The sequence below is a fragment of the Solanum verrucosum genome, unplaced genomic scaffold, assembly GCF_900185275.1.
Source record: "Solanum verrucosum unplaced genomic scaffold, falcon-dt-bn FXZP01000306.1, whole genome shotgun sequence".
Lineage (NCBI taxonomy): Eukaryota > Viridiplantae > Streptophyta > Magnoliopsida > Solanales > Solanaceae > Solanum > Solanum verrucosum.
Genome location: NW_026020398.1, coordinates 2,170,661 through 2,314,839, shown reverse-complemented (window position 1 = coordinate 2,314,839; position 144,179 = coordinate 2,170,661). Strand labels below are relative to the sequence as shown.

General features: G+C 32.3%; 9 protein-coding genes and 1 pseudogene across 10 annotated transcripts; 3 read left to right on the top strand and 7 right to left on the bottom strand.

Moving 5' to 3' along the window:
- Positions 1 to 87,068: 87,068 nt before the first annotated feature.
- On the bottom strand, positions 87,069 to 88,385 carry LOC125839580 (late embryogenesis abundant protein 31-like). The gene is made up of 3 exons (XM_049518569.1): positions 88,056 to 88,385; positions 87,398 to 87,727; positions 87,069 to 87,239 (listed from the first exon to the last, which is right to left on the bottom strand). The coding sequence occupies exons 1-3, from the start codon at positions 88,383 to 88,385 to the stop codon at positions 87,069 to 87,071; spliced, it is 831 nt and encodes a 276-aa protein (XP_049374526.1).
- A 1,413-nt stretch (positions 88,386 to 89,798) lies between these two features.
- LOC125839564 (late embryogenesis abundant protein D-34-like) lies at positions 89,799 to 90,821 on the bottom strand. Its single transcript, XM_049518553.1, has 3 exons — positions 90,491 to 90,821; positions 90,105 to 90,398; positions 89,799 to 89,990 (listed from the first exon to the last, which is right to left on the bottom strand). The coding sequence occupies exons 1-3, from the start codon at positions 90,809 to 90,811 to the stop codon at positions 89,829 to 89,831; spliced, it is 777 nt and encodes a 258-aa protein (XP_049374510.1). The 5' UTR covers positions 90,812 to 90,821; the 3' UTR covers positions 89,799 to 89,828.
- A 654-nt stretch (positions 90,822 to 91,475) lies between these two features.
- Positions 91,476 to 94,012, bottom strand: LOC125839556 (lactoylglutathione lyase). Its single transcript, XM_049518544.1, has 4 exons — positions 93,847 to 94,012; positions 93,506 to 93,733; positions 92,033 to 92,108; positions 91,476 to 91,786 (listed from the first exon to the last, which is right to left on the bottom strand). The coding sequence occupies exons 1-4, from the start codon at positions 93,925 to 93,927 to the stop codon at positions 91,746 to 91,748; spliced, it is 426 nt and encodes a 141-aa protein (XP_049374501.1). The 5' UTR covers positions 93,928 to 94,012; the 3' UTR covers positions 91,476 to 91,745.
- A 2,081-nt stretch (positions 94,013 to 96,093) lies between these two features.
- Positions 96,094 to 103,567, top strand: LOC125839585 (uncharacterized). The gene is made up of 3 exons (XM_049518575.1): positions 96,094 to 96,373; positions 99,165 to 99,548; positions 102,182 to 103,567. Coding segments are annotated over exons 1-3 (1,488 nt in total). The 5' UTR covers positions 96,094 to 96,372; the 3' UTR covers positions 103,285 to 103,567.
- Positions 103,568 to 108,388: 4,821 nt separating this feature from the next.
- On the top strand, positions 108,389 to 115,048 carry LOC125839576 (protein OBERON 2). Its single transcript, XM_049518564.1, has 5 exons — positions 108,389 to 108,606; positions 110,608 to 110,997; positions 111,558 to 112,105; positions 112,218 to 112,278; positions 114,361 to 115,048. Exons 2-5 carry the CDS (start codon positions 110,625 to 110,627, stop codon positions 114,777 to 114,779), a joined length of 1,401 nt encoding a protein of 466 aa, XP_049374521.1. The 5' UTR covers positions 108,389 to 108,606; positions 110,608 to 110,624; the 3' UTR covers positions 114,780 to 115,048.
- A 527-nt stretch (positions 115,049 to 115,575) lies between these two features.
- Positions 115,576 to 116,340, bottom strand: LOC125839557 (uncharacterized). Its single transcript, XM_049518545.1, has one exon. The coding sequence runs from the start codon at positions 116,142 to 116,144 to the stop codon at positions 115,578 to 115,580; it is 567 nt and encodes a 188-aa protein (XP_049374502.1). The 5' UTR covers positions 116,145 to 116,340; the 3' UTR covers positions 115,576 to 115,577.
- A 906-nt stretch (positions 116,341 to 117,246) lies between these two features.
- Positions 117,247 to 124,893, bottom strand: LOC125839677 (uncharacterized; annotated as a pseudogene). Its single transcript, XR_007443697.1, has 6 exons — positions 124,790 to 124,893; positions 124,279 to 124,384; positions 121,953 to 121,997; positions 120,416 to 120,524; positions 118,039 to 118,280; positions 117,247 to 117,737 (listed from the first exon to the last, which is right to left on the bottom strand). The product of XR_007443697.1 is annotated as an uncharacterized LOC125839677 (transcript).
- Positions 124,894 to 125,838: 945 nt separating this feature from the next.
- Positions 125,839 to 128,162, top strand: LOC125839673 (pentatricopeptide repeat-containing protein At4g14820). The gene is made up of 2 exons (XM_049518667.1): positions 125,839 to 126,419; positions 126,563 to 128,162. Exons 1-2 carry the CDS (start codon positions 125,839 to 125,841, stop codon positions 128,145 to 128,147), a joined length of 2,166 nt encoding a protein of 721 aa, XP_049374624.1. The 3' UTR covers positions 128,148 to 128,162.
- Positions 128,163 to 128,298: 136 nt separating this feature from the next.
- Positions 128,299 to 129,728, bottom strand: LOC125839675 (uncharacterized). Its single transcript, XM_049518670.1, has 3 exons — positions 129,032 to 129,728; positions 128,798 to 128,947; positions 128,299 to 128,694 (listed from the first exon to the last, which is right to left on the bottom strand). The coding sequence occupies exons 1-3, from the start codon at positions 129,674 to 129,676 to the stop codon at positions 128,410 to 128,412; spliced, it is 1,080 nt and encodes a 359-aa protein (XP_049374627.1). The 5' UTR covers positions 129,677 to 129,728; the 3' UTR covers positions 128,299 to 128,409.
- A 5,543-nt stretch (positions 129,729 to 135,271) lies between these two features.
- On the bottom strand, positions 135,272 to 135,642 carry LOC125839683 (uncharacterized). The gene has a single exon (XM_049518675.1). The coding sequence runs from the start codon at positions 135,624 to 135,626 to the stop codon at positions 135,279 to 135,281; it is 348 nt and encodes a 115-aa protein (XP_049374632.1). The 5' UTR covers positions 135,627 to 135,642; the 3' UTR covers positions 135,272 to 135,278.
- Between the last annotated feature and the right edge of the window lie 8,537 nt (positions 135,643 to 144,179).

Genomic DNA, 144,179 nt, shown 5'->3' with positions numbered 1-144,179 from the left:
CCTTTGAATTGAAGGGCGGCAGTGAGCCTGGCATACCATTGACGAAAGGCCTGTTTTAACCCACAAAGAGACTTGTTGGGTTTACAAACTAGATTAGAACCAAAAACATGTAAACCAGCAGGGATCCTCATATAGACTTCCTCTTGTAAATTACCATGGAGGAAAGTATTATTGACGTCCAATTGGAATAAATCCCAACCCTTTTTAATAGCAACAACTAGTAGACATCTCACAGTAGTCATCTTGACCACAGGAGAAAAAGTCTCTGTATAATCAATGCTAGCCCTCTAAACATCACCCCGAATCACTAAACGAGCCTTATACCTTTCAATTGAACCATCTGCTTTATATTTTACTTTATAAACCCATTTAGAAAGTAATGCTCATTTTTCGAGTGGTAAAGGAACCAAATCCCAAGTGTGATTGAGTTGCAATGCCTCAAATTCCTTTGCCATAGCATCCTGCCAACAAGGTTGTAAAGAAGCTGTCGAAAAAGAAGTAGGTTCGGGAATATGAGTAACAGAGTTTAAAAAGGATTGATTGGAGGGAGATAAGGCAGAAAAATGAAGAATAGAAGGAGTGAGAGAAGCTGCAAAGCAGGCAGAAGTAACATTAGTGAAAGAGACAGAATTACATATAAAATCTGCGAGACGAATAGAAGGATGAAAAATCCTAGAGGAATGTCGAATGGGAGGAGGAGAAAGAAGGGATGAAGTGATGGTAGGAGGAGAAGGAGAAAATGAGGAAAGAGGAACAACGGAAGGAGGAGACGTGGGAGGAGGAGCAGGAGGTGTAGCTGACTGAATGGGATGAATATCTGGATGTAGAGGAGGATGAGAAGGAAAGAAAGTAGAAGGAATAGGAGAGAATGAAGAGATAGAAGAAAATAAAGGACAGAAAGGAAAAAATGATTCATGAAACATGACATCCCTGGAGATAAAATTCTTTTAGTAGTAAGATCTAAAAGCTTGTACCCTTTTTTATTGAAAGGATAGCCAATGAAGACACATTTGGAAGCTTTAGGGTCAAGTTTGGATCTGGAATGAGGTAAGGTACTAGTATAACAAAGACAACCAAATGATTTAAGAAGATGATAGGAATGTGGTGACTGAAAAAGTATCTTATAGGGTGACTTGAAAGTGAGGATCCTTGAAGGAAATCGGTTTATTAAATAAGTGGTTGTTAAAATACATTCCCCCCAATAAGATAAAAGAAGATGAGACTGAAAAAGTAATGCCCGACAAGTTTCCAAAAGGTGTCAATGCTTTCGTTCAACAATTCCATTTTGTTGTGGTGTATAGACACATATTGTTTGGTGAATTATTCCATGAGAAGAAAGGAAATCAGAATTGGATAAACTAGAGCCTAGTTCTTTGGCATTATCAGATATGATAATTTTAACTTTCTTCTAAAATTGTCTTTCAACAAGAGTTAGAAATTGTTTGAGAACATGGAAAGCGTTACTCTTGGTTTTAAGTAAATAGGACCAAGTTCCCCTACTATAATCATCCACAATGGTGAGAAAGTATCGAAAGCCATCATGGGTAGGAACTTTGTAGGGACCCCAAGTATCCACATGAATCAAGTCAAAAATTGCATGAGTGGAAATAGTGCTAGAAGTAAAAGGCAATTTAGATTGTCTAGCTTGGGCACAAACATCACACGAAAAAGATAAAGTAGTCAATGAAAAAGTAATAGGGGAATTGGAAATATTCTTCATATTAGAAAGAGGCAAATGCCCTAATCTTTGATGCCATAGGCTTACATTGTCATTGTTAAAAGTAGAGGAAACAGAAACGCCTAAACCACGAGAAGGAAAATTACAAACAGACTTAGACAAAGAACTACTAGCTGAAACTGGACAAGATGAGTCTGGAACCAAGCTGGACTGGATATGTGCTGATTTGATAATGTAAAGACCATCGTGAACTTCACCAAGAACCAGTGGGCTCTTCATAGAAGGGCCCTGAAAAACAGCACCAGAAGAAGAGAACGTTAGCAGGCAGTGAAATTGAGAATTTAATTTGTGAACAGAAAGAAGATTGAACTTAAAATCAGGAACAAAAAGAACATTATCAATCACAAGAGTAGGCAGAATATGCACACTCCCTTTATGTGTCACTTTGAGTTTGTGAGAATTTGGCAGATTAACATACAGAACAATAGACAGATGAGTTACATTAGACAAAAGTGAATAATCAAAAGTCATGTGGTCGGATGCCCCTGAATCTAGTATCCAAGAATTAGAAGTGAGGTGAGAATAAAAAGAGTAGAAACTAGGATTGAAATGAGGCGTAAAAATACCAGCACAATTGACAGATGCATTGACATCAGGAGATTGATCATCTTGCACACTACTAATGCTATGAGCAGCAAACTTTTCTTTCTTGGACTTGGTAAACTTAAAATTAGGAGGGAAACCGATCAACCTATAACATTTGGAAACATCATGATTGGTTAACTTGCAGTGAGTGCAGAAGAGTCCAGTTTTGGGTTTGTTGAACTGAGTCCTGAACCTCCCATCCTAATTTTCTGTAAAATTTTGAGTATTGTTGAACCTTTGATTATGTCCAAACTGCTGATGTGACACCGAGAAAGCACCATGTGAAGGGCTAGATTCCATATACACTTCTCTCTGCTTTTCATCTTAAATGAGCAAAGAGTATGCCTGACTGACTGAAGGCAGATGATCCATCATAAGGATACTACTTCTAACGCTTGAGTAAGAGCTATTGAGTCCCACGAGGAACTGAATCAACCTCCCATTCTGTTGGGACTTGATGGTTTTTATTTTGCCTCCACAAATACACGAATAAGAATAGTGATCGAGAGTAATGAAAAACATCAAGCTCATCCCAGAGTTTCTTAATTTTAGTCAAATAGCCCGCTATATCAGTGTTACCCTGTACTACATCAGAGAGTTCCTTTTGAAGCTGATATAGTTGTGCACCATTGCATTGTCCAAATTTGGCAGATAGATTTTTCCATATTTCTTTTGCAGTTCTAGAGTAGAGGACAGATTCAACAATGTCCTTGGAAAGAGAGTTGAGGATCCATGAAATGACCATGTCATTACATCTAGCCCAAAGCTTGTGAGTAGGATCGGAAGGCAGAGGCTCAGCTAGACTACCATCGATCAGTCCAAGTTTGTTTTTGGCTAACAAGGCAATGACGAGAGCACAACTCCAGCCAACATAACCCTTACCATCGAAAGGAGAATTGACCAACAGTATTCCAGGGGAATCAGAAGGATGAATATAGAAGGGACTGGCAGAGTCAATGAGAGTGTTAGACTGAGTGCATGGCTGGACTTCTGATGAAGAAGAAGTATCAACCATTGCAAGGAGAAGAAAAAATCAAGATTAGATGAAAAAATGAGAGGGAAGAAACGGAGAAGAGAGCACCTATTGCTCTGATATCATGTAGAAGAACAAAATATTTGGGAAATTTTTCTCTTGCATTCCTCACTATATCAAACCATCTATATGCAAGCTAAAAGAAAACAAAAAGAAAGTTCTACCCTAACTAATTCACAGCTGTCCCTTTTCCTATTGGTTGTGATAATAACAAACTTTTATTCTCTAGAGATATTTACAAAATCTGGATAAGAGAAAATATAAGATGGGCTAAGGAGGAAAATTCTGAATGTCTGAATGTCTGAATGTGGCCCATAACATTAATTCAAAAACAAACAAATGTCCATAAACTTGGGCCCAAAACATTATGAATTAGATGATGCATCTTTGAATTTCTTCTTCTCAGGTGAGGATGGAGAATCATGTTCAACAATATCACACCATCTCAAAGATTACATTACCAAAGCATATAATGGTGTGTATCATGCATCATTGGCATGTCTCTAAAATCAAAAATGACATTTATCTTTTTTATTTTCAAAATTTTGAGATTTTTCTTCTTCATTTTTTTAAAAAAAATTCCAATTATCTTACTGGGACATGATTTTCTTTAGAATAAAAAGACATATCTACATCAAAAGAAAAAGACCACCTGGACCTAAACAGGGCCCCAAGACAAAATAATAAAAAACAAAAATAGAAAGGACAACTAAAAAACTAATCTAGAAAAGGAAAGCGGAAAGTGAATCTTCCTTCAAGCTAAGAACGAAGATTTTATTAAAAGATTTTATTTTTTTTTAGAATCGCTGCCTTGGCAGCGTTTTCATTCCCCTCCAATTTTTATTTTTTTAAACTTGTAACTCAATATGCACATTTCATATAAAACACAAATTGAGTTACAATTTTAAAAAAAATGGAGGGGAAAGAAAACGCTGCAATTTTTTTTAATAAAATAGCTACCAAGGCAGCGATTTTCAATAATTTTTTTAAAAAAATAAAATCACTGTCTTTCAAGATTTTTTATTATTATTAAAATGCTGCTATAGCAGCGATTTTAATGAAAAAAAGAAAAAAAAGTTTTGGACAAAATCGTTGCTAGTTAGGGCAAGGATTTTTATTTTTAACGGACTAACGGCGTTAAAATTGTGTCAGAGCTAAATCGCTTTGTCGGGAACGATTTTGTCCTTTTGGTTTAAAAAAAAATTGATGTGCCCTTTTGGAGTTTTTGACAAAAAAAATTTTCCCTTTTGACTCCGGACTCACCTCCCTTTATCCATGATAATTTAATGATTACTTGTTCTGCTATTTTCCTATTGAATCTAAAAGCTTTTAAAAGAATCTGATGTAAAGCAGATGTAGTTGAATCTTCATTTTTTTCCCTCTAATTATGGACAATAATTTAGAATGCCGAGGACTTTGTATCCTCTATTTTCTCCAAATTATTACTAGTTTGACGAAGACATGTATTATGTTATGATGATTGAAATTTAATTAAAATTAAACTAAGGTCTAATGATGCATAGTTCCGGTGAGCCCCTTGGATACGCCTAACACTATTCATAACAATGTATAATCATATTAACATGAAAATGAATTCAAGAGTAAAAAGAGTTACATCGGGTATTATATATTATTATTATTTTATATTATTGAATAAGTAAGGAAATTGAATCTTTCAATGTGGCGATGGCTTGCTGCACGCGTGGAAGTTACTAATTGAGGGGGCAAAGTAGTGTTGGTAATACTTATAGGATTTTGGGTTGGAAAATTAATTAAATAAACAAAAAGGAGATTCAATTTGGTATGTTTAGCTGATGCAATGTTACAAATTCACAAGATAAATTAATGGTCAGTGCGAGTTAAGCAATAGACATTGAATAATATAGGCAATGGACATCCATATTATAGTAGAGATTTTGTTATAAGCTTTAAAAATAAAATCTTTTTAAATTATTTTTTATCACTCCACCCCGACCAGCCCCTTTCCCCCTTCCCCTATCCCCAAAAAAGTTTGTTTTTTATAAATAAAATGATTTTTTTTTAAAAAAAATTATCACTCAACCCCCCTACCAGCACCCCCAACGCCCCCCCCCCTCCATTTCAAAATATTAAATATTTTTATAAAAGAAATTTTATTCCCCACCCCAATCCCAAAAAAAATGTCCCAACTACCAGGCTCCACCCCCTCCCAAAAAAATGTAAAAACACTCTAAAGTTTGGTTTGTATTGATTTGTTTCATGCATCATGGCATGCCTCTAAAACCAATTGTATTAATTCTTCTCATTAGGATGTCTCCATTTATAAGCTTTGTATAGATACGTTAATTTATAAGCTTTTATATAGATAAAAATGTCATTAACATTTTTCTTAAGGCCTAAAAATATCCCTTTCTAACATCACAATGGCATGACAATTGATGACTAATTTAATGAATGAAACAAGTGATTTCATCTTATTGATCCACTTAATTTTTCAAGTCAATCTAATAACCTTCTTTTAAAATTAACTTAACCCTGTGAAAACCAAACTTCTTTGTTTCTTTCTTAGTGAAAAAAACTTAGCTGAACAAAAAATGGAGAATCAACAACAGCAACAAGTATTAATGCAAGTTGCTAAGATTGAAGGGAGTTTTAGTTGTGGTAGGAATTTAAAAAAATAAAAAAATGTCACTTCAACTTTAAAAGCTAAAAAGAAATTATGTCAAAATTTGCACTTTCATGATAATTTAATGATTACTTGTTATGCTTTGAATCAAAAGACTTTTAAAAGAATCTTCATTAGGTTTAATTAAAGAGGATGTACATAATTGTCAGCTTCCTATGACTTAAATTTGTAGCCAATTCCCCACTCCCAAGTACTTTTTTCTGCTTTCTTTTTCTTTTGAGTTTTATATAGTCAAACTAGGTTTTTTTTTTAGTATTTATTTTTATACGGAGGGAGTAAGACAAATGAAAATGAATTCAAGAGTAAAAAGAGTTACATTGGTCTCCTTGAAGAATTCAGCTTCACACAGGCAGGGATCTTCCCGCAATGAATAACTTGGCCGTGAAACAGTGACTTGCTCCACCGGTAACTTGTTGTAATCCGGCGGTACGCTTGACTTTCTCGAATCCGGCTGTATTCGAGTACAAAAATAGATCAATATTAATCATGATTTTAAACTCACATCAAAGTAGTTGCGATAATGGGAGCCACAGGCAAGAGTATGAGATCCAAAAAGGAGTATGTGAATATAATAAAATGGAGCTATTTTCTTAATTAACAATTAAAATATATTGCAGAAAAAAAAGGATGATACTATATCAGCTTTCAATTAAAACATATCATTCTTATAGTAACTATTCCTCATATTCCATATTAACTAAATTTTTGGGGTTTTTTCTATTGTTCAAAATAATTAAATTGTTCAAAGTTCAAGAGGGATGTTTGAAATTTTTTCCATATTTCCTCCTTTCTTTAATGAAGTTTGATATTTTCTTGGAAATAAATTGCACTATTTACAAAGTTGTATTTATGATTTCACAAAAAGCAATAGTGGAAAGTACTATCTAAATTATATCCTTGAATGTTTTTCTAAATAAGTGTGCATTGTCTCACAAATTCAATTATTATAGATTATAGGGAGTAATTTTTACGAATGGAATATAGAAATATCAATTAAATAGAATTGAACACAAATAAATTGATTCTTTTTTATCCCTAAAACTAAGAAGCCTAAGATGCTATGGTTCGACCTCTAATAAAAAAATTATAGGATATTATTTTTTAAAATACAGAATTTAGTTTTTTTTTATAATTAATTTTAAAATTTAAAATTATCGGAATTCATATTTTTTACAATTTGAACCACATTTTCGTGCTATTATATTGACCAAAAATACTTTAAAATTTTAACGACACACAATAAAAAACCCCATCAATACATGCTTCTTGAGGGAACTTCTCTACCAAAAGATCAAGGAATATAAGTTAATGTCAAAGCCTTATACTTTTTTTAGTAAAATTACTTTTAAGCCAATATACCAATGTGTGTGTGTATATATATACGTTGCTAAATTGCTATAAAAAGAGTAAAACATATTTACTTTTTTTAGTGGTGTCCGTTATTTGTGTGTTTGTAACTTTTTTTTATTTTATAAATTTTGGCTTATAAAGTAAAATAGTTTGAATTTTTAAGAATACATTACTATTCTTTCCGTAACTCGGAATTAAAAAGCCATCTACAATCATATAACTTTTAAACTAATCACAATTATTTAAAAATATTTAAATACAATTGCATGTGTTTTTTATGTTGGGCCCAATATATGTTACTGTTTCTGTTTCAATTTATGTGGTACATATGAAATTTGAAGTTAATCAATTTTTTAGTATGTTTTTATATATTTTAAGTTGCTAATTATTTTTATTAATTTAGAGTATGTTTTACGTAAATATGTTATAAATCACAATAATTAACAAGTTAATATAAAATGAAACTTATAAAAAATACATTGACTTTTGAAATTTCATTTGTATCACATAAATCAGGACAAAGCGAGTAATATATATGAAAATTACATAAAACGTACTATAACTCACAATAATTAGCAACTTAAAATATCTATATATCTATATTTCTCCCAATTTATGTGGTATAGATGAAATTTTGAAAGTTAACAAAAACTTTTTATATGTTTTCAAATATTTTAAGCTATTAATTATTATGATTTATAATACTTTTTACATAAAATTTTTATTTATATAAAGTATAAAAGAAAAAATTTTAAAAATGAAAACATAAATGTCAGCACGGGTCCAATCTATGTTAATTTCTATGTTTTAATTATTGTAATACCGATTGAATTTGGAGAGCCAACTAAATTTTTTTAAAGGATTGTTTTTTATAAATTTTAAGTTGTTAATTATTATAATTTATAATATTTTTATTTATTTTAAACCAATATATGTTTCTCTCTGTCTCAATTACATGACATATATGGAATTTGGAGAGTCAACTAAAATTTTAAAATATGTTAAGTTGTTAATTATTATACCTTATAGTACTATTACGTCATTTTCAAATAAAATATGTAATTTTTTTATTTCAATTTATGTGTCATTGATATAATTACATATATTAAGTAATAAAGAATTAATGTCTAAATTATGTGGCACCTATGAATTTTGGAGTGTAAATCAAATTAGTTATATGATTTTAAAAAAATAAAGCGGTTAATTATTACAAATATATATATATATATATATATATATATGGCACCTCTCTATGGCCAGCATTTCTATTCATCTTTTTTCTCCTTTTTTTGACATTTTATCTTTGTTTTGTATTTTTTATTTGTATTGTAAAAAAAAACTGAAAGTATTTATGTCATACCCAATTAATTATGCCCTTTATAACATCCATTACACTAATATAGATTTAAGTAAATGGAAATGGAAGATGAAAAGATAAAAACTATTCATTTTTCATAACTGTTTATAATTATTTAGCCTATAAAAAAAATAGTTAAGCATTTGTAACAAATAAGAACAAATTTCTTCACTTTGGCTCTTCTTCTTTTGACGATGATGATGAATATATGATATCAACTTATGTCGCTAAGATGTCCATCAAACTTCTAGGTCATGTGACTTTTTTAACAAAAGAGAAATAGAGAATATGTCATGATTCTTGTGAAGACATTGATGTAAAGAAAGAAATCATGTAACAAAAGTTTCTCTTCAAAATAAAAGACTTTTTGAAAAAATGTTTATTCCTCCTACAAGGAGAGAAAATTTATTGTGGTTGAGAAATTTATAAGAAGGCAGATTAGTGTTCAAAGGGTAAGAAAAATTATTTGGAGAAAAAATCATTCTATTTATGAAATTCGTATCAAATTAGGAGGAGAACAAGCAAAAAATTATTTTGTGATTTGAAAAGAGAGAAAATTAGATATTATTTCTTTCAACCTCATTATTCTTCTAATTTCCTTCTTCTTTTATTTTGCCTTGATTTTTTGTATCTTTAATTAAAGTTTTTTTTTCTTATTTATCTTTAATTAAAGTTTATATATATTTTCTTAAAAAAGAATTTAAAAAGATGATCATATTTAGTTCCTTTCCTCATCAATGCTATTAATCTCATAATTAGTGTTATTTATATTATTTTCTTAATTAATTTTTTTTCTTTCTTTTAATTATTTATTTGAAGAAATTAATTATTATAACTTTATAAGAATTACACATGTATTTTTAGATAATCGATTTGTCATTTTTAATTTTTTTGGATCATTCTTCATCTTAAAGTTTCTATCTATATGTAACAATAAAGCTAAAATAGAAAATGTGGGGTGACACCTTCTTAGCAATAGATATTTATTTATTCTTATCAATGTTTTTGACATTTTTTGTTATTTTTTCCTTAAAATAATTGTTGCCTCGATTTTTAGTTTTAGTTTTATTTTTTTTTAGCATTTTCTAATTTTAAAAGACTGAAAAATTTATATTGAAAATTTATAAAATATAAAAAATGATTTATTTAACTCCTATCATCATCAATATTATTATTAATTTCTTTTACTTCTTTCCTTAATCTTCATTTCATCATTAATGTAATTTATATCATTTTCTTATATATATATATTTGTGACATTTCTTAGAAGTTAGGATTACTATTTATTTAATTTTTAAAAATTTTGAATTCTTTTGTCATACTAAATACAACATGTTTTATTATAATTACATTCAATATATTAATCAATATGTTGTACGGATGAATGCACAGAGCCGTTTCTTTGAAGCTTGTTCGTAACTGAGTTGTTACAATGAGGGGGAAGGGATTTAGAGCTAAATTCCTAGGTTGCAAGAGTTTGTAATTTGAAGCTTTGCTCTGTTTTGAGTGAAATGAAATTTGGGTTGAAATCATGTGAGTACAGGTCGTGGTTTTCACCTCCCTTGAGCAAGGGGGTTTCCACATAAAACTCTTGTGCCTAATTTACTTTGAGCTATTTATTTTTCGCACTTCTATTCTGTCTGGGGACTTGATTATGTGATCACTGGTGGACGCATACATTCCAACAACTTTGAAAATTGTTAGATTATATTGTTAACCCTGCATTTTGATGTAATATTATAATATCATTTAAGATAGTTAAAAGTTCAAGTAGAATATAGTTGGAATATACACTATTAACCCAGGAATATATATTATTGACCATTTATTTATTAGTGGACAATTGTTTATACAATTTTAATAAAAGTTTTAATAGTTCATATATTCGTTTATGTGTCCATTTATTTACATATTAGTAGATGATTTGGTTTATATAGTTTTAATGTATACACAAAGGATTAAATCACCAGTTCATATAAATACAAATTCTTTTCTTCACAAAATAGAATAAAAATGGACGAGTCATCGGTATGATGGTAAATATTAAAAATATAATTTATCTGTATTACAGGGACGATGTTATTTAACTTCTTGTGCTAGTACATTTTGTTTGTATTGAACGGGATCGTATAGAGATAAATGTTTCAAATTGACTTATAAAAACTTATTCTTTAAATTGTTAAATGTATTGATGTTAATTATCGTTTTAATTTATTGATAGGTGAGATTCTGAGATGGATCAATTGAAACGACCCCAAAAATGCCCGAAAATGTGCTTCGGAAACACCTATAATTGTAATTTCCATATATCTCAAAATCCGTGCATGATTTCGGAAATTCGACTTCATATTCTTATTCAGGGGGTCAAATTGAGTGGGAAATGGGTCTAACCCGAATTTTAGAACAACCGTATCAAAATTCGAAAATCGCAAAAAATGCAATTTTCAAGGTCAACTTTAAAGGGGCATATCTCTTAGCACACAAGGAACTGGAAGGGCCGCTACCTATTAAATTAAAGCCCTTCGAGTTAGCTTTCCAATGCAATGGGTTTCACCTCATTCCGAGTTAGGATGAAGGAGTTATGATCATTTTCGTAAAATCTGTCGGAGCAGAATTTCAATTTCCAGTAGCTAAAGTTACTGTAGCGGCTGGACGTTTTTCTTTTATAAAAAAGAGGATTGTCCCATACTTAGTTATATTTATTTCTAGCTTTAAAACACTCACTAATCCCTCTCCGAAATTCCACCAAGATCTTCAACCAAATTCAAACATCTCAAGTTTTAATTCCGAATTTAAGACTCAATCTCAAGCATCAATTCTCCATTCCAATCCTCATCAAGGATTCTCCAAAGTTGAGGTATGTGGGTTGATTGTGGAAACCTTCCTTTTCCAAAAGTCCAACCATTTATCCTTTATTTTACTTCAAGTTTATGGGTCCTTATGATCATTTATAAACTCTTGAATTATGGAATTACTACTACACATACTATTATGGTCTATTTTTGCATATTATCATGAAATGGAATTATTATGTGATGTTATGGTTTTCATGCTTCCATGATCAAATTATGAAGGTTGATATATATATGTATGTTGTTGGTGGGCTGATTTATATGTATTTCGGAATTGGTTGGACTTAGTACTCTTGAAAGACATGATTTTATCTACATGAACAATAGCCCACCATGTGTTTGATAAAATGTCATTTATAGAATTCATAGGAAATGGAAGGTCCAAGGTACATCCTATGAGTCGGATGATTATATAATTATTGAAATGATGATGAAAGGGATACATGTATGTGATTTTCTCTATAAAAGTGTTGTGAGTCGACCAAGCCTAGTACGGGGGGTAGTAGGCCCGTATAACCGTATCAAGGGGTTGGTACCTTGGTTGCCTAGTACGGGGGGTAGTAGGCCCGTATAACCATATCGAGGGGTTTGTACCTTGGTCCCTAGCCCGGGGGGTGGTAGGCCCGGGTAACCACATTGAGGGGTTTGTACCTCTTTCGCCTCTCCAAGGGGGTGGTAGGCCTTGGAAATACTATATTGATGGTCACTCACCACACATGTACTATGTCCCACTAAATATGATTTTTATGTAAGCGTCATTATATATATCATTTCATTTATGTGCTATCTATCGGGTATGATTATGCATTTTTCCTATGATGTCCATCTATTGTGGCATTGCATTGCATCTCATATACTTAGTACATTCAAACGTACTAACGCATACTCTATGCCTACATGATGTCACCATGTAAGGACCGGAGCACCGCTTGACCATCCTCCTCCGCGTGGCTAATACGATTTCCTATCAAGGTTATTGGAGAGTCCTCCATTCCGGGGACGTTGCTCATGATCTTTTGCTATGTATAAGACTTTTCTTTTTAGTTATGTTTTGACTATGAGGGTGAGCCCGGTAGTTTGTCTTGGCCCCCGCTAAGTACTCATGTTTAGAGGTGGTGTTGGACAAGTTGTGTATTATGCTTGAGCTTGACTCATCTATGATATTTATGTATCATTTCTTCTTCTTTTTTCTTGCTCCCTTAGTCCCGATTTCCCCCTTTGATTATGCTTATTGCTTATGGTCATTTTAATTGCTTCCGCGACCAAGGATGTGTAATGATACGCTATGAGGCTTGTTTGGGGTTCCTTCGGGTTCCCCATTCGCCGGTCACGTCTAGGCCCTAGGCTTGGGTCGTGACATCAATATACCTAGTAGATTGGATGATAATAATTTATTGGTGAAATAACAAGTTAGTTGATGAAATTCATGTCTCGATATAGAGATTAATGATATGCCTTTTGAAAAGCTTATAAGTTTCATTGTGTCAAACCTTCGCAAGTGAATTTATGAATTTGACACATGAAATAAGTTAAGCAACATTCTAAAGAAAAAGTTAATCATTGAATTAAATTTGTTAATAATTTAGTTTATTGATTAGTATATGTAGTCTTAACACAGAGAATTACATAAGTGTTTAATGGAAAAAAATTGAAATATAAATGGAGGAGTGCAACTACGAATTTCTGGTGGAATGATTCTTTTGTAGTCTCTAATATACCCATATTTAACTAAAATTCATAGTCCTATTTCCAAGGAAAAAAGAAGAAGACACTTGTTTGGTTCTAAAATTTAACGTGAAAAAGGTTTATATAAGTAGAAGTTCTCTTAACCTAGAAAATTAATAAGTGTTCTATATTTATCCAAGTATTAACCGAGTTCAGCAGTAAATTTGGGATCACTATAGAAGACTGTCGTACTAGAGTCGGACTTGCTTCAAGATATCTGCTCACACTTCAAGTGGTATAATTTTTAATTTAATTTTAGAAAGTTTATGTGTTCTAGTATAATCGTATGTATTCTAATATGAAATTTGAAAGAAGTAGAGGGGATACATACGATGAGACCAAAGCTGAGGCCAACAATGACGGTCAGCAAGTTCAACTTCACCAAGGTGACCAGCAAGTTCAACTTCACCAAGGATAACAGCAAATTCAACTTCACCAAGGTGACCAGCAAGTTCAACTTCACCAAGGATAGCAGCAAGTTCAACTTCACCAAGGTGACCAGCAAGTTCAACTTCACCAAGGATAGCAGCAAGTTTAACTTCACCAAGGTGACCAGCAAGTTCAACTTCACCAAGGTGACCAGCAAGTTCAACTTCACCAATGATAGCAGCAAATTCAACTTCACCAAGGATAGCATCAAGTTTAACTTCACCAAGGTGACCAGCAAGTTCAACTTCACCAAGGTGACCAGCAAGTTCAACTTCACCAAGGATAGCAGCAAATTCAACTTCACCAAGGTGACCAGCAAGTTCAACTTCACCAAGGATAGCAGCAAGTTTAACTTCACCAAGGTGACCAGCAAGTTCAACTTCACCAAGGTGACCAGCAAGATCAACTTCACCAATGTGACCAGCAAGTTCAACTTCACCAAGGATAACAACAAATCCAACTTCACCAAAGTGACCAGCAAGTTCAACTTCACCAAGGTGACCAGCAAGGTCAACTTCACCAAGGTGACCAGCAAGTTCAACTTCACCAATGATAGCAGCAAATCCAACTTCACCAAGGTGACCAGCAAGTTCAACTTCACCAAGGTGACCAGCAAGATCAACTTCACCAAGGTGACCAGCAAGTTCAACTTCACCAAGGATAGCAGCAAATCCAACTTCACCAAGGTGACCAGCAAGTTCAACTTCACCAAGGATAACAGCAAATCCAACTTCACCAAGGTGACCAGCAAGTTCAACTTCACCAAAGTGACCAGCAAGATCAACTTCACCAAGGTGACAAGCAAGTTCAACTTCACCAAGGCGACCAGCAAGTTCAACTTCACCAAGGATCTTGGTGCAGCAAGATCAACTTCACCAAGGTGACCAGCAAGTTCAACTTCACCAAGGATAGCAGCAAATCCAACTTCACCAAGGTGATCAGCAAGTTCAACTTCACCAAGGTGACCAGCAAGATCAACTTCACCAAGGTGACCAGCAAGTTCAACTTCACCAAGGATAGCAGCAAATCCAACTTCACCAAGGTGATCAGCAAGTTCAACTTCACCAAGGATAGCAACAAATCCAACTTCACCAAGGTGACCAGCAAGTTCAACTTCACCAAGATGACCAGCAAAACCTTGACTAATAATGTTCATGGTGTAAGTCCCTATACGGCTGAAGATGGCTGGGCCAACGATGTGCCATAATTTTTTGGTTTCGATCCATACTCTTGTTTTCAGATCCTTATCATCCTCATAATCCTCCCTTCTTTTAATTTTATTCTCTGGCAACCAGTTCGTGGAGGTCACCTCCGCCAACAACAATGGTTGTCGGTTTTCGTCGATAACGCTTCCCATTTGTAATACTAAAACTAAAATTAGGCACGAAAAGAAAGTGGAGTGGGTTCGTACCAAATTGAGAGTTGCATGGGAGGATTTTTATAGAAGAATGAAAAGGGAAATTTTAATGTGAAAATAATGTCCCATCAAATTTAATGTAACACTATTTATCAATACTAAATTACATTTTTATTATTTTATTATTATTTATATTATATAGAGTAATAAATGAAATAATAATAATAATGTAATAATAAAGAGAGAAAAATATAAAGAGAATATTATTTTTTTTGTGTAAAATAAAAGTTATTTGTATTATCAAAATTTACCTAAAGAATATTTACACGCAATTCTCATTTAAAATATGAAATTTATAATCATTTAAATATATTGTCATTTTATCAGAGCACAAAAGTTAGTAATTTTCTTCTGGGATTTTATAAGGGGGTTGGTGGGGGTAACCCACTACCATTTTATTAACTGTCGTCTATTTCTAGTACTAGAAGGATGACACCCGTGCATCGCACGGGTCCAACGTGTCCAACATGTTATTAAAATGAGTAAATTATAATTAAGGATTTTCTGTACAATATTGCTATAATATTTTTACAATACGTGCAAAAATAATGCTAACTAAAATTCAGTTGAAATTGAGATTACTGTCAATCCTCCTATTTTTGCAAAATTGAAATTTAGGCAAGTGTTTTCTAAACATATGTATAAAAATACCAAAGGTTGCACCTCTCAGTATCGACCAGTTCAACCCTTTGTACATATTTGATTTACAATTGACAAGCTTCACCATTTGTTTTTTTGATGAACATCAACCCCAACTTTTTGTAGTTCTATTCCACCTTAAAGTTATAAGCACTCAACCGATATTTTTTTAATGGCTGCTTCACATTCAAATATGAAAGTTGGGTAGTTCTAAAACAAAAAGTTCATTTCTTACTTTGGGCCGCCCAGAGTTCACAATCAAATCAGACCTTTAGTTTGAATAACATAATATTACCTTGATGTTGTATAAACCACTAAGAAAATCCTTTTATTACATTTAACATCTAATACAACAACTTAGTCTTCAAGAGCTCATGCTCTACCTATCCTTATGCTTCTTAATCTGGGGACGTAGAAAGAGCACATACTAAAAATGTCGGCTTCTCTTCGTCTCACCTACATCTCATATACAAAATTGTCTCTCGTGAAATACAAAATAAATGTTTGTTTTACTTCTATTGAGGGACACAGAAAGAGTAAAAATATTCAAAAAACTGAATGTGAGAATAAATTAGCTAAAAATGTTTGCGAAAGATAATCACAGATATTTTAGAGCTCATAGTTGGACCAAGCAAAACCTCCATTTTTTCATCTATTTCATTGCCAAACCTTCAAATGCAATAAGCAAAACACAAGGAACCCATTAATGACCATGCCACAAAATTCTAATGAAAGAATATTATGCTACAAATAAAAGAGAAAACATGAAGTCGATATTACTCTATAAGAAGCATATGACAACACTCTTAACACAATATTATTATATTGCATACTCAAATTACTACTCCTATTTCACATATGATATAAAAAAGTTTAGGAGTTAGCAGCTACTCTTGAGCAACAAACTCAAGATTAAAGAAAAGAGTTCGTTTCTGCGTTAAATTAATAGTCTTATAGGATTCTTCCATTACTCGGACATTTTATTACTCTCTCATTTCTCAAAATTTTTCTAGCGTCAACATTATTACTTATTTGCTAGATTTCTTATGTTCATTTTTTTCTGGATTGATCAGATGAAAAATATTTTTAACACAATTGTATCTAACTAATATGAACACATGAAACAAAAACTTTGAGAAAGCATGAGATCATATGACAGACTTCTAGAACTCAATCTAGTAACATAATTTTCAATATTAAAGTTTCAGCTTTTATCCAAGAACAACTGCTAAAAATAAATGCAACACCAACATCACGGTCCATTGCCAAAAAGTTTAAAGGTTCTTAAGAAAATGTGGAATGGTACCTTAAAGGACTTGGAAATTGGAGAGCCTGAAATCAACTTTTTCGCCTGATTCAACCTACTTGTTATTCTGATTTTGTAACTTGAATAATTTTTCTTTGTATACCACCTCAACTTACTATATTAGTAGCTGAAATTTTTCAAAAATGTAGATCAAACAACAAAAAGATCAATACTGAATGCTTACCCTGAATTTTCAGCATTACGTTATCACTTCTAAATTCATGGCAGCGTCAAAGAATTCGGCAACTCAAATTCTTTCTCAATATCTTTTGGGGAAAATACCATATGAAAATTATTTAAAATATCTTATTTATCTCTCCTCATCATTATTCACTACAATTTATTACTTTTCATCTCTCATAACTATTATTATAATTTATTGCTTTTCCTTAAATTCTTCATTTTACCTTTTAATGTCTATAATAATTTTCTTTAAAAAAAATGTTTTTCCTACTATCATAGACGTTTTTTTTTCATAAACTTTTATCTCAATCAATCTCATTTAATGTATTGTCATAAAAATATTCAGAAAATTAATCTTCTTTTTTATCTTTTTATAATTTCATCACTTATACTATTAATTAATTTTTCCTAAAACCTTTCTTCTTCCATCTCACATATTTCTTTCATTCATTAAAAATTAAAACACTTCCTAAATTTTGATAAATTTCAATCACCTTTATTTTTTATTAATTGAGTTATACTTATTAGTCATTACAATTGAAAATCGGTTACAAACCTTTTAACCTTCCATTAATTTCCATAAAATTCTCATAATTTTGGAGTTCCTCACTTAATTTCTTTTGAGTTGTAGGAGCTTGAGGTTTCTTGTGATAAAAATAGAGGAAAGTGATGTGCTACATTTTCAAGGAAGCCAATGTTTAAAGGGTATTCTTCACCTTTTTTTTTGTTATTATATTAATTATTCTTTTTTATTTTATGTTTTTGTTTTATTGTTATTTTTTTAACCCTTTGAAGACCTGATATATTTCATTAGAATATTTTAATATGAATCAAGATTTTGGAATATGTAGTTCCTTATTTTTGAAGACCTGATGTATTTCAATTTTTTCTGACAATTTTGGTTATATTTTTTTAAAAAATAATTATTGCCTCGATTTTTATTTTTATTTTTAATTTTAAAGGACTGGAAATTTTATGTTAAAAATTTAAATAATAGAAAAAATGATTTATTTAACTTTTATCATCATCAATACTATTACTTTATTTGACGTTTTTTCTTAATCTTCATCTCATCATTAATATTATTTATATAATTTTGTTAAATCACTTATTTTTTCTTTTTTAACTCTTTTATATATATATATATATATAAAGTTGGATATGTAAATGATGATGTGACATTTCTTAGAAGCTAAGATTACTATTTATCTAATTTCTCAAATTTTTGAGTTCTTTTATCATACTAAATACAATATGTTTTATTATAATTACATTCAATATAGTAAACAATATGTTCTAGGAATTAAAACAAAATTATCATTTCAGAAAAATAAATGTTAAATTATAATTTTATTATGATTCAGGAAAGATAAAGATATTATTTCAATATCTCATAACCGCATTCAATACATTAGAAAATAATTGGATATAACTGTAAATGGAAAATGAATCACCATTTAAGGAAAATAAATGTTTGCAATACCATAATAATTAAGGAGAGAGTAAGATATTATTTTAATATCCTAATTCGGAACTTTTAATCTACTACTCAATTAAAAAGAAAATGCATTTAATAACATTAAAAAGTTATTAGTTTAATATTTTTTCCTCATTCTACTAATTCAATTCAATCAAACTTAATTTTAAAGATAAAATAACAGCTCCATTTTAATTGTTATCAATATATTTCAAAAAATTATCGTGAAAAGGCTTTTCTTGCACCTTATTTTAATTTTCATATACTATTATTATTTTTTCTGTCATTTTTCAATGATTTTTTATTTCGATTTAAAATTTAATGTTTATTCTTAAAACTATGATGGTACAAATTAAGGTGGAGTAGAATATAATAAATGATGATTCTTCTACTAAATAAGAAGATATAACAAAATTGAAAGGGTGAAGTTTTTTTTTCAAAAAAATAGATAGGAAATTCTATTAAGGTATCATTACGTCATTATTCAATATATTTTTAATATATAAATTTCATTTGATGATGCACTTGTTTAGTACTCCCTCTGTCCCTAATTACTTGTTCACTTTTCCTTTTATAGTTGTCCCTAATTACTTGTCCACTTTGATAAATCAAGAAAGAACAATTTTTTTTTTACCTATTATACCCTCAATTAAATGACTAATTACTTTGAAAATTGCAGAACTTTTCATCTACTTCATAATTAATAGGGGTAAAATGATAAACTCACTATGTGATTAATTGATTTCTTAATAAATGTGTCAATTTAAAAGTGGACAAGTAATTAGGGACAGAGGGAGTATTACAGTGTTATTTCACATTACGAGATATTTCTTAGACATTTAAGGAGAATGGTACAGCGAAATATATATTATATATTAAAGGATCAACTTCATGCAATGGAAGAATTTGTTATTAGCAAATATATTTTAACTTATTTGATAAAAAATATATTCTTCCTCATTTATTAGATGTAAAATTTGAAAAGCTTTATTGTTTTCACAATCTTCATAGTATTTAAACAAACAATAATATTACGATTAAACAACAGAGTAAATATAAGATTAATCAAAAATATTTAATTTTTAATGATCGTGCGAAGTGCGACCAAATTCTCTAGTTTAAAACAAAAAGGTAAAATTTAAATGGGTCTACAATAGAATTCCTAGAAATCCAACTTGAAAAATTATGTTAAAAATGGAAAATAAAAAGTGAAATAAATTTAATTGAGAGTTATCCTTCGTCTGTCCCATTTTATGTGACACTTTTTATTTCTCGAGAATCAAATAGTTTAAGTTTGATCGTAAATTTGCGTATGGTATGTTCAATTTTTTAAAAATGAAATTTATATATTTGTAAACTACGTAAAAATCAATATATTATAATTCATAATAATTAATAATTCAAAATATTTTAAAGATCTATGAAAAATTTAAGATCAAAGATAAACTAAAGAGAGTAAAAGGGGAGAATGGAAAGTAGAAAAAAAGGAAAAAAATGAATATATATAGAGAAACTGAGGAAAAAAAGTCAGAAAAGTAATTATTCATGTGAGTTGTTCTATATGTAGAAAGACACGTGTACATGTAGAAAGACACGTGTACAATTAATGAGCGACAATGAATTTTATAGTACAATTTGAAATGCTTTGTGTATAACTTTGTAGTGTCGTGTTCGTCCTCTAAAATCTCACTTCTAATAAGGATTAATATAACTAAGACGTATAAAATAAAGTTGAATAATTTTACAATATAATTTTTCAAAGTTGGATGACCTTTTGAGATATTTACTTGAAAATTAAGAGAAATTTAACGGTTTTGGAATTATAAGACCGTAAGGGGAAAATGGATCAATCCATAGATAATATAAAAAGCATCTATGTGTTATACATAATACATGTGTCTTTGTGATATGGGTGGGGTAAGCTTAAGAAAATTACAGATTTATCCTTGTTAGTTCTTCCTAACTCCCTACATAGTACATGTGTCTTTGTAATATGAGTGGGGAGTAGTACTTGTTTAATGAGGTGGGCCCCAATACAGTATAACTTGTATTACCTTTGGTACATCTATTTGATGTTGTGTTAGTCCTTTTAACTGTCATTTCTAAATAAGAGTAATATATACGTTGCTAAATTGCTATAAAAAGAGTAAAACATATTTACTTTTTTTAGTGGTGTCCGTTATTTGTGTGTTTGTAACTTTTTTTTATTTTATAAATTTTGGTTTATAAAGTAAAATAGTTTGAATTTTTAAGAATACATTACTATTCTTTCCGTAACTCGGAATTAAAAAGCCATCTACAATCACATAACTTGTAAACTAATCACAATTATTTAAAAATAATTAAATACAATTACATGTGTTTTTTATGTTGTTGACATGTAATATTATCACCTCTCCTTGTGATGGAGAGAAATGTGAGGAGAGGTCACTGAAATTATCTCAATAAAAAAATTACATCATATTTTATTGCACATACAATTTTATAAAACTGAAAAACACTTCTTAGGCAATATTTGCTACAACTAAATTAATTATGAAAGAATTGCTTAAATAAATATTATGAAAAAATTAAAAGCCTAAATCAACTTTCGACAAATAGACAAATCAATGAGAAATGTTTGCATGTTTACTTACAATCAGATGGTTTCATTACATCGGATGAACCTATAATATAAGAAATAAATTACAATAAAAATAGCTACAACCTACACCTTAACTATTATGGTCGTATGTAGCCAGGGGCGGATCCATGCCACCCCCGAGCTTTGACGAAAACTTTATGTATATAGGTATACACAGTCTATATATAAATAATAAATCCGCCACCCACAGTACCAAAGTACTCTGTGGTGCCCGTGGTAAAAGGTCAAATGTTTGAATCTCAGGTCGCGGGATCGAACCCATTTGACACATTTTTACTTTTTTTTCTTTTTAAAACTGAAGGCTCCTTTCATAAATCATAGTAATAGCTTTTCAACCTTTTTCTTCTTTTCTTTTTTACCATTGTTTCAAATTATTTGCTACTTTCTTTATCTTTAAATAATTTTATAAGTAAGAAATTTAGCCTAATTCATCCTACTCCTAACATTAGATATTATTCTTCTATCCTATAGTAATTATTTACATTTTACTAAAAATAGTTATTAAAAATTATTTGTCAATTAACAAAATTAAACAACAATTTTTCATTTTTTTTCTTTATCCTAATAATTAATTTTTCTTTAAAGTGTAAACAAAATTTGTAAAAAATTACAAAAATGTTTATCTTAAAGATTAAAATAGTAAACTATCATTTTTATTTATAATTTCTTAAAGAAGTAAAAGAAAAAGTTAATAACTAATAGAAAGAGGTATAAATTGTTTTTTTTTCTCTTCTCAATAATTTCATAAACACTTAAATGCATCAAATATTCTGCAACAAGAATATATAATAAAAAGATCATCAGTAATTTTAACCAATAATTATATAAGTTTTGGTACTATTTTCGTGTAACCCAAAATAGAAAATCATCCATAAACTCCTACATATATACATACTCTCTCAATTTATATGATATTTTTTTATTCTTGAAATTCAAGCTACGTGAAATTTAATTAATATTTTATAATATTTATTATTATTATTACATTAACATAATAAGAATTGCAACTTATGTTTGTTCATAAATATTACCTTCTCGCTAAGTTGCAATTCAACCAAAAACATTATTAGTTGCGATTCTAGTCATGTTTATATAATTTTTTAAAAAGGAACAAAAAAATACACCTTATAGCTTGACTTTCAAGAACAAAAAATAACCTATAAATTAATGGAGAGAGTAAAATGAAAAAAAGAAAATAGGTTAATTATATTTATATTTTGTTGATTGACAAGTAATTTTAAATAACTATTTATGTTTATCCTAAAAATAATACAATTGATTTTGTAGAGGTTAAAAACAAATATCTTAATTTATCTTAATTTAACTCTTTTAAAAATACGTAATTATTTGACTCTAAATCAAAATAAATATTAATATATTTATGTTTATTTGATTTTTGACAAATGAACATTATGAACCACCATAAATTTTTCGTAAACAGCTTTCAAGCACTTTTAAAAAAAATTATACATGTTTATTCCCATTTAATTGATTGATTTTTCATATAAATCGAAAAGACGAGTAATTAGAATCAAACATAAAGATAATTTAGGCGATGAGTCTGTTTGGCACCCAGAAACTCTAAATCCTGGATCCGCCACTGTATGTAGCACGACCTCCACAATGCTTAAATCTCCTGCACAATGCTTAAATTCATTATTTTGCATTACAAAATAAACAGTAAATCACATACATTCAAACATATGTTCTAAATTATATTTTTTGAGTAACACTCCATTATCAATGATAAAAAAAAAAATACAACTCATGCATTCTCAAAAAAACTCATGATTCATCTTAAGGATGTAAAATTTTAAAACATATTATCATATTGTAATCCTAAGAAGCTTGTGATTCATTTAGGGAATTGTTGAAATTCGACAAAGTAATATACATATAAAAAAAATAGCATTCACAAAACAAACTTTCAAAAAAATAAAAAACAAATCAGTCAAAATATAATTCAACCAAAAACATTAAAAGCAACAAATGAAAAACTTCTAAAAAATTGTTTGCTACCTTCTTACCTTTTTGATTAGTTGTCTTGAATTAATTATTCAAACCCAGTACGCAGAAGATTCCAAAAAATAAAAAATTATATATAAATACAATGCATCTGCCGAAAGAGTTTACCATAAAAGAATAAATTATGAAGAGTCTTTTGACTTTTCAAATGACTCTTCCGCTTGTAACAATTTATGATTCATTATCCTACAAAAGTATAAACCGTAAATGTAACTGCTTGGAAGTTTTACATCATTATTTGAATTTATTAAAAAATGTAAAAAATTAATTGACTATTTAAAAAACAAAAACTTAAACTGCTATATAGAATTTAAAATTGAAATTTAATATTTAAATTAAGTAAAAATAATTAATTTTAATTATAAAGAATTCCAGGTCTTATTTATTTATTTATTTATTATTATTATTATTATTAGTTATGTTTGTAGTTTTAATTTTATTTTCAGATTTAATTTTAATTTTAAATTTTAAATTTTTCCTTAAAATTATCCCTTAATTGAAATGGTTCCTTAAATTTCTCCCTTGACTTCTTTTTTATCTATCACCCTTTTACCATTTGACCATAAGTTATAATTTTCTTGAGAGTTGAATTCTGAAAAAATGATATTGGCAGCAGGGCGGCCAATGTCTTAGGCCCCCAATATGGTGGGGCTCAAATTTCTATAAAAAAAAAATCATGTTTATAGATTGTTTTTTAAACAACCACCATTACCATCCTTCTTGTCTATCAAAACGAGTTTTCCTACATTTTATATATAAAAAAAAGTTAAAATTAATCCAGCTGTTCTTGTCTAGAATGATTTAATTTGTTAATACTTCAAATTTTGCAGATCTTATGAATTGAACGAACATTTTAATTATGTCAACATATCTCGACGTGTGTATCCGTATATAGGGATGACAATGGGGCGGGACGGACTTAAACATATGCGGGGGGACGGACTTAGACATATGCGGGGCGGGGCGGGGTTTAGGCATATGCGGGTATGAAGGCGGGTGCGGGGCGGTTGTGGGTTTGAAAGAACCCAAGCCATTTATCTTTTTGAATTCTTATTTTTGTGTCTTTCTTGAGTCCCAGAAAAGAGAAACTTACTAATTAATCAACATTTTTATGATTTGAGTCTAAAGAAATTAATTATTTATGCCAAATATGATTTGATACAAAAGCAACCAACTGATTTTGCATTATTTTCACAGCTTGAATAGTACAATATATTGAACCTACGGGATTCACCCTCAACTATTATTATCAAGAAAAAAAAATCCTAAACCGTTGCAAAATCGGTAACCCCAATAAAAATAAAATCTAAATTGTTATCGAACCGTTAAACCAATAATCCATTACCGAAAGGTAAGACAACATTTTATCGATTCAGATTATCAAATTCGATTTGATTTTAGACAACTCTAGCTAGGGTGATGTGCATGTTGTCTTATTCTATCTTGAGAACAAATGTATCAAGATTGTTTTCAACAGACTCTCGACTCAAGTAAAATATATTAGAAATCACGTAAAACAAATATACAGTAATGAAGAAGTTATACTGAAAATAACAAAGAAAAAAATTGTAACAACAATAAATAATAAGATAATAAAAGCTAAGGAGATAACATGTGATTTAATTAAAAACAGTGAAATAACTACCATATATATGCTACATACATAACAACATAGAGTAAGTAGTCCACATTTTAATGAAAGCCTAAAAACATGCATTGTTTCTTTCTGTTTTTGTTAGGTCTTTTTTTTATAGTTACAAAGGAAATTGGAGTCCCAATGTACAACATAAAATGTAGTGGAGAAGTTGTTTTCAATCTATCCACGACTCAAAAGAAGTGTAATTAACATAGGATTGTAAGAAAACTAACAATTTTAAAAGTTAATCAACATGAATAATGCAAATGAAATAACAATACATAGAAAAAATTAAGAATATAAAATACTACGTAAATACTAATTAATACACATAAAATATGATAACCCTCAATTACCTACTACTAGTTTCTCTAGAATTATTTAACTATATCAAAATTCAAATCAATTTATATAAACAACAAGAGAGTTCCTGAAAAACCATTCCAATAATAAAATAAAAAAGTTCAACAAAATGATAATTTGATTGTAATAAAATGGTACAAAGTCCCGAACAAAAGTTGAAAATCGTACAACGTGACCATTACCATATATATTAGGAATAATTTCATAAATCTCCCCTCAAGTTTGACCTTATAACAGTAACCTTCCTTGTGGTTTTAGTTATTACGTTCACCTTCCATATTATGATATTTTTATAACGAAACTAATATAAATGTTAAATTCTCTATAGTATTCCAAAACTACCCTTATTTGCCACTCTTCGCTAGAATTTTAGGTTCTCAAATCTAAACACCTTCTCAAATTTTTAACGTGAAAAAGTAATTCAAAACTCATACCAAACACCCTCTTACGAATTTTCAAATACGAAAATAGAAATAATATATTTTGCCGAAAATGACCCTTAATAACATTGCATTTACAATAAGTAAAATGTATTTATTTTTGCAACAAAAAAGAAAACATTGTATTGAATGCAGAGGTGAATCCAGAATTTGCATTTTATGTGTTCTATGTCGGGGCTCTACCACAACTCATTTGATTTATAGAGGTCCAAATTCTATTTTAAAACTAGTTTAGCATATTTTTTAACATCACAAAATTACTATGTTTGCACGAATCCATGGCTAATGCACTTTGACAACACATGAGTTGTGGCCTAGAGAACCAAGTAAGGCCCACATTTATAACCAACCAACAAGATTAAGATTCAACCAAAACCTAACAAAGAAGAACAGATAAACATTAATTACTTCAGTAACACATTAACTTACACTAAAAACTGCTAATAATGATATGTTATTTTCTTATGCAAGCATTCACATTGTTAAGACTAATGCCAAGAAAGAGAAATAAGAATTTGTTTGGTACATTGTTTTTTTTGGATTAGTTTGATATTGTTTGTTAAGATGGATTAATTCCAACAGCAGTATGTGCATGAGCTATTTTACAAGTTTTCTTTCAAATTAGGAGTTGTGGCTTGGCGAAGCAAGTAATACTGAAATTAACTAACCAACATAATTAAGATTTAATCAAGTAACACATTAACATACACAAAGAACTGCTAATAATAATCTCTTATTTTCTTATATAAGCATTCACATTGTTAAGACTAACGCCAAGGAAAAGAAATAAGAACTTACTTAGTGCATTGTTTTGTTGTATAATTAATAAATTTTCTATTATTTGAAACAAGAAGTAAGCCGACAAAGCAATTGTCAAGGCTACATCGAAGGCGGCTAAGGACAAAAGATTGACTTAGAGGATGAAGGAAGTGAAAGAAGTTGAAAATTTGTGGTCACTTGGGGGGACCATGTAAATAAAATGCCTAAAACTTCAAAAGTCTAAGTATTTGGATTAATTATTTTGACTACTTTGATGACTGAAAGTTCAGGTATTTGGATTGATAATTTGACTACTTTGATGACTAAGATTCAGGAATAGTTTAGGACTTTAGATTAATTATATTGCAACTTTGACAACTATTTCATTCCCAGATAAAAGACTGTTTCAGGTCTACAATCTTTAGTCTCTTACATGATCATAATAGTTTTTATGATTCTCTTATAGTGGATTTCTTATAAATAAGTCAATTGATCAGATCTTATTAAAATTTATATATCAATTTACTAAAAATATAGTGACCAATCAGTGGCGGAGCCAGGATGTTTGCTAAGGGGGTTTGAAGTATAAAGTAATAAATACGTGAGATGGGAAAGAAAAATATTAATCTTAACTCGCTAAATTTAACTTGTCTTGTTATGCCACGTTTAGGTTCTTCTTATTTTTTACCCTGCTCCATCGAGTTTTTTTTTTCAAATTCTTGTGCGCTTTTTTTCTTTAAGTTTTGTCATGTTTTATTTTATTTTGATTTTTGTTTTATTAAAAAAATTCCTAATTAGTGCCCTTTCAATCATATGTTACTATAAAAATCACCAAGATTTTTTAAAGGGGTAAAAATTGACATATTTAGAAAATAAATAAATGACATCATCTTTTTTTTAGTTCAATTAATTCAATTTACTACGTTAGTCATTTGTAAAAAAACAAATGATCGATAAATCAAATAAGATTAGTTTAATTTTCATCTCCTTAGAATAAAATTGAAAAAAAATACAATGAAATTAAAGAAAGAAAATTAAATTAAATAGATTTTGTTTAAAAAACTATTCACAATTTAAATATTTTTTCGTTCGGTTAAATTTAATTTACTTTATTTTATATAAATATTTTTTCTAACTCAATTTAAAATTTAATAAAAATTTATCGTTTCTTCAACTTAGTACACATAAAGAGAACTATGTAGAAACAAAATGAAAAATATAAATAAAAAGAATCTAAAAGAAAAATTTACAAAGAATGTGGCTAATAAATTTAACCAAAGACAATTGAAAAAATAAAGCATAAAAAGAAAATAATGAAAAATAAAAAGGATAAATCTTCACATTGAACCAATGAGGCATTTTCATTTGTTTGGGAATCTGGGCCCAAAACCTCTCAGCCCTTTTAAAGCATAAAAAAAAAAGATGAAAAACACTATTGCGCCTGATATGATTTGAACTCAGCCCTTCCAGGCGGAACTTGAACCCCTTGATCGTTCCGCTATCCTTCTCTTTAGTGTTGAGGGGGTTCATTTTAATTAATATACCCATAAAATCAGAATTTGACCTTACATATACAATGTAATTTTTTCCGCGAGCACGTAGCTCCGCCCATGTGACCAATATGTACCTATATTAAATGGTAAAAAAAATAATTCTAGGCAGAAAATGCTCTAAATCGGTTCACCCAACATGGACACAAGAATATTAAGTTAAAAATAATAATTTTGTAATAGTCAAACCTTTATTTATATGTTGAGGAGAATTTTTAGGCCCAAATCGATTACTTTAAATAGGAAAGTAAATAAGTTTTTGATGAATCTTTTTAGGCCCAAATCAACTACTTTAGATAGAAAAGAAACTATATTGTTAATGAAGATGTTTAGACCCAAAATGACTACTTTAGATAGAAAAGAAACTATGTTGTTAACGAGAATTTTTAGGTCTAAATCGACTACTTTAGTTAACTGATTCTAGAATTAGTTAGGTTGGTCCAATTTATTTTTGTTTGGATCATTGTCTTGTTTGTTATGGCATTCTAGTGATTACGAGTAATCTATAAGTCCATTAATTTAGTGCAATAATTGTATTTGAAGGTTATGCGTGCTTCTGTTAGAAAAATCTTTTGTAGTATAGTAGATTTATGTTTAAATTCAATTGTCTGATTTGTGATTATTTGCCATTGCAATTTCTCTACTTAAATTTATCGGTAAAGTTATTAATCCTTATCTTTTTTTATGCATGAACTCCCTCGGATTGAGTCCATTGGACTCCTCTCTTTTCCTTGCATCTTGAGTTGGGTTGAAACAAAACATTCCATCTTCTTCGAGTCAACTTTATCCTTGTTCGAATTCTGGAAGCTGAATCTGGAAAGAGGAAGCAAATTTACAGGTGGAAGTCAAAAATGAACTTGTATACATCAGTAGACATTGAATATACAGCAAATATAACGACTGTATACAGCTGACATATGGACAGAAATGGGCTTTTTAGCCCAAAACATAGCAGCAGAAAGGCCCAAAAATTAGTCCGGGCGAACAGAACTTGATTTTGGGCCCAAAAAATTGACCTTCGGCACTCTTTAAATTTAGATATTCATTTCTTACTTTGTTCAATTGTTATTTGACTCTAACTTTATTTGTTTGGTTTAAATTCAATTAAATCTCTTATCGAGATACCTTTGTGTTGGTTTTTTGAAGTGATTTTACTTAGTTACTTATCTTACTTTAGTCACTTTTTGATAAAAACCTTTTTTTTTCTTCCCAAAATTATTTTAAGCTAATCTCTTTTCAAATAGTTCCAAGTGACTTATTCTCTTTTAAGTATTTTTCCAAAAAAATAGTCAAATATTCTTCAAGTCCTACAATAACCGTGTATTAGTGGACACTTCAAATGCCATAAAAAATTTCTTGAAGTGCAAATGAGAACTTTGTACCTTTTTCTCTAAATTTTTAGACTTAATTCTGTTAAAGTCTTTAAAGTAAAGCTTTCTTAATTTCTTTAAAAAATTCAGTGACGACTCCATTTGAAAAAAAAATGATTTTTATCTTAAAGTTGAATCAATTTTTGAAAACCATATTTCTTTTAACGTCATAACAATCTCTTCCTAGTTCCTACACTGCGAGCCTGGTCACTATTTGCTGATCAGGTGGAGTGCTGAGAGGTAAAACAAAACCTGCAAGGAAGATCTGGAAAATGGTACTTGCATGTGTTTGTTGGGTATTATGGCAAGATAGGGATGCTAGATGCTTATAATTTTCATAGAGTAGTACAAGGATGAAGAATTGTACAGAAGGAATTCCTTCTTTTTGTTATTATATATAAGGAACCTGAACTTTGTATTGTCATAACATCATCCTAGTGCCAAGCTATTGTTTAATTAATATACTATTACTTACCTGTTTGGAAAATTATCAAGTAATGCCTAGCACCATACTAAGAATCATAATTTTCAAAAAATAACTATATTGTAACTTTTTGTGAGATGCTTACACATGACACATATATAAAGATAACAAATTCATCATTGCAAAGTCAAAATTTTAAAGAAATAACAATAACAGTAGAAAAAACAACATTAAAGAAATACAAGTTTATTTAGATAGTTGGACTTCAAAGCATATCCCAGCTGTGAATAAGAACTATTTATTCATGAAGCACTGGAAAAGACAAGCTAGTAACTAAGCTTCTCTCAACCCGAGCATAACCCCAATATCCCCAATTTACTCCCCAGCTATTTTTTATCAAATAATACTCGATACCATTCTCAACGCCGAAACCAATAATTAACACTGCATGGCGCCCTCTGGATTGATTATTTTTACTTGCTTCAGTGTAAATATCCTATCAAAATAAATGAATTAAAAATAAAGAAACGTGGATTAAACAAGCACAAGAAACAATAAATTGATTTGGGGAAGCAAATTTTACCTTTCCTTTATGTATCTGAAAGTTCTGCACCAACTTTACATCTCCACAAATGGGTTGCTTTTGGATTAACTCTTCAATTCTTTTTTTATCCCAACCAAGATCATTAATCCTTTTATACGATTTAATTATGGTTTTTTCCTGCACCAATTAGAAGATATAACACAAACCAACATATGTATCTATTAAGATATATTTTTCTATTACTACTATATAATATATATCTTGCAAAATATATTGAACTAAAAAAGAGAACAATAAATCTAATATCATCTGGTTACCTCATTAGGTAGCTTACAACATTTTCTCCTCCTGGCATGATAAGGATATGACCTATCAGAATAAACACCTTCTTTAATTGCAAATTGAAAGTATTTATTGTAATGACTAGCATAGCAGCATCTTGTCTCTTTGTGGTATTGGACTTCTTTTGGCTCCTTGATTACAGTAAACAAGTCATCAATGACATGTTGTTTTGACAAAGGGTTCATGTTCTTGAACTTGATATAGTATAAAGCGCTGATGGCTTCCGCTCCGACAAAAGCCCAACATGTCGCTTTTAAGAGCAAAAGAATGACACAAACACAAAAACTATAAGATCATGGACAAAATATATTAAAGGGAAATGCAAGTGTTAAGTTTATCAAACTTACGACATTTTCCCTGATCTTCCACAGCACTCAAACAACCCTTTCCCACCCAAGACCAATTACACTGCATTTTAAACCTGTACATTAGTAAATCTCACACCATCTCAAAGATTACATTACTACTAGGTTTATCAAGCTATACATTACCAACGCATGTAATAGTTTTTTTTTTTTGGATTTTTCTTACAAAGTTAAGGATCGTTCAACTTTTTCGAGATTGAATTAATTTTGTTTTCAGACAACTGCTATTAAATTTTGATAAATGGATTGTCACAGGAAAACGAGCGAGTCGATCGAAAATGAGTTAAATAAAAATGAATAAAGTACTCAACTCGACTCACATTTTAAATGGATAAAAGCGAGTTACCTAATGGATAATATAGGCATTGACACCCATATTATAGTAGAGATCTTGTTAAAAGCTTTAAAAACAAAATCTTTTTAAATTATTTTTTATCACTCACCCCTTGTTGACACCCAATTTTGACCCACATCAATATAAATTAATCATCGAGCTTCTTCCATTTTAAACGATCTAAAATAATTAGTTTTATAAATTTCAAAAATAGTTTGCAAGTTATTTTAAATAAATTATGTCACTTATTATAACTTTTACTTATATTTTACATATTTATGTATATAATTAATGTATTTTATGAACATTCGAAAATCATCTCAAAAATATTTAGTTTTACTTAAATATTTGGTTAATTAGTTTAGTTATATAATGGTTTATGTTTTGACTTAATTAGTTTATAATTAAGTTAATTATTTTATTTCGTTAAGATTAAGAAGCTCGTAAATTAATTATACTAATTCGTTCTATTTGAATTTTAACCAAATTTGCCTATCGAGCTCAATTTGGTTATATCCCAAATCCCAATCTGCCACAATTGAACTCAAAGGGTCATATCTTAATTTGGAATATAGCCCTTTATTTATGAAATTAGCCATTTGTCTTCCAACTTTTCTAATCCTTTAAAAGGCCCAAGTTTGGGCCATTTTTCCCTCACAAACCGGCAGCCCACTTCTCCAGATGCACCCAACAGCCCACCATTCCAACTAATCACATTTTTCAGCAATTCCCAACAGCAGCGGCCCACTCTTTTCTCCCCAACCCGCCCAGTTCCGTTTCTCCTTCACAAAAGAACCCTGATTTCCAGAAACGATAACATCAAATTCCAAACAACAAAGATTTCACAGGTCTTCGTTCCTCGCTGCAACAGCAGCAAAAGGCACCTGCAGCTGCCGCTTTCTTTGTCCTTGTAGCGTGGGATCGATCCACGTCGCGCCCAAGGACGAGTGATTCGATCCCACCCGTCCGTCCCCCTTTCCCCTTTCGGAATGAATTAAAGCTTCAGTAAAAGGTGCTTGGTGAAAAAATTTGAATTTTGGAATTGGCCTTGGTCTACCCGTTGGTCATCCGTTCCCCCCATTTAAAAAAAAAAAACTGATTTTTCCTTCTTTAAATACCCCCTCCTCTGCTCATATTAAGGGGTGTGGTACTTCACTGGTAGAAGGATAGAGAGAATCATAGCTTTAAAAAAAAAAAGATAAAGAAATTTCAAGTTTGCAAACAGAGAGTCGGTATTTGAATCGAAACATTCAGCTTCAAAAGGATTGGAGTTTTCTTCTAGTTCTGTTTCTCCTTTCTCGCCTCGTCGAAGTTTGCCTGAGTCATTGGAATCTCGCTGTGGTCGTGGAAAGCTCCGTTCAGCTCGCTCGGTCCCCGTTTGCTGCCCAAAAAAGGTAATTTCTTTCCTTAGTTCTGTTATACTTGCTCTGGCCGTTTTAGGCTCTCTATTTATATGTTCCTAAGTTATATTTTAGCTTTTCATGTAAAATGGTTGATTGTTTTAGTTAAAGTCTCTACTTGACTATTGATCTCTTAAAGTATGGCTGAAAAGATTTAGTGTTTTGTTTGTTTTGGTAGGTTGTTGGCATCTTAGTTGCCTCTGTTACCTTTATGAAAACTATCAAGAAGACGATAGGTTGAAGAACAATTTTTGTTAGTCTAGAATGTTCTTAGAGAAGAGAAGTAGTAATTGTATATGAACTCCATTCATCTTTTTTCCTGTAAAGTATCTGTACACCTATATATACAATAAGAAAGGAATCTAATGTAACTACTTCTAAGTAACTCTTTTTCATCTAATCCACTAACTTCTAGTATTTACATAATGACCCCTAGTGTACTAAGTAATACCATCTTTAATACTCCCCTTCAAGTTGGTAGGAGTGAACAAATTCAATACTCCCAACTTGGACAACAAATACTCATGTTGAGACTTTCCTAGACCCTTAGTCAGTACATCAGCCTCTTGTTCTGTTGTATGTAAATACTCAGTTTTAACTAAACCATTATGAATTTTCTCCCTTATGAAATGACAGTCCAACTCTATGTGCTTTGTTCTTTCATGTAGTATTGGATTTGCTGCAATCTGTATAGCAGACTTACTATCACTATAGATAGTAGCTGGAGTTACAACCTCTGTATGTAGCTCTTTAAACAACTTTGTTATCCATACCACTTCAGCTATTGCACTTGCCATGCTCATGTACTCAGCTTTAGCTGAACTCCTAGAAATAGTACCTTGTTTCTTGGATTTCCATGATATTAGGGAGTCTCCCAGTTTAACCATGAATCTTGTAACAGACCCTCTGGTGTGTAAGCAAGCTCTCCAATCTGAATCACAATAGATCTTCAACTATTTGTTATTCTTGCTGGAAAATAGTACACCAAGCCCTACTTGGCCTTTAACATACGTCACCACCTTAAGAGCAGCATTGAGGTGTGACTGTTTTGGTTGATGTAGAAATTGGCTCAGAGTTTGTCTAGCAAAGGCTATGTCTGGCCTGGTGACATTGAGATACAATAGCTTTCTTATTAGTCTTCTGTACACAGCTGGATCCTCCAATAACTTGTCTTATTTTCCTGTACCATTTATTTCATCATACTCTTTTGTAGTTAATTGAACATAAGAATCAATAGGTGTGGAAACTGGTTTAGCAGCTCCAAGTCCAGCTTCAGAGATGATGTCAAGAGAGTATTTCCTTTGATGCATCACAATACCTTCATGTGATCTAGCAAACTCAATGCCTAGGAAATATCTGAGATCTCCTAGGTCCTTCATGTTGAAGGTGACTTGTAAAACTCTTTTAGTCTGCTGAATAAGACTAAGATCATTGCCAGTAATCATCATATTATCAACATAGACTAACAATATCACCAAAGATGTTCCAGTTTTCTTGATGAACAAAAAGTAATCTGCATGACTTTGAACAAATCCCAATCTGATAAAAGCATCTGTTAGTTTCACATTCCATTGTCGAGGGGCTTGTTTCAATCCATATAGGGATTTAGTGAGCCTGCACACTGGTTTCTCCCTCTGCACAGTAAATCCCTGAGGTAGATGAAACCCCTGAGGAAGAGTCATAGATACTTCATCAAAGAGGTCACCTTGAAGAAAAGCATTTGACACATCCATTTGATGGACATGTCAGCTCTCAACAACAGCCAAAGCCAACACACTTCTGATAGTAACCATCTTGACCACAGGTGAGAAAGTTTCTTAATAATCTAAACCCTCTCTTTGGTTGAACCCCTTAGCAACCAGTCTAGCTTTGAACCTGTCCACCTCACCTGATGCATGATACTTGATTTTGAAGATCCATTTGCAGCCAATGACTTTCTTATGAGAAGGTAAAGGTACTACAGTCCAAGTCTGATGTGTTTCCAAAGCTGAAATTTCAGCTTGCATAGCCTCAACCCACCTAGGATCCTTGCAAGCTTCCTCAAATGTAGCAGGTTCTACCTCAACACCAAAAGAAGATAGAAAGGCCTGATAAGAGTGAGAGAGGTGACCATACTCTATAACCTTGTCAATAGAATATAGGGGTTGGACAGGCTTGAGATGAGCTAAAGCAATATAATCTTGTAACTATAAAGGGGATTTGGAACTCCTTTGAGATCTCCTAACATCAGAACCCCTGAGAACTGCCTCAGGAACCATTGCAGGCAGATCAGTGGCCTAATCTGATTGAATAATATCAGAGGAAGGTATACTATATGGTGGAGTAATATCTGAGGAAATGGTGACAGGTGGGAATAAGTGTCAGGCAGTAGAAGGAGAAGCTACAAAGGGAAATGTGGATTCCCTAAACTCCACATCTCTGCTAAGAAAGAATTTCTTGTCCTTGAGATTGTAGAGAATATAACCTTTAGTAGTAGGACTGTAGCCCATGTGAACAGCCACCACACTTCTAGATTGAAACTTATCATGAATGTATATGTTCTTTGCAAAACACAAGCAACCTAAGACTCTCAAATGTTTAAGAGTAGGTTTGGAGTTGTGAAATACTTCATGAGGAGATTTCTCATGTAAGACAGGGGTTGGCAACAAATTAATAATGTAGGCTGCCGTGAGGACACAATTACCCCAAAACCTGATAGGAATATGACCTTGAAATCTAATTGCCCTGGCAACCTCAAGAATGTGTTTATGTTTTCTCTCAACAATACCATTTTGCTGAGGTGTATGAATACATGTCCTCTGATGAGTAATGCCTAAGCTGGTAAATAAGTTGTGACATTCAGCATTCACAAATTCAGATCCATTATCAGTCCTAATAGTTTTCACCATAGCATTGAACTGAGTTTTGGCAAAAATGAGAAAGTTTTTCAAAACTACACAAACATCACTCTTTAGTTTTATAAGGAAAATCCACAGCAGTCTGGTACAATCATCTACAATAGTAACAAAAAATCTATTGCCATCATAGGTGCGGGTGTTAAGAGGCCCCCAAACATCAATATGTAGTAATTGGAAAGAACAGATGGACACAGTAATACTATTGGGAAAATGAAGTCTATGTTGCTTGGCTAAGGGACAAATGTTGCAGTTGTGAAGATCTTTATAGCATTGAGTAGGTGAAATAGCAAGAAGACGAGCCAGAACACTGGAAGAAGTATGGCCTAGCCTTTGATGCCATAACAGTGCATGTGATTCTGTTGAAGAAGAAATGCCACCATGAGCTAAGTGAGAAAAGCAATGTGTAGTTGTTTATATAGATGATGTGTGATTTGGTAGAAGGTAGAGTCCAACATGCTCTCTACCAATCTCCTTTACCTGCCCATTTGAGAGGTCCTGGATGACAATAAAATCAGGAAAGAAACATACTGCACACTTAAGATCTTTAGTAATTTGCGAAACTGATAGTAAATTGAATTTAAAATCAGGAACTAGGAGAACATTATTGATTATGTCCTTAGGAGTTACTTGACAGGAGCCCGTATGAGTAATTAGAGTTGTTTCACCATTAGGCAACTGAACACTTCTAGGCTTATTATCAGGAAGTTGGTGTTTATGAGTAAGCATTTCTGAGTATGAAGTCATGTGATTTGTTGCACCTGAATCTATAATCCACCCAGTATAAGCTGAACCTACTGTGAGAGCAGTTACATTACCTGCTGACGAGTAGTTTTCCTGAGCTAAGTTAGCACTGGAATGTCCTGATGAGGATGTAGTTGCTTCAGTGCCTCCTTGAACATTAGACTGACCAAGCATATGTAGGATGTGATTATATTGTTTATGTAACACAGTCATACCTTTTTGATAGTCCGTATGGTCATTATGTCTAACACACCTTTCATAATCAGACTGTTCAGTGTATCTGGAGCCTCTTCATATCCATGAGTTCTTGGAACCATAGGATTTACCCCTCTGTTATAGTCGAAATCATCATCACTGATTGCATTATGAGCAGCTGGATATGACCTCCTATCGTTAGAGGCTCTACCTCTCCCTTGGAAAACATTGTTAGGACCTTTCTTTCTCCTTTCAAATCCAGGTGGATACCCATGCAGCTGATAACAAATTGCTTGAGTGTGACCTGTCCGTTTGCAGTAATCACAGAATGCATTTGGATCATAGCTAGACTTTGGCCTAGGCATTGGGGCTGACATGTTACCAGTAGTGAACATAGCACTTAATTCAGAACAATTAGAACTACTAACAGTTTGAGAGATGGTACGCTGGCTCTCTCTCTCAATCAAAAGTGAATAAGTCTTGTTCAGGGAAGGGAGAGGTACCATTATTAGAATTTGTCCCCTAGCTTGTTCATATGAATCATTCAACCCCATGAGAAACTAAAGCAGCTTCTGATTATGCACAAATTTCACAAACTCACTTGAATTCAAACATTCACAACTAGGAACAGGTGTTATGTTATCATATTCTACCCACATTTCACGCAATCTAGAGAAATATGCTGAGATCGAACTTGTACCTTGACTAATAGTTGCAATCTCCTTGTGCAATTGAAAGATGCGAGATCCATCAACTTTATCATAGCGTCCAGCTAGATTTTTCCATACAACAGAAGCATTTGTAGAGTAGACAATCCCTCCAAGCAACTCCTTTGAAACGCAATTCATGATCCATGATAATACAATTGCATTACATCGTTCCCACTGGTTCACCAAATTAGGGCCATATAACTCCTTTTTGCAAGAACCATCAAGAAATCCAAGTTTATTCCGACCTATTACTGCAATTTTTAACGCTCGACTCCATACAGAAAAATTATCGGCTTCAGTCAATTGAATTAAACTGAGCAAAACACCAGAATTATCAATGGTGTGTAAGAAGAGATGATGATTGTGACTCAACTTTTCTGGTAGCTCATTGTCAATGGTTGCCATGTTCGTGCTACTTCGAGTAGTTGAAGCAGAGATTTGATCAAAACTACCACTGCGAAGATCGATTACGCTCTGATACCATATGAAAACTATCAAGAAGACGATAGGTTGAAGAACAATTCTGTTAGTCTAGAATGTTCTTAGAGAAGAGAAGTAGTAATTGTATATGAACTCCATTCATCTTTTTTCCTGTAGAGTATCCGTACACCTATATATACAATAAGAAAGGAATCTAATGTAACTACTTCTAACTAACTCTTTTTCATCTAATCCACTAACTTCTAGTATTTACATAATGACCCCTAGTGTACTAAGTAATACCATCTTTAATAACCTTAAGTGTAGAATTTGCTTTGTTTTTCTTAGTTTATCGTTTGTTATTTATCGTGTCGTCTATTACTGATTACATGTTATATTCATGATCGAGTATTGCAAATCTGATTTGGGAGTCGTATTTTAGCTTCGATAAAGTATGTCAATCTATCTTGAGATTTTTTCTTAGCTCTTAGTATCTTGTTTTAGCCTTTGTTCCTGAAACTAAAAATGACCTTTTTGTTCGATGTAGTTGCATAGTTGTTTCGAATATGGATTTTTATTTTTTATTTTTATTTTTTGTTTACGAAACCGTTTCTGTCCAGCTGTTGCATGTCATATATCGCGTATGAATTTGATTAAGCTTTAATTGAAGTATTTTTAGTATGATTTTCAGATTTTGTGAGTATGTTCATTATATATTTTTTAAAAGGGCTTAAAGTCAGTAATAAGGCTGTCCAACAACATTAGTATTTGGGTTATATTTTAGGATTGTATCTTTGTTCGAGTTTAAATCGAGGCCACTCTCCCTTTCTTGCTATATTTGTTTGGTTCCGGCATCTCAAAGTGGTGTTGACATCCATTGTTATTCGTTTGGCCTAGAATTCTAGCTTTAAGTTAATTATATGAGTTTAATTCGGTTTTAAAATGGTTGTTTAATCCGGTTAAAATGGTTGTTTAGCTTTAGTGTTTTACCTTATTTTGTGCTATTGTTCAACAATGTCATCCTTCAAGGATATTCTTTTCTTTTGCCTATCCGTATTTACAATTGCTTTATATTTCATCATGTGTTCCCTCTGTTAGCTTAGCCTCCCTTTTTTTTTAAAAAAAATAATAAATTTTTTTCTTAGAAGCATGTAGTGTGCATTGACCAATTCTTATTATCTATTTGTTGCTTATAGCCCATCGTGTCATCACTTCCTCTACTCTGTTACTTCATACTTTTATTTAACATTATAATTCAATTGCATGTTTTATCTCTACTTAAATGTTGTATGCTGCCAAGTATTTCATTCTAATCTTATCTTCTTTTCTCGCATGTGAAACCTCCTCCAAATCCTCATGGATTACATCTCTTCTCCTCGCATTTTCCTATTGTGCCTTTATGGCCCAATACTCTTGTTCATCGAGTCAACCAACAAGAGACTAAAACACAGGTTGAAGATGATAAGTATGCTAAAAATTAAATTTTCAAGCTCCGAAAGAGTCAAAAACAGGTTGATATGCCTGTTGGTATACAGTCGGAATATACAGAATATAGGTCCAAAACGTGAAAAAATAGGTGAAAAGTGCAGAAATACGAAGTTCAAATAAAATTACAGGTACGGGAGTTCGAGAATTAGCGATATACATGGCATATACCTCAAATATACACTTTGTGTATATCATGATCAAGGAAGATGGAAAAAGGGCCAAAGCCCAATGAATTATTACTTCATTTTTTTGGGCAGATTTGGAAATTTGGGCAAAAGCCCAAATTCAATATATTCCTCTTAAGTTATTTGTTTATCTATTTGATGATTGACTAACATTTTATTTATTTTTATGGTTGAATTTAATTAATTCCCAAAGATAGTCATTTCGCTTTTATATTCAAAAAAAAAAAAACATAAATATTATTTCATACATATTCTTATTACCTAGCTTTTATTTTAATTTTGGTATTGTCAACACTTAGGTTGTTTCCCTTTAGAAAAATTCCCCCTTGGTTCATTTCCCCTTAAGATAATTAAATGACAATAATAAAAAATAAAATGATGAAAATAATAATAGTAATAAGTAAATAAAGAATAAAAAATAAATAAATGAGTTCTTTATTTAGTTAAAATTTCAAAAAATAGTTAAAATAAATGAGTTCCTTTTATTTAGTTAAAATTTTAAAAAAAAAATTAGTTAAAAAAAATGAGTTCTTTTACTTAGTTAAAATTTTAAAATTAGTTAAAATCATTTTTAGTCAAATCGCCGGTCAACCGCAAGTTAGCGGGCATTCCGAGGGCCTAACACCTTCTCGGAATGTACATTGAACTTCAAACCCTTTTATTTTCAATTGATTTTATCTGTTTAAATCTTTTGAAAACTCTAAGTTTTTTCTTGATTTTTTACTAAAAAATTAAGTGGCGACTCTATTTTTTTTGGAAATTCGATTGCTCTTAAATCATAAGTTTAATCGATTTTTTAAAGACTCAGTCATTTTTCTTTTGTCTATATCTTTTCGAGCAAAACACCCCTACCAGCCCCTTTCCCCAAAAAATGTAAAAAAAATAATTAGTTTGTTTTTTTATAAATAAAATGATTTTTTTTTTAAAGAGATTATCACCCAACCCCCTACCAGCACCCCCAACGCCCCCCGCCCCCCCTCCATTCCAAAAAAAATATTAAATATTTTTATAAAAGAAATTTAATTTTTTTTTACCCCCCCTCTCCCTCCCCATCCCCAAAAAATGTAAAAAAACTTTAATTTGTTTTTATAAAAAATAATTTAAAAAGTCTTTTTTTATCACCCCACATCCCAAAAAAAATGCCCTAACTACCAGCCCCCACCCCCTCTCAAAAAAATGTAAAAAAACTCTAAAGTTTGGTTTGTATGGCATGCCTCTAAAACCAAAAATGACCTTTATCTTTTTGTTTTCCTCAAAATTTTGAGGCTTTTCTTTTTCATTTTTACTAAACTTTTATATAAAAATTGACATAGACAAGATAGTGTTACACCTCCTCTCTTTTTTTGTTTCTTTTTGGTGCATTTGCTTCTTCATTTCTATAAGTACTTACAACTAAATGAATTAGCAAAATGTCTCACAAGTCACAAGTAATATAGCAACAAAACCCACGTAGTAATAATAGCAATAAAAGGTGGTGATTAACTGTTGCAATAACACAACTTCATTTTTCCTAAAATTAATTGTATTAATTCTTCTCATTAGTATTTTTGGTGCACCTAAACAATTATAACGTATGAGATACAGAAATAAATTTTATCTTTATAAATAGAGTTGTCAGTGTAAGCAAAATGTTTTTTGTTTCAAAAGATTATTTAAAATGTTGTTGAAAAAGCCAAAATTTAATTAAGAAATGTTTACTTGGAGAGGTGGTAACTGAATATGGAAACTGGCAAATATTTTCCTCCCACTCCCTCTTTCTTCTAGTTTATGCTTTTTTAATTTATGCATATGTTATATGTTGGTTTAAATAATTTGATGATGTTAATTAATTTGCTGATTCATGTATTTTCTATTTAAATAGAGAAGATTTATTTAATCTTGAGAAACATTTCACGTCGTTAAATAATTTTTTAGGACGGTGTTCATCATAACTCAAGTATTAATTGTGCACTATTTAAAATATTATTATAATTATTTCTATCTAATTTTCAGGTTTAATATTTTTTTAAATAATAAGTTATATTATTATGATTGTGAAACTTCTAATTTTTATTGCTGGGTTGGTAGAGGATGGCTCCATTTATAAGCTTTGTATAGATACGTTAATTTTCTTTCGTAAATAAATAGCACATTTTTAGCTGTTAATTTTCAGGGTTGACAGAAACCAAAATAAATGATACCTTCAAATCTAGCACAAAGAATGACAACTAATGACTCAAGCTATCTTGGACCCACAATAATTTGGTCGGTATATTGGGAGGGCACGACACCCAATCTTTAAACCACAAAAGAGAGGAGTATCTTATAGTATACTTTTTTTTAATTTATGGATATGTTTTATGTTGGTTTTAATGATTTACTTATGTTAATTAATTTAGTGATTTTTGTATTCTTTATTTAAATAGAGAATATTTATTTAATTCTGGAGAAATATTTTACACAGTTAAAATAGTATTTTAAGACTATATCCAGCACGATTCAAGTATTAATTGTGTACTACTTAAAATACTATTATAGTTTTTCTATCTAATTTTCAGGCTTCATATGTTATTAAATAATAAGTTTTATTATTATTATTATTATTATTATTATTATTATTATTATTATTGTGAAACTTTTAATTATTCCCCAACAGTAGGTACTAATTTCTTTTTGTTGGGTTGTGTTTTTTTATGTTCTGCATAGAAGACATTGAATAAGACTATAAGAGGTCATTTTTTTCTCACCGGCAATGTTGTTTGGGGGTGAAGTTATAAAGTTATGAATGAGTAGATCTTTACCAAGAGTAAGTTATATGTTAAATAGTAAATTGGTGAGTATTATTTACCTATTATTTTACTTTCGAAACTTTTTGTTGAAGGGCATTAGAATTTGTAATTGACAACAACTAATTTAGTATGAAGGGATCACATGCAGTATTAGTGTTAATGGTGTGCGTGATCTTTAATTTCTTATCATTTTTATCGAAATATTTACAACTTTATATTATAGTGTAAGTTTATAACTGGTAAATGTTGACTTTATATTGAGTGCACATCGTAACTCAAATGATGGTCCTCGGCATGATTAGGTATAATTTTTAAATCATACTTTTAACACATTTTCATGTTCACCATACATATACCAAAAAAAATGTGTTTTTTTGTTTGTTTTGTTTTTTATTCTATAGTTTTCCTCCACAACGTTTTACCAAAAGAGGAGAAAAATTATACTCCACTTTTCATTCTATTCAATACTAAAACCATTAGGAAAAAGAAATGTAAAAAAAAAAATTCTTCCTTTGCCTTCTCTTTCTACTATTTCTTATTGATGTTATTACATTATATATAAACGTATACAGTTTTTAATTATTAGATATTAGTTAAATTCTCATGTTTTTTATTCGTCATATATTACTATAAGTGGTATGATAATCTTACCATAATTTATTATGGATAAACTTATTAGGAGTCCGGAGTCAAAAGAGTAAAAAAAAAAATTGTCAAAAATTTCAAAAGGGCGCATTAATTTTTTTTTAACCAAAAGGGCAAAAGTCAGGAGTGATTTTCTTTAGACAAAATTGACGTCGTTACTCCATTAAAAAACATAAAATCGCTGCCCAAGCAGCAATTTCTTCCGATTTTTTTTCTTTCTTTAGAATCGCTGTTGTGGCAGCGATATTTGTCAAATTTTTTGGGAAAATAAAGGAATCTTCCCGCCTAACCGAAAAACCTAGTTAACAACTAAACAACACAACCTACAGAGCTCAAATTACTGCAACTCTAATGGCGGAATCCAGGGGCAACGAAGCTTCTATTCTACACCCAAAGTGAAGAAAACGCACTAACTCTGCTCAATTGCCTTCCACTTAATTTTTTATTTTTTAAAAAATATAGCTGCTTTCTTCAAGGCAGCAATATATTTAAAATGCAAAAAAAGAAAATTAATGTTATCGCTGCCTTGCAAGCGATTTAACAAAAAAAATCTAACTTTTTAAAAGAAAATCGCTGCTTTCAATTTCAATTTCTCCAAATTATCACTACTTTGACGAAGACATGCATGTATTATGTTATGATGATTGAAATTTAATTAATTAAATTAAGATCTAATGATGCGTGAGCTCCTTGGATACGCCTAACACTATTCATAACGAGTAAAATAAACAATGTATAATCATATTAACATGAAAATGAAATTCAAGAGTAAAAAGAGTTACATCGTTGTCCTTGAAGAATTCAGCTTCACTCAGGCGGGGATTTTCCGGCAATGAAAAACTTGACCGTGAAACAGTGACATGCTCCACCAGTAACTTGTGGTAATCCGGCTGTACGCTTGACATTCTCGAATCTGGGATAGTGAATAAGCTATTAATTAGTATTTATTTCAACCAAAACCAAGCCACGATAAAATCAAAATTTCTAAGGGATCGAGTTTTATTACAGAAACACACCAAAACAACAAAAAAACTTGGTAATTTGTTGTAATTCCGGTCCGTTTGACATACTCAATCGATTCTGGGATAGTGAAACTATTATTTATTTCAACCAAAACCAAGCCACGATAAAATCAAAATTTCTAAGGGATCGAGTTTTATTACAGAAACACACCGAAACAACAAAAAAACTTGGTAATTTGTTGTAATTCCGGTCCGTTTGACATACTCGATCGATTCTGGGATAGTGAAGCTATTATTTATTTCAACCAAAACCAAGCCTCGATAAACTCCGATAAAATCCAAGTCTATGAGTGCTCGAGTGTTATTACAGAAACACACCAAAACAACAAAAAAACTTGGTAATTTGTTGTAATTCCGGTCCGTTTGACATACTCGATCGATTCTGGGATAGTGAAGCTATTATTTATTTCAACCAAAACCAAGCCTCGATAAACTCCGATAAAATCCAAGGCTATAAGTGCTCGAGTTTTATTACAGAAACACACCAAAACAACAAAAAAACCTGGTAATTTGTTGTAATCCATGTACGTTTGACATACTCGATCGATTCTGGGATAGTGAAGCTATTATTTATTTCAACCAAAACCAAGCCTCGATAAACTCCGATAAAATCCAAGTCTATGAGTGCTCGAGTGTTATTACAGAAACACACCAAAACAACAAAAAAACTTAACGTTCAAAGTTTAAATCTTAAGCAAGTAAAGAAAATAGAAAATGCAAAAAAAATCAAACCTGTCTCTTTTTTATTGCACTATTTGTATTATTTTTTGCATGTAGCTGGACGGCGGACGAAGGTAATGAAAATAAAGAAAAAGAAAGAAATGGTGCTTTTTTTGTTTGCAGTAAATGGATTTTGCAAAAAGAGCATTCTATGCTGCATGGAGAGTTGGAGACGATGGAAGGATATAAGTACTATCCATCCTTGCACCTTTTTATTTTATTATTATTATTATTATTGGTTTGTCTCTATTTAATATTGACTACGTGTATATATATTCTTTTTAATTAGAACTTTTACTACGACATGATTGGTTTTCAAGAAATTATATCTAAATCAGTCATCAACAACATGTCGGGGGTGGGAGCAGGGCGGATCTACGTGGACAGGTGGGGTGCCACGGCACCCAGTGATCTCGGAAAAAATGTCGTTTATATATGTATAAATTTATAATAATTCAATATATATTACTTTTGCCACCCAGTGACTGAAATGCGGAACAGCCAACACTTATTTTTTTGCTTGCTCGTTTACTTCTTTACTTTTCTTTTTTGTCTTTTTCATTAGTATGTAAAGGGCATACATTTTTTTTTCTCCATTCATTCTTATTTATTTACTATTCTTTATTAATTCAAATTGACTCATTTTCATGATTAATTTTTAGTTCTTCTTTTTTGTCTTTTTCATTAGTATGTAAAGGACTTAATTTTATTTTTCTCCATTCATTCTTATTTATTTACTATTCTTTATTTATTCAAATTGACTCTTTTTCATGATTAATTTTTATTTATTTTTACTTTCTCTTGCACTAATTATTAATATCTTGATATGGGTGTTACATGTTTATTTTTATCAATTAATGAGTACTGAATTATGAACGTCAAATAAATATTATTAAGAATATATTTAAATAGTAGTTTTTAAAAATATGTTTTAAAAATGATGAATATTATTATTAGAGCATTTTTTAAATTTTTTTAAAAGGTTCTTTCAAATCTTCACCGACTTTCTTGCTAAGTAAGATGACTAGGCTGAAACTATAATTTTTATTCTTTCCCTACTATATATCTCCAACAACACATAAAGTCAATGTAATATGAATATATTATGTTAATACTATTAGATGGTTTATACAAGCTCAAATTTTAATGTGAAAAATCTTTTTTTTTCTCAAAGTTTCAGCAAATAAGACATCTAATTCCAAAAAGGAAAAAAAATTGAATTGTTTAGTTATCTCTAATCTCAGAATATCTAAAAGAAAATATTACTAACATGCATATTTGATCGATTTGTTTATAAAAATAAAAATAAACAGTAACCTGAATTGTAACCCAAATTAAAGTAACCGATCCTTTTATCTTACTCGAACGTTGTGGCACCCACGACCTCTAAATCCTAGATCCGCCCCTGGGTGGGAGGGTGGGGGGAGTGGACGGTACAGCATAAGGATTCAAGAAAATACATATCCTATTACGATTTATTTACGAAGAGGTGAATTCATAATATAATTAAATTAACTGATTTAACTCTTCGTACCCATTGAATCTATTACACTAGCTAGGTTCAAACTTTTTTCTTTTCTTTTTTTGAAAATTAGTACTAATTCTTGTGTTAAATAGTGCACTTTCCAACCGATAACTTATTAATTGTGCTAAAGAATAAAGATGTTGGCATCAATTGAACCCATTGACTACATGTTTCATCCTTCACAACTATTTGTTTCAATACATACATTTAATTTGATTATATAAATTTTACGGAGGTTTTATCATAAAAATTGTGAGTATTTAAGAAAAACGTATTTTATTTCAAAGTAAAAATGTTATTTAAAAATTAAAGTTATTATTGAAATTTTGTGATTAATTTGGAGTATAAAAGGTAAAAACAACATTTTAGTGTTGTTCAAAATTTTAAAATTCAACTTGAAGTTAAATTTCGAAATCTTTATGAACTTCGATTCGACTTTAAAGAAGAAGAAAATCATGGCAAGTGCAACGCCTAAAAGTTGCTCCTCATTGGCATTGCTTTTTATAAAAAGTTGTCTTTGTCACTGTCATTTGATATTAAAAATACACAGAATAAGGGTCAAATTAAAAATACACAGAATAAGGGTCAAACTTTAAACTTCTGATTTGAAATTTAATTCAATGTTCCAATTTGATTGTCGTTATAGTGGGTATTGTTTTTAAGACCATCTCCAACCCACCTCTATTTTCCTCCCCCTTCTCCCCCCCACCCCCTACCAGCCTCCCATCCCAAAAATAATAATTTAAGTTTGTTGTTAAAACATATTTTCAACTTTAAAATTTTATTTTTTCACCCTTACCCTCGACCCCTTACCAGCCCCCCACGCCCCAAAAAACATTCAAGTTTGTTTTTTAAAACTATTTTCAACTTCAAATTTTTATTTTTTCACCCCTACCCTCGATCTCCCCTCCCCCACCCACCCCTACCAGCCCCCCACCCCAAAAAAAATTTAAGTTTGTTGTTAAAAAATATTTTCAACTTCAAAAATTCATTTTTTCACCCTTACCCTCGACCCCCCCCCACCTCCCCTTACCAGCCCCCCACACCCCAAAAAACATTTAAGTTTGTTTTTTAAAACTATTTTCAACTTCAAATTTTTATTTTTTCACCCCTACCTTCGATCCCCCCCTCCCCCCACCCACCCCCTACCAGCCCCCCCACCCCAAAAAAAAATTTAAGTTTGTTGTTAAAAAACATTTTCAATTTCAAAATTTCATTTTTTCACCCTTACCCTCGACCCCCTACCAGCCCCCCCACGCCCCCAAAAAAAAATTAAGTCTGTTTTTAAAAAATATTTTCAACTTCAAATTTTTATTTTTTCACCCCTATCCTCGATCACCCCCCCCCCCCCCAACCACCCCAAAAAAAAATTTAAGGTTGTTTTCGAAAAATATTTTCAATTTCAAAAATTAATTTCTACTCTAGTAAAAATAAAATATATTTCTCAAAAATATTTTTCATTCAAAAATCAAACACTAAAAATCTTTTTTGGAAAATATTTTCTCTTCACCAACCTAACATGAGAAAATAGGTCAAAAATCTACTTGTTTTCCAGGAAAACATTTTCCTTCATACCAAACACACCCTAATTAATCAACATTTTTATGATTTGAGTCTAAAGCCATTAATTATGTATGCCAAATATGATTTGATGATTAGTCAAAAATCTAAAGTTGTTGAGGTACTAAATAGGATTAAAATTGGTGATATTTTTATTTTTTTTGGTAATTAACTATATATTTATTAATCACCAACTGGTATTTACAGAACATAACAAACTACATCACAGTTTGTTAATCAGAAAAAAACAAAATTCAAAGGAGATACAACTTCACACAAAGCTAAGTTGTTGCAACCTAAAACTAATGGCCGTAGAAGCCCTCATACAACATATATAAGCCACCTCTTTTGCAACGTGTTCAAGATTTCTACATTTGTCTTCAAAAAATTTGTGGTTCCTTTTTATCCACACTGCATGACTACATTCTGCATACATCAGTCTGAAAAGCCGGGCAGTTAGATTGTTGCCTCTGGCTTTCTCTATGATTCATTTCAAGTGTGTATCCCAAGCATCTAAAGTATAGTCTGGCCATTTGATCCATGCCATCAACTTCCTCCAAATAGCTCTTGTAAACTCACAGCAGGCAAACAAGTGATCTCTAGTTTCAAGTTCATTTTGACACATCTTGCATTGTTGATTTATATCCATCCCCCATGAAGTCAACCTATCACTAGTTGGTAGTTTGTTTTGTAATTGGAGCCACATAGTAACAATGGCCTTTGGTCTTGCAGAGTTGGCAAATATCAAACATCTCCAGGGCACTTTAGGTCTATTTCCAAGTAGACTCAGGTAAAGGCTGCCAATGGTTACCTGATCATTTTGCTTCTGTGTTTGCTCTAAAGTCAGTCTAGCATTAAGTATCTTCTTGACCATCCATGAAGCTTGCTTTGGAATAAGTGCGGTAAGAAATTGTTGAGTCTTTATATAAAAAGAATGGATCCATCTAATCTACAGCTTGTCAAATTTGTTAGCAAGGTCCCAACAGATTTTGGCAATAGCAGCTTGATTCCACAATCTGATGTTAATGAGGTTCATGCCTCCAACTAATTTAGGTAGGCATGTTTTTTCCCATGCTATCAATGCTCTCTTGTTAATAGTATTAGATCCTAACCAAGTGAAACTTCTACAATATGATTCAATAAGCTTAAGCACTTTTGCAGGAATGATAAAGAGCTGAGACCAGTAGGCTTGAATACCAAATAGTACAGATTGAACCAATTGCATTCTTCCTGCATATGAGAGTTTCTTAGCAGTCCAGGAGGGGATTCTAGCAATAATTTTATTCACTAGTGGTGACCACTGCATAATAGTAAGTTTCTTGGTCGATAGAGGAACACCAAGATACTTGAAAGGAAACTCACCACATCCAAATCCACTCTGTTGGAGTATGTTTTGTTTTACCTGATCAGGGACACCACCAAAATATATGGAGCTTTTATTTATGTTTGCCTGCAGTCCTGATGCTTGAGAAAACTTTTGGAAACACTGGTATATTATCTTTACAGATTTTTGATCCCCTCTCCTAAAAAGTAACAGATCATCTGCAAAACATAAATGAGTTATATTCAATCTGCCACACTTAGGATGAAACTTGAACCCCTCAAATTCTCTAGCTTCAGCAAGGCATCTACTAAGGTATTCCATAGATATAGCAAATGAGTATGGAGAGATGGGGTCTCCTTGTCTAAGCCCTCTTGCAACATTAAAGAGGGGTGTAGTCTCTCCATTTACCATGATTATATAATTCACAGTATGTACACATTCTAGGATCCGTTTAATGAATTTTTGAGGAAAGCATAGGTTCTCCAGTTCCTGTTCTAAAAAGGACCACTCCACAGAATCATAAGCCTTTTGTAGATCAATTTTTAGCATACATCGTGGAGAAATGTGTTGCCTAGAGTATGTTTTAATCAGCTCAGTTACAAGGATAATGTTATCAGCAATCTTTCTCCCTGGAATGAATCCTGATTGAGCTTCACTAATAATATGTGTCATAACTTTCTGCATCCTAGAAGCTAGGACTTTAGCAATGATTTTGTAAATGATGGTGCAGCAAGCTATGGGTCTATACTCTTTTATATTCACAGGACTGGAATTTTTTGGGACCAACGTGATCACAGTGCAATTAACTGGTCAATAGAGTTTTCCAGATTGAAAAAACTCTTTGATAGCTAACATCATGTCATCTTTGATGATATTCCAGGCCTTTTTGTATAAATAAGCATTATATCCATCTACTCCCGGTGCTTTATCATCTCCAATGGAAGTTAGTGCATTCCAGATTTCCTCATCCATGACATTTCTACATAAATCAATTCCTTGCTCATAAGTAATTATGGGTCCTTTCTTCATTGTATTTCTGTCTACAACAGGTAAAGATGTAGTGCTGGATCCCATTAATGCCTTATAGAAGTGTACCACTTCCTCCTTAATAGCCTCTGGTGTATTAAGTTTTGTGCCTCTAAGTGAAATAAGCTCAAGCATGAGCTTCTTATTAGTTCTCTCCTTGATTACTGCTGTGAAATATTTCTTATTATTATCTCCTAGTTGTATCCATTTGGCCCTGGACTTTTGCCTTAGTGCACTTTCTTCAACAAGGCTCCATTTCTCAATATCCAACATTGTTTGTTTCTCTTTACAAAGCAATTCATCAGTGCATTGTTGAATGATTTGTTTCTATACTTGTATCAATTCTTGTCTAGCAGCATTTACCTTAGTAGTTGTGTTTTTGAATTCCTCATTATTCAGAACTTTCAATACTTGCTTAATGCTCTCAAATTTGCCCAAATATTAGCCATTGTTCCTGAAGTCATGTGTTTATGCCATATTTCTATAACTTTGTCCATGAATATGTTGTGTTCTGCCCATATATTAAAGAATCTGAAAGGGACCTTGCATGTCCATTGGTTGCCTGTAACTAACATAGGGGAGTGATCAGAGAAATATGGCAGATCATATTTAGTACTCACATGACCCCAAGTCATCATCCATTCTAGATTGCCAAAGACTATCAATTCTGCTACAAATTCTATCAACTCCAAATTGCTTGTTTGACCAAGTATAGTAATCTCCTTTCCATGATAGTTCATTCAGCTGCAGAGTATGAAGACAATTTGAAAAATCTTGAGTTTCTGCTAGAGAAATTGGTGCACCATATAACCTGTCATTTGGATATAGCACAACATTAAAGTCACCAGCAATTATCCAAGGTTTATCCACCCCTTGCTCAATGAGTACTAGTTCTGCCCACAATTCTTTTCTCTATTCAATAGAGTTAGATGCATATATAACAGTAATATAACAAACTAGGGGGGCATTGATACCATTTACCAGACAATGAATTGATTGAGAAGTAGATCTAATATGAGTAATCTGATAATAATTTGGTTCCCACACCATCCAGATTCTACCATTCGCAGCCCATGAATAATTATTCAGTGATTGCCAACCAGGGAATACATTTGCAAGTACCTTAGGAGCCTTATGAACTTTGACTCTAGTTTCCAACAATACTGTCAGTTTGATGCATTTATTCCTCAGATAGAGTTTTAATTCCTTTTGCTTATGCCATTTATTTATTCCTCTCACATTCCATATCAGCCAGCTCATTAGATAGTATTTGTTATGTCTCCTTTATCAGGAGGGAGCTGCACTTGTCCACTTAACATTCTACATTCCCCTTCTTTCTTCTTTGGCCAGGATCCCAATAAAGGGAAAATTGTTAGATTAAACTCTGGACTATCAATTGTTGCTTCTTTGTTCCTTATATTGATGTCTGTAGACATGTTACCTTTTGGAATAGCTTTATGTTGTGCCAAATTCTCCATTGCACTCTGAGTAGGAGTAGTTCTTACCTGATTCTGCTTGGAACTTTTAGGTACATCTGATGCAGGCTCCCTGATCACACCAGTAGGTTTCCATTCTTTACCTCCTCTACTAGGATCTTGTCTCTTCCTAGGTTGTGGAGCTTGGGGTTGTGGCATTTGTTTGGGGCAAGTATGACCTACCATTTAGAACAAAACTTAGGCTTCCAATCATAGACAACCTCTGGCTCAAACTTATTACCAGTAGGATCCATCACCACAATTTTTTCAAGCAATGGTTGTGTAACATTCACTTCAATCAGCATTCGAGCATAGGATATCCTTGTTTGTTTAGCAGTGCATTCATCAGCATAGATATGGACTCCAATAACACTTGCTATTCGACTCAATGATCCTTTACCCCAACATGACATAGGCACTTCACCCAGAGAGGAATTTTTGTGGGAAATTCCTTGTTGAAATCAAAATTCACTGTCCACGGTTTGAGTATTATAGGTCTATTGTTGATGGTATATGGACCTGAGTAAAGTATTTGGTTCATATCATCAATCGAAGAAAAACGAATCACATAATACCCTTCCTCATGGTAAAACAACTCAGGTTTTGCTGCACTGGTCCAAAACTGATTAATGTATCTTGTGAGAGCATTATAACCAGGCACATCACCTATGAAGTAAGCAATTAGAGCACTATTCCATTTCTAAATTTCCAAATTCACCTCATCCTTATCCAGTTGAACTACAGGCTTACCATCCATCATTTGAGGAGGTATATAATCTAGTGAGAGACCATTAACAACAGCTCTATTATTGGTAAAGAGATTAGTCCATAATTCAACTCGTACCCCAGTCTGTGATCTCATTAATTTCATCTACTAGTGCTATAGTTTCAGTTAAGACTGTACTTAATCTTAAGAGATTAAATGAGCAGTTAAAAGAATGTCATTAGATTATTTTTTTTAAAGTTTATAAAGGACCATATACATTCTGGGATTTTATTTAAGGACAAAAAGATTAACCTTCATACTTAAAAAGAAAAATTTTCAGTTAAAAATTTGTGCAAATAAGTCACTTGAATAATTTAGTAGTAGTAGTAGTTGAATTTATTTTTTACAGTTAATAACAATATACGAGGCTAATAACATGAGCATTGTAACTTAATATTATGTATTTTAGTTAGTTAACAAAATGAGAGAAAGAAAAATCTTACGTGAGGTGGGTATATGCGGGGTAGGGCGGGGCGGGTTGAAAATTAAAAAAATGACTAGGCGGAGCGGGGTGGGTTCAATTTTTTGCGGGTTAAGCTCAACCGGCCCGCCCTACCTCTCCCCATTGCCATCTCTATTTGTATATCGTGAAACATCAAGTTGAACACATTCCTTCCCGTTCATTTTTACTTGTCATTTTTAACGATAATTAATCTTTTTTCCATGTTTTACCTAAAGGTTAATTGCTTCTTCTCCAAATCATTTTCCAAGACCTAATATTAAACATCAATTGATAAGATAGTTTGGTAAAATGTATGTCAATCATTATTTTTTTTAATGAGTGTGTCAAGACCAAATATGACAAGTAAAAGTAAACTGAGAGTGTATTAAACTTGTTTCTTCGACGCAACCTGTTTAAGTGGCGACTGGATTGGGTCAGCCCATCTAAAAAGTTTCTTAATAGCATTGGCCCATTATAATTGGACCTAATAATCGTGTTCCAGCCTCTTAGGCCCAGATTGATTACAGTTCTCAACTTACTTATCACAATAAGCCCAAAATGAGACCCATATATAACCGTTAAATCATGGAACATTTGCCTTTTTCGAGGCCACTCGTTTAGGAAAAAAAAATAATTATTTCTTTTGTTCTACTTTAATTTAATTAGTGTTTAATTTTTTTGAAATTATGGAATCTATTTTAGCTATGACTTTTAGTTTAAAATTCATATTCTTTAGTTATAGCTTTATTATTTTGAATGTCTATAATATTTGTTTATATCTTATAACTACTTTGAGTAAAAAAATCAACTATTGATGACGAAAAATACTTTAATTATAGACCTCTTCACATTAAATTTGCGTAAACAAAAAGTAATTAACAACTTAAAATATCTAAAAATCATATTAAAATTTTAATTAACTTTCTAAATTTCATCTATATCACGTAAATTAAAATATAAAAAATTTAGATATTGAACCCGTACTAACACAGATAGATGTGTCTACTGATGACACAAATGAGACCAAGAAATAAGAAAAAATAAACAGTCATGGGAAATTACCGTGGAACATATACAAATGAAAAAGAAAAAAGTGAGTGATGTTATAGTGAAATCTGAATTGGCATGAGCATATGAAATAGCTGGCAAATTGAGTAAATATCTAGAGAAAGAGGACTGTTAAACCAAAAGGGGAAAAAAATTGGGCAAAGAAACGTTTATATGATTGACTTAATCAACTTTGAATTTTAATGGTAATACCACTGAGTTGGCATGAGCATATGATATAATAGCTGGCAAATGCATGTGGTTGAGTAAATAACTAGAGAAAGAGGATGGTTAGAGTTCGTTTGGTTTGAATACAAGTTATCATGTGATTAATTATGATGGGATAACTTATGCTGGAATAAGTTAGTATGTGATAAGTTATGCTGAGATTATTTCTTATTGACTGTTTGGTTGGTTGCTTTCAATATAATATGCATTATATAAATTCTAAGAATAAATTGTTTATTTACAAAATATATAAATATATATTATTTTTTTTCAAGCTTTAGTTAGTTATTTATTCTTAAAAATAAAACGTTTGTCTTATTTAGCTTAAATATTTTTGTGTGTGTGCATTTTCATAATTGTACCAAATGTATTTAAGAACAAAATTTCCATCTTAAATTTGTTTAAGTACAAAATAATTTATTATTATGTCACTTCATTTAAACACATATCATTCTTTACTTGTAAAATACTAAATTTGTCTTCATTTTTTAATCATACTTCATGTTACTATTTCCTTTAAAATTTATGTGAACTAACAATAGAATTTTCTTGAAATTAGCATACATTAGATGAGATGAAAAGAAGATAATAAAAAAAATTAAAAAATACACAAAATCTAGCTAAAAGGGATACCAACATAAACTAATTTCAGAGAAAACTGCACAGAAAATTTATATTCAGTATCGTAGCATTTCGTTTTATCTCTCATTTTAATTGATATATAAAATATATATTTTCAAGTGGCTAAAAGAATATATAATTAAAAATATGTATTTTGATAGTAAGGAAATTAAATTAAAATAAAAATAAAAATAAGAATTAGTCAAATAAGTTCATAAATAAAATTATATCTATATAGTGTAATTTTTTAATGAAAAATAATGAAGAATTATTATAATAAAAATAAGGAGTAGTGAAGGTTATGACTATTATTATACATGATATTAAAAATGATATATGATTATACATGGATATAAAAAATGAGGTATAAAATGAGTTTAAAGGGACACTTTTGTCATTTTATCTATCTTATACCCGGATAAGTTATCTCGGTATTACTATTCCACCCAAAGATAGGGATAACTTATCCCAGGACTAATTATTAATTCAGGGATAAGTTATCCGATATTGTGCAACTAAATAAAGAATTAAAGAGTGCTCAAAATTTATCTCGAGCTTAATTCTCCTTATCCACCACACCAAACGACCTCTTAAAGCTAAAGGGCAAAAAAATTGGCCAAAGAGACGTCTATATGATTGACTTAATCAATTTTGAATTTTAATGGTAATACCACTGAGTTGGCATGAGCATATGATATAATAGCTGGCAAATGAAGACTATTATATAAGTATTCTTTTTTGGAAAAATTAGCAATTAAGTCATAATACCTAATATAATTAGTCAAAATAACAACACTTTAAAATATTTATTTAAAATGGCAGAATGACAATATTTTTATAAAATAATATGTATTCAGATTTTAGTATTTTAAATTAATTTTATTTATGGAAAGAGTCCTATATTAGACCAAATTATATATCAATAACCGTTTAAAGTGAAAAAAATAAATTAAACCAATCCCATTAACCTTTTTTCATCACCATTCACGTTTCTTCCCCACCTTTCACGTTTTAAGTTTATCTTTCTTCAAAGTGCTAAATTGTTGTTCATCAAGAAATTTTTTTTATTGTTAAACGAAATCTCTTTATTAATTCAAACAGATTTTTCAGTTGGCAAGGTAATTTCTATTATCAATTTTAATTTTTTTTTATTTGATGTTTAAATCACTGATTCTATACATACGGATTTTCAGTCGAATTTTTCAATTTTTATGTGATTTTGTTTAAATATTCATCATATATTTATTATTTTCAATTTTTTTCAAATTTTTTTTTGTGATTTTCTTTAATTTTTCAGATTTTGTAGATTCTAGAAATTCATATATATGTTTATTTTGATTGATATTTAATACATTTTAAATTTGATAATATTGAAATTTGCTTTTACGATTTTAGATTTTGGGGAAAGCATCTCATTGTCTATAATGACTGATTCAATCAGAATTACTAGAGGTATACCAAATAATATTCAATTTTTTGGGAAATTTCCCTCATTTGATTTGTGTATTACCCAAGGGTTGCATTGTATTTCAATCTCAATTAGTATACCAACATGTTTGTATTTCCTTCTTAATTTGTATTCAACCTAACTGTATGCTAACAATTTTGTATTTTATTGGGTATTCATTCTGTATTTCAATCTCAATTTATATGTGAACAAATTTGTATTTCTCTTTTGTTTTGTATTCAACCTAATTGTATACCAACAAGTTTTGTATTTTATGTGCCTACTTTACCTTTCAAAGTCACTTTGTATTTCAAATGAAGAGAGTATTTCTTTTGTATTCACAACTTTATATTCAATCTCACTTTGTATTTATAACTTTGTATTTTCATCTCACTTTTGTATTCATATATTGTTGTATTCAACATATAGTTCATGATCGATTAGTTACATTAACTTAATGGGATACAAATTATTGTATTCATTCAAACAGAAAAAACAGCTACTAAACTAAAAAAAAAACAATTCCATTCGTTATACATCATAATTTGGATACAAAACATTCGGAAAAAATATAAATCCCATTGCATACAAAGATTTCACTGATTCAATCAGAAAAAAAAAAAAACACTCTTGTACTCGACATATATGAATATCTCATCCAAACAAATAAAAAAATAAAAAAAAATACCTGATTATTTTTCGATTGTTCACTAAATGCAACAAATTTATAGTTGTCAATTTTGGAAAGTTCTATTTCAAAAATATGTCGTATTCAACTTGAAGAAGTTTTGAAAGTTATCAGATGAATGATTCGGAAGACAAATTAAATTATTATTATTATTTTTTTATCTTCTTAAGAAGAAAGCAAAAAAACGCTCGACGGAAAGATTGCTATTTATGCTCTTTTCAAAACGTAACTAATTTGTATTTAAAATCTTTTTTACCTTTTTTGAATTGTTTTGTTCCATGATTTTCTCTGTTCTGTTATTAATTATTTGTATTCTTTCAAATTAAACAAAATAAAATAAATACATAACTAATCCCTTAACAGACTAAAATAATGACATTTTTAATAAATAATGAAACTGTTGCTAAAGAGTCCCACTAAAAGCTAAAATATTATTGTTTTAAAAATTTTCCCTTTTTTTCACTTTAACTAATCTAGAATGAAGACTAAGGTCTTTTAATTTGGTCCAGACCCCATAGACTGTTTTGTTAAAAAATTCATGACTTTGGTCTAAGATTATTATTTTTTATATTAACAAGCAACAAAGACGTTTTCAATGGATATCCCCATAGACGTTTCCAACTTGAAATAACTAATTAATGTTGATGGTAAAATCATATGGTAAATGTTTAAGGTATACAATCAATTGCTTAGGACGTAAGTCTCACATAACTAAATTCATGCATGAGTCTAGAGACGTTTTACTAGTGCATTGAATTTTATAATGCCTCCCAATAAAAAAAATAGCCTTTATTTTTTTTGAGAAAACTAGTTGACAAATAGAAATACGAGCTTGATAAAGTAAATGAAAAAAAAAAATTTATACACTTGCAAAATTATTGCTACCCAAAACTTTTTCAACATGAAAAAAAAAACCCTAAACTATTAACTTAAAAACTAATTAAACTTCTCATCTAATTAAGTATGTGAATATTTTTTTCCTACCTAAATACTAATGGAATATGGAAAATAGCTGAACTTCACTACAATTTGAATTTGAATGCTTACATAATAAGTATATTTCCAGTTTTCCAACATCACATTAAGTGCAAGTTTTTACATTACACAGGAAAATAAATACACTCCATAAAATAGCTGTCAGTTTAGCTCGACCAATACAAATGATAAAATTTTCACACTTGATTTTTTTTTCAATTAATAGGCAAGAACAAGACGCAGCCCCTATGTGCCTTACAACTTACAAGCACAACAGACGTGTGTCTTGTAAGACACTGTCAGCTCGCGCCTCGTAATGCGTATAAGGAGCTGCACCTTGTGCCTACCTTAATTTTCACGGCTTTTAGCCCACCGTTTAAATATTGCCTTTTTGGTTATAAATTTATTTTTGTTTCCCTTTTGAAGTTTTTGATCAACTTTTTTGTTCTTTAGGTTTCGGACTCAGAGAAAGAGTACGATGATACTAAAGTTTTTCCCTTTAAATATTACTCCCTCCTTCGTCCCTCCCTTTTTTTTTAGTCATTTATTTTTTTTAATTTTTTTTCGAAGAGAAGAGTACAAGCAAGGGGGGCTAGACCTTACCTTACCGATCCTATTGCAATAATAAAACTCTACTACTTAACAAGCATGAAGAAAAAAAAAGCTAGAGAAAACTAGGTATTCTATGATCATCGTAGAGTTTATAGTATTCTCTATAATGATATTACAAATGAAGATACATAAGTAATGCAAGAACATAAAAGTCAAGAATAAGATTGAGTTATTAGCCTCAAACTTCAATTAATATATGTATGAACTAAAAAAGATAGTTTGCCCGTCAATTTTTCTTTTCTATTTGATGTCCGATGTCCACATTAAAATATCAATTAAATTTGAATCGCTCATGATAGGATTCATTAGGGGGTGACACACTAACACTTTCAATCGCTTTTCTTCATATTCAAGATTTATTAGGGGTTGACACTCCCAAATGATTTTTCTCCATATTCAAGGTTAAAATTTGAAATCTCTGATTAAGAGTGAAGTAATTTTACTAGTGCACCACAAACTATGTTGGTTGTTCCTCCCAATTGATTTATTTAACTGTGCTTAAATTTACAGAAGAAAATGTATATTTTTAAAAATTATAATTAAAAAATCATGTATATATAAAACTAATAATATTATTTCTTGAGAGTAGATACCAAAAATATATATAATTATTTTACATATTTTAATTCTATTGCGGGTGAAAATAAATGAAACTAGATGATGACATGGCTGAAGGCCGACGTAATTATGGTGCCTGTGACAATGCACATTGACCATTGTTGACCCACTGGAGAGATTTGTTTTTCCTTTTATTGTACAATCTACTTTACTCTTGTTTGCTTCCAATTTCATTAATGTCTCTACTTTTTTTAGAAAAATATATGTTTTTGTATTTTTGTAATTTTTAAATTTTAATATCTCAAATGATATGTTTAGTATTACAATATTTAAGAGATTGATTTGAATATTACACCATTTTTTTAGTTTTAAGTCACAATTAAATTAACATACATAAATTGTTGAAGTCCCAGACTTGGGTTCAAAGCTTCTTGATCTCATTATATATATGATCTTGGACCGTTGGACAATCTTCTTCTCACAAATTAGCTTTTAAAATTAGAGTTTAATCCAAGGTTGACATTTTTTTGTACAATATACATATATATATAAAAGATCAAAGGGTCAAAGAATCAACTTGAATCTTCTTTCTTTAGCTACATACCTATCTATTTTTGGGGTGGTGCCAAGAACAAAACAATCATTCTCAAGGCTCGAACATGAGACATTTGGTTAAGAATAGAGAATCTCAATCTTCCCACCACACCCCAATATTTGAAGTATATATGTGAAATTGTGGATCAACTCAAAAAATAAATATAAACATAAGAACTAACAAGTGTCACTACAATAAAAATAACTTTTAGCGGCAATAAATATAGACATAAATAAAGAATGTTAGGGGTCGTTTGGTGTGAGGGGTAAAAATAAATGGTGATGGGATAAAAATTTTGTAGCTTGCTTGGTTGTCATGTTTGGGATAACTTATCCCACCATTTATATCATAGTGATGGGATAAGTTATCCCATATACATGGTGGGATAAGTTATCCCAGGATAGCTAACCCCAGGATAACTAATCCTGGGATAACTTGTTCCCTGCCAAACGAATAATTAAAGTTTTTACCAGCATTAGTTAAGTGTCATTAGAACAAATATCGTAAAGGCTTTAGGGACATATACAAAGAGTGTTAATTGCCGTTAATAATAATTTTTGATATAGTGTGTGCTGATGGTATACAATTATCAAGAATTGATGTCTACGAATTAGGTAGCTAGGCTAACAAATGAATGATGCAAATATAATAGATGAAGTCCAATTCGTAGTAAAAATATAGATTGCAAACTTATCCTTCTACGTCTGAGTTTGAACATGTCAATTCATTTAAACACAACACTTATAAATAGAGTATATATGATATGTCAAGAGGGATTTATATATATAGGTTCGTCAATTTCGCAAATTTCTCATTGTAACTTTAGTAAGTAATTGTTAAACGAGTGTCAAGTGGCGAGATAAATATCTTTTTTTTTTTTTAAAACAAGACGAGATAATATTATTTATATGATAGGATCGCTACTATAGGATCAGCCACATTACTTGTAGCGTTATAGACTAAGTTAAGTACGAGATTTATACATCTTTTAATAGTACAATTATTACTGAAATGTCTAACAAAAGAAGTTCCACCCGTATCTACTTCTAATACTTCTAAAACAAACACCGGAGGAACCCTTTTATCCTTTGTTTGGTTACTAATTTTTTTATTAAATATAATAAAAAATATTTTTATAAACAAATCAAACATTTTAAAAATAATACTAGCTAGATAATCAATCCAACATAACTAATTCTAGCATAACATATCTTCGACTCAAATGACCCACAGTAAATAACTTAAGGTTTCCTTTTGCAATAAAATTCTTTTTCTATTCAATTTCTGGTTTGGTTAGTTAGGCAGCCAGCCTAGCCCTTGCACATGGTCATTAATCGTCGACTCTAGGGGACGTATCATCTACTAATACCTCATTTTAATCATATGCTACTATAAAAATCATTAAGATTTTTTTAAAAGGATAAAGATTGAGTTACTATTATTATAATGTATAGTTAGAAGATAAATAAATAATATCATCATTTTCTAGTTCATTTAATTCAATTTATTAGGTTAGTTATTTATAAAAAACAAAAGATCAATAAATCAAATAATATTAATTTAATTTCATATTTTCCGAAAAAATTTAAAAAAACTATAGGAAAGAAATACTATGAAATTAAAGAAAGAAAATTCAATTATATAAATTTTGTATATTCACGACTTTTAATTTTTTTTTTGTTCGATTAATTTTATTTACTTTATTTTATATAAATATTTTCTTAAAGCAATTTAAAATTTTAAAATTGAAACCAACCGTTCAAACCGAAAAGTGAAATCAAATTTAAAAAAGTTTAATTTGGTTAAGTTTTTTCGATTTGGACCGTAATATGCCAAGCCCGCAAATTGGGCCTAAATCAAAAGGGGACAGACTCTGTAATGACTTTGGGCTAAATGAACATTTAAGGAATTATTTAAGAGTGGGCTATGGGATGGTAATTTGTTTGATTTTATGTCCAATTAGTGCACTAAATATACACACAATATATCATGCTATTTATTTTTGGATAAATTACTGAAATACACGTTTTGTGTTTCCCTTATTTACAATATTCCCTTCTATTTCTAAAAACCTCTAAAATCCCTTATTTCTCTCCTAATTCTAAATTATTTTATAATGTATCCGAACTATTTTTAATGTATCCGATTTATTTTATAATGTATCCGAGCTAGTTTTTAATGTGTCAGAGCTACATATTATGTATCCAATTTATTTTATAATGTATCCGAGCTAATTTTTAATGTATCCGAGCTACATATTAAGTATCCGGTTTGTTTTACTTTTTCAGGGATTAATGTAATTACAAATTAAATAGGGATAGATTGTAATTTCATATTAAAACTGTGTGATTCCTAAAATTTATACTTTTTTTCCAGCTATTACTGACATGATCCATCTCATTACTGAATTATCATGGTATTTTTTTTTTCCTGTTTTTTTTGGAGCCTTGTAGGGTTTGAGCCAATGTTTCTCTACAGCATGGCCTGTGCTTTTCCTAAATTTTAAAGTAAAGTATCCTATATTTTAACATAATAAATGATAAAAGTAGTATTTCTTAGGATGACATAGTCCCGGGATTAAATTATAGTACCGCTTATTTTGTTGTTTGGTTGGCAAGTTCGGGATAACTTATCCCGGGATTAATAATTAGTACCGGGATAAGTTATCCCTCTCCTTGGGTGGTATAGTAATCCTGGGATAACTTATCCCGAGATAAAATAGGTAAATGACAAAAATGTCTCTTTCAACCATTTTATTATATCACTTTTTACATTAATGAAGGACATTTTTGTAAACAAATAAATTGTTCTTAAAATTTATTATTTTGAATACAACAAACCAAACACTCAATAAAAAATAATCCCAACACAACTTATCCCATCATAATTAATCCCAACATAACTTATCCCAACATAACTTATCCCATCATTACTCATTTTCAAACCAAACGACCCCTTAAAAGTGAAGGGCGAGGTTCAAACGAGGAGCATAGAGTCACTAGCTATTTGCTAACTTGAAAATGTACTGCGTCTTAAATTGTGATATATATATTTCTTGTAACGAACTTTGTTTCTTCCTCGAATTTACTATTACTGCTGGAATTGAATTAAGATATTGTTGTTAAATATTGCAATTGAGTTTTCTATCAAATAGATGCTTACCAAACTAAAATAGAGAGATGTAGTAACTTATTGCAATCCAGTTCAAAGCTACTCTTTTAAAAATCATTGTGTTTTTCCAGCTTATTTATATTTGCATCATAATGGATTAGTCATTTATATGTGGCTGGCTCTTCATGGGGATATCCAGTGATGTAAACATAGGTTCCCTGATTTCTATCTTTTCCTCTTTATTCATTTTAAACTTTATGTTGAATTTGCTTTTATTTCCTATATCAAATTTGTGTACACTTGATAATGTGCACACTCTATCCAATAAAAATGCATGTTAGGTCTACTTAGTTCTGTTGCACCTATGTTGAGAGGCGGACTCAAGATTTAAAGTCTCTGAATGCCAAGTAAATTTATCGATTATATCAATTTAAGCGTTGAATCAAATTATTCATCTTTTCGGTCTATATGACAAACTTAATAACAAAATATGAAAACTAATAAGATGACAATTTATGTATTCAGACTACAAATTTGCACTGCACATTATATTCAATTGAGATCATGAAGTGAACAAAGCTAAAACTTTTAATAATATTACTAACATCATAAAATATTCATCATTCATTTATAATTGTCTCGACGAGTTTTCATAGTCTGAAGAGGTCAATGATGACATCATTACTTACATTTACAAATACATTTCGCAAATTATTTAAATACTGATCACCAATGTTATTCTGCACTTCATTTTTTATGTTTCAGGAATGAAAATGCTCTCTTTACAATAGTCGTATCAACATTTAAAATTAGAGTCAACTTCACAAGTAAATAAACAAGTGACTGAGTTTTCACAAAATTTGCCTCAATAAATGCCTTTGTCAAATTACAAATTCCTTTCAAGTTGAAAACCTTGAAATTACCACCTCACATATGAATTATGAAAGTATCGAGTTGGTAACTAAAATCTAGAGAAAGAAAGCAACAACAACGGGGCGATTGGACGAGGGAGATTGATCTTTGGAGAAGAAAACATACATGATTTTCAATTTGAAGAGTGAACAAAACTTCTCTTTTTAACTTTTATATCTTTAAATAAATATAAACTAATAAGAAATAAAAGTTTAATAAATTAAAGTAGTCAAAAATAATCATTTATTAATTCTTAATAATAAATCAATAACAATTAGAAAAAAAAATAAAAAATAAAATTGTGGCCAACAAGACTTGATCCGGCAACCTCCTCAGACAATATATGACCCTTCGCCACAGGCACCACAAAGTACTTTGTATCATTGGGTGGCAAATTATTTATATGTAATGTATATATACACCCATATATAGAGTTTCCGTCAAAGCTCGTGGGTGGCGTGGCACCCCACGAGCCTTCATAGATCCTCCCATGCCTATGTTGCTCGAACTTTTAAAAAATGTCAATGACTGTGTGTCGGATTCTCCAAAAATATAATATTTTTAGAAAATTCGACACAGGTACAACATGAAAAGTAGAGAGTCCATGCAACTTAGTGTAGCACTGCACTCTATGAGATGGTGAATCATTCTCACTCATCAGTAGGGTGTACATAGGTTGGTTTGATTTGTTTTTTCATTAAAAAAACCTAAATCAATTATGTCGGTTTATTAAATCTAAAAACCAAATCAAACCACATAAAGTCGGTTTTTTCGGTTTTGGCTTTAGACGGTTCTTTCGGTTTTTTACAACTATACGATATTTGAAAAAGAGATCAAAGATTTTTTAACAGAAATTTTCGAAAAAAGGGTGAAATTTACATGAGTACGAAATATTTTTTTTGAAATATTAACGTTCATTATGTTAAATTAATAAGATTAAAGGCTAGAGGCAAACTGAATACAAAACAAAATATTTACAAAGTAAATTGTTAACTTCAAATGTGAAAAACTATAACAATATAATTGTAACTTCGGATCTTAATACAAAATAAAATATTTACAATTTTTACAAGCCCAAATTTGAAATAAAATATATACATTGAAAACTATAAAGTAACTAAAAATATATTAACAAAGTAGATTACAAATAATATTTTTTAACTATAAATAAAATAATTGTTTATATATATATATATATATATATACACAAAAAAATTTACAATCCCAAATTCGAAATAAAATATATAAACATTGAAAACTATAAACTAACTAAAAATATATCAACAAAGTAAATTATAAATAATACATTTTATCTATAAATAAAAATTAAAAAATTAAAAAAAATAATAAAAAAATAAAATAATATATATATATATATATATATATATATATATATATATATATTATGTTAGTTTGGTTTGGGTTCGGTTTGACTTTTTTTCTTTTAATACCAAACCAAATCAAGAGTGATCGGTTTTTTTTTTTTCAAACACCAAACCACAAATCGTTTTTTTTCCAGTTTAATTTGTTTTGTCGATTCGATTTGACTTTACATTTTGACTTGTACACCCCTACTCATCAGGTTTGAACTGGATCTCTTTTGGTTTTCTTTGTTGTTGATTTATCACATCCACCTTTTTTTCCCCCTCTCCCTTCTTTTGTTCACATCAGTGTGTCCGATTGAACTTGACACACGATGATGGTTTTTCTGTGTGCCTTTTTAATATTTTCTAAATAAAAAATGACTTTCAAGATTTTTTATTACACAAAGTGTTCAAAATTTTGAGAATTAGTTGTTTTCTTACTTTATAATTTTTCTTTACTTTCAATTACATATTATTATTATTTTCATGGATTTTGTGTTTCGAATTTAACCTTTGATAATTTTTTAAGATCTAATTACTCTCTATATCACAATTTGTTTATTGCTGAGAAAACTTTTTAAGTTCATACGTATAAATTAGTTTATCAACCAATAAAATTAGTTTAATTTGATATAATGACCTAATTAATCAATGGTTTGGCCCACATAAATCAAATATATAACCCCAATTCCCCAAAATACCCCTACTATCCCAAACCGGAGCAGCTCTTTCTATAACCCAAAATTCAGTTGATTTAGGGTTTCAGGTACAACTATGTCGATGCCGTGTGATTGTGGAAGGACTGAAAAGGAATCTCCACCGGAGAAGAAATTGAAATTGGGGGCGGAGGCAGATGGATCTGATTTGAAGGTTGAGGATGGAGATCAAAACGGGAATGCAGAATCTTCCAGCGATGATTCCGATGATTGGACTACTTGGCCAAATAAGGACGCCTTTATCAAGTACTTTCAACAAGTAAACGAGAGCGATGTATGTTCATTCTTACCATTCCTTTTCGTTATTCCATAATTTTTTTATTACACTTATCACAATTGCCATGAAAATTGTATGTAGTAATTTAAAGTAGAGTGTACGCATACGTTACCCTCTATAATGTTGTTTTCGATAGACCATCTGCCGAAGGAAAAACATTTTAAAAGCAGGTCGAAAGAGGAAATACAACTTTATGTTGAATATGCTTTTATTTTTGTATCATTTTGTGTAGTTCAGTTAGTGCCTAGAGATGTCTGTGTGTTTTACATGAATCCCTCTTTCAATATGCAATTTTTTTTCTGTATATGGCTCCGATAATGTATTCCTCCTTGCTGGGTCATTCAACATCTATGTGCGGTAAAGCTGGTTACACTCAATTATTTTTTTAAAGGGGTATGTTTGACCTACATTCTCTTGAATTGAATATCTGACGGGTAAGAAACTTTTAGGCCTATATATCTTTGTTTGAAATTTGAAGGAAAAATTACCCTCCAATTATCGGAAATGGAGCCGATATATATTTGAGTTTGGGTGCAAAATTACCCTCACCGTTACACAATTGGATCAATATTACCCTCCAATTATTGGAAGTGTTCCTTTTTGTGTGACAACTGAAATGTTGGAAATTCATAACAACTTCTCTTTACCTGTTTACCATCTTGTCTGCACATACATACATACATACATACATATGTGCATGCATAACTTGTGTATATGACAGAATCTTCTACATGAACAATACACATTCTGTTGTTGTACAAGCAACTATCGAATTTGTGATTATATATTACTCTCTTTATTCAGATCACTCATAATTCAAATGCTGAATTATGCCCTAAAATATAAACTCTGTTGATATTCTCATCTCGTTGTTTGTATGTATCTTAACAGGGTTTTGACTTTGACGAATACCCTGGGTCATCCATGTATACACCCATCCGCCCCCTTCTAAAATTTGAAGGATTACCTAAGTTTGCTGCTGAAATCAAGGGTTACGCTTCAATGGCAATCAAGCATTACTTTGGCGATGATGTATGATCTATATCTTGTTATTAATTTGCCCATTCATGTTGTGTAATTATTCTAAAGTATTGACTTTTATCTATTATTATTTGTAGGGGAAGGAACGCAATGTTACGAAGATTGTGAAGATAAATGCAGGTGGTCCTCGTGACGTTACCTATTACATTACCTTTAGAATTGATAATGAAGGGAAGGAAGAAACTTTTCAAGCTAAGGTAGAACTCCCAATTGGGGGAACAATAGAATTTCCAATTTGCAGGCGCAAAGGATTAATTTCTCCCCTCATGTACAAAAACTTTAGTCTCGGTTTACTATAGTGAATTAGTTGAAGACTTCGAATATTGTTCTTTATTTCAACTCTCTTTCACTACACTAACCTTAATATAAACACCCTCATCTTTTCTTACACTCTTTTCGAAATTCTTTCTAGCAATGAATAGAAAAATAACGAGGAAGTTAATAGGATAAACGAATGGCTGGTGGTTACAAAAATTACTAACAACTACTGACCACATTCTACCACAATTGATGAGAGTAAAGAGACATCAATGAACATAACATGATACATAATGTGACTTATGATACATTTTTGTTAATATTAAAATGTCACTCTAACAGATTCTCTTTATTAATTATCTTCACCCCTAATGTCTTTGCTTATATTAGGTTAATGATGAAAAATGTCAAGTTTAGCTAGTGCCCAGTAATTTGTGCTCAAACTGATAGAACTTGACATTTTTAGTATGCTAGATATTTGCTTTTGTATCAAATAGAATGCTAGTAATTTGTGCCTAAAACCATTAAATTGAATATAATCTATCAGTTTTGAATAAGTATTAGTAGCACATAATGTTAGGTAGATTAATTGCAAGTAGAAAATATCTAGAATACTAATGGATACAAAAGCAACCAACTGATTTTGCATTATTTTCACAGCTTGAATAGTACAATATATTGAACCTGTGGGATTCGTCCTCAACTATTATTATTAAGAAAAAAAATCCTAAACCGTTACAAAATGGATAACCCGATAAAAATAAAATCTAAATTGTTATCGAACCGTTAAACTAATAATCCATTACCGAAAAGTAATACAACATTTATTCGATTCAGATTATCAAATTTGATTTGATTTTAGACAACTCTAGCTAGGGTGATGTGCATGTTGTCTTATTCTATCTTGAGAACAAATGTATCAAGATTGTTTTCAACAGACTCTCGACTCAAGTAAAACATATTAGAAATCACGTAAAACAAATATATAGTAATGAAGAAGTTATACTGAAAATAACAAAGAAAAAAATTGTAACAACAATAAATAATAAGATAATAAAATCTAAGGAGATAACATGTGATTTAATTAAAAACAGTGAACTAACTACCATATATATGCTACATACATAACAACATAGATTAAGTAGTCTACATTTTAATGAAAGCCTAAAAACATGCATTGTTTCTTTCTGTTTTTGTTAGGTCTTTTTTTTTTTATAGTTAAAAAGGAAATTGGAGCAGAAGACAAAGGCTGTTCACAATCAGTCTCAATAATATTACTCTCTGTATTCTCAGTTTTTCCCCATGCACAACATAAAATGTAGTGGAGAAGTTGTTTTCAATCTATCCACGACTCAAAAGAAGTGTAATTAACATAAGATTGTAAGAAAACTAACAATTTTAAAAGTTAATCAACATGAATAATGCAAATGAAATAACAATAAATAGAAAAAATTAAGAATATAAAATACTACGTAAATACTAATTAACACACATAAAATACGACAACACTTGATTACCTACTACTAGTTTCTCTAGAATTATTTAACAATATCAAATTTCAAATCAGTCCTGAAAAACCATTCCAATAATAAAATAAAAAAGTTCAACAAAATGATAATTTGATTGGAATAAAATGGTACAAAGTCCCGAACAAAAGTTGAAAATCGCACAACGTGACCATTACCATATATTAGGGATAATTTCAGAAATCTCCCCTCAAATTTGACCTTATAATAGTAACCTTCCTTGTGGTTTTAGTTATTACGTTCACCTTCCATATTATGATATTTTTATAACGAAACTAATATAAATGTTAAATTCTCTAAAATATTCCAAAACCACCATTCTTTGCCACTCTTTGCTAGAATTTTAGGTTCTTAAATCTAAACACCTTCTCAATTTTTTTAAAGTGAAAAAGTAATTCAAAACTCATGCCAAACACCCTCTTACGAATTTTCAAATACAAAAATAGAAATAATATATTTTGCCGAAAATGACCCTTAATAACATTGCATTTACAATAAGTAAAATGTATTTATTTTTGCAACAAAAAGAAAGCATTGTATTGAATGCAGAGGTGGATCCAAAATCTGCATTTTATGTGTTCTATGTCGGGGCTCTACCACAATTCATTTGATTTATAGAGGTCCAAATTCTATTTTAAAACTAATTTAGCATATTTTTTAACATCACAAAATTACTATGTTTGGATGAATCCATGTCTAATGCACTTCGTCAACACATGAATTGTGGCCTAGAGAACCAAGTAAGGCCTAAATTAACCAACCAACAAGATTAAGATTCAACCAAAACCTAACAAAGAAGAACATATAAACAATAATTACTTCAGTAACACATTGACTTACACTAAAAACTACTAATAATGATCTGTTATTTTCTTATGCAACCATTCACATTGTTAAGACTAATGCCAAGAAAGAGAAATAAGAATTTGTTTGGTGCATTGTTTTTTTTTTGAATTAGTTTGATACTGTTCGTTAAGGTGGATTAGTTCCAACAACAGTATGTGCATGAGCTATTTTACACGTTTTTCTTTCAAATTAGGAGTTGTGGCTTGGCGAAGCAACTAATACTGAAAGTAACCAACCAACAAAATTAAAATTTAACCAAAACCTAACAAAGAATAATAGATAAGCAATAATTACTTCAGTAACACATTAACATACACAAAGAACTGCTAATAATAATCTCTTATTTTCTTATATAAGCATTCACATTGTTAAGACTAATGCCAAGGAAAAGAAATAAGAACTTACTTAGTGCATTGTTTTGTTGTATAATTAATAAATTTTCTATTATTTGAAACAAGAAGTAAGCCGACAAAGGAATTGTCAAGGCTACATGGAAGGCGGCTAAGGACAAAAGATTGACTTAGAGGGATGAATGAAGTGAAAGAAGTTGAAAATTTGTGGTCACTTTTGGGGATCACGTAAATAAAAAGCCTAAAACTTCAAAAGTTTAAGTATTTGGATTAATTATTTTGACTACTTTGATGACTTAAGTTAAGGTATTTGGATTGATAATTTTGACTACTTTGATGACTAAGATTCAGGAATAGTTTAGGGCTTTGGATTAATTATTTTGCAACTTTGACAGCTATTTCATTCCCAGATAAAAGATTGTTTCAGGTCTACAATCTTTAGTCTCTTACATGATCATAATAGTTTTTATGATTCTCGTATAGCGGATTTCTTATAAATAAGTTAATTGATCAAATCTCATTAAAATTTATATATTAATTTACTAAAAATATAGTGACCAATATGTACCTATATTAAATGGGAAAAAAAATAATTCTAGGCAAAACATGCTCTAAATCGGTTCACCCAACATGGACACAAGAATATTAAGTTAAAAATAATAATTTTGTAATAGTCAAACCTTTATATGTTGAGGAGAATTTTTAGGCCCAAATCGATTACTTTAACTAGAAAAGTAAATATGTTTTTGATGAAGATTTTTAGGCCCAAATCGACTACTTTAGTTACAAAAGAAACTATATTGTTAATGAAGATGTTTAGACCCAAAATGACTACTTTAAATAGAAAAGAAACTATGTTGTTAACGAGAATTTTTAGGTCCAAATCGACTACTTTAGTTAGGAAAGGAACTTAGTATTTTGCATAATCACCCGTATTGGGCCTGTTGTGGTACTCTGACATTGTAAATAAAGCATGTCTTGCTTCCCAAATTTTCCTCATGATCCCGCAAGCCTGTTGTGGTACTCTGACATTAAAAATCATCTTAGCTTGCATATTAGTGTATTAATGCTCTTTGTGTAAATAAGTGATACTTCTTGATGAATTCTTCAAGAACAGGGATGTAATTCTCCTTACTTTCTTTTCAGTGTTGTATTCATTCCATTTATATTAATAGGAATTTACATTGTTTATGTTAGCTAGTCTTGTATGTAAGCACACAGGTACTTAGTTACATACGTACCTTGTCAAAAAAATAATTCAAATGACAGTAATAAAAGTTAATGATGGAGTATAAATTGTATTCACAAATGTGCATTTTGCTACTAATTCTTAGTATTGGATTTTATGATGTCAAGAAAAGAAACTCTATACAGAATTGAGTCCTAGAAACAAAACTTTTGCAGCTATACAAACAATGTAGGTCATAGGATGTCTTTAACTCATCTTTTAGATTTACAAAAACCTTGTGACTGTCCATTTATGAAAATTAAATATGAGTTATCTAAAAACAAAATCAATTAAGATCTCGAAGATGTTGAACTTCCTTAGAATTTTTGTAAGGAAAATTCAAGAAAACCTATCATATGCTTTGGTAATAATGTATAACTTGATAAACCTAGTAATTTAATCTGCTAATGTATAGTTGTTAATGCAAACTAATTGGTCCTGGGTGGGAAAAAAATGTCTCTGTGCTGTGGAGGATCAGGGAAAATGCTGTGAGTTGATAAATTCAAATTTAACACTTGCATTTTCATTTTATACATTTTGTCTATTACTATCTTATAAGTTTTGTGTTTGTATGATTCTTTTGTTCATTAAAGGGGCATGTTGGGCATTTGTTGCGGCGAAAGCCATTACTGTCTTCTACCACATTAAGTTGAAAAAGATGAAATTGTTGTCAAAGTAACATGTTATTGATTGTTTGTTAAGTGTATTCAAAACGCCAAAAAACATTCGATACCACGAAGAAACATGGTGCTACACCAGTCACTACAACAAATACTATCAATTTGCAATGAATGAAGGAGTTTATTCTGATGCTTCATATCCATATGTTAACAAGAGGGGAAAATTGTCGTAACCTACCGAATGAGGTAAGCACGTACTATTGAATTTGTTGTTGGGTTGAATATTTTGGTTTGTGTTACATCTTTTAAATTGTGCAGGAGAAAACAAAAATTAAGGGGTTTAAAAAGGTTGACAATCTTGACTTGGACAAAAAAGGAATTGAAGAGCTAATTCGGAAGCAGCCAATTAGTGGATGTGTAAAATTGGTGGACAGCTTTCAGGGGCATTTAGGAAAGGTAAGAAGAACTCAATTGATCGACTTTTTGTGTTTATGTTTTCTTTAATCTAATTTCATTTATGTTGATAGGATATCTACATGGGCCAAACTGAAAAGGAAATTCACTTTGAAAAGTTGCTCAAAAATGGAAATTAATCCTCTGCTGGACGTCATGCAGTGCTTATCGTAGGCTTTGGTGTTGAGAACGACATAGAATATTACTTGATTAAAAATAACTGGGGAGTAAAGTGGGTTGAGAGGAGTGCTGCTTCAAGCTTATCTTTTCTGGTTCTTGATGACTAGATAAATAGTCTTTGATTTCTGTTTGGACTCAGTTAACTAGTTCTCTACTATTGTTTTGTGCTACATTAACAGTAGTTATTTGTAGAGAAGCTTTGAAGTTCAGCTAACTGATTAACTAGTGTGTCTTTACTGCTTTTTGTGCTACTGCTGCAGCTCTTTGTTGAAAATTATGACCATATATGTAATGATAAATTTGTTGTTCATGTGTTATATGTTTGCATCTTATATTAATTTGTGAAACAACCTCAATGAAAGGCTACTAAAAATACTCGATCCATTTTTAACCGAAACGATGTGTATGTTAATGATCAGTTGATCATGACAATCTCGCTCTTATTATGTTAGATATTGATAGAATGCGTGCGTCCACTATCAGTCAACGGACCAGGTCCTTTGACTCAGCAAGAACAGTAATGAAGAGTAGACAATAAAGAGAAAACAACACAAGCAGTTTACATGAAAACTTCCTTGCTCAAAGGAGTAAAAGCACAACCTGTCTTATAGGATTTTCAACTGTTCCACTAATCTCTTTAAGCAAAAGTGAAACACAGTTACAACCAAAGTGAGAAGAAGTTATTAATCTCATAACTAAGTAATAACTCTATTACTTATTGAGCCTAAGCAGATACCACATTGCCCACTAAGTTATCACCACTAGACAACTTAGAATTCAACTAAGCAGATACCACACTGCCCACTAAATCAACTAACTCCTAGATGACTTAGAATTTTACTAAGTAGTAAACAATGTTGCCCACTAAATCAGTTAAGGTTAACTGATTTACACTTTTACAAACGAACACAAAATCTAAAAGATATAAACCTAAGACAACTAGACAACTTCCAGCTCTATCAGGTCCCTATTGTTCTTGAAGATGATACTTCTCTTGAGTGTTAGCCTTTGCAAAAGTTCTTGAGAGTTTTCAAATTGCAAAAACTAAGGTTGTGTCTATTGGACATATCTTATATGAAGAATAAACGCAATCTTTGAGGCCATACCATTGGCCGAGGTTTCTGCCATAGTTAAGACTGTGCACCAACCAATTGTACTTTTTACAGCCTGACATTTGTGTGATATTGACACCAGGATCAGGTCCCTTTACAAAGTCCCATGATTTTGTCAAATCATCAAAATTGCAAATAACAATTTCCTAATTTTTTATGATGACAAACTCCACACAAATGCCTTCTTTTCCATTCCCCTTGTCAATCAGACCCTTATTCATTCCCCCTATCAATCAAACCTTCCGCCAACCTAAGCAACCAACATTTTAATTTTTCCCCCTTTTGGCATTATAAAAAAAGAGTGCAGTAAACCAATAAAACAAGTAGGATTGCTAAGTAAGATCATGGCCAAGGGCAACACCAACATGATTATGAAAACATGATTAGAAATAAATCAACCACAACAAAACAAGAATCAACTTCATTGCACAAAAATCATCAGTCAATACATTAAATTTAAACTGACATAGAGAACCCCGGACACTGTCAACACAAAAGAAAGACATAGAAAGGGACGGAGAAGGACTATGAGGAAGGAGACTGATGGGAGAGGGACTTAATAACAAGAGTAAGCTTAGCATTTACTTCATCATTATCCTTGATCAATTTCTCTTGTAGGGCAACGTTTTGAGCTAGGAGCGCATCATTCTTCTTCCTCAGCTTGTTGACCTCTGCAGTACTAGGTCCTTTAGACTGCGCTATGAGTAACTCAGCTTTCAATAAGGCAATCTCCACATCTTTGTTGCTCACACGCATATTCATCTCCTCCAGCTTGTGCTTATCCACCAGAGTAGTCAGAGAGAAGGATTGCTTGGCAGTTCCAATTTTACCCTTTCCTACTGGAATGTTCAAATGTTGAAACACCTTGATCAAGAAATAGCCATAACTTATGCCATGGTTACCCTTGTGTTCAATCACTGATTTGTACATATGCTCCATCATTAGGGCTGGAAGGTCTATGGATTCAACCTTGCATAGTGATTCCATGATGAACATATCAGTTGCAGAAGCGACTGTCAGCTTTTCGGTCCGAGGAAGAAGCACTTTGTTGACAAATTCAAACAACAGCTGGTACTCTCCGTTAATGAGTCTCTTTTGAACCCCCGCACGACGCATGTCAGGGAGTTTGGAGCATTCTTTCACAAACTCATTGGTGCAAGATTTTTTGACTACAGACCTGATCCTTTCTCTGGGGTACTTCTAGTATTTGTCCCGGTAGTTCCTTATCCAGATACAAACTTTTGTCTCCTACCATAGTGTTGAGGCTACCATCCTCTGCAAATTTTACATTATAATAGAACTCTCAAACTTACTCCTCATGTAGAACATGATATATGATCTTCAACAAGTGAGTCCACGATTGAATCTCCACAATATCATACAGAGAATCCATACTTGGCTTGGTAATGATATCAGTATCAAACACTCATCCTCCTAGAACCTTCTGTAGACGCAGATTATTAACAATTGATTGTTTGCTTACTGCATAGTCATCCTTATTCCTTTGGGACCTCGTTCCTGTGCAGAGTCTTGTTGGAGAACATGAAAAGTTTCTTTTTCCCTCTTTGATGGCTCCCTCCTCTTTTATGAGTCGTTTCCTTTTTCCTTTTGTAGGGTTAACCTTCGTGACCGCAGATGCCCTAGATTTTCTTTTACTGGTCTTCTTCACTTGTTTTCATTTTTCCTTTTTAACATCACCTAGGGGAGAGTCTTCTCCCACACACTTATGCTCAGAAACTTCAATGGAAACATGCATCACATCATCAATAGGCATCTCAAATACTGTATCACCAGATCTCATTCTCCTTCGATTTTCTGCTGTAGTTGTTTCACTGGACTTCATAGTATCCCTCATTAGTTTTTGAGAGACTGCTCTGGTAAAGGGCCTTTTTCTAGGGGTTTCTTCTATGACCTTTTCTTTTCCCTTCAAGTTGACATCGACCATTCTCCTTTGCAAGGACCACTTGAGAGGGACATTGTCCTCGTCAGTGTCACTAGAATCAGAAGATGGATAGATACCAACCTCTGGAATTTGGTCAAATACGGGTTAAGAACCTCCAAGTATTTCATCCACAAAACTTCCTCCTTCTTCATTCATTACCCATTTCTCTTATTTGTGCTAGACTCTCGATAACCAGGCTTTCACTGGCGGCAAAAATATTTGACTCAGAGAACTTACTCTTGGAAAGATCACCCTCAAACAGGTTGTCAGATGAAATACCTGAGTAGGGACTAGGTTGATGTGAGGGTGCAGGGTTATTAAGATCTATGGGAGACTGGGGAGTAAGAGGACTGGCTTCTGTAATGTTGACCGGAGAGATGGTCGACATTTTCGACGGAAAAGGAGCATCAGATGATGTATAGAATGCCACTAGATCTATTTCATTTAAGAAGTCCAGCATTTTCTTCGAAGAAGATGGTGACTGAGACATGTTAGAGAGAAGAGAATACAGGTATTGTAGAGAGAGAGAAAGATTAGAGCTTTTGGCGGAGAGCTTTAAGAGGGAGGGAATTTGAAATGTGAAGAGATGGAGTGAAGGAAAGTTGTATAAAAAGAACTGAATCGCTGTGTCAGGTACCTGAGTAAACGCGTCGCTTGGACTTAAAGCGATGGGACAACGGCCAGAATGGTCGATAACTGACACGTGGAGATCTCAACGGTTCTCATTCAAGAGTTTAAACAAAATGTAGAGAATGCTAACCTTTGGAGAGGACCATGTCCCGATCTCCAGGTGTTTTTCATATAGATTATAGATAGAAAAAAAATATATAATCAATAAGTTATCCATATTCGGAATTCGGAAGCTACAAGTTTAAAGAGGGAAAACAAAAGGCACGGGCCATGAGAGGGAAGTAATTGCACTGACAAATCCTATAATTTGCAAATTATGTATAACGAAGTATGCATCATATTTTTCTCCAGAATAAGATAATACTTAGTTCTGACAAAAAGTAGAGACAAAATTTACCATCGGTGCTTGACATCATATTCATTGCTTCACACACCATAACATATATATATATAATGCGTTGCATATATATTTTCAGCTTTTATTATAAAATTTGTGTAACAAAATAATAATTCAAAAATGTATTTTAAAAGCTAGGTCACTTGAGAAAATATATGTTGTTATAATACAGAGACACCATTTAACATTTGTGAATTTAAAATTTGAACTTGTATTGTGTTTACTGTAATTCATTACTTTAGTTATTTATTTGCTGAAAAGAAATAAACTCGAATAAGCGGATAAACACAGTTACCATCTAGCAATAAATACGTGAAGAAAATCAATATCATATAGTCCCATAATGGTATATAGAAATATGTCTATTGAATTTCATGCTCTAGATTACTGTAAATGCACGTAAATACCTCCAACTCTAAATACTGAATTAACTAAGAGAATTGAAATTTAATGACAAAAGAAATCTTAAAAATTATCAATAACTTATCAAACAGGATGAATAAACATATTTCTCGACAAAATTTGCTAACAAAGGAAAATAGATGTACATTTATCAATTCAACCCAGACATAACTTTCAAATTTGTTGTCTGATTTTATAGCTATTTTTTTTTTATAATAATAACATATCTCGTGAAATCCGTTTAGGGAGTGTAGGGTGTGCACAGATCTTACCTCAATTCAGAAGACCCTCAACTTGAGTCGAGTATAGAAAATCAAAGTAAATATGAAAAAGAAAAATGACAGTGAAGAGAATATAATATAATTGTAACACCCCAGAAAATTTTTGAACTAAGACCCGAACCTTTCTTCGTAGTGAGTGAGATTTTTGCAAGGAATTAAAAATTTCTTAACTGTTAAGGTCACTAGATGTAGCACCTTGAGTTCCAAAAAGAATTAAATTGGAATTTTGCAAGTTAAGTTAAGTATGAGTTTTGGGTCGACTTCAAACGACCATAACTCCTAGCTCAGGATGAGTTAGGTGTTCTACCAGATACCGTAGGAAAGATATTTGAATTATCTTTCCAACGCCGCTGAGTTTGCTAAGTTTCGAGGTCGGATGAGTGAGATATGACCTTTTGAAGATAGGCTGTCCAGTTAAGGAAAGTTAGCCGAAAATAAAGAAGGGTATTTTGGTCTTTTCCTTACCCAACCAGATTTAATTCGTTTTTAGTAATATTTTAAGGGTCTAATCCTATTAGGTTCATTTTTATAATCCTAAAATACACCTAGGGTTTTAGTTGAAAATTCAAGAAGAGAAAAGAAGAAGAGAAAAGAGGAGAAAAGAGAAAGGATGAAAGCGTTCGTCGAGATTCTTGCATCTTGTTGCGGATTTTCGCCATGGGTTTAATCCCTAAGAGGTATGTAAGCTTCCATAGTGTTGGGTTCTTTCACCCACACGCCAATCATGATTTATTCAGCGTAATTTCGTTCTTGAAATTTATGGATTTAAGTTCTTGATAAGTGTTCTTGAAGTTTATTAAGTTTTGAAGTAAGATTCTGCTTAGGTCAACTTTAAACGACCATATCTCTTAGAATATTAAGAGTTACGTGAGCCATAACCTATCCAATTAAAGGTAATTGAATCTACTTTCCAACCTCACCAATTTCACGAAAATCCAATAGCTGAGTAAAAAGTTATGACTATTTTAGTAACCTATACAGTGCTGTTACGAATTAGCCGACGGGAAAATATTGAAAATAATCGGTTTTTGTCTTTTTACCTCCAAGAAAGCCATCAACGAGTTTCTTGACTAATTAAAAAGCTCAAAACAATCAGATTTTCATCTTCCCTCATGAAAATCATAATTTTTGGCTATAGAGATTCTAAGAAACTAACTCGAGAATCTCAAGAAAGGTCTTCATGATTGTTTACCTTCAAGCTAGGGTTTCAAGGCTTCTAATCAAGTTCTTCTTCAAGATTTTTAAAGATTCTTCAAGATTCTTCAAGATTCTTCAAGAATCTTGTTCTTCTAGGTATGTAAGGCTATCATAGTGTTGGACTAGTTCGTCCTCACACCCTACATCTACTTTCAGATTAGTAAAAGAGTAATCTAGGATACTTTCCCTAGATTTGAGTATTCTTGAGATAAGTTGATTTTGAGTTCTTGAATTCATGTTTCTTTTAAAAGTTCTATTCCTAATTATCAAATAGCTATATTGTTATTGAGATCCTTCATATCATGAATCATAACTCTTGAATTCATAATTCAAATTCAAGAGAGAGTTAAGAGTAGAGTTCAAGGAAGCCTTTGAGTTCAATTGTGAATCCTTTGAGATCAACTATCGATTTGAACTAAGTTTTGAGGAAGTAAGTCAGAGAATGAGAAGAGTCATATACATGAGTTTCATAATGTTATGTAGACTTACGAGTCAAGTCGTTCATGCCCATAAATTCCGCATGAACTCCAGAAGTTGAGTATCTTTGAGAGGAGTAGTATCTTCAAGTTCTAAGTCTTGAGTATTGAGTTCCTAATCCCCTTTGAGATTATATTTCTAAGCATGGGACTATTACATGTTACTCATAAAGTCTTTGAGTTGAATTGTTCATGCCCATAATTCCGCATGAATCCTATAAGTCGAGCAGTCTTGAGAAGAGAAGTATCTTTGAGTCCTTGAGTTGAGTCGTTCATGCTCATAATTCCGCATGAAACCTCTGAGTTGAGTATTCTTGAAATTAGTAGTTCAGGTTCTATACCTTTGGCCGGGTATAGGATGCGCTGGCAGCCTGAGGTAGATCGTTGTATCATCACTATAGCTCTTATGTGATGGTTGTCAGTTAGATAAACTCCCACAGAAGTTATTGTATTTTTATATACATCAGTTTATTGTATTTTTATATACATTTCAGAGTTATGTTGTATCCTTGCATACATACAGATTTGACAGCATGTTTTTAAACAGTTTGTTTCTTTATATTGCACTTGTTTTAAATTGCTTTATATTGAAATGAGTTCAGTCATATTTAGTTGAGTATTCAAAGTTGAGTATCCAGAGTTGAGTATCCAGAGTCGAATATCATATCTTTGAGTCGAATATCATATCCTTGAATTGAGTATCTAATCTCTGAGTTGAGTATCTTATCCTTGAGTACTTCTGAGTTGAGTAAGTTTGAGTAGTTTGGAGTATTCCTTGAGTTGAGTAAGATTGAAAACAGGCAAATATGTTTCCTTTTTATCAAGTTTCAAGCTTATGTTTATGTTTTAGAATTCCCCTTACATGCTCGTACATTCCACGTACTGAGCCATTTGGCCTGCATCTTTTCATGATGCAGACACAGGTATTCAGGATCATCAACAGGAGCTTCGTTGATACATCCGAGAGTTCGAGTTAGCTATGGTGAGCCTCCTTGGTTTCGGAGGATTTCATTTACCTTTCAGTTATATCAATTGTTAGGATGTCGTGGGTCTTGTCCCGACTTTCATCTTTATCAGTTAGAGGCTTCATAGATAGTCAGTACAGTTGAGAAGTCTGTATTATTTATTTTATTAAATGTTTTAAAGACTAAAGTTGCCTTTTTATGGCGAGTTGTATATATTTTATTATACAGAGTTTTCTTTGGACTTAAAGTTTATATTTAAGTTTTATGAACTTTTATTTCAGTTTTTAAGCTTTGTATGCTTGAATCAGTTTTCCGCTTGTAGTCAGCCAGGATAAGGGTTCGCTTGGGGACCAGCAATGGTCTTCGAGTGCCGGCCACGTCCAGGGTGTAGGCTCGGGTCGTGACAATAATATAACATAATATAACAACTATTACGAAAATAATAACAACAACACAAAGAAATGTAATAACCGAAACACCATAAAAACAATTGGTGGTAGAAAGCAAAAGCAAGACAGTACAAGAATAAAAGTACTACTACAACAGACACCACTGAGCCTAAACCTTTTGGAAAGCAAGAGAACACTCCATTACAACCTTCTACATTAATCGGCGATCTCCATGCTTAAGCATGCATTTTCTGTAATTGATGAAATCAGTTTCGTTTTTCTTCTGAGCTTTGAAAAGCGAATTAGCTTATGTATTTGCCAATAATAATTTTACCTCATGCACATGATATTTATAAGCCAAAAGTTTGCCTAGAATTCTGTAGAAAGCTCAAAAGTTATGTTGGAGAATGGAGAGACATTCTCAAAATGCGTTTTAAACACCTTTTCATTTTTAGTATTTAATATAAATGGAGAGGCATTCTTAAAATGTGTTTTAAAACACCTTTTCATTTTTAGTATTTAATATAATATAATGTGATATAATTATTATTTAATATTTAATTGCTTAGATATTTTATAACATTTTGAATTAAGATAGGGGTAAAATAGTATTTCAACTTTTACTTTTGTGACTTCCCACTTTTAGTATAATATGATTACTATACTATGTTTTTTACTTTAAAATATTTTTGTCCTTGTATTTTTAGTCCAAAAATATCCTTTAAAACAAAATAGTAGCTAAAAAAAATACTTCTTTCTGACCGTCACTTCAAAACAAGAAAAAATAAGTAATATTCTTTCAATTTTTTGGGATAGGATCGAATTAATTATGTGAGATATATAAGAACATATTAAAAGAAAAAAAAAAAGGAAAAAAGTTTGATATATAACTCAATGCGATTTGAAGTTGATATATATAGTCATTTGTTATAAAATTAGCTCACATCTACCTTTTATCACACCCAAGAACGAATCTACCTAAGAGTTAGGGATTCACCCAAATCTCCTCGATTGAAAAATTATATTTTATATGTAAAGTCAAATTCGAGTATTTTGTGTATATACTATTAAATGAAGCCCCTCAGTACAACTGATAGGCGTAACCCAATGGTCCAGGGGTTCAAGTGTCAACGTATCACTCAGTTTGTGAGTTCAATTTCATATTTTGTAGTTTTCTCCATTTTTTTAGTTAGCTAACCTTAGCGTACATCTCATTTTGTTTTTCAAAAATCTTACTTTCGCCATTGATCACTCCCTCAACAAGAAAAGGCGGATATCAAGGATTTATACAAACACCTACTGAAATATATAATAAACTCTTGCTAAAGTTGTAGTTTGATAGGAAAATTATGCGTCTGCCATTGATCACGCCCCAACTAGAAAAGGTGGATATCGAGGATTTATACAAACGCCTACTAAAATGTATAATAAACTCATGCTAAAGTTGTAGGTTGATAAGAAGCGGAACATATAGTAAGAAAAGTTTACCTATATTAATTCTGTTAATTAATTAATTAACGGAATTAATTCGTGTAACGGAATTGTTTTGAAAATTCGCATAACGGTACAATTTGAAAGTTGCTCAGAAGGAACAAACACTTCTAATCCCAAAAGACATCATCGTTGTGAACATATTTGTGTTATCTCATGTATTAAGGTTAATAAACAGAACAATAAAGATATTGAAACATAAAAACATAAAATAAAACTATCCGATTTCAGACAAGTACCAACTAAGTGTTCTTAAGAAATTTAATCTCATCAAGTACCCTGTAGTTGTAGATTAATTTCTCTCAAGATAAAATGGATTAAACATTAAAAAAGTAGTGGTACCTCAAACTTCGATAATTTTAACAAACTCAAAAATGCAGCAATGAGATCACACACAGACTTGGTCGATCGACAATTTTATTTGTAAGAAGAGAAAATTTTCATATGTCTACCTTTTTTACTTTATTGCGTGTACAAGTTTTTTTCCAGTACAAATATTTTGTTGCCGTGAAAAGCAAGAAGCACGATTTTAGATAGAAGAATTGAAATTTTCAAATTTTAAAATCAATTTATGTTGAGAAATTTAAGGAGAAAATAATGTAAAGGATTATAAAAAAAGAGAAGGAATCATTTTTATATATGAAAAGGGACGACGTACACGCTTATACAAATAGAAAAAGTCGGATTGTAACCGAGATTTGGTGGCGAATGGTAGCTAAAATAAATTATAGCTATGATGATTAATTAACTAGTATAAGTTTACTTAACCGCGTAATTTTCCCATATAGTAATGAATTGTGAAGCTATGATAACTAATTAACTAGTATAAGTTTGTTTAACCGCGTAATTTCCCCATATAATAATGGATTGTATTTGTTATACCACTTTCTCTGAGTCCCGTTTGCTCCAAAATCAAATTTTAAAAGGAAATACTTGTACAAGGTAAATTATTACTCGATAGATAATTTATTTTCTTATGTTATCTTTTCTATTAAACACTATTTAATATTTAATACATTTTTCAAAGCTTAAATTTAACATATATTCAAAGGGTAATATAGTAATATTATCTTTATTATTTATTGTTTCTTAAGATGTGTGTCAAATTAATAGTGGACAATTATTATTGGACATAAGAATAATACACGTAATAAATTAGATTTTAGTTGATTTTTAAAATTATTAAATATAAGAAACATAGTAAATTACAATTTTATCTATGGTAGATTCTTTTAATAAAGGGTAAAAAATTGGGGAAACTATATAAATAGGCCATAAAATTCAAAATATTACAAGTTCATACCCTAACCTAAAGTAATTCCTAAAATGTTCATTCTCTCATAAACAATTACAGATCATACACATTCATTAACGCTTATAATTTTCGCTTAACTGATACTAAATCAACATATAGTGTATTGATATCATTAAGACTAATAATTTTCGCTTAATTGATACTAAATCAGTATCATATATTGTATTGGTATCATTAAAGCTGATAATTTTGCTTAACTGATACTAAATCATTAAACTTTCTGTTCAAAAATTACTCATTAGTAATGATACTATAAGAGTATATGTAATTAGGTTAAGTAATTTGATTTTCTCCTCTTATCATATTTGTATAACTTGATAGTGTGTGTATATATCCAATAATGTTAGTGAAAAATTACAAAATAATAGATTTACAAAATCACAATTGAAAAATAAAATGAAAAAATAAAAATCTCTTCAGGCTGAGACGCAGATATCTCGCTCTCTTTAAGGAGATTCAAGCGCACTACAACAAATGTTTTCACCGGTCCAGCAGTAGTCCTTCTTGACTCTTGTCCCCTCCTGAATACAACAACCTTAACACATAGTATAACTCAACAACGTTGGACAAGAGTTGAGTCCAAATTAAGCTCCACAAAAAGAACACCTCCCTTCAACTAATAAGAACTCTCTTTTTTAACTAACTTTTTCCTCTTTATATTTTTCTTGTATCTCTTAACCAAATGAAGGTCACCACTATTTATAGTTGAGAAAGTCTACCTAGCAATGAATAGGAAGATAATGGGGTAGTAAATAGTGAAGATAAATGACCTAGAAGTTACATATGTTAGAAAGAATAATGGAAGAAAAATTAAGAAGTAATGGTCATAGTTGACCACTACACACGTTCTGCTAGAAAGCCCCAACAGACAACAAAAATTCCCAACGTTCACATCAAACGTAATAAGCAATGAAGTGTGACAATTAAGCCAAATTCAACGGCTAAAGGAGTAATGCACCATGCTGAGTAATTATGCTATAATGGTCTAATTTCTAACAGGTATGAAACCATGGAATTGGAGAAAGCAACTTCAACATAATTTTAAGAATATTAAAATAGTCCTAAAACCAACAATTTAAAATATTAAAATGCTCCTAAAACCAACAAATAAAAATGTATGTTGATAGTTATGAGAGATAGGATGGCAAATCCTTAGATTTGAAATGGATTTCATTTCAGTGTTTGTAAGATCACTCAGAGATGCAGATGGAGTTGGTACTCCTTTCTCTACAAAATCTGGTTGCCTCTTGCTCTCATTCTAAGCATAGCTTGTGTATATGATGGAATCATGGAAAAATGATAGCCTAGTTAATTTGCATAAAATCAACTTCATTTGGACCATTTCTCCATAAATGTCTTTACACTACAAATACAATTTAAGTTACTATAGCAAATTGTTTGTCTTACATACTTCTCGTAATTCCATTCAATATCATGTGCAGCTTCTACTATATATTTTCTGAAACTTAGGCCAAGTGTTTAAATTGTTGCGAAGACGTAAAAAAAATGTTTAACCAAACCTAATTACTTCATTATTTGTACATATAAGCCCAAACACAAACCCATATTACACGAACAACAGTAATTCTTCGACTAACTGACTACTACTCCAAAAAAAATAAAGAGGCAGCGCAGTATAGCACAATACAGAGATTAGGATTGTTGTTGACTCCTTTCATTCATCCGGGCAGCTACAGTCACAGAAGCAGCTACTCCACCAGGAGTGGTGGACATGTCTTGTTTGTTCCGTAGCTCCGCTCCTACCACTCCTTCTGCATCCTGCCTCGTGCTGACTTATCCGCGGGCAACACCTTAGTAACACCCTGCGTAAGTTTAAATTAACTTCAAGTTGAATCTATCTACTATATCGAGTCTCAATTTATGTGGGACATGTTGTTCTTGAGGGTGATACTTCTCTTGAGTGTTAGCCTTTGCAAAAGTTCTTGAGAGTTTTCAAGTTGCAAAAACTAAGGTTGTGCCTATTGAATATATCCTATATGAAGATTAGACGCAATCTTCGAGGCCATACCATTGGTGGCCGAGGTTTCTGCCACAATTGGAGACTGTGCACCAACTAATTGTACTTTTTACAGCCTGGCATTTGTGTGATATTGACACCAGAATCAAGTCCCTTTACAAGGTCCCATAGTTTTGTCAAATTTTCAAAACTGCAAATAACAATTTCCCCCTTTTGGATGATAATAAACTCCACACAAATGCCTTCATTTCTATTTCCCCTGTCAATCAGACCCTTATTCATTCCCCCTATCAATTAGACCTTCCGCCAATCTAAGTAACCAACATTTTAATTTTTCTCCCTTTTGGCATCATAAAAAAAGAGTGCAGTAAACCAGCAAAACAAGTAGGATTGCTAAGTAAGATCATAGCCAAGGGCAACACCAACATGGTTATAAAAACAGGATTAGACAGAAACCAGTCACAACAAATTAGGAATCAACTTCATTGCACAAAAATCAGCAGCCAATACATTAAATTTAAACTTACATAGAGAACCCTGGACACTGTCAACACGAAGGAAAGACACATGAAGGGACGGAGAAGGACTATGAAGAAGGAGGCTGATGGGAGAGGGACTTAATAACAAGAGTAAGCTTAGCATTTGCTTCATCATTATCCTTGATCAATTTCTCTTGTAAGGCAACATTTTGAGCCAGGAGCGCATCATTGTTCTTCCTCAGCTTGTTGACCTCTGCAGTACTAGGTCCCTCAGACTACGCTTTGAGTAACTCAACCTTCAATAGGGCAATCTCCACATCTTTGTTACTCACACGCACAATCATCTCCTCTAGCTCGTGCTTCAACTGATCTTGTTCAATTTTCAACTGAGATATCTTGCTCAGTGGACCAGTCTTTCCTTCAATGCACTCACATTCCACCAGAGTAGTCAGAGAGAAAGATTGCTTGGCAGTTCCAATTTTACCCTTTCCTACTGGAATGTTCAGATGTTGGAACACCTTAGTCAAGAAATAGCCATAACCCATGTCATGCTTACCTTTGTGTTCAATCACCGATTTGTACATATGCTTCCATCATTAGGGCTGGAAGGTCTATGGGTTCGAACTTGCACGGTGATTCCATGATGAAACGATCAGTTGCAGAAGCGACTGCCCGCTTTTCGTTCCGAGGAAGAAGCACTTTGTTGACAAACTCAAACAACAATTGGTACTCTCATTTCATGAGTTTCTTTTGAACCCCCACGACGCATGTCAGGGAACTCCTTGGTGCAAGATTTTCTGACTACAGACTTGATCCTTTCTCTGGGTACTTCTAGTATTTGTCCCAGCAGTTCCTCATTCAGATGTAAACTTTTGTCTCCTACCATGGTGTTGAGGCTACCATCCTCTGTGTGTTGAGGCTACCATCCTCTGCAAATTCTACATTATTTCTCTAGGTACGTCTAGTATTTGTCCAAGCAGTTCCTCATCCAGATGTAAACCTCATCCAGATGTAAACTTTTGTCTCCTACTATGGTGTTGAGGCTACCATCCTCTGCACATTTTACGTTCTACTATGGTGTTGAGGCTACCATCCTCTCCAAATTTTACATTATAATAGAACTCTCGAACAGACAGGAGATTTGATCTTGAACAAGTGAGTCCACAACTGAATCTCCACGAGATCATATAGAGAATCCACTATAGCAAATTGTTTGTCTTACATACTTCTCATAATTCCATTCAATATCATGTGCAGCTTCTACTATTATATGAAACTTAGGCCAAATTTTATGTCTTCTTTTTAAATTGTTGCGAAGACGTAAAAAAATGTTTACCAAACCTATTACTTCATCCTTATTTGTACATATAAGCCCAAACACAAACAACAGTAATTCATTAACCATATAGTAACCGCACCGGCTTGAAAAACAAGTAATTTGCATACAATACTTCTTCGACTATAATAACTGACTACTACTACTACTAAGCACAACACAGATTAGGTTTGTTGTTGACTCCTTTCATTCATCCGGGCAGCTACAGTCACAGAAGCAGCTACTCCACCAGGAGTGGTGGACATGTCGTGTTTGTTCCGTAGCTCCGCCCCTACCACTCCTTCTGCATCCTGCCTCGTCGCTGCCTTATCTGCCGGCAATACCTTAGTAGCACCCTGCGCAAGTTTAAATTAGCTTCAAGTTGAGTCTATCTACTATATCGAGTCTCAATTTATGTGGGACAATTCGAATATATCAATGGCACAACACTGGAATATCGAAATACAAACTTCTCACAGTAAAATTCATACGACATATATAATTTGTTACTAACCGATAAGACATCTCCAAGCTTAACTTTGTCCTCGTCTTTTATCATAGATTCATTATAGGCAGCAGCCGACTGAGCAGTGGCTGCTACGCCACCAGGAGTGATAACATTGCTGCCTGTTGCGCGTATTTCAGCTGCTTGGATTGCTGCTGCATCGCATTGATCCACTGGTTTGCCCGGTATTGTTTGTCCAGCCGCTTCAAGAGCTTCTCCTATTGTGATTTCTCTAGTACTGCCTCGACTACCACCACCACCACCACCTCCTCCGGTGGTTGCTGCTCCTTGTGGCTGTCCTCCGCTACCTCCTGTTGGCTGAATGTATTGTCCAACTACCTTTATGTCATCAACCATACATAAAATTAGCCGCTAATTAACAAATATAGGAGCTAGCTGACCTTTCAATTGGTGAAGTGCCAAAATGTTGGCAGTGACGGATTCAGGATTCGAAAAATAAAACATAGTGCATGAAATTTGAACTTAAACTTATAGATGAGTTTTGAATTCCCTATCCCACTAATTAAGTCGACCTCCAATCTTCTGTTTAGGTGAAACATTTGGAACTACGGTGGTCGTAATTTGGCCATTTTCATCATTTTATTTTGACGAAAAATAAGTGATATTTTACTAATCAAATTGGTAATTAATAATGAGACAACTTTACCTGTCCAGCAACTGATTCAGTAATAATATTAGCTCCAGGAACCGCCGTCCCAGTAACCGTAACACCCTCTCTAGCCGCAACATCAGTAACATCACCCGGTTGAACCAAACCGGCGCTCACGTTAACATTAGCGGCTGATTGCATGGTAGCCGCTGGACCGCTCTTTTGCGTTTTCCCGAGCACGGCGGTCTCAGCGCTCTGCATCATGGCTGCATCTTCCGGCTTAACAGCTTTTTCTCCTAGCTCTCCAGAAACAGCAAAAATGTCGCCGTATTTGATCGGATCGGCTGCTTGATCACCTTGTTCCCTTCTTGGTTGTTGTTGACTCATTTTTTGTTAAAATTAAAACACTTGGAAATTATTAAAAGTAGATGTAGGATATGGCTAGCTAGCTCGAGCTAGAGGAAAAAATGATTTATATGAATGTGTATGGAAGAAGATTGAGGGATTGTTTGGATGGAGATGAGGGATTTTGGGACAAGTGGCTATTTGAAGTAATGTGGTGGCGTTAAACTATAGATATGGCAGGCCACTTGTCAAACTACTACTACTACTACCTTGAATAATGGTGGGTGTTGTGAATTAAGATAACTTTGTAAGGGTATATAAGTTAGACGTGGTAAATAAGACATATTCAGTTTATATTATTAGGTTGAGAAAAATATTGAACAGTTTTATTTTGGATCCAAGCTTAATTAGCTATTGTTAAAATTAAAAGGTTAGGTATTAAAAAAATAGTTATGTAAATTATGTTGAAACTTTGTCTATCACCTTAATTAGTGTGTTATTACTTTGTTATGCATATTCTACGTTATAACTATATATATAATAGTGCTTGTGTTGGTAATCAAGTTTGTTACCGTGGAAGTGTTTGTAACTATTAAGCGCGGAGCTATATATATGGACAATTCAATCGAATTTAATAAAATTTGTTTGCTACATGGGCAATTTGATCGAATTTAATAAAGTTTGTTTGAATGGTATGTTTATATAACAAATTTATTAAATATATATAATTATTTAAAATTAAAATTCAATATTATCACTTAAAATTATTATTAGAAAATTTGATACTCATAAAATTAAATTTTTATTATTATAGTTCGTTATCCACTGCGGGCACTTGTATATTTTCTTCTATTATTCGCCTCAAGTTCATAGCAAACCAGTTACTGATAATGTTTATATCGACAATGATCTGATTATGTCTCTGTTTGGTTGGAAGCTAATAGTCGAAACTTTCTTCTTGAATATGGTTAATTTGAACCCTAATTTGCACCATACAACTAGAATAACGTGACACCAGGTGTATTTGGTATGAAGGAAACATTTTGTAATTAAGTCTTATAATAATTGGTGTTTTGCTAGTATGATCAAACTTTAAACCAGCTATTTCAAAGCAAAAGCCAATAGTGTAATAAGAGGTTTTTTTTTACCCTCATCTAGGAGCTCCCACCCTTTTGATCCTTTGGTGACTCGAACTCGCAACCTTCAGATTGAAAGTGAGGGGTGCTTATCATCCGAACAACTCCCTCTCATCAATCAATAGTGTAATAAGAGTTAAGTTGTGACTTGCAAATTAGTATACGCACTTCCTTTTTCGTATTGAGGATTATATTATTTATTTGCATACCCTAATTTAATTTACACAAGTAGGGGACCTTTACAGAACCTGATTAACGACTAATTACAAAGTACCAAAACAAGAAAAGGAACAAGCTAATTAACGAGGAAAATATTAGTAATATTATACACATTGTGAGCCAAGCTTAATTATGAACTTCTTTCATTTAGTCTTGCAGCTGCAGCCACAGATGCAGCTACTCCGCCAGGATAAGCTGTCAGGCTTTGATTATTCCGTAACTCCGCCTCCATCACCCCTTGTGCATCTTGCCTTGTCGCTGCCTTATCTGCCGGTAATTTTGCAGCCGCACCCTATAAATGTTTGATTCCAGTATGTTTAAGATCACAAAATTTAAACGAATTTAATTGTATATATAAATGAAAAATCAATGATAATGAAATTGCTAGTCTCTTAAAGAGTCGTACAGTTAAGACATCGTTTAATTTGATTTTATCAACATCTTGAGCCAATCCTTCATTAGCCGATGCTGCTGATTGAGCTGTGGCAGCTAATCCTCCAGGGGTTACAACACTAGAACCGGTGGCTCTAGCTTCAGCCGCTTGTATTGCGGCTGCATCGCTCTGTTCCACCGGTTTCTCCCCTGCTGTAAGGGCTGTTGCTGCCAAAGCTTCTCCTATTGTTATAGGCGCTTCCTCCACATCTCCCTCTGTTGCTGCTGCTGCTGTTACTGGAAGAGGCTCAACATATCGCCCCAATACCTACAATTATCATTTAATTGTCTCACCTGACATCTACGTTGCACACATAGACACTTAAATTTTTATAAAATTAATAAGCGTCTTAAAGTCACCTGTCCGGCAACTGATTCGGTAATTATACGTCTACCGGGGAGTTTGGTTTCAGCAACAGTAACACCTTCATCACCAACAAGTTGAGTGGTATCTTCATGACTAACATGCCCACTTCTTTCGTTTTTGGCAGCAGCAGCCTGCATTACAGAGGCAGGACCACCCTTTTGGTTTTTCCCAAATACCATGGCTTCAACACTTTGCATCATGGCTGCATCTTGCGGTGCAATTGGTTGATCAGCTAACTCACCTTTTACATTAAAAAAGTCGCCGTATTTTAGGGGCTGCTCTGTTTCAGGCCTTTGAAGTTGTTGTTGGCTCATTTTTTTCTTGTTATATATATATATATATATATATATGTATGTATGCTTTACAAAAAAGGGGTTATATATTTGGATTATTTTCTTCTAGGAAAGTTGTTTTTGTGTTGGAGATGCTCGAGGGATGACACGTGGCAACTCTGTGCAAACGTGGCGGACTACTTGGAAGCAGGAATGGTGACTCAGATTGGCAACTTTGAAATGTTCTTGAATAGTCAAGATAACTAAATGAAACGTGCAACTTTAGCCTTGATTGATCGTGATAAACAAAGCCCACTAATTTCAGTTATTTTTCCCCGATCGATCAGAAGCCCACTAATTTCAGTTATTTTTCCCCGATCGATCAGAAGCATCCAACAGCACCACACCAGTAAAAAATAAAATGTTGAGCTATCGTTAGGGAAACTTTGGCATAAGCGATTTTTCGCTTCTAGGCATCACAATAGCTCCCTTTTCTTTCCAATTCCATTCTTTTTGTTCTACTTAAATGGAGCAATCAGACAGAAAATCAAGAGCAGAATTCAGATTTTCAGCTCCCTTCATGTTTCTTAATAATCATAATCACTGCTTAATATCTATCAGTTTCTTGTTGATAAGGTTAACAATATAATCATGGCTATTGAAGTACAACAGTATACATCTATCTCAGTGGCAATTACTACTATTAACAACTAACTCCACTAGTATTGTCTTATTGAGAGATCAATCTACATACATACAGACAGTCCTTATGCTATCAATTTGGCAACAATCAGAGTACAAGCTACTTGGAGGCAATTGCAAGGAGACAGCATAACTAAACGACACAATATTTCATACCAATAACAAATTTACACAAGGTCATCATCCGAGCTAATGTTTTCCGAGACCTGTGGGTTTATTATACTCAAAACTTACGGCTAACAGGTATGCGGGACACCAAGAGTTTAATCGCTGTTCAGGAGGCAGGAGCCCCATTGCTTACCTCCAAACCATTTCCTGCAGATTGAGAACCATATGTTATTGAATTGAAAACTTTACCTAATCAAGTGCAGAACTGAAAAGAATTTGATACACTAGCATCGACATCAGGTTAAGAGATTCAAATTTAAGAGTGTAAAGAACATCGATTTTCTCATGTGTTCTTGCCTTCGGAGGTTGAGTATAGTCATCCAATTTCATAAACTTCAAAACACTATCACTTCGGAATCAATATGATATATAAACATAAAACGGAAATCGCACCATCTGGATCAAAGAAAAAGGCTTGTTTGGTCTTGCCATCTGGTTGAGTCCACTCCTGAACTTCAATTCCTTTCTCCTACATGACAAAGTTCAGAGAAAAGCAGTGATCGGCAGATCTATTAGTCATGGATAACCCAGAATTGAGAAAGAAACGAGACTAAACTTCCATCACTAAAGAACTAAAGAAGTTCTTGAACATTCGACACTGGTCTACAATTCATGCATTAACATTATCTAAAACAAATACAGCTATAACTCTGCAAAAGAACAATTAGCAGTATCACATTATTTTAACCAATTTTCAATTGCTTCACTTCACCTCCTATTAAAATGAAGCTAATGCTTTTGTCTTAAATACTCAATAGTCAATACAAATAGAACAAGAAAACACATGCTGCAATACTGCAGTCCCCTTGAGAAAACTCAAAGATGCAACAATTAACCAACATCTCTTCCTATCCTTCACATACTCATTCAAAGGAATCTCGTTTACACAACTTTATTTTCAAATTGTCGTTACAAGAATTAACATCATCTAGAAAGGTAAAAGGGAAGTAATGGATAAAAAGATCCCAAAAATCATCAAATTAAAGATGATACCAACACTTTGACATCAGGGCAAAAGAGCAACTCGGTGAACTAAGCTCCCACTATACGCCCGGTATTAGGGGAAGGGCTGGACCACAAGGGTCTATTGTACGCAGCCTTACCTTGTGTCTTTACAAGAGGTTGTTTCCACAACTTGAACCATTAACCTCCACGTCACATAGAAACAACTTTACCAGATACGTCAAGACTCTCATTCAACACTTAGACATCACTTTGTTAGGACCGAAATAAGCAGGTGTAATGCGGAAACTAGCAAAGCAAACCTCGAAAGACCATGAGTAAGAAGACAAACGAGAAATATACCAAAAGAGACAGATTTAACGTGGTTCGGTCAATCGACCTACGTCCACAAAGGAGATGAGCAATCCACTATAAATATGAGAGTACAAAATATGGAGAGAAACAACCTCAAACAATTCACTCTGAATACAAGGAGGTACACAAAACTCTCCCCCATAACCGCAACTCTCAAAACCCTAGGACTACATTGTGAATGTTAATTAAGTTAGAAGGAACAAGCCTATATTTATAGAGTCCTAAACCTTTCCTACAAGGACTAGTAAAATATTAAAACTTTTTCCTAAAAGGAAAACCTATTTATGGTAAGAAATCAGGGCAAATAAACCCCAACACACTTTAACATAATCATCAGGAAATACGAAAAATCTAGTACTCAATAATCCAATTCTTGAAACTAAAATTTCTTTTAATCATAGTAATCAATTAATTTAGGGTAATCTTAAACATAATTGAAATTGAAAACAGCAACAGATCTTCCATAATACTTAAATCAAATTGCAAAAAAAAACATTAACCACATAAAACTTTCAAACGAAATTGAAAGAGGATAAAATAGAGATCAACCTTGAGTTTCTGAACAAAAGAATCGAAATTGGAGATGGTGAAGCAGACATGGTGACCTCTGGGCAGATTCTTCGGGTCGGCGACGGCTGACGTGGCACTCCATGGACCTTCGGGAAGCTTCGTAGTCGGATCTCTCTCGATAAGGTGAAGATAGAAAGCTGGTGCCAGCTTCAACCATATCACATCAAATTCAAATCTTGGAGCTTCAACTTTCTCAAACTCAAATATCTGCAAACCCATTTTCATCAAACAATCAATTTTACTCTAATTTAAACAGAAAAATCATAACCCTGATGTGATTTATGAAACTTAAGTAACGAAAGTTAATGCATTATCAAAACCTCAATGTAAAATTGGGCTAGGCGATTGATATCAGAGGATTCTCGGGAGACGTGATTAAGGCATGTTCCTTGTGCTGCCATTTTTCTTCTTTGTTTGTGTTTAGAGAATTCAAGTATGTTGCTAACTTGCTATAGTAAGAGGGAGAGTTGACCTACTCATTTAAATGGATATTTATTTGGGAAAACTACCTTACATATCCTTTCAAATAATTAAGTATTTTATAATTAATTAAGTGTTTTCATCATATATTAATATAGATATATCTAAATACATATATTTTTATTATGAGAATACACTAAAATAAAGAGAGACGCAAGTGAGATAGAAAGGAAAGGGAAGGGAGATAGTCTTGTATCTCAAATACATGTGAATCACACTAAATATATATATTTGTAAGTATCTAGTATGATTCACATGTATTTGGGGTATCAGATGAATAGAAGAGTAGTGGGCGAGATGGAAGGGAGGTGAGGAGATTTGTCTATGTATCTCAAATATATGTTAATCCACTTGAGTACAATGTATTTAAAAGAAATTACACCTAATTTTGACATATTCCAAAATACATGTATCTGAACGTATGTGAATGTATCAAAATCTGATAAAATTCGTAATACTACAAATTAGTGTGTATACGCCTAAACTAGTAGCATTTCTACAAGGTAACCCTATTTGTTGGGTTTAATCAACATGTAGCGTAGGTTATAGCCGTCTGGCTCTTATTAAATGAGTTATTGGAGTCTCATACATGTTTGAGAAAAAATAATCAAAGTTACTTTCCATATCTATTATCTTTTATAAAAAAATTTTAAAATACTTTATCGGAATATATAAAATAATTAAGAACCTCATTAAATAAAAATAAATATTAGAAAAATCTCAATGGTTTTCTTTAATTTTGAACAATTACTTATTTTAAATTATGAAAAATATCTAACCAATTCAGTTAACATGAACGAGATGGAGTATTCCTAATTTTTCTAATAAAATGGAGTAGTAATATTTATATATTTATAGAATATAATCTTTACAAAAATTGGCATGAGTGAGAAGTTTTTGCACGGATCGATATTTAAATTTTACCCCTTTTTGTTCTGACCATTAATTTAATGAAAATTTATGAATTAAAATACTTTTTTTTTTGTAATTTAAATTTAATTTCCTAAGTATAGCTTAGAGATCCCTTTGTCTCTCTTAGCATAAATTCAATAGAAATTAAATTATGCAATATAAATTGTTTATTTTTTTTAGAATTTATTGTAATATTTAAAAATTAAATCTATGTGTTTTTGGACATATGTTCTTTATTTATCCTTCTTAGAAAAGAAGAAGAAGAAAAAGAAGAAGATACGTGTATTATTATTGTTTCTCAAATACATTACACCCTTCTAATACATAATAAATTATATTTTTTATAACATAACTTATGAATATTTTGATACGAATATATAAACTAGCTAAATTTGCTATTTTTCTGTTAAATGTTATCTTGTAAATTTTTGGGTACTTTTGTTCCTTTGTAGATAAATAGAACATTGTTTGCCTTGGAAAAGAATACTTTTTCTCCAACTTTCTGAAATGAAAAGTAAACGAATTTCATCCTAATTAATTTCACTTGCAAGACTTTTTGATCATATTTCCTTTTTTTTAAGTATACTAACTAATGTACTCATCTTATTTTATTGACATAATTTAACTAGGCACATAGATGAGGTGAATTTTTCATAATCAGATCATTTTTTATCAAAATATTGTGTATTATATAAGCATATCACTAAAATTTAAATTGTATTTATAAAATTTAGAGAGCTAGTATAATTTTTTAACTGACCAAAAAAGCAAAATTAGTTCTAAAAATAATTAATTGTTGTAATAAAATATTAATATAGAAAATAATTATTATAAATTTATAATCAGGTCAAATTGTATCAAAACGTTATATCATTATAAAAATATGTTCTAAAAGTCAAATTATAATTATTATTTCTAAACGAAGTAAAAAATAATACCGTCCACATAACTCAAATAAATTATTAGTATAATTTATGAGTTACTTGAACGAAGAGTTATTTGAAAATAGCATTTTTATCTTTTTAAGTGATGAGTTATTATTACTTATGAATTACTTGAACCGCGATAATTATTTGAAATAATATTTATATCTCGTTAAAATGTTACATAGATCATATCGAAAATAAAATCTCCATCTCTTTGAGGCTTGAAATAAAGATACACCCTATACTTCCAAGAGCCTATTAGAATTCCCATTATTCTTGCCCTATGAGTATTTTTCATTTCTTGAATTTCTCAAATTCTCTTAATGGAATCAATGGACCATTAAGCATCTCTTTATCACTAATCACTGACAGTTTGACAGAATTCATCAGTTCTACACACTTAAACCTCTTTAATCTTGATCATCCACTTTTCAACCTCAAAAGCCCTCTTCTCTTCATCTCTCTGCTGCTGCAGCAAAAACCCATTGTGGGTTTACTTCGATTTGGCCTAAAGTTCTAACTTTCAACAGTAAGTTTTTCTTTTGTTCTCTGTTTTGATTTGATTTTAGCCTTTGTGATACCCCTGCTGGTTAAGTGAGTGTTTATTTCGAAGTAAATTCAAGATTCACTTTTGTTTTTGGGCACATTTTAACAAAGATTAGAGATTTTAGTTAAGAAAAATGTAATCTTTTTTCATCTTTACCCCCATAAGATGAAAGAAAAAGAGATGGGGTTAGGTTGTTAAGGTCAAAACTTAGGAATGGAAGGTAGTAAGCCTCGGTAAGGTGCTGATGCATTGTATAAGTGATTTATTGTTTTTGAGTAGAACTCCATTTTAGAAATGTTAGTAATAATCATGCTCAAACCCATAATTGTTCCATTTTTGGTCATGAAGTGGGAAGAGAACCATGAGGTCTTAGGTTCGAATCCCAATTCCCAGGTGGCCAGACTTGTTCGGTATGTGTGTTAACGGGAGGTAACAGCTACTGGTTGAATGATCAAGGCGTGCGCAAGCTGGACTGGACAACATTGTCCAAAAAAAGTATCTTTCATTTCTGGTCATGTTGCTGAAAGTGCAAGACAGAGGGGGAAGTATTGTCCAAAAAATGATCTTTCATTTCTGGTCATGTTACTGAAAGTGCAAGACAGAGGGGGAAGTGCAGGACGGGGGTGGGTGGTGAATTGTTTTCTTTTTATTATCTTCGTCAACTATCTTAGAGATGAGTCGATTGACACTGAAGGAGATACTAAATATTAAATACCAACTATAAAGGTAATGACAGGAAGTAGAATGACACCAGATGTTTTTATACTTGTTGGGATCCAATGTAGATCTTAGTCCAGTCCCCTCGGGTTGCAAGGGTGTTCTCTGTAAGCACTTGAAGTTTGTCTTGTACAAGTCCTATGAAGTGTGATTCCCACGCTTTCACTCAATCTTTCTCACTCTTGATTGATACAATGTCTCACCAACACGGCTTTCCCTCTCCTCTTTTTGAATACACAGTTACTTTAAACAAGAAATATAATGTTGGTTAAGAGTAGAGCAATGGTATTTGAGAAGGTTTAGACAAGTGTATATCTTCTTCATGTCTTGTTTTCTCCTTTTATAGTTTCTTGATCTAGCCGTTGAGGTCTTTGACAGAGATGGGTAGTGTGTCGGATACCCCAAAAGTAGTTCATTTTGGAGAATCCGACGCGGTGTGGCAACAATTTTGGAGAGTCCGAGCAACACAACCCCCAAGAGAATTGATTCTTGGAAAGATACACTGATGATCTCTTTCTAAGAATAAGTTCAGAGCTTTTTCTTTATGCCATCGTTGTAGTCTTCAAAAAGTCCTTAATAGCTCTAGGGTTTCAGCGAGAAGTATGTGCATACTTGTTTCCATGGAAGACTCCTGATTGTTGCCTTGAGATCTTGAGCATTAATTGGCGCAAAATCTTCCTATTTACTTCTGCTTGCTTGAAATCCTTTCTTTTATCAGATGTTCATTTATTCCTTTCCATACAGCTATATTTGTACATGGCTATTTTACTTGACTTTCTTTAAAAGAGCTTGTATGATAGGCTGCATATAGAAAACACTTGCATTAAATTGTCATCATTAAAACTAAAGCCTAACAGTTGTGAACCACCTAACCCCATAGTTTACACTCACTTTTTCCACATTGAATGTACTGCTGTCTGATGTTTGGGTGTTTAATGGTTAATACTAATTGTCAATTGAGAAAAAAATTAGTTTTATCACATTATGGAGTGCAGTGATATGTCATATTTGGAGAGCTAGAAACTGGAAATTGTTTAGGGGAATTATGGTAAATTAGTGATACAGGTTAAGAAAGAATTTGTAGAGAGATTAGATTTACTTTGGCTGTCTAAGAAATCTTAGAGTTGCAGTAGATTGTTCAGAGAGTCTTTGTGTAACTAGTTGCTTGTTGGAGGCCTAATACTCATAACACCCTTCCTAGGAGGCTGTTGGTGAAGTTTAAGTGCTATTTAGGTGCATTAGTTTTTGTTGGTTAGTGAGAATATTTACGGTTGTTACCAAAAAAAAGTAGTTTATCTTTTGAAACAATGCTTAAATATCTAGAAACTGCATATACTATTCAAGACTATTAATTTGGAAAAGGTACATATATTCGGCACCTTTCCAGAAATCTAAATGCACAATGTAATGATAACACTGTTAATTGATCTGCCTTTAAAGTGTTAATTAGCAGAAAATATGTGATGTTTGGTTTCATATTTTCTGTTTAAAATCTCTAGTATCTCACTTGTGTACACCATTTAAGCTGTGCAGTTCCTCTTGATTCTTGTCGATCTTTTTTAAACAATGGACGAACTTTGTTTGGTTCTTCATAACCATAGAGCAGTGAACTACACTGTACTTTGTTTTTTTTTGTATCAATTATAAGAATAAAATTAACAGTTTTTTTTTTCATAATCATGGTTCTTCTCTCTTGGATGGCTTCTTGATTGCCAGGTGGTTTTACTTTTATAATTGGCAACACACTGTATTAGAATAATGGGAGTGAGTCTGCGATGTTTCACTTTATTACATTTTCTTCAGCATAAAAGGTTCTCCAGCTTCTATATCAGGATTCTTGAGCATACTCTGTGTTGTGCATCTATTTCAAGTTACAAAAGAAAGTGAACGAATTTGATAGTTCAACACCTCATTATGCATTTAATAAGAATGTGAAAGATTGTCATACATCAAATAGTTCAAAGCACTTTCGAAGTCATGTTTTATATCCATAAATCTTTGTGCATCATACTAATAAAAAATCAAAATTAATTTAGCATCTTTATCATGTTTATAGTGGAAGGTGGTGAGAAGATTAGCACTTCAGAGGCAAACGATACCTGCATGACAGATGGTTTTCAACTCAGGCCTGTTGCATTGTTGGAGTCAGGAGAAGGCTTACCTTACGCTCCTGAAAATTGGCCAAATCCAGGTGATATTTGGACTTGGAAAGTTGGGAGAAGAGTCAAAGCTTCAGGATACTTTCAAGATAGGTACTTGATTGCTCCACCAAGACTTCAAGAAACCCCAAGAAAGAAAATGTGGTTTTTGAGTAAGCTATCTCTTAAAACTTATCTCAAAACAAATTATCCAGAAGCTGATACCAATGCATTTTTCTCATCATTTGTTTGGGAAGTTCCAGCTGATTTCAATGCTTTTTTCACGTCGCCTGAGGGCAAAGGTTAGTAGGTGAACTATCAAATTTCTGACACTTCTTGATGAGATATTTGGACACTATCATGTATTATTAGGTTTTTCTGAGATATAATTTACTGTTAAGAGATACATAACCTCCCGTTCTATGATTACACAGTGCTGTCTCTTAGCTCTGTCTCTCTGTTCTGTTCTCTGTATAGGATCTTTAGACTTGAAACTTTGCAACCTTAAATAGCATAATAATTTTTACATCTGCTCCATTCTCATGTCTAAGCATGGTGTAATTACTTAAATGTCTAGAGCTACCTCAAATAGCATTATTATTATTGCTCTTGGTTATAACTGTTTACTTGCAGCACCCTCTTCGTTTTGAGTTGATTAGTTCTATCATACCTCTCTTTCAAAGCATCATACGTGAAACGTTACTCGTTTTCTTTTTGGTGTTAATCTAATGCTAGATTTTTCGTCTCTCTATGCTTTTTCCTTGTTTGGAGACACCTGTAAAGATTGCAATATCCTGCAGGCATAAATTTTTAACACATGGTAGAGGGTAGGACCAGGAATCTTCTCCACATCCTTGACTTTCAACATGGAGCCCGTGTGGTTTGATGAATTAAAAGTAGTTGATAAGCATCAAGTGCTTAGAAATGTTTTTTAAGTTTCGCAATGCGATGCTTATTAAGGCCATTTGAGTTTTTGTAACAGAAAAAATGCTTATCACCTTTTTACTGGTTTGACCATCTTATAAGTTTATCCAAACAGCCTCCAATTGCTCTGTTCATGACTTTATGGGTGTGAATCCTATAAACATTTAGATGCACCCTTCAGATGTAGATCATGAGAAGGTTCTTTATCTTCATATATTAGTCAAAAATAAATAAAGGCAATCTTATTATTAAAACAAGGTTTTGTGTTTGATCTATCTTTTCCATAAATAAGTTGAAAATAAAATAGTGATAGTTATATTTTAGAAATAAGGTTATGTTCAAGCATATCTTCTTAACGGAGATAAAAGCTAAGTACTTTTAAGAGTTCTACTTAATTCAGAACGAACTAGCCTATATAAATAGGGTAATAGGACCCTCGTACTTTGTTTAAGACACTTGAATTGAGTACCATTTTATGAATGGATCCCTTCCTATTCTTCTATATCAACCCTCCTATTTCTCTATATATTTCTCTCCTTCTTCCCTTCTCCCCTCTGGTGCTCCATCAGTTCTGGTATCGGAGCTAAGGGTACAATTCATTACACTACAACCTTTACTTATAAAAGAACCAATTCGTCTACTTTCCACAATATAAATAATCCATATCATTTAACCAACATCTTTTTATCATTTCCATTTTTGGTACGCGGGGTGCCTCTTTCAACGGAAGATTCAACAATTGCGTTCTGTTATTCAAGTCGTTGGGGATCAGTACCTAAATTTTTCCATGCGGAGGAGAATGATATATAGATCATGACAATGTTAGTTATCTCTATCTTATAGTTAGAAAGAAGAATAAGATAATCTTGTCTTAAAGATAATGTTATATTTGATCATATCTTAGATTTCAGATTTATCCAATTTTATCTTTTGAGCTAGAGGTCTAGTTTTTTCAATAGTTGCAACTCCCTATCCTATAGATATGACAGCATCACGGGGAGATCAATGTAAGTCAAATTGAAGTGGGGGAAGATGGACCTTGGAGTAGAAACTTGGACAAGACGACAAGATAATTGAAGTGGTTGGAACTTGTTGGAGGTTCAACAATGGCACAACCAACTTGTCTTTTTTTTTTAAAAAAAAATCGGGTCTTGATGACTTTATGACTTATGGGGGTTTCCAAATGGGTTTGGACAAACCAAAAGTGCTTATAAGTTGTAAAATCACAAGTGACGAGTGATCAACTTATGTTATTTGGTTGGTTTGGAATTATAATCTCTTTCAGCGTCAATGCTAAAAAAACATAAAAACTGACCGACTCCGTTGCTTTTTCAATGAATTTTTTAAAGAAAAATTGACAGAATTTTTAAAAAACCGACCCACAAATGTGGGAAAACTATAAATAAAAAAAAAATTTAAAAAAGAAAAGAAAACAGACTAAGTCCCTCGGTTTTTAATTATTATTTTTACGAAAATCGAGGGGCTCCTTCGGTTTTTTAAGTGCAAAACTGCAGTTGAGGAATATAAATTATAAACAGCGGAAGTATTTCATCAAAGTGCATGTGTGGTCTAGTAGTAGAACTGTTCAATGTCATAGCAAATACATGGGTTCAATTCCAAGTTGCTACATGTTTTTATCATTGCTCCTAAACAAAAAATAAATAAATTAACCTGGTTGTTTGTTTTGTTGCTGTTAAAGATGTTGATTTTGAAAACCTTCAGTCAATTTAGAAATATTAGTACATTAGAAACCAACTGAATAGCCTTTGAGAAGTTTACAGACTTGGTCTTCACTTTGTCATGATACTAACCACAAAGATCCAGTTCCAATTTTCTAGTCGATAATTAGCAGAACAAAAAGTAGTTGCTTTCTGATATCCATGTTGATTGTTGCCTCTGTATTTGCTTGATGTTTAGTTTTAAGCCCTTTTTGTGGAACATGTTGAGGCACATTTTAACTTATCTATTATTCCTTGATATTTCTATTTTTACAACTCACATTCTTTTACAGCGGAACCTTTGCCTATTTCTCAATCACCTAATCCTGGAATTGCCCATAAAACTGGCCAATCACCCAACTCTGGAAAGGCCCGTAAAACTGCCAAATCAGCTAATTCTGGAAAGGTTCGTAAAACTAGTGGAGGAGGAGGAACTTCTTCACGGAAAAGGAAGCCCAATATGAAGCAGGAAGGAAGGTATTTATGGAAGAAAGTTAATTCGAACATCACCAATACCGAGGTTTCTAATGCACTCCTAGTTAAGGAAGAGAGCATAGAAAACAATGAAGCACCAAATAAAGTGCAAAGTTCTTTGTTTGAGAGTCCAGTGTCTGATGACAATGCAACCATTTCTCCTCTAGCCTGCCACCAGGAACTAGCAACTCCTCTCAAGGATTCTCCTCTTGCAGTAACTCCAGAGGATTTCGATAACTACATTAGTTCACTTGATGACATTCTACATTTGCCTATTCACGGAAGTCCAAGCATTATCTCTGGCTCTTGCGGAGAAAAAGAAATGACTGGAGCTCGAAAGAAACTTGTTAACCTCCTACGTATTGGTTTTCCTGCTTTATTTACCTCTGACAGACTTACCGAAGTTGCAACCTTGTCTTTGGAGCTGCAGAATGAACCTAACCTCAGTGATAGAGAGCTTTCAATGCTGAAGCTAATCCAAGAAATCCCACTAGCCAGCAAAGATTTCCTAGAAGCTAAGCGAGTAACTAAACAAGGTGACAAATTCTTTGCTGACCTCGAGGCTAAAGTGACTCATGTTTCTACGCTAAGGGATGATTACAATGCCTCAAAGAAAGAAATAGCTCTACTTGAGGTTGAAGATATGTCTACTTCCTCAGCTATACAAGAAATTGATGATAAGATTGCCATCTTGCAATCACGCCGATCTGCATTAGCTAAGGTTTCCAACAGAACCAACAAGAAGATAGCTGAAGCGAAATCGAAACAAAGAATGGTGATGGAACATCTTCCAAAGATGGTAGACGAAATTCAGGTGGCTAACTCCGAAACCTCAGAATGGAAACTCAAGAAACAGAAATCGGCAGAGAAGGAAGTCGAGATATTGACCAAATTTGCTCCACTCAAGGGGTTCTCCATCTAATTGAACTTTCTGTTGTACATGTCTTCATGTTAGTTCAGTATCTGTTGCTATATTTGTGTTTTCAAGCCTCAGGAGTTTGATCTTCCCTTCTTTGCTTTTAGGGATTTTCTTGTAGGTTATCTAGTTTTCATGAATCTCTGATCCAAAGAGAGAGGGGTGGGGGTGGGGTGGGGGGATCTCTTATCCTTTATTTATTTAGAACTCTTTTTTTTTCCATCCTATGTAGAACTCTTTCAGTGTGATGTTTCTGCTGTTTCAATAAGATATGTTTAGGAGGAGTCAACTAGCCAGAAGTGAAAGGCAACTGACTTGCAATCAAAATGCCACAACAAAAACATCATTATTGTGCCTTCAGGAATGAGGTCGAGTGGTCAACGGAATGAGTTGATACCACAACAAAAACATCATTATTGTGCCTCCCAGAGTGAGGTCTAGTGGTCAACAAAATGATTGAGAGTTATGAGGATTTAGGTTCAATTTTTTGGGAAGGCAAAATTACTTGGTGATTTCTTTCTGTTTGTCCAAATTTTGGTGGATAGAATCATGCTATACCTAAATTGGTGGGAAGTAACAAGAGTAAATTGAGGAGGAGGTGACAAAAAAGTGTTGAAATTAAAATTGGTGACAAAAAAGATTAGGGATTAAGATAATTGGGGTCTAAAATGTAATATTTAAAACTTCTAAACTTTTAAAAATATTCAAAATAAACCCAATTTCTAATTTCAAAATGTTTGAAAAGTTCTCCATCTCTTCTTAAATTTCAAAATTTAAAATATCTTTTAAGATTTCTTTGTCCCTCTTCTTCCTTCTTTCTTTCTCTTTCCAGATTTCTTTTTCTCTTCTTCCATTTACTTGTTCTTCTTTGTTGTTGCTATCATTATCGTTGTCGTTCATTATTTTTTATCACGTTTTTTCTTTTTCTCTTGTTGGTCCTATTTCATAAACTAATTTGCTTTAATTTTAAAAATTTTGAAGTTGAAGTCATTGTTTTTTTTTTTGTAGAAAATCAAGCAACAACTGAAGTTGTCGCAATAACTGCTGAAGTTATTGTAGCAACTGTTAAAGTTTTTTCAGCAACTGCTAAAATTTGCTCAGCAACTGTTGAAATTATTGTAACAACTGTTGAAGTTTTTTCAGCAACTGATTAAGTTTTCTCAGCAACTGCTTAAAACTTGAGGATTTTAAAATTAGTGTCAAGGGTGACAAGAGTTTCAAAATGAAGAAAAAGTGACACAAGTTTTAATTATTGAGTAGAGGTGACAATTTTAAGATTAGTGCTAATGATACTAATTTTAAAACCCTCAAGTTTTAAGCAGTTGCTGAAAAAACTTTAACAGTTGTTACAATAATTTCAACAGTTGCTGAGCAAATTTTAGCAGTTGCTGAAAAAACTTTAACAGTTGCTACAATAACTTCAGCAGTTATTGCGACAACTTCAGTTATTGCTTGATTTTCAACAAAAAAAAAAACAATGACTTCAACTTCAATTTTTTTTAAATTAAAGCAAATTAGTTTATGAAATAGGACCAACAAGAGAAAAAGAAAAAAACGTGATAAAAAAATGAACGACAACGATAATGATAGCAACAACAAAGAAGAACAAGTAAATGGAAGAAGAGAAAAAGAAATGAAGAAGAAGAAGAAATTTGGAAAGAGAAAGAAAGAAGGGAAAATGGTCAAAAATACCCCTCAATTTTGGTTTATAGTTTGATTTTATCCTCGCCGTTAAAATGAAGTTAATTTTATCCCTCCCGTTACTAATTTCACTAAAATTACCCCTCATTTGACGGAATTCCCAAAATTGATCCAAATTGACCCAAATTACCCAAAAAAATTTTAGAAAAAACATATTCCCTATTTTTAACCCAATGCCCCGGCCCCTCTAGAGGATAACCCATTCCCCTTTTACCCATTCTCTCAAATTTCCCATATAACTTCTCCTCTATTGTTCTTCATTTCTCTTCCCTCTGATTGTTCTTCCATATCAATTACTTAATTTTAGTCCTCTTTTTTCTTCTCATTCTAACTTCATTCCAGGGACTTGCGGGTATACATAATTTTAGTTTAATTTCCACTTGTATTATAAATGATTTTTCTTATCTTTAAGCTTACATTCTATTTTTTTCAGTGTTTTTCTAGGGAACAAATATTGAAAATTCAGATTGTAAAAGGATTTATGCAGCACAAGCTGGTGATACTTGTGAAAGTCTTATAGAGTTTTTCAATCTGAAAGCTGAAGATTTTAGTAATATTAATCCAAATCTTAATTGTGACAGCATTTTCGTGGGCGAATGGCTCTGTACCAACGACACCATCTCTACCTAATTGAATCTCATTCATGAATATGCTTATTAAGTATTAATGCATCTCTAAATTAAGATGGCAACACACAAATTCTCCTCAATTGAGTTACTATTATCTAATTAAGCAGTGTTTTGTGTTTTTAAAATCTTATTTACGCATGGTTTAGGCGTATTCAATGGAGTTTTTGGATTCCAAAAATCAAGAAAGGAAGGAACTTGTGGAGATGAACGTAGAGTTTGATTCTGAATTAGAGGGAAGAGAAATGAAGAACAATGGAGGAAAAGTTATATGGAAAATTTGAGAGAATGGGTTATCCTCTAGAGGGGTCGGGGCATTGGGTTAAAAATAGGAAATATGTTGTTTTTTTTAAATTCGGGTAATTTGGGTCAATTTTGGGGATTCCGTCAAATGAGGGGTAATTTTGGTGAAATTAGTAACGAGAGGGGTAAATTAACTTCATTTTAACGACGAGGGTAAAGTCAAACTATAAATCAAAGTTAAGGGGTATTTTTGACCCTTTTCCATATATTAAACTAGTAGTCATTATAAGTAGCAGGCAAAGGCCTAACGTGTTAGTTGTTAGACATTTGGTAAGAAAAACTTAAATATCATTTTAATATTTATGTTTGTTTTCGGGGTTGAGCTCGTCATATTGGATTTGCTTAGTATGAGTTATTTCTCCAGTGTGGTTTGTGAGATATTGCACATGAGTAGAGATTTTACCTTGTGTGCACTCAAAGAGTAGCGACTATGGTTTTCATATCATAAATATATACTCTCGCTTGATACTAAGTGTCGCAACTCTCGCTTAGGATCGTTTGATAGAATGTATTAGAAAAATAATTATATATTAATTTTATATATTATTAATATATGATTTGTTACATTTTTTTATCTATATATGTTTATTTGATATTAAGATATGTATAACTACAGTGAAAATTTATGATATATTAATAATGTAATACACTAGCATAATTAAAAATACAGTTTAACTCTTATAACCTTTTTCATCATATTATAAAGAGTATTTTTGTAAATAATTACATGTTATTTTTAATATTCAAATCAAATACTCAATAAAAAATAATTATAACATAGCATTACATAAAGCTTGATTGGTTCTCTTCTTTCTTTTTGATTTCAGCTTTTTTTTTTTTTTTCCAGGTGTCTAAAAGGCTAAAAGGTGGGGGAGAAGAAAACCGAACCTCTAATCGAATTGTACACATAAAGAATTCTCGGCGTTGAGAGAGATTTGAGATCCGTAAGTAACTCAGTGAGTGCTTTCTAAGAAGGGCTTGGAAGAAGAAAATGAAATAGGAATAACTGCGCTGGTCATAATAGATTTACTAATTTAGTGGTTTTGACAACTATTTTTACTTTTTTTACTATGAGGTTATCGGTTCTTAGCGGTTTGAGGTTTTTTTAACGGGTTAACCAATAACCTAATAGTAAATTAATAAATTATATTCATACCATTCGCCATTCGGTATATAAAGTTGGCGGAATGACCTGAAAGACCTTTGTACTTGACTCTGTTTATCAGTTGAACCCTCATACTCATCACTTTACCAACTAGACCCTTAAACCCATCAAAATATAATAATTTAAGCTCTTTTCTCCTCCGATCAGTGTGCGTGTAATGGACACGATTACAAGTAGAATTTCACATCATTTTTTAGTGCCACATGCAAAATTAAGTGCTAAAAAATAAAAAAATCAAATAGATCAATTTTTTAATTTCTTAAACTTTTCAAATAGTAATCTTCTTCATATTTGGTCACAAATTGAGCACTAGATTCATACCCATTAGATCAAATTCTTCTTGATTTGACTTGTAAATTCAACTACAAGTTCACCAACACAAACTCAATAAACTCCGATCAAATTTTTTAATTAATTTTACAAATTCACAAGACCCATTTATTATTTTGTTAAGTTTTTTCAAGCTTATCAATGTAGTTTTAAAATTTTCAATAGTCACAATCATCCTTCACATTATCCACATCTCTTCGTTGAAACCATGTAATAAAAGAATGATACTAATATTTTTCAAACCTAAAAAACGAAAGTTTTAGAAGAAGTTGAGCCTACTGATTTGTATATATATATATATATATAAATACGGAGAAGAGTGAATGTGGGGCTGGAGAAAGAAGAAAGTTGAGGATTGTGGTGAGGGGTAGAGGAGAGAGGGCTGGTAGAGAAGAAGAAAGGGTTGGTGTGGGTGAAGGAGGGTTGAAGAAGATGAATCTTATTTTTTAATTTTGTTAAATTGATTTTTTTTAAAAGTAAAATATTGGTTTAACTCGCTTTTAAGCGCGTGTAATCACACATATTTCCAACTCACCAATATTAATGTCATATAAGCTCGGTCAATGGTCAGAAGGGTTTAAAATATTGTGTTCTAGTGAGTTTAAGGGTTTGGTTGGCAAAGTGATGAGTAGGAGAGTCCAACTGACAAACGGAGCTAAGTACATGGGTCCCAGGTCATTCCGCCTATAAAGTTCTTGACTTAGGGTTTAATTTCATACTTTTATTTTTGATTGTCTCAAACATTCGATTATTCACAATGGGCTAATATTTACTTTTTGAGCAAAATGAAATCTGTCTATTCATGTGCATGATTCATTTGATTTATTACTTTATTTTTAAGTAATCTTGAAGCCAATGTCTTAATGATTTTATAACGATTTACCATGTGTACAAAACGATAACTGATAAACTTCAAAATTAAACTAAACCGATCAATGCACAACCTTAGCATTATTTATACTCGATAATAAACACTATTCTTATACAACTTATCAAACCCACCCCTTAGGTTTAAAGTTTTAACTTTTTACCCTTATATTCAGGAAAATTCCCAAATCTTGTCGGCGGGGAAGCAGTGGGCTGACTGAGACATCGCAAGCAATCGCCGGAAAACGCGGAAGTGGCTGAGATATCACAAGTAGTCGCTGGAAAACGCAGAAGAAGTGGCTGAGATATCACAAGCAGTCGCCGGAAAACGCAGAAGTACGGTTTCATTTCTTGAAATTCACACAACATAGACATTTCTTCTTTCTGTGATTAGGGATTCTTTTAAAAACAATCAAAAGGTACCTTTTTGTGTGTTACCAGCGTGCATTTCTGAGATTTCTGTATTACCATGGTGTTTGATATACTACTGTCTATAGTTGGAGTTCCCCCTCTTTTTTCTTTTGAAGAATTATACAGTGTGCACATATACAATTTGTCTCACATTGTTTTTCTCAATTGTAGAACATCATTTCTGAAATTCTTAAATGCAGTTTCTTTTCAAGTATTGCCTTGTGTTGCTGTGATCATTTGCACTCATTTGTCTCTAAAATTTGGATGAAAATTGTTGACAAGTGACTAATTAAATAAATTGAGTTGTGAACATACTTCATTTTTGTTGAAATGTTGTTGAAGTTATGAACTTGTTTTTATCCGATTTTGTTAGAGGGATTTTGTTCATGTGTTGGTTAAAGTTTAAATAGATCTAGAAAATAGAACTAACAATCTAATAATCCAATATCAAATTACATTTGAAGTGAATGGAGAAACTTAATATTGATATAACGAAAAATATCATGAACTAGGATTAGGGACATTGCTTACGAAAAATAAAACTTACATAGATAGTAATAGTGCGAATAGTTAAAGATAAGGATAAACTTTGTAAAAACTTGATCTTTCTCACTTTCTGGTACCATACCACCTTCATCTTCACCTTTTTCGGCCTCATCCTCGTTGAGACTTCTATCTGGATCAGTCCCCATTCTTGTCGAGGACCGAATGAATCATATTTTAGTCCCAAGTTTTCACACATATTTCGAATTTCTCGACTATCATCAAACTTAGCACTTGTGTTGTTTCAACAATAATATGGCCCTTCACAATCCAATGTTTGTAATAAGTATTTTGGAAGGCCATCAATTGTTGGATATACTGAATAAAAAAAAATCTCAATACAACTTTTCATTTTCTAATAGGCCCAATACCCTTCTTCATCTGCTTGAAAGAATTTAAGATTCTTTCAAAGCATGAAAGGTGACAAGTGTTCTTTTCAACTCTAAGATTTCTTTATACAAGGCTTGGATAACCGGTGGTTCATCTCGAAATCGACTGTTTTGAGAAGTTTCGTTAGTGCTTGATATAACAGCAGATTATGCCGGCGGCATAAGACTTCATAATGACACCTTTTCCAATATAAGTCAATCCACTTAAATTTTTCTCCGTAAATCTGTACATCTTCTGGCTTTGTAGAGTGTGCATCTCTATTCTTGTGGACAAGTTAGAGATGCCAATTTTGTGGAGATCCCTTGGCTTCAGTGTTATCAAAAGGAAAAAACGCAAAAAAGCTCTAGGGTTGTTGGGGCTTTAAGCACAAAGCGCCGAAAAAGCATGAGCTTTAATGAAAAAAGGTGCAAAGGGAGAAAAAGTACATATACATGTTCAGTCCAATACTAATAATTATAAGCATGAATGACAAATATATGAACAGAGAAAATGATTTTTTTTTTCAAAAAAGTGAAATATCATTTGTTTGGTATCTCCCCTTCATAAGAAGTTCATTGGCAAGAAAAAGTACGCCTTAGAACCTTGATGATGCCACTGAAGCGCACATTAAGCGAGGCGAAGCGCTCATGACATTTTGAGCCTTGCTTCAGCGCTTAACTGCACCTTTGACAACACTGCTTAGCTGGGACTATTCTTTTATCTATGTTCTTTGCTATTGTAAACTTTATTAAGTTCAATTATTAGCCAACTCTTTTTTGTACAGAGGTGCAAGTGTGCTATGACTTTTTAATCTTATGCTGTTTTTTATAATTTTAATCAATAGAATATTGGCCTGTTTTCTGATTTGGACTTGTGGTATGTTTTCTTCATTCTTCTATTATAAGGCTACAATCTACATAGTAATATGCATTTCTGTAAGATAGTAATTTAACAAACCTCTCCTTTTTTGGATTTTAAGTTGATATATATTCTTTTCTTCGGCTATCTACACAGTTAAAACATCTAGCTACATGTCATCCTACGAGGATCCTGTGGTGGTTGACAGTTCTGCTGAATGTAATGGAGATACACCTAGTACCAATAAAAATGGACTTCACCTTTATCCTGTTTCTGCCAATGATTCAGGCGAAGGTTTACCATATGCTCCTGCAGATTGGCCAAACCCAGGTGATAAATGGGCCTGGAAGGTGGGGAAAAGAATTGCATCTGCTGGCTACTTTCTTGATAGATATCTGTATCTTCCAAACCGTCTTCGTGGAAAGCGAAGTGTTTTCGCAAGTAGGCTTTCGGTTGAACAATATGTCAGGTCTGAGTTTCCAAGCACAGATATCAATGAATTCTTTGCCTCATTTAGTTGGAAGATTCCCTCAAAACTATTAAAAGGTTAGATTGGATACAACTTTTGTCATTTAGTACATTGAATTTTCTTCTATTTTGGTATTAGTGAGAAACTTTTAGACATGGCTCACTCGGATGCAACACTTTCATGGAAAACGTGTGCAATTAGGAGCACCTTTCCGAAATTACTGATCTTAGGCTCTGGGCTCTGCATATGTAACTGACTTTGTTCCGTGCATGCTCTTTGCTGAGCTCTCTTCCACCATATTGGGGAACCTATTTATATATATATATTTTTTAACTTTAACGCCATAACACCAATTTAAGAATACCTGATTTTTTTTAGAGGCTATGTGTGAAAATGTATATATCAATGAAATAACTATCAATACTCCATTTGTTTCAATTTACGTAACAGTGTTTGTTTGGATACGGAGTTCAAGAAAGAAAGAAGAGGTTTGTAAAATTCTCATTTCGAGTGAGTTGTCTCTATGATTGTAAATTTGCTTGCTGTCAGTTGCTTGCAAATCTTTTAGTGTTTCTTGTTGTGCTTAAGCGAGTTACTTGTTACCTGATTTCACATTTGTCTTGTCTGAAAATTGTAGGTAACTGGTATGCTGAGCTCACATCTTCAGGCATGAAATCTGATTCTCACTTAGGAACCATTAGTTGTAAGGCTGGTAATAGCTTGTGTGCGAGTGCGAGTTTAATAGAAGCAGGGAATCCTAGTCCAGAGACCATGTTTTGTGACATTTGTTGCAGTGAGCCTGGTTTTTGCCGAGATTGTTGTTGTATTCTTTGTTGTAAAACTATTAGTTCTGCTTATGGTGGGTATAGTTACATTAGGTGCGAAGCAACAGCTGATGATGGTTACATTTGCGGACACATAGCCCATATAGACTGTGCTCTACGAGCTTATATGGCTGGGACAGTTGGAGGAAGCATCGGTCTGGATGCGGAGTATTGTTGTCGGCGCTGTGATTCAAGAACTGAATTGGTCTCACATGTCATGAAGCTTCTAAAAATTTGTGGATCAATTGATTCTCGTGATGACATAGAGAAGATTTTGAATGTTGGCTTTTGCATTCTACGTGGCTCACGGAAAACAAATGCAAAACAGTTGCTGCGTCACATTAAATCGGCCATGGCAAAGGTATAGCTGACTTAGAGGTAGATGAATGGTACTTTGTTTCCTCAAGGTATCTAGTGGTGCTTTTATGTGGTTTCCAATTTTCTGGAATGACCTCTATAATATCTTGTATCAGCTTCAGAAGGGTGCTTGCATTGGAGATGTGTTCAAAGAAGTAGAATTCATGGACGCCAATGGTACCTCCTGTCCTTTCAATTCTTATGTCACTGTTTCCCTTTGGCTCATGCATATACTTGGTCGAGAAATCTGCTTATGTGTGTAAAACCTTCTCGGGTATTCAATTTGAATTTTTATAAATGCACGAATATATATGTATACGGACATGCATGCACTGTCTGTGTTAGCTATTTCTGTACTCTACATTTGTTCACAAATTCCAAAGGCATATCTTGCAACTGAAGCATAATATGAACAGAAAATTATCGACCAAGAGTCTTCTGCATGAAATCAATTTAGGAGAGCCTCTGAATCAGGCTGAAGAGGAATTATTTTGGGGTAGAAACCGTTTGTCAAGTCTATCCCGCTGCTTCTAACCAGATGAAGGAGATAGAATATGTCCATAAAATTTAGTATAACCACCCCAAACAGAAAGGCATCAATCTGTTAGGGACCAATCAAAAAGAATATAGTGATGCTGTATTAGTGAATTACAAGAGTAAATGGGAGGCACAATGCTGTCTACGACGTCATAGAATTCAACTTTTTACCTCCATAATATGATGCAGTGTAGGTTTTTGTGGTTCTCAGGTGAAACTGCTTAGGTATCTGGAGTAAGCTTCTAAGAATTAAGAAGGAAATCAAACTTGAGTCTCCCATTTATTAGCAATCCCAACTGTACGAATGAACATCAAGCACTAATAATATTAGATTTGTCATAGTAATAAAAAGAGTACAGTTCCAGCAAGGAGATCCGCAATGGTAACCATGAATGAACTTCATCAAGAAAAGTAAGGGTTATCTCACTCCAAGTTCTCCCCACTTCCTTAGGGACCTGACAGTCTTCTCAACTCACTAGGTGATATTCTTGGTAAAGCTTCAAGGTCATCAATAATATTCAATTCCCTCCTTTTTAAGCTATAAACATCTATTTATAGTCTAGGGTAGCTAAGCAAACACGTAGGTTAATACATGAAATGGGTCTCGAAACAAGATAATAAGAAGCTCTCCGGATTATGGGTGAAAGATATCCGGTCCCATGAACTACTCAATGCAGACACTGGTGTGTGTGGTTGATGGTATGGTGTGCGGTCATAAGTTCACAAGTTATGGACATCCTGAATTGCTCTGAGGTTGGTTTCCAAATCCTTCCTCAAATGGACTTGGTTTCCATTTGAGACCTCCCATTGACACCCAATGTCTCTTGGCATGATATTGGTGGGAACCCATAGTCGTGCTCGTATTGACTATTTATTTTGTGCTTGAGATTTTTTTGTTGAGCTTGAAGTGCAACCATGTCTTAATGATGTTGGCGGTAGGTTGAATTTACTGGATTCTCTATTTTGTATTTCAGAATCCTAGGTCAGTTAATACGTCTAGATTCCTTTCAGTTCATCACATGCTTGGTTTCTGACGTCATTTAGGATGTTTTAGATCTTAAAAGATTGGAGCTTCTTATGGATCTAATTACTAGGTTTAGTTTCTTATTTAAACCAGTGAATTTTTATCAGTCAGATTCAGTGATTATTTTCTTATACTAGATAAATTTATTCCTGATATTTATAACTAACATATTAATTCATAACATCTTCTTGTTAATAAATAAATCCTGTTTCCAGTTATATTTACCATGTAGTGGTAGTGTGGTACCCTAACCAAAATGTTGCCTAATGGAAGTGACAATGCGTCCAACTACACCACACCTACTGCAGGTTTATCTGTATATTAGTTACTCTTAGGTTCTTCTTTACATTCTTCTAGTCCATCTTGATTTTACTCATTTTGTAGCAAGAACGATGTGCATGACTCACCGTTTAGGAGTCACGAGTACCTTCAAGGTCTTATTCTTCTGTCACAATGTACAGGAAGGAGTTTTGCGATGTGTGAAATGTATTTTCATCTTAAATTTCCTTTTCTTTTCTGTATCTCTTGTATGTTTGTGTATATACTGATATTTATCTGATCATTATAAGAGCATATTTAGTCAATGCAGTAACTATGTTCAAGAGCTTTCTGTTTGAATATCTCTCTTCCTTGCAAAGCTTCATTCTATGTAATATCTCTTTAAAGCCTGAACGTACGCGACTTTCTTTTGATGATAGGAGGAACACCTCATCATGGAGAGTCAATTCTTCGCGAAAGATCTTCACCACCAAAGATGACTTCAAATTTTGACCATCGAGTTGAATCCCTTAAGCTTGAGGATGAAATTGATCAAACTCTGCAGGCATTGAGGAAGTCTCAAAACTTTGAGTACAGACTTGCTGAGGAAAGACTCCTTGTTCAAAAGAACTACATCATGAATCTATATGAACAGCTCGACAAGGAAAGATCTGATCTATCAAGCCATACAACGATGGTTGAAACAGATACCTTAGTTGATGCTGTTCTACAAAGAGTAGACCAAATAAAGCGAGAAGTATTGAAACTCAAGGATATGAAACAGGTACAAAATGGATTTGGAAGTACTTCTAAGACAATACTCAAGGACTACTTTGGTCTAGAAGCAGAATCTTCTTAAAGCAAAGCTCTGCACCGTATCTTTACAAATACATGTTTGGCAGTCATGCCAAAACTTTGCACATTGTATCTGTAATGTTTGGCAGTCTTATGCCAAAGCTCCGCACATTGTATCTTACAACAAATATATGTCTGGCAGGTCTTATGCCAAAGTTTTGTTCCGAGCGGAGTATGTCGTTGTAAGTTGTGACTGTCGAATTAAGTCTTCTATATGTGAACATTTTCATGAAATCAGACTTATCTAGATTTTTCAGAAGTTGGGAGTGCAAAATGAGCTTTTTTCTTTTGAAAAATAACGTTCTTTCCCACCCAATTTCTCATATGAAAAGGGGAGCATTACCTTAGTGATATATTAGCGTGACAAATTTATGTGCTTCTATTGTTGCATTATTTTGCTATCGCTATTGCTTCTTGTTTTTTGTTTACCTTCACGAAGTAGGGGTAAGGTTTGGGTATACTGACACAAATGAAAAGCTAATGTGTCAAATACTATAAAATGTTTTTACAACCTTCACAATTTTGTAGGGAGTAAGGTATGCGTGCAGTGAGACAAATGAAAAAGTTAATGTACAAGAGTTTTTTAGAATCAAGAGAGAAAACAGTTTTTTAAACAACTGAAAAAAGTCAAATATTAGCATATTAGTAGAATTATTACAATTTACATGGAGAATAAAGTTCCCCGAGTCAACCATAATGTACAACAATTATTATTATTTTATTTAGTATATTATTTCTGGAGAATAAAGAAATTCTGATTTTATAATATTAATTAATGATTCTCTTTCCTTTTATTTTCTGGTTACTGTACAAGAACAAGCCGGGCACCGCCACCCCAAACATCTCTACCGTCGGCGAACTCTCCACCGCCACGGCCAGCTTTTGGCACCGTCACAATTAACTCACCGTCCACAAACACCGCCGTAGCCAGCTCCGGCATTGTCGTAGCCGGCAACCTGAACCTCCACGTATCCACCTTCAGCTCTTCCAACAATAGCTCCTCTATTCCGCCAGCAACTCCGCCATCTCCGGCGCCATTTCTCACCACAATCTTGGTAATCCCAGTATGAATCTCAACCGCCTGCACCCTAACACCTCCCGCTCCGCCGCTTCCGCCGTCGTCAAATTCCATCACCGCCACGAAACGGAAGAATTCCGGACCTTCCTCAACCGCCACGTCAGCATCGGAACGAAACGGAAGTTCTAGAACCTTCCCGAATACATGAGGTAATTTTCGTAGCTTCTTCATTGGATTCCCTTCCATTGCTGCTAAAATTTGTTCCCGCTGCTCCGAATCCGAATCTGAACCCGAACCGATTCCTTCACGAATGGCAATGTTTCGTTTCAGGGACATAGGATGAACCCTCATGCTATAAAATTTGTTGGGTACAAAAAATCCCAATAATACCAATTCTTGATGAAAAATTGTTGAAAATGAAAAAAAAAGAATGAGAAATAAAAATGTAGATGTAATTGAATATATAAAGATGGTATGTATATACCTATGTATATATATAGTAATATATATTCAATTACATATTGCCTCTGCAAATATGGATTTGGATTTCTTGGAGTTGGGTAACAGCCAGAAAGAAGGAGGAGAAGAAGAAAGAAGAAAAAAATATAAAAAGTAAATGAAATTAGATACAATATAAGTTAGCTCATTCGACTCGTCCGTTTGTCACTCCTAATATTCAGGATAAAGATAGATATATAATACGTGTATTTTCTAGAATGAGAAAAAGTTAAACCCAATGGTTTCAATAAAGATCACACTACTACCCTACATATTGCATCTTTATCATAATAACTTGTTATGACTTCTTCTCTTATTACTTCTTTTTTTGAATTATTTTGTTATGCTTTTTCTTGAGTGGAAGGACTATTAATTTTTCTTACTGAACTGAACACGTTTCCAGATCATGTTACAATTAGAGTTATGGAGATAGAGAAAGCTTATCCTCCTTAAATAGCAAAAACCTTTTCACGAGCTGGGCTTGAACATGTGCTTTCTGAGTACATTTCGGAAATATAGTTGGAGGTGAGTCTGCTGACCAATGCTTGAACTAAGATAGTTTCAAAAGAGAAAGGGAATGAGTCTGGAAAGACAAGTCGAGAAGGGTTGCAAACTTAAATGAATAGAATTCAAGCCGAAAGTATTACAAAATAAAAAGAAAAAGGCTGAAAAAAAGTAGCTCGCCCAAAAGAAGAGGAATGAAACACTCGGCTGAGATTGTTGGAAAAGAGAGGCAAGGCCCAAGGCACTTGCTAACGAGCAGAGAATCGACTTTGCTACCTCTTAAAGTAGGGGTAAAAATCTCCGTATACACTATCCTCCCCGAATCCTCCTTGTGTAATTACACTGAGAATGTTGTTGTGTCTCGTATTTTGCAGGAGATCAAAAGGTAGATCGCTAGAGCACTTTCAGATATGGGATACTAAAAACAATGAAAATATTTGTACAACACTGGATATAAAATGCTTCGAATTGACAACTAAATTATGTGAACATTGCATTGCATCCTATATTATAATTTATGCTGGCTACCCATTAAATTAATCCATAAACAATTTCTATTAAATAAGTTAATGATCACAAAAGCCACTGAGCCATAAGCCCATAACTATATACAACCAGCTCTTAGGTAATGCCAGTTTCAAAGCATAGATTTTGCAGCAGATAACATTTAACAGGGCTATGCAAGACTGATCTCCAAAGGACAGATCAGTTCAATCTTGCATTGATCATGGTAGGTCAATTAGAAGCTCAACCTTCCATGTTCTCGTGGCGATGCATCCGACGCCTGCTATGAGACCGTCTGGTGCTATGACTCCGCCTTTTAGGCAGCGGGCTAGAGGCATCAAGGTGGTGAATCTCTTCGGTGTTCCCTTGATGTCCGAGTATGCAATCAAATGGGTCTTCGGTTGACTCTAGAGCAACAGCAGCACCAACACCATTCATCTACAATTTTCAATACACAGCCTTGTAAAAGCAACTTAACTTATTCTGCTATAAATTATACTGCAATATGACAGACTAAAACGGATTTGTTTCTGATTGACAATGGTAGCAATGACTTTTTACGCTCTTATATACACAGAAGAGAGCCCCCAATTTACTCTACTGCCCTGCCAGAGGGCAGTGCATAAATTTGGTGATTTTATGTAATTCCTACTACGACGTTGCACAACGGAAAGATCCCCAGGCCTCAGTATCCATTGATCATCTTCAATATTATATATAAAAGAAGCAGAGTGCTCACATTAATTTGCTTTCTCTCAAGATTAGTTTTCCTCAGATTAGTATTCTCTGAATGGGATTTCTTACTGGAAGAGTCATCACCTTCTACCTCGTGAGAAGAAAAAAATTTCCCCATAGGTACTTCGAAAACGCCACCTCGGTTTTGGCTTGTCTGTTGAATCATCATCATAAACATTTTCAGAGTAAAAGTATTTGGAGACGAACTGCAGTACAGGCGGATTATGCTGGTACTTCTTCAACATTCTATCACGACAAAATACTACATCAATACATAGTTAAAATGAATCATGCTGATACTTCAATTTCAATCTTGATAGAATAGTACATCAGTAGTTCATACATAATGAAAAGAAAGAAATAACCGTGATACTATTAACATAAGGAAGTATGATGACAAGATTCATAAAAATTTAACGAGTATCAAAGCTTTATTTTAAAGAATTATTGAGATCTTTCCCTTTTGAGGAATATATGTCTTGAATTATTTTCGTTTTGTTTTCATTGTTTGAACTACACAACTATGAAGTGCTCTTGTTATCGGTAGTTGAAGACTCGGAATATAATAAGGTTTCCTTGGATTAGCCAGGTCTCTCCCACACCCTTCACCAGTATAACTGTATGCCTACACCAGGATACCTATTTTGTGCAACGAGTTTTCCATTAATTCAATATTTTAGTAGTATGGTTTAAAGATGCATAAAATTCACTTACACCAGATTCATATATTCGAAGAGAGCCTAGATATGCAGTCAAGCCTGACATGAGGCAATACTATGAAAGAAATAAATCAAGCCTTGAGGCATACAAATGAACAATCTACTCTTTCTAGCTTTTGACTGAATGCCCACTACTTCCATTTTTCTATGTTAAACTTTGTGTGTGTATATTCTTTTGCCATAAATTACTCTATTTTCATTTGTTGTTTTCCTTTCCAAGAAAGTGAACAGATTTGAGTCTCCAACCAGATTTAAGAAATGCAGACCAAGCATATGTAGAGGACTAGGCTTCAAACATGAAGTGATAATATAGCGCTCATTTTTATTAGTCCAATCATCTGACATTCCGTCAATTTAAAACATGAATGAGATATAGTGATGCTTCGTATATTTCCTTCACATTATGTATTGCCATGCACGCTATTCTGTATTTTTCCATGACAAGTGTGCACAGATTTCTATACTTGGTGGAAATACATGAATGTATATATTTGAATTGAAGTAAGAAACTCAGATCATTCTCTAGACAATAGTATACTTCAATGTTAAACACTCTCACAGTGAGGACAATTTCTTGCTATCTAGAGTACTCTAGACTACGACATATTTTAAAGTTTAATACTCTTGCGGTGAGCCGGTGACAATTTCTTGCTCTCTAAGGTACATCAAGCAAAACTTTTCACACTTCTCAGTCATTCTTATTCTAACTGAAGACAAGGAAAGTACCAAAAGAAGAATAAAAATCAGAGAGTATAAACATAGCATAACTGATCAGTCAACATGTTCCTACTGCAAGTTGAATCCAGCAAAATAGCTCAGAGAGATAAAGATGTGGTACTTAAGTCGTTTAAATTCCTACGGTGCAAGTTATCATGTACAAAGCACCCAAGGATTAAGATTTTGAGAATTCAATTATTTATCAAATGGGAACAGTATGACATATTTAGTCCTTGTCAAAGGTTTAGCATCTTTCTCATTCAAATATCTAGAACTACAAAGCAGTTTGAAATTCTTGAATTTGCTCCCTGGGCTATAGAGGTAGCTGTCATAAAGGATTATCATTTATATTAATTATAGTTCCCCATTTTCACATGGTACCTCACTCTAAAACTAATGTGACGAGTAATAACCTGTTAGAACAATCAGGCCAACTGATCAAACTTAGAAGGATGTCATTGTTCAAAGTTTGTTTAGGTGTTTGATTTTCAAAGTAAAGTTGGAGGAGGAAATGATTTTAACCAATTAAATTCAGGAAAGTATTAATCTTGCAAATCTTACTAACACCACCCCACCCCCAAGGCCCTTTGTTGCTTTTCGAGAATAAGATGTTGAAAAGTATTTAAGATCCCCTTCCAAGGGCATTGCTTAAATTAATTAAAGTATTCCTGATCTCTTTTTAATTCTATTTGTTGGATAGTGAACCTAGCCACGAAAAGTTTATCAATGAAAGAGGATGCATTTTCGGAAAAACAAAAAGAAAATAGAACTTCAATGTAAAGTAGCGCAAGTAAGATTATTTGGGAGTGCTCAAGGTTAAGTTTCATTGTACTAAGTCATGAATGCATTCAGACTGTGTAGCACTTCATCTTTAGGGGTAAAAATCACCTCATTTATTTAGCCCAAAAACAAAAAAAAAATAGAGTAGTGTGTTTGAGGACCTACATTTCCCCCAACTCCTTTTGCAGACGAGTTCCATGCTGAGAGAGAATAAGTTCAACACCTGAATCCAAAGACTTGGCAAATCTCCACTTGCCATAGAACCAACCAGCACCTGGAGATAGAAGAGTTTGAAAAACTAAGCAATACACTAGGGAAAAGCAACTGAAAATGTTCTCTGTTTCGAAGCAGAAATCAAGAGCTCTCTTACTAACTTGAGGCCTAATGAGTTTCTTGAACCAAGTATCCTAAATACAAAGATTGGTAGGCCTATCATAAACTGGACATATATAGTGCAAGACAGAGTTTACAAGTTTCCAGAGTTGCAAAAGCCCTTGAAATAAGAATGTCCATCTGTTTTTCTCTATACATGTAAAGGGCTAAAGGCTATTAGGTTGCTTCTGGAAATGTCAAACCATTAATCAGAAAGCTAATAACTAACAACTAGTTAAAAAGAGGAAAGACAACAAACAAACAACAACATACCCAGTGAAATCCCACAAAGTGGGGTCTGGGGAGGGTAAAGTGTACGCAGACCTTACATAAATCTGGCTAGTCAACCATTGAATTCTTCGTTTAGCTTTTACTTCTGGCAATACTTAAGAATTTTTCCATTTTAAAAAGCTAAATATGTGAATAAATTGAGCACTTGACAGGCATCCATCAACTGCTTAGCATTTGAGAATTTACAGAAAACCGACACCAGACAGACAGATATTGTTGGTGGCCAATAGGTAAGAGTAAAAGGCAAGAACATGAGAAAGACAGCTCCCTGTCCTCTAGGATAAGGTTGAGTATGCTCTCTGATTTTAAAGGTTTAAACAACAGCGAGGATCAGACTTTTTGGAAAGGGAAAACTGATGGTATCTTCACTGTTGAGGCATGCTACATCTGTTTATGAATGAGATGAACCGGTCACTGGTCAGCACAAAACTCTTGAAAGCAGATCTGGAATTCTAAAGCTCCTGTTGAAGTTATGTGCTTTGTATGGTTGGTTGCCAAGAAGGCTTGTCTAACTCGGGAAAATTTACAAAAGAGAGGCATAAAACTTATTAATAGATGGTATCTCTGTAGGAATAGTTCTGAAGGCATCAACCGCCTTTTTTATACATTGCCATATTAGTTATTACTTCACAGGTATGCCAAGATCAACAATAGAATTCCTTCTTTGCTGGAAAAGCAAAGGCTGCCAAAACATTTTAAGAAGACTTGGAACATACCAGCAGCTATTTGGTCGTATATATGGATCAAAGGACAAAAGACGCTTTGAAAACCAGAGAAGCTCAATCTGGACGATCATATCTGACTGAGTTCTTATGATTTCATTTTGGTGTAAAGTGGAAGCATTGAAGATTCAGAATCACTGTTACAGTTGATAGAAACTATTGTATAGATAGTCACCTAGTCAGGGTTGTCCTCACTTCTGTTTTTGTTTTTGGTTATAATCACAACACTTTTTAGTCCTGTTTTTCCTGGCATCAGTAATACTTACCTATTCGGAAAACAAGAAAGAATAAGGTTGAGGATGAGGGTGCATACTTACCAACTGCAAGGTTGATGCGGAATAGGTTATGCAGCCTTCGAGTAACTTCAACAAAAACAAATTGAGATAATAATATTAGGGGCTTTAATGAACAATATATATGGGGAGGGAAGACAATCACATAGCTAAGCAATACATAAAAGAAGTGAAAACATTAAAAAGGAAAAGAAGTTGCTTTCCTGAGCAGCAAATATTCATCACAGATAATTTAGAAATAGCCCCTAGGATTTTGAAATTAGTCATCCATGCCCTTTGTTAAAAGCTTGATTTTAAAATCACTTCATAGATATACAAATGTACCATATATGCCCTACATTTCTAACAAAGCTGCAACTGACATATTATCTAGTTGTCCATTTTAAATTTCCATGTAAGTGAGACATGTAGAAAATAAGAAAACGGGAAAGTCCATATTTCCCCCTAACTTTGTGAAATTAACAATCTATTCACCCATTTTAATATTAGTCAGCTGACATGGAGGCAACAACTTGCCTCAGTCCCAATTCCCAAATAAGTCAGGGTCGACTATATGAATTGAATCCCCACTTCTTCATTTAAGCTCATTTCATTTCATCAAAAAATAAGTTGAAGATATATGATAGATAATAATAATAATAATAACAACAATATTAGAAGTTCTCTAACAAGTCTAATACCTATTCTCAACTTGTAGATACCACCTATATGAATCTTTTCTTTCATTGTGTCGTATCTTTAGCTAAGTCTTCATTGATACCAAGGATTTGTAGATCTTTCGAGACAACTTTCCTCCATGTGATTTTAGGTCTTTCACATCCCTTTTTAACACCTTCACTTACCATCGTCTCACACCTAGGGACCAATGCATCTGTATGTCGCCGCACACAAGACATGTTCAAACCATCTCAAGCGACCTTCTCGCATTTTATCCTCAATGTGTGGTACTTACACCTTCTGACAAAAGTGGTCATTTTTAATCTTAACTAATCTTGCATGACCGCATATCTATCTTAACATTTGCATCTCTACAACACTCATCTTGGACCTTAGCAGCCCAACATTCACTATCATATAATATTGTTGGTCTTATAGTTGTCCTATAGAACTTAACTTTCATTTTGACAGGCACCCTTCTATCGCATTAAACAACGGTAGCACTTCTCCATTTCAAACATCTAGTTTTATCCTATGAGTAACATCTTCATCTATCAATTAATTCTCTTGATAACAGCGAGCCTAGATATCTAGATTGTTGGTCTTATAGTTGTCCTAGAGAACTTAACTTCTTTCTTCTCATGCTGACTAAACTTGCAATTCATGTATTCGATCTTACTACTACATATCCTAAAACCCTTGCTTTCTAAGGTGCCTTTCTACAATTCAAACTTTTGATCGATACCCTTGCTAATTTCATCCATTAACACAATATCATCAACAAATAACATACATCATAGGACCTCATCTTGTATTGTGTTGGTTAGTTTGTCCATAACTAGGGTAAACAAGTAGGAGAGCTCAATGCCAATCCCTGGTCTAAGCCTATTGTTAAGGGAAACTCCTCTGTATCACCTAATACTATTTTCACGCTAGTGACATCTTCTTCATTCATTTCCTTTACGACATTTATATATTTAATATGAAGTCCTATAAATTGAAAAATGTGGTAAACCCCCATTTTTATAAATTGAATATCATCAAAATGAACTCATTTTCTCCTTGCAACCAGTACTGCAACCATCCTCTAGCTTTCTGTCGCCACTACAACTACTCCAGCGACCAGTCACCTCCCTCAAATTCATCTTCCCTCTTCCTCCATTTTCCGGTAGACCAGTACTTCCAGCATCATCTACCTTTACGTTGCCACAACAACTACTCCAGTCACTATCTCAAACTTGTCTTCCCTCTTTCTCCATTTTCAGGCAGAAAGACCTTACTTCTAGAAAACATGAACAAATTCATTTTCAACCTCAACGTTTGAACACAACTCAAGTGAAGGCTCTACAATCTCATTACAATGTCAAGGTTTAACCTTTTTCTTGTTTGGGATCTTCTTGGACTAATCATCATTGCTGAGAGAAGCCACATCAAATTTATAAACAAGAGAAGACGGAAATAAAGTCCAAAATCTTAACAGGTAGTTTCATACTTTCATAACCATCATCATTGTGTTTCGGTTCTTGAATGGATTTCGATAAAACTAAAGATTTTGGCCCGATTAATAACTTCACTCTCTTCTGAAGTGAAAAAAGAACAGTATATATATCTAAAAATATAAAAATTGACTAATATTAAGGAAGAATTATCCAACGATACAAACAAATTTGACAAGTATACGTAGGAATTGTACCTAACCAAGTGGCAAGGGAAGCACCAATTGCACCAATGCCAAAATCTCTTACAGCAGATTGCTTCCATGAATTTAGTAGTTTACTTTCTTCAGTTGTCAAATTAACCTATGAATTTTAATAAGCATATTATATCTTCAAAGGGATACTGAAATTTACAACAACAAAAATTTGAGTTAATGATAAAAACACACATAAATATCCCCTTTTCCATGTTTTATACTTAAACTACCAGGTGTGCGAGTTATCAAGTTGAACTACCACCAACTATTTATCAAAAGGCACCTCAATTATCAATTGTTCATATTCCAAATATGAAACTTACACACCTATAGTTCAGTATAAAGCTGAAAAAATCAATTCTTTAGTAGTGTATTTGATCATTCACCCAAATTTTTGAATACAAAGATAACATAGAATAAATGAAATCACCTAATTGATTAGAAAAAAGAAAGAAGAGAAAATTGGGTACCCATTTCAATAAGAAACATTTGGGGTCAGAAAAAATCAAACCTTTCTGGAGATGAGAAGTTCATTCAATTCAATGAGCGAGTCTGCCATTGCTGCGCCTAATTTCAGGGTATGATCCGATCAAAGGTGGGTATAATGGTTCTTATGACATCCGGAACGTCATCAGGGATCCGAATACAAATCGGGTCAACAAGTACAACTCTTTGGTACCATAAAAATCATTTTAAAATGACAAATGACATAATACATAAACATATATTATTATTTTTTAATTTGATTTAATTTCAGGTTCAATTTTGGGTGCGCATAAATAGATTTTAAATTTGTATAAAATTGAATTTATTAATATATGTGCTCAGATTGACTCAATTGTCAATTATCTCGTAGAACGCTTATATTTTTACTTAATCAATTTATTTTTAAAAATATTTATTTATTGATACATAATCGATAACAAATTTGAACGACTTCTTTAGACCCAATATCTTCAATTATGGTTGAGGAAGTTTGGTCGGGTTCTTTGCATTCGTATCAACATGGACATAAAAGGAAAGACCGTGCTTCAAATGGGTCTTCCATCGACTATCCAATGGATCATGGACAAAATGACCACGGTCGAAAAAAAAACTATATATAGGAGATTATTGTTTTCTAAATCTATTTCTAAAGTCACATCTTTTAGTTTTGGGACTCAAATATAGTACTTGCGAGTTTCTCTTTATCCTAAGTTCTCCTTCCATCTATAAATAGTTTTAGCATTTCTTGAATTGAAAAGATATTCAACTCTATAAAAACTATATTTTGTATCATCATGGATACATTTGACACATCCAACATATATATATACTCATTATATTCCGTCACAACTGAAATCTAGAAAAGTATGAATATACGCATACATTACTTCTACTTATGCAAAACATAGAGGTTAGACATTCCCCTCAAGAAAATCATTTTTTAAATTCACAAGAATATTTTTTCCAAAATGCAGAGCCCACATTCCCTCCAATGAAAATCAGTATATCAAACACTCCAAAGTCTCCATTGTAGAGCTTCCCAAGCTCCTTTGCTCTTCTTCCCCACCACATGCCATGGCTATAATGACCCACCCCATCACCCCCTTCACCACCCCACCCACCACCCACCTGCACCTATCTACCTCCATCTCCAAAGCCACTTCTCTCCCTCAGCTCAAACAAGTCCACACCCAAATCCTCCGTCAAAACTTGTCCGATTCTGATTCCGATTCTCTCCTTTTCAACCTCATTCTTTCTTCAATTCCTTTACCTTCAAGCCTTCACTATTCGCTTTCTGTCTTCTCCACTTTGCAAAACCCACGAACCCATCTCATCAACAAGCTATTTCGTGAACTTTCACGTTCTAAGGAACCCCATAATGCGTTATTGTTTTTGGAGAATGGTAGAAGAAATGGGTTGGAAGTTGACAGGTTTAGCTTCCCGCCATTGCTGAAAGCTGCGTCGAGGGCTTTTGCATTGCGTGAAGGGATGGAGATTCATGGATTGGGTTGTAAGCTTGGGTTTGATTCTGACCCGTTTATTCAGACTGCTCTGCTTGGGATGTATGCTAATTGTGGGCATATTCAAGATGCGCGGTTGGTGTTTGATAAAATGTCTGAAAGAGATATTGTCGCTTGGGATATAATGATTGATGGGTATGCTGTTATCCATTCAATTACTACAAAAGTTGAAGAATTTTGTTGCTGTTGTTGAATCATTTTTAGTTGATGAATTTTCAAAGATGTCTATTAAGTTTCTTATTTATAGCTTGCTGACCTTTTTGCTATGTGTTTCACAGTTACTGTCAGAATGGCCTTTTTGATGATGTATTGGTGCTGTTGGAAGAGATGAGGAGCTCTAATGTGGAACCCGACTCGAGAGTTTTCACAACCATTCTATCTGCTTGTGGTAAAACTGGAAACTTAGCCATTGGGAAAGTGATTCATGAGTTAATATCAGAGAATAATATCATTGCTGATTCTCGTCTGCAAAGTTCTCTTATCAGCATGTATTCAGGTTGTGGCTGCATGGATTTCGCTCAGAGTTTGTATGACAAACTGTCACAAAAGAATTTGGTGGTATCGACTGCCATGATTTCAGGGTATTCAAAGGCTGGGCAAGTTGAAGCTGCACGCTCTATTTTTGATCAAATAACAAATAAGGACTTGGTTTGTTGGAGTGCAATGATATCTGGCTATGCAGAGAGTGACCAACCACAAGAAGGTCTGAAGTTACTTGACGAAATGCAGGCATCTGGAGTGAAGCCTGACCAAGTAACTATGTTAAGTGTTATCTCAGCCTGTGCTAATCTCGGTGCATTGGATCAAGCAAAAAGAATCCATATGATTGTTGATAAGTATAGATTTCGAGAAGCTTTGCCTGTAAATAATGCCCTAATTGATATGTATGCCAAATGTGGGTATCTAGACGGAGCAAGAGGAGTTTTTGGTCGAATGCGAAGGAAAAATGTTATTTCGTGGACTAGTATGATTAGCGCGTATGCCATTCATGGAGAGGCTGATCAGGCCTTGATGCTTTTTCGGCAAATGAAAGAGCCCAATTGGATTACGTTTGTGGCTGTTCTATATGCTTGTAGCCATGCTGGACTAGTTGACGAGGGACAACATATCTTCTCATCAATGATGAATGAGTACAATATCACACCTAAACTTGAACACTATGGTTGCATGGTGGACCTTTATGGCCGAGCAAATCGTCTCAGAGAAGCCCTAGAGCTGGTAGAGACTATGCCTATGGCACCAAATGTTGTCATTTGGGGTTCACTAATGGCTGCTTGTCGGATCCATGGTGAGTTTGAACTAGGAGAATTTGCAGCTAAAAGGCTCCTCGAGTTAGATCCTGAACATGATGGGGCTTATGTCTTCTTATCAAACTTTTATGCAAAAGGAAAAAGATGGGAAAATGTTGGGGAGGTGAGACAACTTATGAAACACAAAGGCATACTGAAGGAACGGGGACACAGTAAGATTGAAATGGACCATGAGATACACGAATTTTTAACGGCTGATAAGAGTCATAAACATGCTGATGACATCTACGCAAAGCTAGATGAAGTGGTTTGCAAGTTGATGCAGGTCGGTTATGCCCCAAACACCAGTGTTGTTTTAATTGATGTAGATGAGGACGAGAAGAAGGATGTGGTTCTTTTGCACAGTGAGAAGCTGGCTCTTTGTTACGGATTACTGAAAAGTAGTAATAGGGGATCACCAATCCATATAATTAAGAACTTAAGGATCTGTGAGGATTGCCATAACTTTATGAAGTTGGCATCTAAAGTGTTTGAGAGAGAAATTGTTGTAAGAGATAGAACTAGATTTCACCATTACAGAGGCGGCTCTTGTTCTTGTAAAGACTACTGGTGACAGCAATTTGTGAAACAGAATCAACCGTATGTTACATTGTATCATATGTCCTCGTTTCTCTTTAGCATTCAATTTCATCGAATAAGTGCAGGCAGAACATTTCTGACTACAGGGGATATAGTATTTACAGTTGAAACGTAGAACAACGTAGTACCAAAAGATGCTAATATTGAATTCTCAACGTTCACAGAAGAACAAACATATAGAGCTTAAACCGGGAGCTCTCATGAGGGATGAGAATGCTTTATCTCATAAGTTCTATTTAGGTTGGAATCTGGAGCCTCTCTATTGTGAAATCACTCTGCTGGCTCGTGAAAGAAGACGACAGCCAGAACTCTTGTTTCAACTTTTGAACTTCTCTTCCCAGCCTGAACTTTAAAAACTCCAACACAGCTGAAACCAATTTTCCATTTTCAGTTAAAGGACTTTGACTGTACTCTAACATCCATGTATTCGGGTCCATTTGCACAGCAGAAGCACTCCATTTTTGTTGAGTCCATGAACTATTCGACTTTCTAATCAAGTAACCAATCTCACCATTGGACCACTGTTCAAAATGAAGATGAAAACAGCAACAAAACCTTAACTTGATGAAGTAAACTCGAAAGAAATGAGAGGACAGAAAAAGAACACTGTCGAAATTATGTTACCTCAGTGAGTCTTCCTGATAATATGGTATATGATCGCGCAGAAAATCCAGCTGTGAGCAAACCAGCTGTTTGTAAAGGCCATCCCCATATACTCAACTCTTCTGAATTGGACTTGTACAATGTACATCGCGAATTCAGAAGCAAACCATCCTATAAATCAGTCGAAAAATCTACTTAATATTGGTATCCCCAGACATGTAGCAAAAATATGCATAGCATTAATGAAATCTATACCTGGTTGATTTTCCAAGTAGAATTCAGACGGCTGCAACTCGATATTTCTTCGTCATCAATCAGACCTTCAAGCTCCTTCTTAAAGAACATCAATCTTTCATCAAAATCCTTCAAACCCCATGATTTTTCACTCAAATTCTTAACAATTTGTTGCGACAATTGAGGCTGCAAGAACCCAGAAACCACCGAAGAAAACCCAAATTCCAACCCTAAAACAACACCCAATCCAAAAATCAATCTCATCAAGAAAACCCCAAAACCAAATCCTCTCTTCCTCCTCTTCACCTTCTCATGAAAGCTCCCTCTAGCAGTGGAATTGAGCGGAGGGGACATGGACGAAGAAGCAGAACTGTTGCTACTCGATTTGGGGGTCGAAAAAGTCCTCGATGGGGTGTAAGAAATGGGGATTCTTGGAAATTGAAGAGCTCTAGCCGCTGAAAGTTTTGTGATTGAACTCTTGTGCATGCTGTTAGTCATCAGATCGAGAGTTGCATTGAAACTGGCTATACAAATTTCGCAACTGCAATTGGTATCTTTTCGACATCCCGGGAAATAGTAGCTGTCTTTCGTCTCGGAATCCATGACGGTGGTGGTCGACGATGATTTCACGGAGGAATTTGGAGTTGAAACTTGTGTTGATTTCATGGTATTTTGAGCTATGAAAATACCCAAAATCTGGGGTTTCTTTGTTGTTTAAGGGAAGAGGATAAATGGGGTTTGAAATTTGAATGCAACGGTCATATCCTATGAAGAATATTTGGGGATGTGGTAATGACACATTTACCCCTTACATATCATGTCATTTATTTGGTAAAGATTTAAAAAATTATATACATTGATTGTATAAGATTTAAGATGTTGGATCCGGCTCCTCCCATTTCACTTAATTAGCAACGTATTATCTTGTCCATAAAAATAATCAAAAATAATAGTAATAATTAACCATATATAAACAATATCTGTACCTGCTTGATGGGAATCCCACTTCGTTTATGGGCTTCAATGACGGCTAGATGTCTTTGCTTTAAGAAAATTATCCTTCTTGAAGTCCAGAAGTTCTTTTTAAAGCTGGTCAAACTCCACTCAAATCCATGACCAATTTGTTAGGATAATTTGTGGTAAAACGATCATAACTCTTCACCCTGATGTCGAATTGACGAATAATTTAATGCGTTGGAAACTAGACTCTTAGACATGCGTTTGATATGTAACAGGTTCTCTAACTCCTTATATATTGAGAGAAATAATCATTCCAAATTAGGCCATAAACAATTATATCAAAACTTTCTAATAATAAAACTTTTCACTTAAGATTTTTGTTTCGAGACTCCCTGTGGCCTCTAACTTCCGTCTAAGAATTTCAAGTGGCTTTATATAAGTGCAAAGTTCATTTTTTTTATCATGATATCGGAGTTTTGGGCGTATGGGGGAGAGGGAGTGTTGAATCTCATATCTTTTGTTGAATGGAAACAATAGACTCATGATATAATCTTGCATGCATAGTCGATTTTGAAATTGAGTTAGACATGAGATTCATTTTTTTTCCAAACCTATTTAAGTAAAATAACATGATTGCTGAGCTGCCTCCATTTTTTCCTCAAGATGCATCTAAAAATGTTGTGACTTGTGAATATTGGATATATATTCTATAACTTTCTACCATCCACCATTGGTCTTTCATCTAGATGGTGAATGGAGTCCAATGTGGATGAAACTAAAAATCAAAATGGTCTCCAATGTATAGCATTCTTTATTCTTTTTATTTTTATTATTTCTTTCATTAAATATTTGTATTATATTTTTATGATTGGGTGGCCATGAATATTTGGAAGAAAAACAAAGAGGATGGTGGATTTTGAACCTTGCATTTGAATATATAGTACTCTCCGTCCCTTTTTAACTATCGATTTAGCTTTTTTCACACATTATAAAATGATCGTTAATTTTAATCGTGAAATCTAAAGTAACATTTTGGGATGGTATTTTTTAGCTAAAGTGACAGTTAAAATCAACTCCGACCACTTTAAATTTGGTGATCAAAAGACTGCAATTCGACTGGCCATCATGTGATTTTATGGAAATTCTTGTCTCAAATATTATTAGTTATTTATAAATAATAAAATGCATGTGTTTTCTTATGACTAACTCCTATTTATCTACCATATCTTATGGGAATGATGCATCATAAATAGGAGTATTCTCATGCCAATAGGACTGCACTAAGCTCCCCTATGCACATTGGTCAGGAAAGGATCAGGCCATAAGGGTTTATTATACATAATCCTGCATTATTGCAAAAGATTGTTTCTATAGTTTAAATATGTGAGTTGTGACCGCCTTGTTAATACGTAAAAGTAAACAAATATATAGTTTGAGATGTTTGTCTAATTGGTTTCCAGATATCCAAAACTTGGATTATATAACTCCCTTTTGGTTTATGACTTTTACCAAATTGTATTAATTTATAAACAATATTCTTTTCTTGAGACAATGATTTAGCCTATTAAAAGATAATCAATCAATCTTTGCATCTAATTAAAGCATATAATTAACAACATACCAAACAACTACCATTTGGCATATTAGGCCCCCACCTACAGTTTGCCTTTCCTATATTTAGGAACCCAAATGACTTGATTACATCAAATCCTAGCATATATATACCTAATCAAGAATTTCTCCAATTTAAATTAGTGGACAATACAAAAACACCTCAATTGATGGACTAGTTATTAGTTCAAAATTAATTGTACGCCACTCTTCACTATGATTTATCACGTGGGACTTATTTTTCTATACATTGTGTCAATACTAATCAATAATGAAATTTATTGTAGATTTTCGTGTGAGAAAATCTATGCATTAGCGTATGGTCGATGTCTTGAGGGTACACACTTATTAATGGGAGATGGACTATAATGAACGTCTAGGCGATCTATAAGACGTGTTGAAGTGAAAGCCTATAATATTATTAAACACAAATGATGTCATGTGATAAATTTTCAAAAGATATGTTCAGTCCCCATGCTTCATTTTTTTATTTGACTTTTAACATTTAGGTATATCAATTTATCTTGCTTTGTACTTGAGGAACAAAAAAATTAACAATTGGGACCATACATCAAGTCCTCCACAAAAAAGAGCTTATTATTAGGGGCCACTAAATCTAAATATTAAGTTGTCATAGATTCTGCTTGTCTATTAATTTTTCAGAGTGAAGTTTTTTTTATATATATTATTTTGTTTTCTAATTTGAAGAAGCGCATGACCATAAGATGAGATTGTTTTTTAAGATTCATGGCACAACAATATACCCTTTAAACTTGGACTTGGTTATTAGAGGCCTCTCAATCGAAATGAAGGATAGATTTGATTGATCGGGTGTTGAATCGAATGAACACCTACTGTATCATCACAACAATAATGGATGTCCAATCTTAATTTAAATTTTGCAAATTTTGTGGTGATTTTATGCTCCATATGTAGTGTACCATCATGCTCTATATATGGTTTATACAACGATGTACATAAGATTTTTTTGAAACACTATCAAACTATTTCGAGTTAGTCATGGATGGAATAACATTCGTAACAACCTTTGATGACCCACACCATAGCGGTAGGTCATAATTGGAGGATTTTCATCAGTCTACTTTGTCAACAGGTGATAGGAGCGCAATGACTTTAGTCTAAACCTTTTAAACAATACCTAAAGAATCGGTCCGGTCTTTTATAAGTGAGTTTAGGTTTAGTAGGGTAATTTCAGGTTTTGGTTACTGTTTTAAATTTATATATTGTTTTAAAGCATTGTTGGCACATTGTATCAAAATATATTGATTTTCACAAAAAAAAAATATTATTAATAATTTACAAAGAGACGTTGAATGACGACGACAACAACAACAATAACATATATATATTGAGTTTAATCTCACAAAGTGAAATTTAGAGAAGGTAGAATATACATTGTTTTTATCTATATCTCAGAAGTAGAGATACTATTTTCAATAGACCATCAGCTCAAGGAGAAAAATAGTCTAAAGCAACCCAGAAAAAGAAGTAACCAAATATACAACAAATAACACATAGTAACAAGAACAAAACATTGTAACAAGACAGTAACTACAACAAAATAATATGATAGTTAAAGTAAAAGAAACAACAAATAATAACCAAAGGATAAGAAACTACATGAGTAATACTATATCTATATACTAGTAAGGACTGATACAAGACAATCCAATGCTACCAACTATCATTTTACCCTAATTTGTATCCTCAACAATTTTCTATCTAAGATCATATCCTCGATAAGAACAACTATATTGTGATTGACACCCCTTGCTAAATTATGGCTCTGCCAGAATATATGTACAAAATATTAAGTAGAATGGAAATTATCCAATTCCATTAATCTTGGCTTGACTGGAGTGAGATTACTTGGAATTTAAGATGCCAATAGTCTACACTCTAAGGTGTATTATTTTGACACCTCATAAACCTATTGAAATAGCTTTAAAAAAATGGCTGATTTTTTTTTCTTTTTTTGTCATATTTTTGCTTTCAATACTTTCACCATAGGAATTAGCTCCATGATCATGGGGCAATTTAAAATGTGCATGCCATTATTAAAAACAAGAAAAATCATAAAAGCTATCAACTTAATTATATTTTCCTAAATCATCAAAAATCAAATCATGTATTAATTGACCACCAAATAATCTTACCTTCACATAATATAACGCAAATTTTCAATTGAATCCCTCGAATAATGGATTATAGAAAACATGATGACTCAATATGAATATCCGTAAAAAATTCACATAATTTTAGTAGTGAGTTCAGTTGTATCTGCAAAAATCTTTCGCACAATAAGTAAATTATGTGTTCAATTTTCACTATTCTCTTTAATTTCAACAATCCCCGATAATAAAAAAGTGTTAAAAAATGTTAATGAAATCAAGTCATGTGTTAGTTGAGTTGTATAAACCATTTCCTTTAATTGTTAAAATAGTTGGTGAACTAATTCTACTTTATTTACATGCACAGGGCATTGTGATGAATCATCCTTAATATAAATTAAAAACTTGAATTAATAATAGGTCAACAAATTTAGCTTAATATAATCTGCTGGATCAGACAATTAAGTGTTTAATCATAATTGATTTAAAAAATATAAGTGTTTAATCAAAATAATTTAAACTTCTCTAAGTATGAAACAGAAATATTTGTGTTAAAAAGGTTTTGAACTTTTTTAATGAATGCATCTTAGACATAAAGTTATTGAAGCATATGAAATGATTCCTATAATAATCTTTATGTTTAGTGGGAAGTTGACCTTAAATATTAAAATTATGAACATATCTGCATTGGGATCTTCCTAGTTGTTTGAGTGCTTTTCAAAAATCAATCAATTAAAAAATAAAAAGGTAAAAAATAAATTTAAAAAAATTAGGAGTTCAAAAAATAAGCTTCTGGCTTTAAAGATGAAATTTATAATTTTTTTGACCTTTCAGAATGATCATTATTATCTAATATAGGACTAGTCGATCAAGAATATGAAGTTTTTTCTCATGGCAGATTTTATTAATGTAGCTTATAAACGAGTTTGATATACTATTCTATTAAATATTTTTTAATGCACCAAAAAAAAAATTAAAGGTAAAAAGAGTTTGAGATAAGTCCTAATACAAGAAAAAGAGGGAGAAAATTTTTTATTCAACTCAATGAAGAAAATAAAATCAACTTTTTTTCCTACTTTTATCAAAAAAGAGGGAGAAAATTTTGTCAAGCTTGATTAAAAAAACTCCATTATTGTAGGAAGAAAATGGAGAAAAAAACATATATTTTCTTTCCATTGGATATCAATTCTAATGATATAAAATGAGTTTAAATAAAAAGTCAAGATTAATATAGCCAATTTTAATTTATTCGTATATGAGACGTAATTATTATTGTTAGTTGAAAATCTCATAGTGATGGTTGAGGAAAAGTAATAAGTAGAACATAACCATATAACAAAACAAAAAAATTATCTTCACTAGTAGATTGAAAAAAACAAACATCCTCTATACAAGACAAGATGGAAAATTGGAAATCAAGAAAAGATTTCTCCATGAGACAAAAAAAAAAAAAAAAAAACTTGTTGTTAGACCTTTTTATTTCCACCAAAAGTTGAAGTTACCCTTTTTTTCCCAGGTCATTCATATAGTCGATTCCAACTTGTTTGAGATTGAAACAAACGTAATTAATAATAGGAGATAGAACTTGTTGATCTTGAATACTTCTTGGAATTAGATGAATTTGATGATGATGATGTTAAATCAGACCTTCTTCTTAACATTTGTCTCATTCCATCAGCTACTTTAATTGCTGGATTTGATTTATATTTTCTACAAAATGACATATGTGCTTTAACAGCATCTTCCATACAAAGAAATTGTTGTTTTCCTCTGTTAACTTCATCTCTAACTGCTTCTGAACAAAGTCCACATAGCCATTTTCCATCAAAATTTTCTTTAACTTGACTAATGTAGTCTTGTGTACAATCTTCTTTTAGTCCACAACATTCACACTTTGCTAACTCTATGTCCATTGAAAAAAATCACACAAAAAAAGTTCAGTGTTTTTTTTTTTTTTTTTGAGGCGAGAATTTTCCCTTTTGGTTTTGTTTTTTTATAGGTATTTTGAGGGGAAAAGAGAGGAAAAAAGAGTGGGAAATTGGGAAGGGAGGAAGTGAGAAATTTATAGTGGGGAAAAGTGGCATAAATTGCTCCATGTTATGAGGGACCACTGGCAAATGGAAAATTAGACAACTTGGTCTAGGAGAGGGTCCACTTTCCTTGTGATTTTCTTTTTCCGCTCGATCGTATTATTAGAGTCTGATTAAATTTGAATTAATTATGCATTACAAGGTTCATTTCTAGAGGTGACACTCCTAATAGAAGTTTTTTTTCATTCCAATAGGTTGAACAAAACCTATGTACAAAGATAGAAGAATACAACAAAAACAATTTTTAGCGATAATAAATATGCACATTAACTAAGAGTGCTAATTTTTTTACTAGTATTAACTAATTGTGTCATAGAAATCAATGTCGTTATAAGATTTAGCGACATTTGTAAAAAGTGTTAATTGCCTCTAAGAAACATATCTAGTGATAATTAAGTTATTGTCGTTAAAGATCATTTTTGTATTGTATCACAAATTCACAATCGGTGAATAAACGGAGTTTTACTACTCCTTCTACCCCAATCCCAAAAAAAATGAATGACATATTTCTATACTTAGTAACAATTTAATTTCAAAATGTCTATTTTACCTTTAATAAAATGATTTATATCTATACAAATATCTGTAACTTATTAAACCACAAGTTTCAAAAAATATTTTTTGTCTTTTAAATTTCGTGTCAAGTCATATTAACTCATATAAAATGGGCCCGAAGAAATCATATCATATATATATATATATATATATATATATATATATATATATATAAAGCTGAAACATAAAAACAATGATGTGGCGCTCTCTAAGGCCTCAAATCCTATTTCTCTTTTTTTTAATTTTTTGGAATTTTTCCTCATTTTAAAATACATAAAATATTATGGCTTTATATTTAATTATTTCCTCGTTAAAGAAAAAACATAAAACTAACATTTATGCTTTAGTAATCAGTTGCTCGCCATTAACTTTTGAAAAAAAAAGAGGAAAAATTGTGCATAATGACAAACTATTAATTGAAAATAAATAATATAGCTACTGTTTAATTTATTTTCTTTGAGTAGCTACAGTTTCGCATATCTTGTTACTGACGGGTCCCACAAATTAAAAAAAAAACGGAAGTCATTTCCTTTATACAATTCACATCTCTTTCCTATCTCCTATACCCTTCAATTTCTCCTAAATTCTCTCCACAAAATTAGTTTAAATTTCAAATCTTCACTACTACAGGATTTCAAAAATTTCAGGTACCGCCAAAACCTCTAAATCAATTTTTTTTTTCCAATTTTTCTCTTATTTCTTTATCTTTTATATGAAATCATAATCCATACAGATTTTTCACTTATATATTAGTCTCTGTAAATTTTTGCCCTATATTTGTTTGTTTATACAAACTTATTGTATAAATAGCGGTAGTTATTATAACAATTTTACCATATATACAATATTAAACAATTATACAATTGAAATGTTTTGTATAATATATAATATCCACATAAAACATGTTTATGTTATATTCAGATAAAATTAGTGTTATACAAAATGACTATATGTACTTTTTTATATGTTTATTTATACATATCTGTATTTTTTTAGCCATTAGATTTAATATACAAGCTTTCTCCATTAATAGAAGTACAATAATCTCACTATATATACAATATAAATGATTATACAATTGAAATGTGTCATATAATGTATTATCTTATTTATAAAACTTGTATAGGATAAATTGAATTAAATCTTATTTTATACAATTCACTAACTGTATTTGTGTCATATTTATACACAGCATGTCATAGTTATGTATATATGTATATTTGAGTAAAACTGTATATGTATTATTTTTCAAGGTGTTAAATTTCTAGGTAAACGTGTACTCAGTTACAATGGAGTCACTACTGATGAAGAAGTCGTAGAAGGAAAGAGATCTTTTTGCGTGAGTTTAGTGATTGTCTTCCTTTTTTTAACAGAATTTACAGTCTTTTATTAAATTTATTTAGAAAATAAAATTGTATATAGCTTCGAATGAATCCTGAAATATACATATTAATAATTCCATAGCAAACAAAAAATTTGCTATGGAGCGTAATTATGCAAACTATAGCTATAAGATACAAATATGATTTTTATGTTTGCTATATGTGAAAGTTGCTAAAAAAAAAAACCAATAACTAACCATTAATGTTGCCCAAAAGTTTCTAGCGAAAAAAAAAAAACTCTTTCTCCTTCCCTATAATTAACATTTATATTTATTAATAGGTATTGATGTTATATTAGTATTAAATAGTAAACATTTAGTGTTGCACCATTTTTTTCTCCAGAAAAACTGATTTCAATCTCCTTCTCCTTCACACTAATTAATATTTATTAAAAGATATTAAATGTTGCACCTCTTCAAATTCTAGGGTCTCAATAAAATGGTAGTATAAATTTAGGAACAAAGCTCCAACAACCCCATGTGCTAGGTGAAAAACTCATGATTCTATTTTTCATCAGGTAATTCTAATTATTATTTTTATTAGATAATTGTATCAACAAACTTATTAGTGGTTATACATGCTTCTAGGTGATACTATGATCTCTTCTTAAGATTTCTTATGCATGGACGTTTATTGTTATGATTTCTAAGCAATTTCTCTTTTCTTTGATTGTTAAGTATAATTTTTGCAGAGTTTGTTCCATCATTTGCAGAAAGTGAAAAGAAAAATATATCAACAAGCTACAACAACTATTCAAATGGACTTCTTATCAAACTACTTATTATGAGTATCTCAAATATATCTTTTTGATTATGCTTGTAGATATAACTATTTAAGTATTTATAAGATGCAATTTTACTTAATACATGTCGTATATGTAGAAATCTTAGGATTAGAGAAATCAAGGATTGTATAGATAAAAATAATGTTGAGTTACAACCTCCTTATATAGGAGAGAATTGTAGAGTCCTAAGTTAACTATACTTAGAGTCCTACTACAATACCTATTACTACTATATAATAATAATAATAATGCAAATATAAATAATCTAATCCTAATTGTACTATAATCCTAATCATAATCTAATCATAATCATAATATAATCCTAATTAATATAAGTAGTCTAATCCTAGTACGACTCTAATGCTACAACAGTGTTGTAAACTCGTCAGTCAACTTCGTTGGACCTGTTCCTTTGACATGTTCCAATCGTCAGCTTTCTTCTTCATCAACACTTGTTGTAGACACATCGGTCAGCTGCGTTGGACCTGTTCCTTTGACATGTTCCAATCGTCATCTTCCTTCGTCTTCAACACTTCCCCTCAAGCTAGTGAGTAGAGGAACGGTTACTCCTAGCTTGATTCAAATACGTAGTAAAAAAAAACTTTGAATACTCAGCAAAAACTTGTTTTGTCAATGCTTCGGTATGAATGGGATGTCTAGTCGTTACTTGTGATAGTTCATTTGTAGATTGATACGAGTAGTTCCATCAGTAAAAAACACTTAAGAGCAGTATGATTATTCCTATCACATATTTGACATGACTCAATACTATTCTTCTCCTTATTTTCGCTTTGGAAACTTTTATTGTTCGGAGAACCTGGTCCATATTGATTGTTCTGAGAACATGTTCCCTGTCCAGCAGGCTTGAGACCTGTTTCTTTGGAGTTGATGTTGTTGTTTCCTCTTCCCCTGCCTTTTTGAGCAGGTAATACCATGTTGTGGTTTTGTTGTGACACCTTTTTTCATCTTCTCTTATATCAAAACTCGTGAGAGCATTAATAAATTGATTAAGAGTGGAATATGGTGTCTTACCTAATATGACAAAGGTCTTGTATTTGAGACCTAAACCTCTAGCAAAATTAATTATTTTTGTTGCTTGAATATAAGCTTTTTCCAAGCATTTCCACATCTCCTTGGCAGTTGAGCAACCCACAATTAGGTGCATGTTTTCTTCGGTCAAGGTGTTTGAGATCCAACTCCTTAGTAACACATCTTTCTCCTTCCAATCATCAATGGTGCCATTATCTTTTGCATCCTTCTTAACTCTTATAACTTTTCCAGTAGGCTATCTAGTGGAACAAGTACTTTTACTTGGTTCATAGATGAGATACGTTAGTTTCATCACCTGAATCAATTGGGATATTTGTGTCCTCCATATGAGGTAGTTTGTTGACTTAGATTTAATGGAGCAAACATCAATAAGTTGGTGAAGTGAGGAAGTCGACATAGTATTGGTAGATTGGGTCATGGCAATTCTAACGTGTGGTGATTATTTTTTTTTATCAATACTCAGAGAGCGGAAGAGCTTTTATGCTCTGATACCATGTAGAAATCTCACGCCTAGGATTAGAGAAATCAAGGATTATATAGATAAAAATAATGTTGAGTTACAACCTCCTTATATATGAGAGATTCGTAGAGTCCTAAGTTAATTATACTTAGAGTTCTACTACAATACCTATTACTACTATATAATAATAATAATAATAATGCAAATATAAATAATCTAATCCTAGTTGTACTATAATCCTAATCATAATCTAATCCTAGTCGTAATATAATCCTAATTAATATAAGTAGTCTAATTCTAGTACGACTCTAATTCTACAACAGTGTTGTAAACTCGTCAATTAGCATCGTTGGACTTGTTCCTTTGACATGTTCCAATCGTCTGTTGGGTTATGAAGGGTGATTAGGGCGTCATGCGGAAGCTTACAATTTGCAAATCATATAGTTGATAAATTAGATAACAAAAACTTATACTAAAAATCAAAATATTATTATATCAAAACTAATATAAAGAAAAACATTGAAACTTTAGAGATAATAAATCTCCCCAAAAACTAAACTCTTTAAATGTCTACATTGTGGATGTAATTGTTATTGTGTTAGAAGAAACAAACCTATATTTATAGAGTCCTAAAACTTTTTCTTACTAGAAAAAGAGTCCTAAAAGGAGAGAATAAACCAAATATGAAAGAATATTATATTTTCCTTTCAAGAAAAGTAAAAACATTTATGATAATGTTTTGTCTTTTCTTTAACGAAAAATAAATCTTAAATTATGGTAAGAAAATCAGGGCAAAACCCTAACATCGTCAGCTTCCTTCTTCATCAACACTTGTTGTAGACACGTCAGTTAGCTGCGTTGGACCTGTTCCTTTGACATGTTCCAATCATCAGCTTCCTTCTTCTTCAACAATATATGTGTTTTGTTTCTTTGAATTTGTTGGTTTAATTTATTTTTTTGTTCATTATTTTATGTAAGATTATTTTCTTCTTTGTGTGTTTTCGTAGATGATTACGAAGATAATAAATTGTTCATAAATAAGAACGTTGAAAGAAAACTGATCTCTCATTAGCGTATAAACTTTAGTTTATTATTGTTTTCATTGATATTAGTTCTCACAACATTTAGATATCTGAAGGCTTGATTTTAATTAGTTTTAAAAAATAATGCGAATAAAATTATATTTCCTTATGCAGAAAATTGATTGGCTAAGAAATGAAATCAAACTTAATTTTGACATATTTAAAGTTTCAAATTTAGTTCGAATTAAAAAGAGTGAATTACGTTGAACTAGCTATTTTTAAATTTAAATAATCACGTTTTAGTATGAGTTGAATTTGTATTTATCTTTTACATGAGTGATTTGAATATAAGTTATTATCAATAGTTTAACAAATCAAAAAAACTTGAATTGAATTAGCACCACAATTTTTTAATTTCTCCAAATATATGATAGCTTGAAATTTAAAATTAATATCTATATATATTTATATATAGTTGGGCATAGATAGAGTAATTTTACAACTCTATAATCAATAACCATATTTTTCTTCTTTTTTCCCTCAATTTTTACCATTTTCCTATTTTGTTAATCTATTTTTGTTATTAAAAAAGAAATCAAAAGTCACTACATCAAATATTTCTCCTGACTATATGTTACTCATTTTTTCCCAATTACTCACTATTAACTACCACTTATTGTACTCAAGCCTCTTTAATGTGTTAGTACCAATCATTTTAATATAAAATTTTAACATCAATTAAGTAATTACTCAATTGATTAGGGGAAGATAATTACTATAAAAGATGAGGAAAGATTAAAGACGTTAGATTTTGAATAGGTAATGAGAATATTAAAGTAGAAAAAAGTATTAAAATTGATTATTCAAAAATAAAGCACAATCTTTGAATAACAACAAGAATTAGGGAAATAAGAAAATATGAAATTAATTAAATAAATATAGAAAGGATCGAAAGAAGTAACGGTCCAGAAAAATAAAAAGAGGAAGTAGAATAAGAGAATGAAAGAAAACGGAGATAATCACGAAGAAAATAATGCAAACTCGAAGGAAAGTAACCTATTTTCTAAACTAGAGCTTATTATTTAGGGTATGAACAATTGAGGAGGAGATTAGATACGAGCATAGAAAAAAAAGATTTTGAAAAAATTAATAATTAAAAAACGATATTAAAATATAATTCATTTCTACTTATATCTACCTTTTCATTTCATGCTTTACTTTATTTTATTAGAAGAAATTTTTAAATTTATATTATTGATTTTGTAAGGATATATATGGAATTATGGATGTATGTTATTATTTCGATTAAGTTTTAGTAAGTTTATTTCTAAATTTATAAATAGTTTTATGGCCGTGCGAAGCCCAAAAATGTTCACTAGTATACTATATGTGTCATATTCTTTTGTTTTATTAGCTTGTCACTTATTTGTTATTTTTATGTTATGGTATTTATTAATTGTTACTTTAGGTGGTGGTAGTTTTTGCCTTTGCCTTTGCCTTGAATGACGGTTACTTTCGGTTAGGACTATTCATCGATTTCCAAAAAGTTTATAGTAACTTTTTTTGGGTGACGATTAGGTTTGAATTTTATATTTAAATAACTTACTTATTATATGCAATAATATAATTATATTATTTCAAATGTCCAATAAAGCTCCAATCAAAATTAAAAAATTAGAAGAAAATCTAATAAGTAGATAATAGTGACTCTTTTGAATTTGAACTCGTAACACTCTTACATAAGTTGTGATTTTTTCTTTTCTTTTGACACGTTACATTAGAAACAATTAACATATTTTTTTCTTTGTTTGAAAAGACGAAAAGGGACCACGCTAAATTGTTTAGGGGTTCGAATCTATCGCTTCTTGTATTATTTGGGTATCCTTATTTTATGCATGTATTGACCATTTCCATTAAGACTTTCATTTTCATAGATTTTATTAAATTAAATTAATATTAGGTCTACATCACAAATTCAAAATCATACTTTAACCACTTTTTCATGCTCTGTGTAACTCAAGGGATCAATAATGCTCTTATTATAAAACATGATCCAAAAATTACTCGTACAAAAATATATATACATATAAAATAAAAAAAACTAATGCCAAAGTTAGGCAAATTGTAATATTTGTGTTAGTTGCTAAGGTAATTATCGTCTTATTTGACTAAGTGTAACAAGTTATACGATTTTTTAGTGTAAATATGTATTTCAAATATATGTTATAAATACAAGAGGAAATATTCTATTAATTAGATGGTGTTAGACTTTGATCATTCTTTTCAGACCGATATATGGACACACTACAAGAAAATCACTAATTCTCATGGCTAGTCGGAAATATTTTTGGCAAAAAAGAATGTCAAATTAATTCTGATGATAAATCCGTTGAAAATGTAACCAATGAGCTAAATATTAAGTGCATGAGGATAAATATTACCAATAGTAAATTATTACTTTAGTCTTTAAGCATACTGTATAGAAATGTTGACCTGCTAGTTATATTAATTAGTACTATATAGTATAATTTATTTTTATTAAACGTCTTAGTGGTGCTTTTATATAGGCATTTAACAAATTTTCTACCCTCATAATTCATACTTTAGACTTAAGGCTGTAATTATGGACCTCTCATTTCAGTTAGTTTCCATATTTTTTTTAATTAATTTTATTTGATTACACTCCCTAAAAGTATGATCTACGTTTAGAACCCAAATTAAGTGTCATAATTAATCATCAACATGAGTTGTAGTAAGGATGATCGGGATCCCTCCACCTTTAACTAGAGGTTTTGGATTTGAATATCTGGGAATGAAAAATATTTCTGCTAGGAGTGTCGCCTTCATAAATGAGTCCTCCAATACGCGGTCAAAATTTAGTTGTACTCTAATACAGAAACCACATATCGGGTGGAAAGAAAAGATGTAATTATCATTGACTAATTGGATTATAATATAGCAAAACAATTTCAAGTTGAAGTAATTGTGCACATCACCATCCCAATTGAACTCCTAATGATTTTTTTTATTAAAAAAAAAGAAGAAGCGTTTTCCCCCCTTTGCTTGCATATTCTTTCACTTTTTTCCCTTTTCTTACGTGTAATATGGATAGATTTTAGCATC

What these genes read in the sequence shown, in the direction of transcription:
- LOC125839580 (XM_049518569.1), bottom strand. Translation starts at nt 88,385, where the DNA reads ATGAGTCAACAACAACCAAGAAGGGAACAAGGTGATCAAGCAGCCGAT. An exon ending in CTGAATCAGTTGCTGGACAG is followed by an intron (nt 87,728 to 88,055) that starts GTAAAGTTGTCT and finishes GATGACATAAAG; the next exon opens with GTAGTTGGACAATACATTCA. An exon ending in AGCTTGGAGATGTCTTATCG is followed by an intron (nt 87,240 to 87,397) that starts GTTAGTAACAAA and finishes AAACTTGCGCAG; the next exon opens with GGTGCTACTAAGGTATTGCC.
- LOC125839564 (XM_049518553.1), bottom strand. Translation starts at nt 90,811, where the DNA reads ATGAGCCAACAACAACTTCAAAGGCCTGAAACAGAGCAGCCCCTAAAA. An exon ending in CCGAATCAGTTGCCGGACAG is followed by an intron (nt 90,399 to 90,490) that starts GTGACTTTAAGA and finishes TGATAATTGTAG; the next exon opens with GTATTGGGGCGATATGTTGA. An exon ending in AATTAAACGATGTCTTAACT is followed by an intron (nt 89,991 to 90,104) that starts GTACGACTCTTT and finishes AAACATTTATAG; the next exon opens with GGTGCGGCTGCAAAATTACC.
- LOC125839556 (XM_049518544.1), bottom strand. Translation starts at nt 93,927, where the DNA reads ATGGCAGCACAAGGAACATGCCTTAATCACGTCTCCCGAGAATCCTCT. An exon ending in CTTTTGTTCAGAAACTCAAG is followed by an intron (nt 92,109 to 93,505) that starts GTTGATCTCTAT and finishes TTTGTCATGTAG; the next exon opens with GAGAAAGGAATTGAAGTTCA. An exon ending in CTTTTTCTTTGATCCAGATG is followed by an intron (nt 91,787 to 92,032) that starts GTGCGATTTCCG and finishes CTCAATCTGCAG; the next exon opens with GAAATGGTTTGGAGGTAAGC.
- LOC125839585 (XM_049518575.1), top strand. An exon ending in CACGTCGCCTGAGGGCAAAG is followed by an intron (nt 99,549 to 102,181) that starts GTTAGTAGGTGA and finishes ATTCTTTTACAG; the next exon opens with CGGAACCTTTGCCTATTTCT.
- LOC125839576 (XM_049518564.1), top strand. Translation starts at nt 110,625, where the DNA reads ATGTCATCCTACGAGGATCCTGTGGTGGTTGACAGTTCTGCTGAATGT. An exon ending in TTAAATCGGCCATGGCAAAG is followed by an intron (nt 112,106 to 112,217) that starts GTATAGCTGACT and finishes ATCTTGTATCAG; the next exon opens with CTTCAGAAGGGTGCTTGCAT. An exon ending in AGAATTCATGGACGCCAATG is followed by an intron (nt 112,279 to 114,360) that starts GTACCTCCTGTC and finishes TTTTGATGATAG; the next exon opens with GAGGAACACCTCATCATGGA.
- LOC125839557 (XM_049518545.1), bottom strand. Translation starts at nt 116,144, where the DNA reads ATGAGGGTTCATCCTATGTCCCTGAAACGAAACATTGCCATTCGTGAA.
- LOC125839673 (XM_049518667.1), top strand. Translation starts at nt 125,839, where the DNA reads ATGGCTATAATGACCCACCCCATCACCCCCTTCACCACCCCACCCACC. An exon ending in TGGGATATAATGATTGATGG is followed by an intron (nt 126,420 to 126,562) that starts GTATGCTGTTAT and finishes TGTGTTTCACAG; the next exon opens with TTACTGTCAGAATGGCCTTT.
- LOC125839675 (XM_049518670.1), bottom strand. Translation starts at nt 129,676, where the DNA reads ATGAAATCAACACAAGTTTCAACTCCAAATTCCTCCGTGAAATCATCG. An exon ending in CTACTTGGAAAATCAACCAG is followed by an intron (nt 128,948 to 129,031) that starts GTATAGATTTCA and finishes ACTGATTTATAG; the next exon opens with GATGGTTTGCTTCTGAATTC. An exon ending in TATCAGGAAGACTCACTGAG is followed by an intron (nt 128,695 to 128,797) that starts GTAACATAATTT and finishes CATTTTGAACAG; the next exon opens with TGGTCCAATGGTGAGATTGG.
- LOC125839683 (XM_049518675.1), bottom strand. Translation starts at nt 135,626, where the DNA reads ATGGACATAGAGTTAGCAAAGTGTGAATGTTGTGGACTAAAAGAAGAT.